Genomic DNA, 144,179 nt, shown 5'->3' on the forward strand with positions numbered 1-144,179 from the left:
AGAGATATGATTTAACCCTAATCCCTGGGGATGCTGACAGATAACGCAGGAGGCACCTTGGGGATTCCTGACACTCATTAGATAATGTTTTGTTGAAAGTACAGGTTCCATAGACTTATAGTAGGTAAAGAACCTTTATAAACTGACCTATATTTTATGTATTTTAGCACTATGGACCAATGGACCCTTTTCTACAAATAGCTCTGGCCAGTTGAAATGACAATTGTCTTTTACGTTCTGTCTAATTTGTACACATGAAAAAAGAGAGTTACAAGGCCTGCTCATCACTGGTATTGAAGAGGGATCCAGAGCTCATCATATATATGGTTGGAGGGCTTAGGGATGGGCACAAGGATATAAGACCTTTAAATTAAACACCCATGCCCTCCAAGGCATAAAGGCTCAGGGGATGCAGGGTATATCATCTATCGACCTGGATACATCTATCAATTGGCACAGGGCACAAAATCTTTCCCTACTGGACAAAAATGATTGTGGTCTTTGCCTAATTGATGCGGAAGCTGCCAGGCTAGACGTGTACAATATATAGATCAATGGTTTCTGAGAGAATGAGGGGGAGGATAGAGGGTAGTGGTAAAAATGAAATACTTGGCCACTAAAGTCGACCATATCATTTATTTGGTCAGGTTGTAAGGGGTTGTGGGCATAATGACTTCCTCTGGCCTTGGCAAAGTGTGAATGCATTTTCATGATCAGCCATTTTATAAGCAATGTATTGGGGCTATAGAGGGACAGCAATTCCTTATGCTTTTTGGAAAGATAAATTGGCTGGTGGTGTATAATTCATCCCTTCTGTATAGTGGTGATGTCTTTTTCATGATTGTACATTTTATGGGTTGGAGCAATGAGTATTGATTTAGTGTGGTAAAGGTGTTTTGTATGATCTACACCTTAGTGTTTGAACAAGTGTATCATCACTTTGACTCCGAAGAGCATAATTGTGGTTGTCTTATGTGTTTATGTATATATATATATGTATATTTATTTATTTATTTTTTCACCTAAAAACAAATATTACTGGGACATTATAGTTAGGTTCTGATTTTACTCATACAAAACCTTAGAAATCCACCAGTTATAGCTACTTCAAGTAACTAAAACTCGTGCCCTAAGCCATGCACAGTTTTTATGCATAATTTTACAACAAATGTTACAGTGATATTGTTAATGATGTTATAAAAGGTGGCATTAGTGCTGTAAAATCTGGGGTACTTAGTACTGCATGGTGGGTGCATGAGTTATAGTTACCATAGGGAATGCGTTATAGTTACTTGAAATAATTATAACTATAACAGGGGAATTTCTAAGGTTTTGTACAAGTAATTTCAGAAACTAACTCTAATGTCCCTGTAACGTTTGTTTTTTTAAGTGAATGTCTATGTTTTCTAAATTCTATTTCCTAACTGTAAGGTCCATGTAACCTTTGTTTTTTTCAGTGAATTTCTCTGTTTTTTTTTTAACATAAAGTGATTTTCATTACTATACGTTAATCCAACCACCACCATGCAGGCCTTCGGCCGTGCTTGGCTTATAACCACCCAACCCTGTGAGAGAGAGAGACAAAGTGAGAGATTGGGGAGAGAGAGAGAGAGAACTATTTAGGCTTTGATGAATGATATACTTCGAATGAGATATTTCTGGACAAATTGAAAAGAATAATGTTTTTGTCAATTAAAAAGAGTGAGATCACCTTTCAGTATGTAACTTAAATATTTATACTTGAAAAGAAACCAAACCAAGAAATGACCACAGGCTCACATAGAGTAGAAACCTTAACCTTTCGTGTGCATGTCTGAAACCTTAACCAATAGGCCAGAAGTGACTCCTTACTGTCCAGTATCCAGATTTAGCTATGACATTCAACCCACAGACTATGAGGGGAATTTTTTTTCCTTCACTAGTAATGTTTAACAGTGAAAACACTAGAAAATGAGGAGACACTCTGCAAGCAATACTAGGATTTGAACCTTCAGCCTACTGAGTGATAGCACAAGACCTTGACCATTAGGCCAGAAGTGACTCTGTTCTGCTCTGTATCCAAAATTTAACTGTAACATTTGTACCAAATATCTTGCTAGCCTGACTCTTTGACGTCATTGTATGGAGAGGCCATTGCAATAATAGTCTGTCTGTCTCTCTCTCTCTTCCATCCCATTGATAGAGAAAGAAAGAGAGAGACAGAAGTGAGAGATTGATAGAGATGGAGAGAAATTAAGAGAAAGAGATTGACAGAAAGAACTTGAGAGTAAGGGAGAGAATGTTTTTAGGCTTTGATGAATGATATACGTATAATGAGAAATTTTGGGACCAATAAAAAAGAAAAATTTATTTGTCATTTAACACAAGTGAGATCACCTTTCAGTATGAACCTTTAACATTTGAAGTTCGAAATAAATTAAAGAAGAGAAAAGACCACAGACACACCTGGAATAAAACCTTCAACTTTCAGTGTGAGCATCTGTGACCTTAACCATTACATCACAGGTGACTCCTCACCATAGTTCCCTTTAAACTTCCCGCCTGAGCGGGCGCGCACACATAGGTTTCCTTCCGCGCACATACCTACAATCAGCGCGCACTACAAAGGATTCAATTAAGTACTTTATTTGATCCTTTGAAGTGCTGCTGATGTTGAAGCTGCACTACTAAATGCATTTTTAAAGACAGTGTGTTTGTCTTTACAAATGCTACTGGAGGCTAGTCCTGAAGGAGCAGGAAAGAATCACCAAAGCTTTCACTGCAGCCTCAGGCCAGTCTGCCATGTCCCACTCCTCACCCCCAGAGAACAACAAGGCGAAGTGTGGCGATTTCATCACCCACTCAGTTTTTTTTTGTAGTATCTGCCTGGGCCTCAGGTTTATGTTTTCTTTTTGGACTGGAGGGTGTGTAAACTGCGAGTTCATTGTGCACCAGTTTTGTGAGGATACAGACTAGCATTACATGCTACCTGTATACGAGTTTCCACATTCTCCCTTGTGACAATATAAACTCAGACACACAAGTTTTCAGAGTTTCTTAATTTGAGGAGGCAGAGCAGTCTTGTGTGTGTGTGTGCGTGCGCGTGTAATGCTCCTGCATCAACTTAAAGATTGATGATTAGCCTCTCCCACAGCAGGTGCTTCGAATGATAGTAACAGAGTGCACTTTAACTGGTGACTGAAAATACATGCCCAGGGACTAGGTATCTGAAAGCAGAGACTGAGAAAAAGAGCTTGTCAGTAAGCAAATGAGAGAAGGAAAAGGTTAGTGCCTTAGTGTAGAAGTGTTTGAGTGATTCATAAAATCAGTGAGTTAAAATAACGCATTCCACAGAAGTGTTGAAGCAGTGTAACAAAGTGAATCTCTTAGCCAGACTGCCTCTACCTCAACCACGAAATAAGATGAAGCAGATTCTTCACAGAAGAATAACAAATAATTATCTAGAAATTACACCCGATTAGTAATTATTAAATACCATCTTCGTACTGGGAACATTTGGTTAATATGTTCATCAGAAAACTCCCTAGCCACCCTAAAAATGGAACACAAAAACGTGTCAAACTAAAACATAATGCAATAAAACTTAGATGTGTATAAAATTCACATACTCACAATTTGGGGAAAATTATGCAGAATTAATGCATAATTACACAAAATGCAAATTCGTAACTATAATTTATTACATATTTGTAATTTTATTGCAGTGTACCTGATGGTTGCCTTGCAGGAAAGCTTATACTCGATATAGTTGGTCTGACTTGATTACGGTGACGAGCCAATGACAAATGCTAGGGACCTGACTGGTTCAATGGGAACAGTTATTCAGGTGCCATAGTTCTGATCTGTCTCATATATGAAAAGGTCTGACAAAGACAGTAGGCATGTTTTTTTTTTACTATGAAACACCCGTTAACGTCAATAGGCCTTTACGGATAGATTGTTATTGCACCCTGTTAAAGCCTGCAGATGTATTTTGTTACTTGGAATCTCCCAGATTACAATTTTTAGGTAAGGAATTTGGTACTGATTACCCTTTTTAATAATCGTTAAGGTTTCAAGATTTGAACTGTAATACTTCCTGCTAGAATCTCTTTAAAACGCTGACAGGTTACATTGTCTTCCAGGCACCTGTCAAGAATAATCACTAAAAAAATAAGTACATATAAATGTAAGTCCCAAAAAATAAAGGGGAATTTGGCCATCTCTCTTCCCCCACTGGTCTGTACGGGCATAATTTACACTCTCCTTCCAAACATGACAGCTTAAAGCATGAGCAACAGGTAAACCCACTTCAGTCATTGGCTCTCTTGCCCTGTACGTGACGGCATTTGTCTGATCAGATGTGCACGTCCATCTGAAAATGAGTGCGCTTCAATGCCAAAGCTGGTAGGCCAGTCTTTTAATTTTCCATTTTTTTACCTATAGGTGCCTTTTATTTATTTCCTTCTCCTCTTTTTATTTTCATTTTTAAAGCATGCTACAGCTTAAAACAGTAGTCCTAACTGGCTACTTGCTTGACGCCCACTTCACCTGCAGTGTACTGAAACCTACATAGCAGCTGCATCTAAATTAGCTGACCATCATGGAATTATATTATTCATACTGTATCATTGTCTTTAGTATTGCAGGATGTCCTGCACAGTTCTAACATGGAGTCAGCTGTAACTATACACCACTATATACAATACCAAGGAAGATTTCCACCTTCTTTGTTTAATTGTGTTATTGCAAGCATACATGTGTGATCTTAAAACAACATCATGTTTTCTTTTTTCTACTTTTGTTTTCATTTATCTTGCATGTGTGGGTGGATTGGTGTAAACGTTGTATTGTGGTTGTTTAAGTGGTCGAATGCAAGAATTAATATTTTATTAGCGGGTGCACAAGTGCAAGGATGAGTGACAAGAGTGCATGTATGATGACCTATTCAGTGCCTAAACCGGTCAGTTACTAAGGAGTAACTTTAATTTTAAAGCCAGACCCATTGGATTGCATATACTTATTATCTACTTTTAAGTGGTTGTGATCGACATGCCTAGCTGCACATCTCATCACTTGGTTGTGCACACAAGTAAGAAAAGTGTGCACGCAAACATTCTATTGCCGCACATCAGGAAGAATAATTAGAGCGAACATTGCTCCTCACACTGCTGTTTCCAGACATACGTATGACATTCAACCCACATGTGATAGGAAAGAAACATGAATATTCCATCACTATGAAGGTTTAGCAGTCAAAATACTAGTGAATAAACAATCACACTGCCAAGCAATACTAGGATTTAAACCTTTAGCCTACTGAGTGACAGTACAAGACCTTGACCATTAGGCCAGGAGTGACTCTGTTCTTCTCTGCATCCAAATATAGTTATAACACGTGTACCAAACATCTTGCATCAAACATCTGTTTGAATGTTTAAAGTCATTGTATGGAGATACCACTGCAGTGGCAATCTCTCTCTCTCTCTCTCCCTCTCGCTCTTCCATGCTATTATGGGATGAAAGAGAGCGAGAGAGTGACAGGACCGTGGGGGAGCCTCAAAGCCCCTGCAGTCCTTGCCGGCTCCCCACGTCCTGCGGGAGCCAGCATCGCAATAGACCCCCTTCATTCTTTTAATGCATCCCCAGGGAAGTGGTGGTCATGGAACAATGTGGAGTGGAACGGGCCGGGTGACCCTCCTGCACTCTATTTGATTGTAAATAAACCCTAGGAAGGTGGTGGTCCCCGGGGCATAAAACTGCCCAAGGAGGGGGACCCTTGTGTCCCCCTCCTTTATTTCAAAATCCCTGTGAACTTGCCCACATGAGGTCTTCTTTTAAAAAAACATGGGAGCCTGTACTTGTCTTTTTTTTTTGGGGTGCGAATTTGTGCATCCACCGTGAATTTGCATATTGTTTTTTTTTAAATGTTTTTTTTACCCGGGGGTCGCTCTGGGACGCCAGCACCAGAGCTAAGGGGTCAGGTTGACCCTATGCTATCCTTTTTCTATTTTTGTACCTTTTTGGGTGGGACTCGGCTGAAGCTGAGTCCCAAGATGGCTGCCAACACTTCCTGGATGAAGTGTTGGAAGCCAATCCGAGCTCTGCATTTCCCTGCAGGAGCGTGTTAATATTTGTGACCATCGCGCCTCTAGATATCTATATCTAAGAGGTACTGAATGGATTTACACCAAATTAAAAAATGCACTCTTTCTGGCCCAAGAGCTACCCTCCTGCCAAATTTGGTGTAATTCACTCCAGCGGTTCAGGCTGTAGTCGTGTCTAAAATTCCTATAGGAATTATAATGGGAAACATTTTTTTTTTACCCCCCTCCCTTTTTCCTGTCCCCCCTCCCTGGCATATCACTCCGTAACTTCCCATGTACAACAAGATTCACTGGAACACTTATTTTGGAAAATTTCGTGAAGATTCGTCAAACGCCGCAAAAGATATAGCTAAGTCAAAAATCGCTTTTTCAATGGAACCATGGTCCTAACTATAACAATTTTTTTCCAATTGGACCATTGTTGTTTAGTATTATTGTGTTCCCAGACCCTTCAGGTTACTGAGGGGGTACACCTTATCATGTAATGCCTGTGATCTGCCATGGGCATCACTCAGTGGGTCTCCTATACCCTAAAAACATGGGCTGCTGAATGCAGCAAGTGCCAGGATAGATACCAACTGACCAGGAAGTATGGTTGGTCTAGATTCCAAGTCGATAGATTTTTAACAACCATTTCCTCATTGTGATTGAGACAAAGCTAATTACTTCAGAGCCTTCATACATTAAGTAAAGATCATGCAATGGCAATTTAATCAATATAGTGCCTTTAATTCAGAAAATATTATTCCCTGACAGCCAAGTCCTATAGAAACTCAAGCCAGTCATATACATAATTGGCTACAACTGGTTATTAGGGTCGAGCCTGCGTTGCATGCGCTCGCGCATGAGTATCGCAGCGAGACGCTTTAGTATTTAGAAAAGGGCTCGGAGCCCTGTCAACTTCACGTCAGTGTTTTTTATTGGTTCGTGGGCTTGCCTAATAAAATCTGCTTGCTTTCATTAGTCGAAGGCACGCATACGTCATGCCTTTTCCGGTGGCTAGCCCTCCTCGAGCGCAGCGACCAAGTACAGAAAACATGCAAGGCTCGCTGTTTTCCATCGGGCTAGTGGACTTCTTTTTCTCTAATTTACGAGCCCGATCTCTCTTGGCAGAAGTCGAGCGCTTTACATAGTTAATTTCACTTTTTTGGGTACGTACATAAATGCACTTTTGCCCGATAGGTGAAAAGTCGGGTTAGGAGTTTACAACGCGATCAGCTCTAACATGAGCAAACTTGAGACCCGTTGCATTGTAAATGCTTGTTTATAACTGACGGCATTGGGTGAGTGGGTGGTGGCATTGATGATTTTATTTCATTACACTGTTTTTACTTACTATTATGACAACAAATACAGGATCACATAATCTTGTCATCTTCTTAAAGACTAGTCATATTTTGGGTCTAAATACGAAGGATTTGAGTTTGAAGATTCCGTGCATGCGTAGTTCACGGTAATTCGATTTTACCTTTGCATGCAGATACTTGTAGTCTCAAATTATAATTGAAAAACCGAACTCCAAGTACCACAATGCAAAGAAAAGCCCCAACAGCTCTGTCATGAGCTACTCTCTCAGGAAATCTGGAAACTTGAAAGATCTATGGCATTTCATTGCAAAACAATATGGACCATATTTATTAAAATGTTATGCAAGGCAGGACAGCAAGGAAAGTTGCAGCAGAGCTGCATGGACAGGAGAGAACTGAAAAGTGCCAAAATCTACTAAAAATATGGGGCTCCTGAGCTCTCTCCCTGCACTAAAGCACCTACTGCGAACAGACGCCCTTGCACCACAGTTCGGGGGTGCATGCATTACAGACAGGATTGTTCTTTTGCAGGAAAGGATAACTTCTGGCACAAAAACAGTCTTTAGTGGCATGCTTCTCTCTCTCTCTGTGCTGCAGAATGCAGCACATACGGAAAGAGGAAGTAACAAGGAGAAAAAAAGATATTTCTCCTCGTTATGACTCTGTTGGGTAGGCGCATTGTGCGGATTTGGGTGTATTATGTGATATGATCGGGGTTATGATTTGGGTGTATTATGTGATATGATCGGGGGGGTTGTCATGGAATACACTCGCAAATCCTATCTTGGGTCCATTCAGGCTCATTTGTAAAATCTTTAACTCAACCCTTGTTAGTTGTGGTTTTGAGTAGCAACGCTTAGACATAGGAACTATTGTAAAGCATTTACCAGCACCAAACAACGAAATAAGAAATCACACATCAAGTAGAAACATAACAACAATTTATCAAAATAGAGTGTATTTTACTGAATTTTTAGAGTCCTTGATCAAGGCAATCCACCAGAGGGTTCCGAAGATATTAATTTTCAAAGCATTTAAAAACATTTAATATAACTGCAAAAAGAATTGGTCAACAAATAGTTTGTAAACTTTTGATAAGTTTGAAAGAGTTTGTTTGGCACTTCTCTGGCCCAAGTTGGGTGTCTAGTTTTGGCAGGGTAGAGGTCTAGGAGGCCAGTAAGGATACTTTGGACAGTTATGTGGCCACCAGAGCCTTTTCCAATCTAGTTCCAGCCTTTAGGAAATTACTGCTATAGCCGACAATAGAGTGGTCCTGATGATGAGGATGCAGGATGACAAGATGCTCAATGATGCTCCTGGTGCAATTGACAGGGGTCAGCTGTAAGTGACTCCTAAGCCATGGGTGAGGTGGGGCGACTTTGGCCATGGAGCTCAAAGAAGGTCAGGTGCGAACAGGCTTTGGTTCTCGCGATACAGGAGTCAGGGTGCAATATTTTGTTGGGGGCTAGTGTCTTTCTTGGGTGACAAATCCGAGAATAGACAACACCGTTGGGTCCAGCAGACATGGGGGCAAAGTTTGTCTATCTCAGTTAAATCTCTTGGGATGTGCAGTGGTGGCCAGCGGCGATTCTTGTGAAGTGGCTACAGCTTTGCCAATTTGGGCTCTTCTAGCTTTAATGTCCCTAGTGTTGTTCCAGGGGTTCAGCCAACTGACCGTTGGAGGCTGGAAATCAATTTTCCCCCAGCCAGGAGCCACAGACACAGTCCAGAATTTGCCAGCCCAAAGTGCAGCAGGTGCAATCCTTCTGATATTGCAGCCCCTCTTCGTGCACTTTCAAGTGCAGCAGAATGGTCCATGTTCGGTCCTTTCTCCAAATCCAGAGTGTACTGAGGTTAGGGTGCCAGGGATTTCTATTTTATCCCAGAAAGGTGATCCAAGGGGGCAATGTGGTCACTAGCCAATGGGCTTGTTGGTCCCCTCCCCTTTTGTGACAAAGTTTTTGTGTCTTTTGGAAATCCCAAGTGCAATATTCTTACCACTCTCAACATGTCAGACTCTTCATTAGACTGTGAGGAGCTCGGTCGCCCACCCCAGAGGTGTGGCTACCTGAGGGCTACACTCCAGCGGAGAACTGGTTTGGGGACTGGTTTTCCCTCTTTGGCCCTGTCTCCAGCTGGTATGTGTGAATAAAAAGTAGCAGTCTTGAGAGTGTACTCACCATTTGCCCTTCAAAGGTGGCTTCCCCTTTAAAGCTCCCCTTTTGGGCTAATACCTCAAGTGGCTTTCCTGAGAGGGTAAGTAATACCTCGCCATGCAACAACTGCCTTTGTTCCGAAGCCAGGGAGTCATTCACATGTTTCCCCAGGTGAGCAGAAAACTGTACAAGGTCACTGGACCAGCTGGGCCACAGAATGGCAACTTTCTAAAAGTTGTGTAACTTTAAAAGTGGCATAAATGTTGACTTGACCATCAAGTTGCATTTAATGGCACTGTTAATTCGATACCTTACAATACCCAGTTAGGTACTCCCATTCAGAAATTAGCAAGGCTGGGATGCCAGCCAGTTTCTCTGTGTTAGCCAATCGGGCTATTAACTTTCCTCAGCAAAATGACAACTTTAAGGGTTTTGCTGCCAAAACATATATCAGAATTTGTGTCTTGCTTGATAATATGCAGCTTCCTGCCATAGGGCTCTATAGGTCTTCCTTGGAGGAGAGTTATATATATCATTAAGAGACTTGGGGGGTTTTGTTTTAATAGCAATGGCAAACTTGCAGTGTGGCACTGCCTTTCCAGCCTGCAGTGGCAGGCTTGGAGCCATAGTTGTACTTTGTCACACACAGGGTGGCACAGCCAGTGCTGCAGCCCAGAGAGGACAATCTGCCTTACATGCCCTGGGTACCATATACTAGGGATTTATAAGTACTTGCCAATTGGGGACTCCCAATTCAACACATCTTTTGTGATGGGTCAGAACACTGGCACTGAGGTCTGGTTGGCAGACCTCAGTGGACTCTCAAAGTTGTAAACCATCAGCTAGTAGACCAAATTGGGACAAAAAGTGGGGGGAAACCTGCAAACAACCTGTTTCCTTACACACACCATTTTTGTGCAATTTTTACGGGCCTTTGTGCATCTGGGTTTGCATCAAAATACATAGGTGGATGTGTGGGAATGCTCATGCCCCACCTGTGTAACTTGTACTTGGCTCGAAGTGATGCAAGGCAGCACTGTGTGCTGCTCTGTGTTACTTTGTATTTTCTAAACAGCGCAAAGTCTCGCAAATTTAGTATGTCACTTAGTAAATGCAGAAAAGGATTTTACATCAGGAGTGTGCCTCAAAAGTAACAAAACCCCAACACAAAAGCATAGTAAATTTGGGCCTGTATTTTTGACAAAAAAATAAAGGGGCAAAAAAAAGAGAACACATGAAAATAACTGACACTCAGGCTCGTTGGTCATTCGGTAGCAGTTGCAGATAAACTTGGAAGGTAAAATGCTACTGATCATCAATTATATTTTTTTATGTTTTGTACTTTATCTGACTTGGTAACACGGGTCCTGGAGTTTGGACCATGTATGTTTTTGAATGGCCACTTTAATTACGGGGTCTCTCTGTGGCAATGATGTAACCCCTATGTGTAAATGAATTTTCATTTGTTGCTCTAATATATTTGACTGAATATCACTTGTTTTACTATGAACAGCGTCTATTCGAATCCTTGGAATATGCTCCCCAAGGGGCCTGATCTCAAATTGGGGTTGGTAAGCCAGACTACTTATGTTTCACACTGACCCATCACATATATTATTTTATTTCACTAATGCACCCTTGTAATCACAACTTGTGTATCTTTGGTGTTTTTACTTTTTTGTTTTCTAGGGTAACCTTCCTTTGACTTAGCCAGTTCGCTTGACGTAAGTGACTGTCTCTCTATCCTAAATTAGGTTTTTTCATTCCTAAAACTGTTGTGTATTAATTGGAGAAGACGTGTTTATTTGTGGTCCTGATGAAGCGTTAATGGATCCGGCAGGACCGCAGACGCGAAACGTGTTGACCCTAGTTTAGAGGCACCATAAGAGTTGTAGTCCTCTACGTCGTTTTTGTGCTCTTTGAAAGTAATTGAGCATAATAACTCATTCTGTTACTTTCCAGGTTGTTTTTAATCTTGGTCTTCATCCTATTTTGAACTGAATAAAATTATGATGTATTTTGTTGGATGAATAACCAATTTTAAATTTCTTATCTCCTGTTCTCTCCACTAATGTTTGGTCTGTATAGTTTGAACCCACCAGTCATTATCAGAGCAGCACGGCTTAGAGCCCTCTACCGGGGAGCCCGTCAGGCGTTGCAGCAGCAGAGCATTCCCGATGATGATGCTATTCATCCATTTTGATGCTTGAGGGCTCTTGCTCCTGAGACATCAGGTCTCCTAGCATGTAAAAGCACGTTGGAACAGTGTACCTTTGTTTAATACTACTTAAAGTGGGAGACTGTACACTGGACCATAAAAATCTCCCGGTCCCTCCCCCTCCTTGTATTTACATAAATTATATTATCCTTAAATATGAGCAACTGAGAAATGCAAGACCATCCTATCAAACCATGTCAAAGTTCTTTTGACAGCAGCATGCAAACTGATTTTTATTCTCGCAGTTTATAGTGTCATCAGAGCCCCTCTGAGGGTTTGTCATCCGCAGACACCCAACAGGATTTGTACATTTAGCATTTTAGATAAAAACATTGACACATTGTATAAAGTTGCTTTATTTTTTTTGATGAACAGATTTACATAAATGTTTCTTGTGACTTCTTGCAGGTGAAGAAGAATAAGTGCCTTCTCCAGCATGATGGAGGTTGATGACGGTGGCTGGGCCCCCATACACCACGCGGCATCCAGGAATTATGCTGCATCTGTGGAGAGGTTTCTTGAGAGTGCTGGAGAAGAGCAGCTTGAACTGAAGACACAGGATGGTGTTGGGAACACACCACTGCTACTTGCCGTCTCCAGTGCTGCTCAACAGACTGTGGAGCTACTGGTCAATCTTGGTGCAAACATTGCAGCTGTGAACAGTCAGAGGCACGGAGTTACTGAACTGTGTGCGCTGCATGGACATGCACACCTCCTTGACTATTTTATCACTTTAAGAAGCCCACAACTGAACGTCTTCAAAAACTTAACTATTTTTCTTGATTCAAACAACAGCAAAGAGGCTTTATGTGCAGGCTCGATGATTGCCACCGGAACTGTGAAGACATCAGGGACCTCCAGTGTGTGGTCTCCTAGTCTAATACAGGAAGGTTTGGTTCCTGTCTTGCTTCAAGTTCTGGCAAAAGATTTAGAAGACAACGTCAAACAACATGCATTAACTATATTACACAGTATACTAAAATATGGAAATGTTAAGGAACAGATCATTCAATGCAATGGATTTCAGGTTCTGATACCTCTGATTCGAGAGGAACAAAGGAAGATGCTCTCTAGTGTCATCAATCTAATTGATGAACTTGCATCAGAAAAACTTTGTGTGGAAGCGCTGTGCACAGCTAATGCCATACCAGCCCTGGTGAACATCATAGTGCATGTAGATAATGTTAATTGTTTGGAGAAAGGAAGCAGAGAAAGCATTCTTATACCTGCTGTATGTGTCTTGGGTCTAATGGCTGAAGCGAGCGCAGACTGCAAGGATGCTTTAGGGAAGCAGGAGTACCTTTCAGTCTTGGTGAGCCTCTTCAAGGAAAGTGAGTCCAGGAAACTGCTAATAGTCCTGAGCAAAGCTGTGGCAAACATTCTGGCAAAGCACCAAAGAAACCAGGATGCATTCATTAAGGAAAATGGAGTGCTCCCTCTCATTCAGATGGAAAAATCCAAGCATAAAGTCGTGCAAGTCTGTGCAATTAACCTACTCAACAGGTAAAGGGGATGTGGGAATTTGGATGGTTTTGAAGAAGCAGATGGAGAGATTTTCTTTTACAGAACACCCATTTCTTTTTGAGTGTTTCTTTAAAAGCGGTGTATTTTCTATGGGTTGTTCAGGTGCTCGCATAGCGGATCACAATTTTGCATTGCGTTTGAAGATTTTACAGAATATATTAAATAACTTATACATTTTGCACTGTCTTGTGCCGCAGGAGCTCCCCACACAAATATTTAGTATATACACCCCAAAGATTTTTAGTTTTGGCGAAGTGGCAAGTTAAAGTTAGTGTAACTAGTTAGATGCTTTCAAATTGGCGATTTAGGATGGAAAATTATTCGAAGCTGCACGTTTCCTGCCTACTCATAACGAGAGCATCAGTTGCTGTTCATCACGTCATAGCGCCCACTGGTGTAATTCCAGGACACTGACTCTGTTGTATGCAAAACAGTATTTCATAGTAAATGAAACGTTTTTCACTTTTCTTGCAACATAAATAATCTTTCAAGACATAGACCACTGACATGTTCAAACATACTGCAATACTCAAGCAAGCTGCCTATATTAATCTGAAGGTTCGCAATCTTTGAAGAAACGCAGAGGAACAGTCGCTCCTCTCCTCGTGATATCTGCCTCGGTAAAGCAGGTTATACGAGATCTCCTCCCTTCTGCCCTTTTCCAGACTCTTACGCACACGCACACACGCACACGCACACCGCCCGTGCTTTGCTTCTGATGTATCTAAGGGAATCTTGCATAGCTGCTTCCTTTAATGTACCTTTTCCAGGTGTGACAAAAACATGCTCTCTTTCTATTGAAGCATGAGAGAATGTCCACTTTGAAAAATCAGAACTGTTGGCTTTTTCAATTCTTTTTATTGAACGCCAGTTTACTTTTACATTGCCAGTCGGCCTAATTGAAATATTTAAATTCAGTAGAAATATACTATTATACAGTGAATTACATTATTTAACTGCCCCTGAATTATGAAAATCCTGGACCAGTGCTTAATTTGTGCTTGTTGTTTCCAGTGCGGAGCACCAGCACTTATTTTTGAGAGCCGGTGCTTATTTTTCTACTTCAAGCATTTACTGCGAGCAAAAGACAAATATGGGAAAGATGGAGGAAGAGAAAAACGAAAAAGCTTCACAATGGGAAAAAGCAGAGAGCTGCAAGAGTGAGCTGAAGGGGCAAAGAGTGGCTGTAAATGGATTAAAGGGACCCGAGATGGCTTCCAGATTACGCTGCCTCAGTATTCTGTCATCGCACATTTACTTGCAGCAGCCAAGTGTTTAAGTAAAGGGCTTTGGGCACCAGCACATTGTTATTTACAAATTAAGCACTGTCCTGGACAGATGGTGTTATTGAAAACCCCATGCAGAGTACAATGGGGTATTTTCTACATTTCACAATTTTATGTTATCTACATATACAGATGAATATATAATTAGCCCAGATATGACAGCAGGAAATCAGGTCAATACTTGTTTGAGTACCTTGATATGAAGTACCCCTTAAGGAAACTCACTTAGACAAAAAAATATGATGAAGGAAACACTAACATGGAATAATTCATAGTTTGATTCCATTCCATCCTTTTTTGGTCTGGCCAAGACCTTTTCTTTAAAAAAAAAGTCCTAAAAATATGTACCTATATACGTAGAGGGGCTTTCAGTTAGCCCTCGTCATCCATTGATCTAGTATAGTGACAATCATATTTTTCTTCTATGTTAACTATGCACATGAGCTCACCCACAAGAAAAAATAAGCCATTTCAATTTTGGGCCAATGTGTTCTTTCTTTTTAAAAGAAAAGAGACAACACAATTTTTACATTATGGTCTTCCCCTGATTTGTTTGGTTTAGGAGTGCCCATCAGTTCCTCGCATACTGTTACCAGGACACTCTCTAGCTGTGTACCACATCACATTTGGGCACTGCTGTAGTCAGTCATTGTTTAACAAGTTTTCCCTGTCTTTGTTTTTTTATTAGAAAACAGTTTGAAAACCATTCAAAGATGCCCACTCACGTGTATGAAACTATGCACACATGGGTGGCTATAAATGAATGTTTTTGTTATACTTTATGTCTAAAAACAATCGAAGATCGAAGTCCATGGATACACATCCAATGGAATACTTTGTGTTATATACTTCAGCATTACCATACCCTTCCAAAATGGCCAGCATGGTGCTTTCTTGAAGCAGTAAACTAACAACAAACTGTAGCAAAAGAAACAAGCATTGGCTAAACCAATAGCTCTGCAGCCAACACACCCCACCAATTGACATTGCCAGTGATTGTTCTAGTTTATCTGTGCCATCAATAAGGATATTGCTCTATAGAAATAAACCCCATACCACATTGCTATGTAGAAGTTCATCCCAAATTACTACAGTATGACTGCTTGGAAGGCAAACACATGCATTTCAGTCTAAATGGATCTTATCAGTTGGCTCAAGTGATTCAATTGATCTCTTCTAGCTTTGCCTCCTTAAGCTAGATAGAGCCGGCCAGATTTGTGTTCAGAGCTGTCTGTGTGTGACTTCAAGCTTAAGTGGCATCTACATGACAGTGGCGTAACGAACCTTGACGGGGCCCATCCTGCAAAGTACCATGAAGGGGCCCCCTCTGCCTCGGACCCAGTCAGGGGCCTGCCGCTCGTGCACAGTGTACTGTGCTGATGGGGCCCCATGGAGTTTGGTGGGGGCCAGTACTGCGGGGGCTGCAGGGCCTTTGTTATGCCACTGCTAAGTGATGAGTCCAAATAAGTATGAAATTCACCAGCAGTGGCTTAACGACGGTGGAAGGTGTTCTTCTGCCCATAACATGGAGGAGGCCCCCATCTGGACTCACCCAGGCCAGATGCTGTGCTGAGGGGATCCCCTGGAGCTCGGGGACTGCAGAGGCCTTTGTTATGTTCCTATTCATCAGCCATTGTTTTTTCTCTTACGCAGAGTGGATGGGTCCAGCATCTTGGTCTCGACTGCCCTTTCAGGCCTTGCCAAGACTGATTCGCAGGTGGTTGCTTCCCTTTTATTTAATGGCACAGCTAATCTTAAGAAGTGATAAAATGGGTTATACTAAGATCTGTTATTTAAAGTGTGATATTGTTTCAGTGTGGTTGTGTAAATTCATTGTTAAGCTGTAAGTAATGAAGAAAGTTTTCATGAAAGATAGCGTATGCATATTGTTTGGTGATACAACTAAATTATTAATAATGACAGTTTTCTTTAATACAAAGTGAGCAAATTATGTTGTTTGAGTGGTTAGTTACTAGCATTGCATGTCACGCTCCACCGTTCACCTAGTTACCCATGGCAGTCATTGTGTATGCCCATGGTCAGTCACGTTTAAAGAGGTCTCATGGCATGGCAGCACTGATGAGTAAATGCTGCTGTTATGGCCATAATACTACAATAGTACTTTTACGAGTTTCTTAATTTTAATGTACAGCTTTCGTTTATCAAATGTTTTGACTCCAGTAATGGCTAATGAGCTGCTAGAAATGTCCTGTAGACGTCAGTCAATAATGTGTTTGCTCTCTGGATTATTGATGACATGATAAATGTTGTCATTATACTCATCAGAAGTCAAGCAATAAATAACATGCATTTCCAAAAGCAGTAGATTTGATAGACCCCCATATTCTCGTCACAACCAAGGCATCAGCCAAGACTTATTCAACCTAGGTTTCGGGCAGAAGGTTTTCTAAGTATGTTGACTAATGTACACATGGTACAGATGCCCAGTTGCATCGCCCCATCTCTTATCTGAGATTGTGAGACTTACCCTCAGATTGACTCGAAGGGCAGTTAGACAAAATATGCATGTAACCTTCACAATTATGAGTATCAATTGACCCAGACAGGAATGTGTCAGTTCCTCTTGAACACAAGTTGCATTAATGGCCAAGAAAATGACAGGCATCAATGATCCGAGATAGAATATACATCAGTTGCATTAGAGAGTCTCTACCTCAGATGCATCAGCTATTAAATGTCTAAGCGGTCTCAACCCATAAATGCATCAGTGGTCCTAGACAGTAACTGCACATCAGTTGCCTCACACAGTTACTACAATTGACAGCCCCTCTGTGTAACAAACAGTAATGACTCCACATGAATGGATCCACACGATAATGAGTATTAATAGCCAAACACACTAAGAATCATTAATGATCCCACACAGTAACAAAGATTAATGGTTCAACACAGTAACCAGTTTCAGTACCTCTACACGGCAGCAAGCATTAACATGCTCATGTAATAATGGCCCAACTCTCTAATTACCATTAATGGCATGGCCCCACGTTAATAGCCCCACACAGTGGTAAGAAGAGTGCCATGCAGTTAAAGGCATGCAGAAGAGGAAGCAAGGATTGAGACGCAGATGATGATGGATTACACCAGGAAGAAGCAGGAAACAAAGGAGAAGCAATGCGAGAGGCAATCCAGACTGAAGAAGCACACTCTGCATTGCAAGAAGGTAAGAAGATGAAACAAGAAACTCTGAGAGATGAAGGCACCGTGAGGAGCACTGGCAGGAGAGACAAAACAGGGATAGTCAGCTATGAGAAAAAGATAGAGATCTTTTAATGGTTTCTGAGGGAGGTAAAGTAGGAAGCAAGAGCTTAAAAGACTTAAACAAAAGACATAATTAATGTGTTGTTAATCAATGATTATCTTATTGACAATGAAGTAATTTATTGTCACAGCAAAACACAATATGATACAATTCAATGGGGCTCAGTAGCAGGGTCGCAAATCCAACTATGATGACTGATTAAACGAACTACCAGTGACAGTGCCCTCTCCTCATTCTCGAAGTGGTTACCATGTCTGTAGGTTTTCTACTCTAATGTAGTCATAGGTTCAGACTACGTACTGATGTACACTCAGTCTCTACAGCGTTAGAGTAGCTTTCAGTTCAGTTCAACAGTTCAGACCCAAATTACCAGAATCACAGTCATTCCTCCTGCTGCAGAACAGGGTTTGCATGTCTAGTTCACGCTTTCATGCAGGGCCCTGTTACCGATTAACTGCTCATGCTATTGCAGTCAGCAGGTGCTGGTATGCTCTTCTCTAGCTGGTGGTCCAAGCAGCGTCTCCACCTAAATGAGTCCGCAGCAGTGGTTCCATTTCAGATTGGAGCCATGGTGGTTGAACAGGATAGCAACCCTGCAAAGCGGATGCCCATCCCTAAAGATGTAGCCTCCTGGCCGAAGCCTGATTGGGGCCTGTAGCAGGCAGTTATGATTTCTAGCCTGGGGCACATGGGGTCCTTTTTCAGGCAGTTGCAGCCAACGGGTCAGGTTCAGCTTCTACTTCAGTGGTGATAGAATCTTCTCCTCAGGATTCATGGTCAGATCGATGGCAGCAGCACCAAGTCGGAGTGTGATGCAAGTGTACCAAACAGCATGGGTTGACTTATTTTCTTGATTTCAATGCAGTCCCCTGCAAGGGCCATGCTGGAAGACCGGGAGAGCCTTGAAAACACAAGTCTATTGTACCATTGTTCCCAAGGGTTGTAGTCATCTCCAGTATGTTCCTCACACCGAGAACTCAGCTGGCCCCTCTTCCTGGACCGGGTTAAGGAAGAACTGATCAGTAACACCGTTCATAATAAGGTCCTCATTTAATTTTTTAAAGTGGAGCCCTATCTCATCCTCCCTCACTTCACTGTCTAGAGCTCTAATTTCCAGCCACAGGCATGCAGGCAATGGAATTTCACTAACTGAGTAGATTGTCCTTATCCTCCATCTCGTGCATTGTTAACCACTGGGGTTCCAAAAAATATCACATTGCTCACAGTACACAGACCTATAGCACACTCAAAGAGTCCTAGTACCAAGCATATGCTACACACTCACTGAATATGCATGCACTTCACATGCAGAATGTCAGAGCAAGGTTATGGGGTGTAGATAACTGTGGAACTTTACATAAGAGGTGTCAGTCAACTTCACTCTCTGACACAGAGAAAAAGGTCTGGTCACAGCAGGTTCACAAAACACAGTACCCTGCCACCACTGCTTTATTTGATACACCTGAAGCTGGGACCGTAGTCTAATGTCACCATGATGACACACTTTGGGCCTCATTACGAGTGTGGCTGTCTTCAGAAAGCCACATTAAAACCCTGATAGTCAGACCACCAGGGTACCACCAGCACCGCCAATATCCATGATCCCGGTGGCCTGGCAGTGGCGGAGATCGTAATCTGCCAGGACAGCGCTGCCCTGCAGATTATGAACTGATTCTCTGTCAGCCTTTTTATGGATGTAACACTGCCATGAAAAGGCTGGGGGAGAACAGGTGCAGGCGGCCACAGGAGGTCCCCTGCACTGCCCATGCACTTGGCATGGGCAGTGCAGGGGCCCCCCGGCCCAGCACCGTCGCAGTGTTCACTGTCTGCTTTGCAGACAGTGAACATTGCGAGGGTGCTGGTGCACCCTGGGGGCTACAACATTGCCGTCGGCTCGATTATGAGCCAGAGACAATGCTGAAGCCTGTTTGCCACTAGGCTGGCGGGTGGAAACTGAGGTTTCAGCCCACCGACCTAGTGGGAAACTCTTAGTAACTCCAGCAGGGTGGTTGCCACGAAGGTGGCGTCCACCCTGCTGAGAGTTTGGCCAAACTCTTAATTAGGCCCTTTGTGTGCCACTCCAGATCACAGAATATGGACTTTTCATTACCAAGGACAGGCCTAGGCCTTTGTGCACATGCTAGCTTAGCTTAGTGTGATGTGAGGGTCAAAAAGAAAGCCAGGGTAGCAGTCTCGCAAGCAGTCAGCCATTCAGGGGAGGGAACCACAGGTGTTAATCTTGCTGAAGATGTTCTCGTCCCAATAATTACCTACTCGTAAAGTAGTGTTTCACACACAAACTGAATATACACCTGCATAATTTCTCTCACCAAGATTCTTTTCTCACCAGCACTTAGTTGGTACATAATTTTAGTTGGAGCAGAGAGAAAGAAAAATATTTAAAAATGGAAAGAGGGCTAAAAACATTGCTACATTAAACAGCTGTCATTTTTTTCCATCATACTTTATTTCAACGTCCTATCAAAACAAGTGTCTATTCCCACCTAAATCAAGTTTCACAACTTTTCTTTGTAATCTCCAGATAATTACTAAAAAATACAATTGTTTCTACTTAACACATTCTTAAGTGTATTGTTTCATGGGTGCCCAATGTTTATTCTGTGTAAAAAATATCATCTGACCTTACAATCATGAAAAAATATTGTGGTGACAAGAATATAATTGGACAGAATATTGCAGATAAGAATATTATGTTTCAAAATATTTACTACTTTCAAATATAGGTGTATATAACACTGAATTTTCATTAATTTCTAATGTTGTATTAAGTTATTACTATGTTATTGCTAGTTGTTTATAATTTTTTATTTTGTACTATTTTGATAACATTCAAAGTGTTGTTTTGAGTTTATTTTAATTCTATTCATTATTGGTGGCTGTTGGGTTTTGTATGGAAGTAGGGTGAAGTTTTTAAAATCATTTTATCATTTTTCAACTTTAATTCCTTAATTAGATTAGTATTTATGTACAGTAATCAATTGATAAATTATTTAATGGCTAGTTTTTCTAAATCATTATTTGTTTATTTTAATTGGATAAGTGCATTATTAAATATCTAAAGTACTTACTTGTCTAGGTAATTGGTGTACTTTTTTAATGTATGTTTTGATTAATATGTAGTATTTTTTCGTATTTTTTATTCATTGTCATTTATGTAATGTTTTATAATGATTTCAATATTATTTGTGGGTTAGTGTTTTTACTACTTTTTATTGTTTTTAATTATTGGTAAACAATATTAAAATTCACTATTTTGCTTTTAAGCAATTTTTAAATCATTCAGTTAAACAAATTTTAAGTGTCTTTGGTTATTTATGAAAATTGATAATCTTATACTGTGATTTATGTTTTTTGCATTGTAATTGACTTTTATATTGCCTTTTCATGTTGTGTTTTTTTTTTTTAAATCCCAATTATTTTGTATTTTTTCACCCCCTTCCCTAAAGTTGTTTAGGTTGGAGTTGAAATATTAAATTTAAGTTGGATTGGCAATAGTAACCCAGCCGCACACAAGCCAACACTTTCCCTATTGATGCTTACACTTGAGCCTTACAAGGTCTCACACTCTTTCAGCATTGTTGCATTTCCTACTGTTGCTTAGGATAGAGCGGGGATAGGACATCTGTGGGGATAGTACATTGACCCCTCCAAAGTCCCACCCTTTCCATACTGTTGCTCACGTTGGAGTCAGAATAGTGAATCTGATCCCCCTCAAATTCCAACACTTTTCCTACTGTTGTTTAGGTTGGAGTGGGAGTAGTACATTTTATTCCTACAGATTTGGACTTTTTTTATTGAAGTTATTATGTTGTTAATTTTGTTTTATGTATGTTTTTTCTTCATGTTTGTATTCTAATGGAGTTTAGTTGTTTGTTTTATATTTATTTCACTTTTTTAGATGTATTACTGGGGAAATAGAATTGTAACTATATTTTAAAATGTTGTTTTTGTGTGGTTTTATATATTTTTATTTTATTTTTATTTTTGTTGCGTAAAATGAATTATAGTAGTGTAATTTTTAAATGTCATTTTAACTATTTGATAATTAGATTTTATCATTTTAATTAGCATTTAAGTTTTTTTTTAATAAAATGTGATTTATATTTTTATTTTATTTTGTAACTTGTTTGAGTAAAATGAATTATAGTAATGTGACTTTAACAAATAATTTTTATGATTTAATAATTATATTGTATAATTTAACTTGTATTCTCTATTTTATTATACATGTATATAAACACAGTGCTTTAAAAATATTTTGGTATTTGTAATTTATATATTTTATCATTTATTTGTTTGTTTAGGTTTAATTTTAATTATTTTTTCAATACCTTTATTTGTAAATTAATTTGTTTTTATTTAGAAATATTGTTGTATCTATTATTTTAGTAAGTATAATTTTGTATACATTTTGCTCATTTTCGGCACTTAAGATGAGTGTATGGTTTCATTGGAATTATTTTGAGTCCATATTCACAAGTAGGTAGCTATAGTTAGGACTAGTTTCCATTGAAAAAATGCTTTTGACTTGCCTATATCTTTGGCACTGGTTCATGAATCTTCACAAACTTTTCCAAAATCCTTCAATGCTCACTTGCTCTGCTGTCTGGAAAGTCTTGGGGTGATTCGTCACGCAGGTGCAGAGAAAAAAGGGGGTTCCAAAACACATTTTCCCCTTGTTTATTTTCATAGGGATTTTGAACACAAGTACAGCATGAACCGCTGGATGGATTTACACCAAATTTAGCCAAAATCTAGCTCTTGGTCTAGAAAGCACCCATTTTATGATTTGTTGTAAATCTGTTCAGTAGTTTTCTATTTATTCAATGAAAACCACATTTGTATATACATGGATGTGAATCCTCCTTGGATCCTCAGCAGATTCAGAGGAAAAACAAGGTCCTAATTGGCTGGCCGTAACCTGAAAGAAAAGTTGCAGCCACCATTTTGTTTCTTGCATTGCCATGGGTGATGAAAAAACGGTGTAAAAACATAGAAGGTGTCAGGATACAAGTATCCTGACCCATAGGACACATGGAGGGGTGCCATTTTTTTGGCCTATCCACAGATCCTTGAATCCTCCTTGAATCCAGAAAAAAACAAGGCCTTGATTGACTGGACAGAACCTGACAGAAATATTAAAGTGTGCGTTAAAAAAAACCATAGAAATTCACTGAAGAAAACAAAGGTTACAGGGATGTTATAGTTTGGTTGACATTTTACCATACAAAACCATAGAAATTGAGCAGTTATAGTTATTCTTATAGTTATACTTATCTGAAAAAACTATAACTCGTGTCTGAAAGTAACTTTGGGCAACGAGTTTTAGTTTCTTAACATAAGTATAACTAAACGTATAACTATAACTGCTCAATTTCTATGGTTTGGGATGAGTTAAAACGTCAACCTAACTATAACGGCCCTATAACTTTTATTTTTTTCAGTAAATATTCCTACTTATGTAATCTCTATTTAGGACCACTGTATTTTGTAGATAATATTTTGTAGTCTACATTGTAAGTGTCTAAATTTGATATTTAGGACCATAATATTTGTGCTGCAGTCTTTTGTATCACAATATGTTTGACATATTTATTTCATAGAAGCATAACTAGCAACTCCACATGGGTTCATGTGATAACATTCCTTTCTCTTCTCCTTCATGGAGCGCTATTTCTAAACTCAGAAGTTGGGAAGAGTGCTTCATTTCTTCATACTTGAGTCAAAATATTTACACCTCCATTCCTAAAAATCGTTTCAGGTTCACATGCAAATACTTTTCCTGAAACATGTAGATGAATGCCAAAGGCAAACGTTTTAAGCAAATGACTTGAGATGACTACTGCCCCAGAAAGGCTATGGGGGTCATTCTGATGCCGGGGCCAGGGTTGGCGGGAGCACCGCCAACAGGCTGGCGGTGCCCCGCAGGGCATTCTGAAGCGCCGCGGTCAGAAGAGGAAAACCGGCGGTCTCCCGCCGGTTTTCCGCTGCCCATAAGAATCCTCCATGGCAGCGCAGCTCGCTGCGCCGCCATGGGGATTCTGACACCCCATACCGCCATCCTGTTCCTGGCGGCTCTGCCGCCAGGAACAGGATGGCGGTATGGGGTGTCGTGGGGCCCCTGGGGGCCCCTGCAATGCCCATGCCAATGGCATGGGCATTGCAGGGGCCCCCGTAATAGGGCCCCACTTTGTATTTCAGTGTCTGCTCTGCAGACACTGAAATACGCGACGGGTGCAACAGCACCCGTCGCACCTTCCCACTCCGCCGGCTCCATTCAGAGCCGGCGTCCTCGTGGGAAGGTTGATTTCCACTGGGCTGGCGGGCGGCCTTTTGGCGGTCGCCCGCCAGCCCAGTGGAAATCCCAGAATCACCGCAACGGTCTGACGACCGCGGTGCGGTGTTCTGGCGGGGGTACTTTGGCGGGCGGCCTCCGCCGCCCGCCAAGGTAAGAATCAGGGCCTATGTTATGGAAGATTTATGACAGAAATCATGAAGGCCATGGTGGGTCAACTGCCAAATTGCTGGGGTATAGGAGGCCCCGCCTCCATTGGCAAACCATTTTAAGTCCACTGCATTGCAAGTTAACTGCTTGTTCTGAGTTTTTTCTCCACAAGATTTTCTGCTAACATGGAGAAAACACTTTCAGTGCAAACTGACAGTGCCAACCAGTCTATTGTGCCATGGAGACATAAGACTGTCCGGGGCCCTATTACAGATAGAGCACACTTTTCCTGTTTGTGCCATAGCACACCTTTAAAAAGGTGCACCAGGCACAAACAGCAAAGTTAGCCCTACTATGGAGAGTGCGCTGCCTTTAGGGCAGCCGCATACTTAGGCTGCCCAAGGGGAGAGCACATTCAAGTGAAATATGGAGAGACAGCTATAATGCCACGCTGTGCAAAATGCCTGCACTTTTATGAAGGATTAGAGATCCACTTGCAGGCGGATGCAGAGAGTTACCACACCTGCCTGCAAATGTATGTTGGGATAGTCCATTGTACTCCCTTGCCTCACTCCAGAGGGCTACCATCAGGGTGCTCACTAAAAGTGACCCACCTTTTTATGGCACACTTCCTGTGTGCCTCCTGGCAGCTTATTTGCCTTTGTACCCATGTCCATAATACAGAGGTAGAGCAGAGGTAAAGATATTCCCTCAGTTGCATGGGGCCATGCTAGGTGTGCACCAGCACTCTCTGTCTTACAGAGGGGCCGTAGAAGTGTCTGTGGCCCCTTTTGTTATATCGAAGTGCTGCATAGATGCACAAAGTAGGCGCACATGCCCGTTACACCTCGCAGGGCACCTTCTAAAATATGGCCCCTGGTACTTCTTTAATTTTCCAAGCCCCCTAACATTTGATTTTTATTGGAAAATGTCATCCTGTTGCTTTTAACTTGCTGGAAGTTTGTGTCATGAGGTGTGCAGAACAGATATATTTTTTCCTGCCCAGGACCGCCTTGCTGTGCTTGTAAGGCCTGGAGAAGAAAAAGAACAGGATACACAGTGTCAGTAGTCCCTCTTAAATGGGGTGGGCTATCTCACGCCTCATCTGAGAGTGGACCTTTGCTGCACAATGTGTTCCCAACAGTGGAGTGCGCAGTGCTTCTGCCACCGGAAATGAAGCACTCTTCCTAACTTCAAATGAGATGGGAGATCGAAGAGCTAGATAGATTAGCATCTAACAAATTTTTGGCAGATGCCCCAGTATCACCCAGTTCTAACTGTCCCCATCTGTTTTTTATTACCATCGACCATTCAAATACCATAGACTTTAAAATGGGACAGGATACCCATCCAGCGAATATGACATTTTTAAATCACGAGGCAGTATTTTGAATTTGTTTTAATATATAGTTCCCACAATCTTACCACTTTCTGGAAGTAACTACATTTGAATCATTTGTAAATTGAAAATAAAGGATAGGTGTCAGACTGTAGTGTTACTGCCTATCACCCTCTTTGCACACCAACATACACTAGAGCAATAATACCTAACCAGAGTTTGAAGAAGGACTAAAGAAAAGGAAATACATAGAAAATCGAGCGCACGGTTCGATAAAAGATAAGCAGGTGGTTAGAAAATGTTATAAGTGAATGACATTCACGTTGTCCTGTTTGCCAGTATCAATAATTAGCCTAAAAGGTGCATATTAGTTATAAATAGTATCTTTGTTTAAGGGCCTATTCTGAAATAATTAGCAAGACTGAACTAAACATTTAATCAAGTTCACAGAGGTAGATAGGTGGTACAAATAGGTCCAGCAAACCACTCTGTTCTGCTTGTGCACAGTGGGTTTAATAAAAAACGGGAAATACGAAAACATGTAAATAAAGAACAAAATAGTTGTGAAGTTGGCAATCTCATGTAGCCCGTCTGCAGCCCACCTTAATGGCTCTTGATTTTCTTTAAAAGCTCTGTCCCTTGGAGATGTTCACAATTATGTCATCTCCCTTAATTACTGACCACCCACTGCATGGGCATTTGCCCGTGACAATACCTTCCCCCTAACCGCCCATGCCACCAGCATTTTGTTCCCATAGCACAGTAACTGATATGAGGATGGTGAGGCAGGTTTTGTAACCCTAACTCACACACCAGCTACTGCTACTTCGGGAGCTTCGACCCTTCCCACCTCTCCTCCTCCTGCATCCTCTGCATACTCCACCTCAGAACCTCCGCTTTCCGTCCCCACTGTTCCATTGTTGGTGATGTGCTTGCGACGGGGGGTGGACACATCTTGAGCATAGAAGGCCACACAGCTGAGATCGCACAGGACACCATACACTCAGACTTCGTGTTGGGTTCAGACATGTCCATCGGAAGTCCGGCAGTCCCCTTTATTCTTAAGTTTACGTCACTGAACTGGATCAGCCTACTGGGGTGACAACAGGAGGGTCTTCACAGATTCCCCTCTGTGAATCAGACATGTGGGCTGGCCCATCCCACACACAACACCCACCTCCTCCTCCTCTTTTGTGCATCTGCCCGCTTGTCTCCACCACAGACTCTCCTGCTCCACCAACCTGTACATACATATTCACCTTTCGTGGCTGGGCCCAGAATGCCAGTACACTTTAACTGGGGCGTTCAAATGAAGAGGGTTGGATAAAATGTAAACACATATGCATTTGCAGAAAAACATTTCTAAAATCACACACAGGTCGTAATGGCACAAACCCATTCTTGTTTAAGATCCATGCTTCTTTAATATAATTCTATACCAACTTCTATTTTTCTTTTTATATTAAAAATACCTACAGTTATCTAGATGAAGCAATTAAAAGGATACTATACACAATACATAGTAAAACGAATAGTTAGACTTATTTGTATCAACAATGAATACATTTCTGTGCAATTTCATAACTTTCATTATATTTTTTGTGCTCACCCTCCTTGTTCTAGCATAACGTTCACTCTAGTCTTCCACCAAGACACACAGGGTACTTTAGAAGGGTACTTTAGAGACCAACTTCGCATTGACTTCAGATCTAGGCCAATCTCTGGTTTTCCACTGGTGCATGACTTTACCTGCAAGACACACCTTCATTTCCTTGTACGTTGGAGTTGATGTCTCCTCATTACCTCATTGGAGTCTTGACTTAAACCTTAAATTGTGCTATTATTTTTAGTTTGTGATTTTAACTTTCTCACTTTTGTTTTAGTTTGAGTATGGTTTCCAGCAGGGACAGTGGTTGGGGAGCCAATCACTGCACTCAAGAGTGACAGAGTCTTGTTGGTGTTTTGTTTTACCAAACCTCTTTGTTCTAGAATGGGGCACACTCTACGCTTTCACCAATGAAACCCCTTACTCATGACGGGTGTTCATCAGTCCCTGGATCACATCTAGCGCCAGAACCCCTGGCCTACAGAGTTCAGACTCATGTTTCCATACTGACTTATTCTAAGTCACCCAGCAGAAGACCTATATCCCTCTTTTATTTTGGTTCTGTCACCTGTCATCACTGCCTACATACTCTCCCCACATTCCCCTTCAGCAAGACTGTCTCTTTTGTGGACATACCTAGGACCCTTGCCCCTGTTTTGTTTGAATCTGTTTATTAACATTTTACGTTTTTGGCTTACATCCATATATACAGCAGATAATGGTAGTGTGGCAACATCAATGTATTACATGACAGATATATGTTGTACAGAGCATCATGAAACATTAAATCGTGTAATTGTTATCCCTATATCTGCAAAGTAGCAAACCATCTATGGTGCATAGCAGATGCACAAGGGAGATACACATGATGTCCCTTCATAGAATAGTCGCATAACATATGGTATCTGGTTGTACCTACAAGAAAATTTCAGGTGTGTTTACGTAAAAGAGAAATTACAACCCAGGTGCATTATGTTGCATCGGAGAAAGGCGGTATTTGGTGCATAAAAAAAACTGATTGATCTCTGTCGGGTGAGGTAGGCTCTATGGAGGACATAATGTTGCACGAGGTGGAAGTGAGCAGTCCATGGTATCCTAGTAGGGCTCTCTAGAACTATGCTCCATTCCTTATCTGTGGTTGGGCGGCCCAGATCTGATTCCCAGTGGTGGCATGGGGGAGAAGTGATGTTGCTGTGTGTGTGCTTATGGATTCAGCGAACCAGTGGGTTAGATGCGTGCCTGCACCCATGATGTGTCCCTACGGTATACTGAGGTGCATGAGACCTTCCTGTTGCATATCACCCCAGATGTTCCCCAGCACTCTTATCAGTGAGTTATAGAAACGAAATTACTTCGGAGGTGGTGCTCAATCTTCTATCAGGGTTCTGGTGGTATGAGGATATAGTCATGATACAGGTCGCCAAGTGTGTTGATCCCTGCAAGTGGTTAGTTCAGCCTGCAATGTGATCGGTCCTCCACAAGGAGCACCGAGCAATGGGATCTCTGGGTCATATGGGTGGATATTTTTGGTGATAGAGAGGCACCGTTTATAGAGCGGCAAGTGACCCTTGTTAGTGTGGGGCCAGGTATCTGGGTCATTGTGCAGGAGTGAAATAAATGAAGTAGGGCTGACAAGTCCCAGGCTTGGGTGACAGTGGTAGTATCAGTTAGGTATAAACCAGCCATCCATCGGGCCACCAAGGGGAGTTGGTAGGCTACATAATATTGCTCGAAGTTAGGGACCGCCAACCCACCCTTATCTGTGAGCAGATAGAGTTTCTGCAGTGCCACACAACAGCATGTGTTGTACCAGACAAGTGACTGCATCACTCTCCCAAGTGAAGCAAAAAAGGGTTTCCGAATTTAGAGGGGAAGATAAGTGAAATAATATAGGAACTGGGGCAGCATAATCATTTTAATAAGGGTAATGAGGCCTGCCACTGAGAGCAGGAGGGATTGCCGAAACACCACCTGAGCGCACACTGATGTTAGCACTTTTGTAAGATTCCCATCATACAAATCATTAGGCGAATGATAGGTGCAAATACCCAAATATTGAAATGTATAAGATTGCCACAGTAAACAAATACATTTGAGTGTGGGTGCTGGATCCACTATTGTGGGATCAAATGAGAAGAGACAGGATTTGGTCCAGCTGACTTTCAGACCTGACAATCTGCAAATCTGTTAAAAATGGAGGCTATGGCAAAGATACTGAATGTATACCTTCTCCTAGTGCTATTCCCCAGGTGTGTCCACTGGTGCAAATAAAAAGAGGGGAGAAAGGGGACAGCCCTGATGTGTGCCTCTGACAATGGAAACTGGTTCACCGATGAGGGCACTGGTCTCTACCAGTGTCAGTGGAAGAGTACAAAGTAGTTTGACTGAGCTAATTAATCAGAGTCCAACACCATAGCACTGTAGGACCAAGAAAAGAAAAGGCCATTCCAGGGAGTCAAATGCCCTCTACAGATCCAGCACCATGCAGACGGATTGTGACCAAGGGCATATTCCAGCACACTGAAAAATCTACGCAAATTAAAAGAGGTGTTTTGGGCCTGGACAAATCTGTTTTGGTCCGGATGCTCCATTTTCAGTACTAAAGGTGCTAGACGATCTGCAAGTACCTTGGCCAGGATGTTATATTGGAGTTTAAGCGGGCTAAAGGCCTATAGGTTACCAGTGCAGTGTGATCTCTGTCGGACTTGGGGAGAGATGTGAGCAATGCTTCTGCTCACAAAGTTGGCAAGCAGGAAGCCTGAAGTGCCTTGTCATAAACATGTTAATAGATGGGGGGCTAATAGTGGAGCGTATGCCTTGTAGAATTCGGAAGGCAGGACATCTGGCCCTGGTGGCTTGCCTGTGGCTAAGGAATAAATGACTTCCTGAATTTCAAAGAAGGCAATGGGATCAATGAGTTCTGCCTTCTGTTCAGGCATCACCTGGGGACAGTGACACCAGCAAGGAATGGCACAGTGCAAAGTAGTGTTGGTGAGATCCTCATGTAAGACACTTTGTGTGTGGAGAAGCTCCCCCTGGGTTGCCCGCAGTTCTGAAATTGGTTGACGGAGCCTCTCTTGTGGGATGAGCCAAGTAATGGCCCAGACTTATCAGCCCTGGCAGAGTTTTGGCAGAGTGGGGTGCATAGTTGAGACAACAAAGTCTCTCCAGAATGGCAATATGTTCCTGTTGTGTGCGCTTTAGGTTAACTCAGTGGACAGGAACCTTTATGGCGTGAGTCTTGTGTTTCAGCATGTCACGTTCAATTTTCGTGATATCTATGTCTAGTTGGCGTTGGATATTCCAAGAGGTGCACTATTCACTTACCGTGACCTTAAAGGCATCCCATTCAATTGGATTGGACATGACGGTGTTAGAATTTAACCTTGAAATAGTCTGTGATGGCAGTGTCTAGGAAGGTGGAAAATGGTGGTAGGACTCTTGTCTCTGTAAATCTAAGCTCCCTTTTTTGCTATTTACTTAACATCCTCTCCTTTTCCAAATACCAGTGAGAACATTTTCAATTAGTCCTTGACTACCAACCTTACCATTTCTTTTTAACTGGAAACTGGCTCAACACATCCTCAGACTCCAATATTACAGCTTCTATTCTTCACGGCTACTCAGTTTTTCATCCTATTTGTAGCGGCAGCGTTGCCATCATTCATCGCTCAGACCTGCCATGCACCACTTACAATGTAGCTGGAGAAGGTTTTACCTTCTCCATTCAAGCCAACTAATTTTTTCATTATCAGGTGCATTGATATTTTAGTCCCTGGACCCAGAGACAATTTTTACAGTAATTTTTAGAACATGTATCCTCTATATTTTAAAGTTAGCCAGTTTTCTCATCCTTGGTAGTGTAAATGTTCACCTTGAAGACAAAAATACCTCCAGTGCAAACCATTTAATAGATAATCTGCAAGCCCTAAAGATTTTTCTTCCCAGCTCTTTCACTACCCATCAAGCTGAACATTTTCTTGGCACATTTTCTCAAATGTCATCTCTATTTCTGTTTTTCCAGGTGTTCCCATTCCTAGGACTTATCATCTTGGAGTCCCTTTCTTACTTTGTATCCCTCAACATAACCTCTGCATATCAGTAGCAGCTACAACTAGGCTCAAGCAGGTTTTATCTAACATCAATTCTCAACATTCGAACAATGTATTATTTGCTTCCGCTCCAGCTCTTCCCACTGGTGCTTCTTCAGCAGTAACAGCTTTTAATTCATGGATTTCCTCTGGATTCCTTTAGCTTCCATAAAGACATCACTGTACCACGGAAGACTACTCACTTTTTCATGGTACATGAAAGTGCTTCAAGAACATGGAGAAAAAAAATCTAAATTCCTCTCTACAGCTGTTTGTAAACCTACTATCAAAGAACAGCTGAAAACCAGAAAAGCTCATTTAAACTACTAACTTGGCTCCACAGAATTTATATCAACATCTGTTTAAGATTTTTCATATAGACAGGAAATGCAAATCAAGCATCAGCGTCCATAAAATTTAAATCAGTCACATGTCACACTCAAATTCATGTAAAGTTGCAGTATCACAACAAAAGCCACAGTGTAAATTCAGTATATTAACATTATTAACAAGAGTGTCAGGTCATGTGCTGAGTGGTGGGGGACAACATAGTGGCTTCTTAATTCAACAAGTCCTGTGCCCCCACAGGGGTACTATAAGGAAACTGTGTTAAACATCTGGGGAGAGGCACATAGCACAGCAAGAGCCCTAGCAGCTGGGGCTAGAGGAGCCACTGGAAGACCATGGGTTATACACTACTGACGTCTCCAGAGGGCACCCCCATCCTCCAACCCAGGCTCTTCAGAAGCATCAGTTGACCACACTCAAGATACTATTTTCTCAACAAAATCTCAGGTATCTACATAAAGTTTTAGCAGACTCTCCAATGCTGCACTACTGCGCATCATGTATCCTGCTCTGATTCTGCTACCCTGCTGGAACTTCTCCTCATATCAGCTGAACCGGTTACCTTATACATCAAAGCCATCAAATCTGGGTGCCTTTTGGTCTATATCCAACCTCTCTTTTTTGCTGCTGACGTATTTACTAACTGTGCCTTTTGTTCAGGAACACTGTACTGGAAATATCCTCTGGTGTCCCTGTCTTATAAACAGTCTCCTCTGACCCCTCAGTACATGCCAATTGTTTTTCTATATAGATGCTGCCATTCCCTGCTAAATACTTAGGAAACATGTCAATAAACCCCTTTCTAATTTTCTCTTAGTCAATACAGAAGATATCAGATCCATTTGAGATCAGGGATGTTCAATAGCCCTGATCCTACTTGAGCTTTTCATTACATTTGATACAGTACCTCATAACATCTTTGTCTGTCATCTTTGTATCATAGGTGGCTTTATCCTTGTTCCATTCTTTTCTATCCAATCACACTCAAGCAGTCTTTCTTCCTACCTTACTTTGAACTCTGCATCTCTTGATATGGTGTTCCGAGGGCTCCTTCATTAACTCCATCCTATTTAAGGGCATATTTATTAAACATTCACACAACACAGGACAGCAACCAAAGGTACTGTCCTAAATTGTATGAATGGGAGTGGGTTAAACAGCGCCGTATCTATTAAGATATGACACTCAGCAGTTCTTTACCTGCTCTGGTGCACTTGAGGCTGGCTAGTGCTCATGCAGACACCTTAGCACATTGGTGCAAGGGTGCCTTTGTTATGGACAGGATTGTGTTTGTACAGGAAGGGATAGCAAAAACACTCAGAAGAGGCAATTTAATCTTTCTATGCATGACGCAAAATGGGTCAGGCTCAGAAAGAAAGAGTAACAAGGAGAAATAAACATATTTCCGTGTTACACCATGATTAGGGCGAAGTACTATTTTGGTGCCATACTAGGTTCACTGATTTCAGTAAACCTCTGATTGCATCAAATTCCAGGGGTAGATGCACAGGAATATCCATTCTCTACCCATGGAATGTCTACCACTATGAAATATAACACAAGCTATTGCAGCCCGCTGCGTTGTGTTACATTTCTTCAAAAACTCAAGCAAGGCGTTGCAAATTGCCCCTTGGGTGGCTTTGTAAATCTTACTTATGCCTTTGTGTTCCATTGAATCATATTGTGCCACACATGAACAATGCAAAGGCTAAGTAAGTCCAAATGTATAAGTCACTTGTTTATCATCTCCTATGCTGATGACACTCAGATTGTCACTTCTATCTCTAGGAACATCTCCTGAACTCAAGAAAAGTTAATTTCCCTCATATCTTTGGTGTAAAAGTGGATAAACACCAACCATTTTAAACTCAAATGTGACAAAAGTGAAGTACTTCTTTTTGGCAACTGGGCTTCTGATCCTCCTCCTAGTAGCCTACTGAACTCAGAGCACATCCACTCCAGTAGCATCTGATGAAAATCTTGACTTTCTCATTAATTCTAACCTGAGACAAATCAATCAGGTTTCTGCTGTCTTCTTCCCTGCCCTAAGATATTGTTAGCGCGTCAGACCTTATTAAGTAAACTTACAAGGGAGATGCAAATAGGTTGATGAACCCTTTGACTCGCTTTGAGGTTTTCCCACCATATATATCCTGGACGTGCAGATCAGTAATCAATAACATTAGTAATCAATAGGAGTCAGAAATTGTCACACACCATGACCTTGCAGTCATGAATAACCACACCTTTATGTAAACGTTACAATATTTATTTCCCTTTATTAACAATGCTAATGTAACATAAGTCAATCTCAAGGTCAATTGATAAACATACAGAAACAATACTGGCAGTCCAAAGCAGCGAAAAAACGCAATCAAATCAAAGCTTAAGCTACTACACATCCTAAAGTTACAGTACAGATTAATAGCAAGAATAACTGTGCAAACGAAATTACATACATTTAGTTTCAGCAAGGAAAATACATCAGCTGTTATTTCATATAGCGAACTTTATCAGTGAGCTCCCTAACTAGCACCAGATTAGAATAGCATGTTTGGGTTTTATGCAAAACAATTTAGTCAGCACGAAATTGGATAAACATCTAATTATGGCCCTATCAAAATAGTGGTTGGTACCTAGAAACAAAAACAAATAGGCATAGCAAACATCATCAGTGATAGTATACCTCTCCTCAATTGGATCGGCAAGCTAAGATAGTCTTCGTCATCAGGACATCAGTCTGGTCAGAGAGGCATCAGAATTCAGCATCAGAGTTCAGAAAAGGTGAAGTCTCTTTAAGCAGTAAAGTTAAGCACGTCTCTTCTCAAGACGGCTAAGAAAGTTATAGCTGTCATAACGGCAAAATAGAAAATGAGCAAAAGGTCTAAACTCTCAAGAAGAATGGGGAGAATGGCTCATCTGGCCAGTTCAAAAGAAGAGAGCTAATGGCACCTCTTCTCTTGGTGCTAAGTTAGATTTCCCAAAACTACTTCCCACATCCTAATTGGTCAAGGGATCGCATGTTCACACTTTGTCCAATAAAACCAAAACTCCAAATCTATAACTTTACTAGCACATGGTTCACATGTTGGAGATTGGCTCCTTTCATTCTGTTCTTGTCACTCGGCTCGTCAGGTATCAATATTGTTGCCGCTTATACTCCAATCAGTGAGTCCATTGTCTTCTCCTAGGAAGGTCAGTCTTACACATATCACATTAAACATTGTTACATTAGCAAGTACAGCATCTTCTAGCAAGCAGTTCCCATGAGAAAGACTTTTAGCTACGAGCGCATAAACAGTACAGTGGAAAATCACAATTTAATTCTCTAAGTAGACATTTTATTAAACACCCTAAGAAATGCAGCTTGATATGACGCCGTGCAACTAGGCCTAGACCTCGCTAAGTTAAGGCCTACAATTAATAAAGCTAATGCATAACCTTAATATGACATACTACTACATTAATCAAACATAAGCTTGTCATTTCATATTAATAAGCCATTAATAAATGCACTTTGTGAACATTGGGGGCCACTCAAGTAGTCGCGCCTTCAAATACGTGCAATATTTTTCTCTAAGTTATTATATTTTCGACGCCATTTAAACACTCAAAATACATGAATATTCATTAATAACTCATTAAACTTCTGCGTTAGCAATATCAAACATAAAATCACCCCTGTACTTCCCATCTCTTGCCATAAACCATTATTCAGGATCTTATCTCTTCCTGGCTGGGCTATGGCAATTACCTGTATCTGGGCCTTCTCCATTATCTTATAAACAAATAAGAAGTACTTGTTAAATAAACAGTTGTATATGAGACAGTACAAAAAGTATCTACTGAAGTCACTGCAATTGTCCTTTGAAAGAGAACACCATATTATGTGTCTTTTTAGGATGGTATGAGATACAGACAAAAAACATATTGAAGAGGCGAAGCAGTTTCCAATGCAGTTCCTCTTGAGTTTTAATAACAATGTCCAAATTCAATTCAGTCAGTTACTCAGCAATGCTGCCATGTGTCACAGTCTTTATATCTAATATGTTCCATTCAGACCCCACAGCCAACACGTGTTTCGTCCATCGACTTCATCAGGGCTGCAATTTTACCAAACAAAATCCACATCAGCAAATTTGGACTGTCATCAGGTCCCAAAAGAATTCCATAGAACCGTCACCACACCCGAACGTGGGATGGATAAAAGTGAGCTTCTAGTGAAACAGGTGCTAAGAAGTAAAAAAACACACTGTAGTGTACATGCCTGTGGCTATATCACTAATTATGAACAAAAACTAAAAAGTTCCCAACTAAGACCTATTAATATAAGTCCAAATGTGTCTAAAAAAAAAGGGAGAGACTGTAAATAATATACATCTTAAGTAGCTAAAGTTCCATAATATCAAACAAAAAACAGAAAGTAGATGTGACAAAAGATATATGTAAAGCCTGCCAGTGTTCATGCACACTGACAATATTGTGAGGTCAGGAATAATCAGTAGGAAAATATATTACCTATGAGGCAAATCAGCCTTAGACCTCAAATCTTGAAAAATGTTTAATTAGATCACCCATTAATGTGCTATTGTGATGCACATCTCCAAACTCCACTCCGTAATATCGCCTTCCCAATCTGTTGAATAATATGTATATTACTAACTCAGTAATACTTGCAATGATTAACTCGTAAATGGTAAGTAATCTTACACCTTTGCAAAAATTGTAGCGCAATTGTTTGAATGGCCACTATCATAAATATCAAAATAACCCACCTGTCGAGAGAATTCCGGAGAGACTATCGCTAAAACGACTTCTTTCGTGTTCGCGAGTACGCATCGATCTCGCGTTCCAATGCTATTTTATTATCTCTGTTGATGGAAGTGAAAAGAGGACTATAAGAGTTCCTCTGTGAGAAACGCAATGCCTGCATATGGCATAAACGGGAGGCACTGAAATAGTAGAAGGACTATTGCCGGTGCGGTCATTTTTAAGAAGAAAAGGAGAAATCAAGAGTTTCTAATCATTTTGGCTAATTTGAATAGACAGAGGACTTGGTACAAGCACCCTTAGTGCAATCGCAATGCCTATGTATGGCATTGCTCAATAAAAGGCTAATTAATAAAGAGATATCTTATTTGAAAAATACATAACGCGGTCTTATTGGTAAATGTAAGTGGATTGCAAAACTAGAGCAACTATGGAACATATTGGCTAACATGAAAATGAGGGGTGAATAAGTGATAAGTAATAGTGTTATCACATACAACTAAACAGAATAGAAAGATAAGAAGAAAACTGTGATAATGATGAGGTAGACTGGGACTTCTGATCCTTTTGTCTTTAATGATGTAAATTATTGGCAAAGCAAATCAGTCAAAAGTAAACCACTTAACGGTCAAAATGTGACCCCCCCATTATTGAACATAGAACAATTGTAAATCATGAACAAAATACGTCACCTTCTTAATATTTACATATAAATAATGTCCAGGTATCTATACATGTTAACTTCAATTCCATGACATGCACTTGATTATGTGTTTATATATTTAACACAATCACTGACTACAAAAGCAACAGATATATTCTACGTAGTTGTTCGATCTCTGTCACTTGTTATCCTTGAATACCACCTTCTACTGTCCTTGTACTCCTTGGACAGAGGTTATCTTTTAAGACAGCAAATAATATATGTATCTATCCCTAATCTCCTAGGCAATATTCTAATTCAAGATCTGTATTGAGACCTGCCTCAACTGCTCTGAGGCGCAATATCCACAATGCCTCCTTCCTACGTAGAGCTAATTCTCTGTTACCCCCTCTGGGGTCTAATGTTGTGTGTTCAATACCAAAAAATTCAAAACTTTTGTGAGAACCCTGGAATTCACATGTCATTATATGGGCTACTAACGGATATCTTACATCTTCATGTAATAGTGCCCTTGCATGCTCCCCTATCCTCACTCTGATTGGATGAATTGTACTGCCCACATAGAAGCGATTGCATTTGCAAGAAACAATGTAAACCACAAATGAAGTGCTACAATTAATATGAGATCTGATCTTAAAAGTTTGGCCTGTGTTGTTAGTAAATTCTTTCTTACCCTGGGAGGCCCATTTGCATAATCCACAATGCCCACACCTGAAAAAGCCCGTCCTGTGGGCAGATAACCAGTCATCTCTCCTGTGCACTGTCGGGAAACTAGGGCTGAGAAGACTCCTAAGAGATCTCCCTCTGCGATATGTGATTTCAGGTTTGTTCGCAATAATACCCCTCAGAATGTCATCTTGTTGTAAAATGTGCCAATGCTTATGGACATATTTCCGCAACAGCTTTGAAGTTTCAGTGTAATCCGTGACCAATCTCACCTTGTCAGAATCCTCCTTTCGTGTTGTGTGCTCCCTGGGTTTTAATGTATCTTCCCTAAGGACATTATCTTGTCTTCCACTATCAGGTGGTTTAGAACTCAGTGGTTTGACTGATCCTTAACCTACGTAACCGATCATCTATTTCCTCTCACTTACCCAGTCCTCCATGGTTTCCTATCAGAAAGAGATCAATCTTTAAACCTCTATGTATCATTCACAATGCCTTATTCAATTCTGGCACTTCATTCATCCAGAGAAAACTGTTGCCTATACCCCCTCACGTGCTCTACAGTCTGCTCACCTTAAACCCATTTTGCTTCCTATGAAACAATCCGTCGCACCCATATTGGGGGCAGATTTTTCTAGTCGCTAAATAGTGGAACCCTTTACTTCCCAATATTAAAGTGATGAAATCCCACATCTCTTTTATAAAACAACTTAAAACTTGGCTTTTCAATCTATTGTATGAGGACTGCTCTATTTCTGTAATTGGATGATAGAGTACTCTATAAAAATCATAAACAAAATAAAATAAAATAACTGCACTAGTTATTTTTTGCACTGTTATAAATATATTCTATTTAAAGATGGGTGCTGTCATACAGTGATATTATTACAGGTGCATTTTGAAAGCATTTCGAAAGCTTTCCGTTTGTTTGTTGTTTCTTTAGTTCCGTAAAAGGTGAGGGGGGCTCCAGCGGACAGCAGAGACATGTGTGGTACCCGTCAAGGGGTGGGAAATGCGATAGCCTATCACAGCCCAGGGAGAAGCCAACTGTTTCCAATAGTAAGTCCTGTTAGAGAGTCAGAACATCTGTCTCTGACACAACGGTTTGCTCTGGAATTCTGTTGTCATTCCAGTGTTGCGATGGTGGCAGATGGCTGCTTGTTTGTCTTGTAATTCTGGCATTTTTTTCTGTCTCAATGTATAACAGCAGTACTTTGTTGTCCGTGGCAATGGCCTGAATCAGCTCTTCCAATTGCTGCAGAAGTTTTATGGAAAGCAAATCACGTTTGCCATTACTGGAGCTGTGTGTCATCAGGGTCAAAACTAAAAAAATGTTAACTTGTTTGCAATACCTGACATGACGTGCTAATAGCTCTCTGTGTTTCTAGGCTAGTTGAAGGAAATCCAAATGCCCAGAAGAATATCATGGAATCGAATGGCATTGCCCCTCTCGTGTCAATACTGAAACAAAGCCGTACCCAGCACATGCAGGAAGCGGTGGCAGAAGCGCTGTGGGCAGTGGCTGGGACAGATGTGGGAGTACAAAGGGAGGTTGCTGCAAGAATAGGTAAGCATTGTGTAGGTGTTTCTTTCCACATCTCTCAACACTGAAGTCTTACTCCATGTTGTGTGGAGGCCATAGCAACAAAAACAATCTCTTCAACCTGCTTTGCTCACTTATTGTATTTATTTACACTAAAAGAAAATCCATTTTAGTATTTAGTAATGATCTTTGCTTCATACTGTAGCAGCAAATGTACTGTAGGAGCCAAGGCCACTAAAACTTTTGTACAATCAAATGTAAATATGCGGGCAACAATGTAAAATCCCTACTCCGAAATGCCAGATGCTGGTTCACAAAATTGTGATCTGAGAATATTTTTTAATGCAAAGGTTATTGTAGCTTTGAAAACCCTAAACATTCAGGTGTAAATAGAAATGTGGTGAGTTGTAAAGTGATAAATAAAGTAGGGAAAGTGGTGCAATGAGTGGTGTAGTAAGTGTGCAGAAAGCAGGCCGGAATGGCCGTAGCGGGCATTGGGCGTTTTCCCGGTGGGCTTGAAAGGTGGGGGGCTGCTTTCCAGCAGTGGGGGCCGGTTTTGTTAATGAGGGCTGGTTTTGCAGCAGTGCTTTGTACCCCGACATCCCGGGGGCTGCTCTAATAAAATTGCCAGGGCAGCTTTGGGTTCCCAGTCCCGGCTCTGGTAGAAAGAGTGGGTAAGTAATCTTAACAAACCCAAATTTCAAAAGTAAGTATGGGGAATGGATTTTTTTAGGCATAGAAGGATATAAAAATTAATCTGGGAAATTCACAGTTTGCATCCATGGCTTGTTTTAGCTCTACTGAAATTTCACCGGTGTAAGGTAAGTGCAAAGGGAGCTGTGCACAGGTATCTACAAAAATCGTCAATTTCTGTGAGATATGACTTGAACTGCTCTGAAAAGGGAAAATGCTGTAAATATCTACAAAGTCTAGTCTCATATCTCAGCCTCAGACAAGTATTATTTTCTTCATTGCGCACTATATACCCATAAAAACTAAGTGGAACTATACTAGTTAACCAAAAAAATTTCAAGAGAAATTAATATGTATCAGTACAGGTCATCCTGGTAGAAAACACAACATCCATGCTGGAAAACGACCAGACATAAAACAATTTAAAGCTTTTTTTTTGACCTTTTGAATTACGTTTCTTCTCCGGTGGGTATGTTTACCATATTTCTTATTTTTAGTATTTTTACGATCTCCCTACTAGTCAGCTGTACACTGAGCGAGTAAAGTTGTTTGACAGCGGCAATAGAGATCCCCTTTTTGTCCTAGAAACAGCTTTAGTTTCCCGTGACCCTCATGTAAATTATAGAAAACGGACGCATACATACATACAGGGTTTTGAGTCTGCCCTCTTCATCCACTGGCATTATCAGCTGTCATTCATATTCTGCTTCTGGTCACCCCCGCATGCAGAAATGGGTCAGCCCACATTAGCCATTGGCTCTATAGTACTAGTAAGAAGGCATTTTTCATGATCACCTGCCTAGTGTGCGCGCCTTCCTAAAAAGAAGTGGACTTTAGTGCCAGAAGTGTTTGGCTTATACTTGCCAATTATTAAAATCCAAAAGCATCTTTTGTTTGTGCCAATAAGAATCACCTTTTCTTCAGATAGGCATTAAAACAAAAAAAATGGCTTATATTCCTGAAATAAGTATACCTGCCCACCATGGAGCACACCCAGAAGGTTATCATGTTTTTTGTAGTTTATATTTTTATTGCAGGTGTATGGAGGCCATGTTAGGCTGAAGCATTTTGTTCTTTTTGCGGCATGCGCTTTAAATAAATAAATAACCTCCACGCAAGCTTGCCTGTGCAGGCCTTCTGGCTTTGTCGATGCTTGTTGCATTATCAAAGACTTAAGTCATTGACCCTCACTTTTTACATATATATATATTCTTGGCCATGAGCGCAGCCCTTCTTAGCGCTGCTCATCCTATTTCCAAGCACGTTGTTTTCAGACTGACAATTCTGTCTTCCCCAGAGCACAGTTATGTATGAAATCCTGGTAACAGAGAAAGAGCGTAGATTAATAAATCCGGTTTTGAGTTCTGGGAGATTTTTAACTACAGGCAGGACACTGGAAACAAAAGCTCTTTAGTCATCTTTGCTGGTCACTGAGGTTCATATTCAGTTATTAGCTGCTAGCGCACTGATGTCTGTACCAGGTGCACACAGGTTGGCAAAGGACAGTTTGTGGATGATTGACACACATACATAACCAGTCCCCGCAGGACTGAACGCTTTGCCACTTGTTCTAATCAGTTTTTCTCATCAATATTTGGCAGAGGTGGTCATAGCCCAGCAAATATTTTGTGTGCCTCACTGAATTAGTAAACATACAGCATGCATGACTGTAGTATTAATAAGACAACATGATAAGGACATTCATGTCACTATCCCCTGCTCCTGAGAAAGTAACTGTGTAAATATTCAGTAATTAGGGTTTTAAATATTGCCAAGTCTTTTACCGAATCATTGAAGGTTTTTAACGCCTTGCCCCGGCAATGGCCCTCATGACGAGTTGCCCGGTAATGGGCCATAATTCCGAGCCCCACAGATATCCGAAACAGCTGAAGTGGTATGTCCGGGGTTCAGAAAACAACGCCCCATTATGAGTTGGACCGTAAGGGGCAGTGCTTAATTTGTAAATAAAAATGTGCCGGTGCCCACACCCCTCCTCTGAAACACGCGGCTGCTGCATTTAAATGTGAAAACACGGAATACTGAGGCGGCGTAATCCTGAAGCCATCTCGGGCCTTTTTAATCCATATAAAGCCTCTCCCTGCCACTTCAGCTCACTGTAGCAGTTTTCCACTTTCTCCATTTGTGACGTTTTTTCGTTTTTCCCTTCCTCCGTCTTTCCCATCAGTGTCTTTTGCTCGCAGTTAATGCTTGAGGCAGAATATGCACCGGCCCTCAAAAATAATTACCGGTGCTCAGCGCCGGAAACAACAAGAACAAATTAAGCACTGCTAAGGGGCCACTTAGAAATGAGAAATAACTGTTTTAATGCATCAGATTCCGAACGTTATTCCTATTTCTTCTCCGATGCTACTGTTAAACTTGATGGGACCCAATAACTCTCATCATCAGACCATCAGAGATTATAAACAACTCAATGAGGCTCCATTCCACAACTTTCACAACATACTTTCCTGCCTTAAACAAAGTTCTGAATGAGTGATACAGTTTCACATATGGATATCCTTGACTTTTCTACAGGGGTGGCAGTTGTGGTAACTCCAAGGCAATCATGATGGACGTCAGTGTCAGGTAGATGTGATGGGCCGTTTTAAGAAAACAGTCAGCAGATATCGGCCTAATTTTCAGGTGTCCCAGTGCAACATAAAATAGGGTAGAAGTAGCTATGAACCTAGGGGCCAGATGTAGCAAAGGGTTTGCGAGTCGCAAACGGCGAAAAACGCCATTTGCGAGGCGCAAAAGCCTCTCTGCTATGCAGAAATGCATTTTGCGAGTCGGATCCGACTCGCAAAATGCATTTTTGACTCGCAAATAGGAAGGGGTGCTCCCTTCCTATTTGCGACTCGCAATGCTATTCTGTTTCATTCGCGGTCGCAAATGAAATCGCAGTTACCATCCACTTGAAGTGGATGGTAAGCCAGTCGCAAACGGGAAGGGGTCCACATGGGACCCCTTCCCCTTTGTGAATGGAATTTTTTTTTTTTTTTTCAGAGCAGGCAGTGGTCCAATGGACCACTGCCTGCCCTGAAAAAACCCAAAACTAAAGGTTTCGTTTTTTTTTTTCCAAGTGCAGCTCGTTTTCCTTTAAGGAAAACGGGCTGCAGATGGAAAAAAAAAACTGCTTTACTAAAAAGCAGTCACGGACATGGTGGTCTGCTTACTCCAACAGGCCACCATCCCCGTGAGTGCCTATACTCGCCATGGGGTCGCAAACTGCGACCCACCTCATTAATATTAATGAGGTGGGTCTTTGCGACCCCATTGCGAGTTGCAGAAGGTGTCTGAGACACCTTTCTGCATAGCAAATTGCGACTTGCAATTTGCGAGTCGCACGGACTCGCAAAGTGCAAGTCGCAATTTGCAGGCTACCTACATCTGGCCCCAAGTGTATTCGTCAACAACTCTAAGTATGTTCTTGATGTCTAGGATACCACATCGAGCCGCTTGATGGAACGCATCGCCATCCTTGATATCTACCCGTTCAGCTTTGTGTAAGAAAAATGTTTATCACAGACGGTGAAAACATTGCAGACCATTTTTTCTGATAGTTCTAAAAACAACTGCTTCTCCCTGAAATAACTGATAGCTGATTTAGTTTGAAAAATAAATTAATATGAATATGAACTGTGGATGTGGTTCTTATTTGGCCAACCTTGAATAAAATAAATAGTTAAAATAAGGACAAATTAGAAATCATTGCAGAAAATGGGAAAACTCATCTTTTCTTAAAAAAGACAAATACTCAAACACCCCATCAACTCTAGTTTCTGTTTCCAGGATGATGACCATGCAGATGTCAGGATTCAGTACCCTTCAACAAAAAGCATTCACTCTTTCTCCTTTTGTCCTCTAGGTGTACACCTGTTAGTGGAGTTTCTTGGCTGTCAGTCGCACAGGCTGCATCTTATTGGAATTATGGGGCTGAGCTTACTTGTACAAAGCCCTTATGACATAAGGGACACCGTGGCTTCAACAAACAGCATGCAGTACCTAACCCGGCTTTTGCAGTCTCACAGTGAAAACGTTGTCTTAAGTACTATCAGGGCTCTTCGGCACATGTGCCTCAGTGTTGGTATGTGTAACTATTTTATTAAAACATGAGATGTCTATTGTGTACTATAGGTAGCAAATTATGTCTCCTAATAATGACTTGTTGGCATGTGTAATTTCCCAATTTCTCCACCAAGCATATGGAATAGCCTGCTGTATTACATCCAATGCAACTTGTGGGAAGTGGGCAGATCAATGCATTGAGTGGTTTTAAATTCGTGAACACCCAGAGACTCGTTTACAAACTCCAGTCCAACCCATTCTCACCTTGGAAATTGTCAGAGTTTTACACCATACCAGCAAGGTGAAGTAACACCCTTTCCATGGTGGGAAGTAGAACAGATCACATCCAGAGTTGAGCAGGTAAAAGGGAAGGGGTTTCTCCATAGCAATTTTTTTCAGTGAGAAGAAATAATTGAGACCAAAAATGGCCATTTGCATACTGGTCTGTATTTCCTCAGTGCGTAAAATTCCTTACTGGGGAAATGGGAGCCCAGTGAATATGGCAATATTTTGTGACCAGTAAATAGTACAACTGGTCCCAGGTTTTCAACTAAGTAAATCGAAGTACACACCCTAACCACTGCCAGTCTATGACCCTTTTTAGGTCAAACCTGTCTGTGGTGAGGCATATTGTGGCTTACCAAGAACATAGAGGGGCTTGGAGCCCCCACATTGGTTACTATACTGCCACTGATGTACCTGAGCACATAGAGCTTAGCTCACAAAGGTAAACTTAGACTTTTGATCTAAGTTTAGACCAAAAGTTTAAGTTTACGACTTTTCGTTATTCAGAAAGGCAAGTTACGGGTAGTATCTTTACATCCACACTCAGGGAGTAATTTCCATACTCAGGGCAGAGATCCACCCCAAGCGCGGAAATTCCACTTCAGGTGGGGAGAGTACACTCCGGGTGCAGGATTACACTCTGGGTGCGGAGTGGAATCTCTGCATTCAGGGTGGAGATCCCACCCGAGTGTGGAGATTCCACCAGAGTGCAGACGTAAGGTTACTACTCATAACTTACCGAAAAGTCATAAACTTAGACTTTTGGTCTAAACTTTACCTTTGTGAATCGGGCCCCATTATGTACGGCAGATGCACTCTGCACCTTGTCTTAGGCATTAAGTTGGATGGAACTGCTAAAAACATATTTATTTCTGCTTTTGTGCTGCAAATCTACTATAAGATTTAGTTACACATTTAGTGGAGTAGTGTCCGAGGTCTGTTTTGTTGGAAGGTGGTTTACATCATTCTTCTTTCATGAAATGATAAAGACATTACATTTAGAGACAGTTGTCATGAGGTTGTGCATTGGGCTGATATCCAGCTGAAGGATGTCCCACCCATAAAGGGTGGAAAATCCTGGCACTGGTGGCAGCATTCTGAGGTTTGGAAGCAGAAGGGGCCAGGGAAGAGTGCTGGTTGGGGGGAGTGGTCTCCATAGATGGTGCAGATTGCCCCAGAAAAATGGACGTTGCCACAAAGAAAGGCGAGCTCAAGGAAGGAGCAAGGTACAGTGTGAGAGTGGATGGTGGGATTTAGGCTTATGATGTGGGAATGTCTCTGATGAGCTAAAGTTGCTAAATACTGGCAGACCTCCCGATGCCATTCACACCAGCAGAAAAGATTTCATATTGCAACATAAAACGCTTTTCTGCTTCATACTGACGTTGGAACTTCATATCCCCCTAAGCGTATAATAAAAGAAAACAGAGACCGGAGATATCAAGAGTCCACTCCTCCTCACCTTCTCTAGTTTCTTTTCATCTTGTCTTCCTTGCAATACTTAAAAAAGCCATGAATTGGAAAAGATGTAAGTCGCCTTAATTGGCTCTTTGTCTGCTCTACCGTACCTGAATAAACAAAGAAAAATACAAATATTAAGTACAAAAATACATGTAACTTTGCCTTGTGCTTCTCTGTGTACATGTGATGTTTTCAAACTGTGGCATGCGAAACAATTTTGTCTTGTTATACTTGTAGCAGAACATAACATAATCTCATTGAACAATATGTATCGCACACTAGTCCTATTATGACAAATATATTTGGGAAGATGGCATGGTCATATGCCACTTAGTTTAGTAAGACAATTTCTCCAAAACATTTGAGGTAGTGTCCTAGATTTCCAGAAGGGTAAAAGTCAATGCATCTCCTGTCATTATTAAACCAGCCTTTCCATGCTGTTATTTATTTATTTTTAAATATTAGAGATTAGATTTTTCTTTTTTACCTTACTTTTTTACATGCATTGATTTGTTACTTTATATTTGTACAGTTCCCCGTTACACTCTGGCTAGGGTTTGCTTCATAAGTGACTAATTAAAAGTATACATTAAAGTGTGGTCAAATCTCGAGATGTCTTTTCTGGTTGCCTTAGTGAATTTCCTACAACAATGAAGAAGTATTCATTTTGCGGACATATGTACAGCTAGTCACATTTCACTCTAGAGCCTTATAATACTCCATTTTCAAGCATTCGTACATTCGAGTTAAAGGTAACAGCGAAGCTCTATTGTTTGCGTGCTGCTTGACGCAGTGGCTGGTCGTCATACACCCGCTGATGACGCGCCGAACACGTGTAACTGGTCTGCCTGTTGTGCACTTGGCGCCCGTTTCAGACTTAAGAATGTTTTAATTTCGGCCTTCAGCAGGTGCTGAGTGATGCAAGCAGCACATCATTAACAATGAGTTTAAGAAGAGGACATGCTTGCTTTAAGTGTTCCACTTCACCTGGACGTTAACTTTTACCTCAAAGTCGAATTATAGGTGTTCTTAAACTGACGCAGCAAACATTGCTTCCGCCTGTTATGAAACACTGCGTGATTGAAACTGACTTCAAAGCCCTCAGCTCTAAGATCTGAGTCATGGGAGGATCATGGATGACAATGTCAAACGAAATAAGAAAATGTGTGGAAGGAAAACATGGCAACATATAGGAATTGTTATTACAGAAGGTCAGACATCTTGGAGTAGATAGAAGTAATAGTACGAGAGTAGTGGTAGTAGTAGTGCCAGTAGTAGAACTGGTACTATTATTGTTAATAGTAATAACAATAATAATAATGTCACCAATACTACTATTACTATTGAAGCTTCAACTTCTACTACTGTCTCTATTAGTAGTATTACTTCTATTATTATTATCAATAATAAGATTATGAAAAGAATTGTACGAATACTAATACTAGCACCACTACTACCTCCACTGCAACGGCTACTACTACTACTACTGCCGCCTCCATACTCCTTCAATTGGAAAAGTATTTAAGATACTCAATGGAGATACAGGCATGGAAAGCCTGTTCAGTAAAAACCTCGGCTGCCACCATCGTGACCTGCTTAGCCCTCCTTAGATACAATGCGCTGGCCCATGGTGATCTATAAAGGGAGAGCCTGTGGCGGGAAGGCACCAGGTTCGTCTCGCGATCTTCTGTTGCTCCTAAGCCATTAAAAGCTCCTTCTCAATCTGTATTCACCTTTGGAAGTCTGATCAGGTGCAGCCTGCACCCTCCCCCACAGGTCTTCTTTTTGTGCAATCTTCTAGGTAAGTGCAAAGGTAAATTATTTGACCAAACTTAGGCCTTAGCTCTGTCCTACCCACATGTACTTGCTGTTTGGCTTTACCTGAACTCTCCTCCTTAATACCCACCAGGAGACAGTCATATTTCGAAGCTTTTTACAGCTTCTCATCAATGTCTACTGAATGATTATTTACTGTTGGTTCCTGTTAAAATACCTGTCTTTATTGTATAACTTTTGATCTGAACCACCTTTTCTCCTAATGTTGTTGTTTCAAGTTAATACACGTTGACACTTTTTATTTAAAAAAAGGCGTGGAACGCTGTTATTCATCTCCTAAATGCGTTGTTATTTGAAGTGTTGTTACGCAAACATCTCATGTGTAGTCTCTGTGAATGGCCAAGCTACTTACAGGCTGAGCTATTGGATAACTTTAGTGGGAAAATTGGCTCACTCATCTAACACCACTCAACACCCACATCTTTTAGGAGTCGAGTACTCCTTGAGCTGTTATTGTCGGTGCTCCATCCTACACTAACGCCACAGGCAAGAAGACACTCTCGCCTTCAGAGACCCTAGGGGTAAGAATCCTGCATCTGAAGCATTCCCCATCCTTGCCTCATTGAAGTCACTCACCGGACTGAAACACCAGAGTGCTGCATGTCAGGGCACCACCAAATATCCCAACCACAGAGAAAGTGGCTTCAGTTCAGTCCTGTCCTGTCCTGTCCATTAGTGTTGCTCCTCTTGGATTCAGGCGTAGAAGGTGTGGAGTTGTCAAAGCACTGCTGCTGCTTCCTAGACATCCTACAGTGAGAAGGAGGGCCTTGAGAGAGAGAGAGAGAGAGAGAGAGAGAGAGAGAGAGAGAGAGAGAGAGAGAGAGAGAGAGAGAGAGAGAGAGAGAGAGAGAGAGAGAGAGAGAGAGAGAGCGACCCTATTATAAGACACACTCAATACTCTAGTGCCTGACGTTTGCATCCTAGCCCCATTGACCACCATACCCAAACCGCTGCCTGCCAACGAGGTTCTGCTGCCCTGCAGCCCTGCAACCCTGCTTTGTGCACATCTCAGAACAACAGAGCACCTCAGCCTGCAAAACACAGGTGGCAGCACCAGGTCAGGCCTTAACACCCCAGTTTACACCTGTCTGTCCCAACGAGCTCCTATGCTGCTGTGTCTGCAGAAGAACAGAGATGCATTGGGGTACTTGGTCAGGCCTCTCCACTTGGTGTGCTTACTTTTCACAGGTCCTCGAGGTGAGGTGATAACGTACCCAGACACTGATTTATTTACCCCACTCCTGAGAAACACATAGCAAGCCCAGAGGAAAGCAGAATAGCTGCAGTTCATCTCCCAGCTGCCAGTAGTACACTGCAACTAAGGCCTTTACCTCTACACTATGGTATCACCCTCAAGGCACCTACTACCTACTGCTCTCTCTGTCTCACTGTCTTAGCTTCCTGTATGGCTCATCCAACGGGAAAGGGACCTGCTGTTTCCCTACGTACTGGACTGGACAGTGCCTGCAGACTTGCCATCTTGCACTGACGACCCATCGAGCAACAGCAGACACTTAAGAGGAAGACATTGTTATTAATGAGGCTCCACTCCAACCTTCGCAGTTAAGTAGCCCTGCACTTAACTTCAAAACAAGATGCAGTACCATGCACTGCACTTCCAAGGATGGTGGGCCACAGCATACACAGGTGCCATTGGCTGCCAACCCAAATGAGACTATGCCAGCCAGGCATCCCACAACTATGCCCACTGTTATGATGCAGACGATGATATAAAGATGTTGAACGCCTTTCTCAAGAGACTGTCCGTACAATCAGGGGCTACTGAGTAAAGTTTGGAATTCCATGCTCAGTAGTTCACTCACTTCGTCCCAGACAGTGCACAATCAAACTTTTGCCAGAAACTACTCCGAAATACCCAGCTTTGGATATGCCCTTCACACCTACAAGACTGTCTCTTGCAAATCAAGCACTCCATGACAGTGCACTTGTCATAGATATACCAATCCCTCACAAGCCCTACTCTGTAATAAGACCCATCTGTTTTCTTAAGGGCACTCAACTACCCTAGGGCCATGTGGGCCTGATCATCAAGAGACACAACTACTTAGTTGCACTTTGCCCTCGCCAAGAACAATGCTTACAAACATGCACTGAGAAGAGAGGAGAGGGAAAGACCTACTAGTCCACACTGACAATCCCTAACAGGACTTTTCTTGCCACATAAATCGAAAATGAAAAGTAAAACAGTTGACATAAGTGAGCCAATTCAAAGCACCATGGCCACCATGAGCGCGAAGGAGAGAGAAAAAAGGAAAAATAAGTTTGCTCACAGTCAAACATATCGGCAAAAGTGCAATTATCCATGTAACAGGGTCGGTGTCCAAGGCGGTAACAAAACTGCCCCAAGGAGGGACAAATGTAAAGCATATACCACTGCTAAAATTTTTTTTGAAAGGCAAGCCGATGAACGAGTGATAGTGGTGGGCGTGGTAAAAAGCTTAAAGATAGATTACAACAGTTCAAAGCGCTTGCACGATCAACCTAAAAACGCATCCTTAGAGGAAAAATAACCCTATCAGGGCCTCTGATAGGTTAACTGACACATGAAGACCACCACTGTTACTGACTCTTTCATCTGGCTGTGAGTACACCTATGAACCCACAACAAATAGGCCACCAACGTGCAAGGACAATGACTTGTGGAAGGCCGAACAGGAGAAATAAGTGTATAAGTGTAAACTGCATGGACACATGAACAGAGTCTCTGCCTCAAGCTTCCCATCACTACCGTCCAGACACCATCACTGGCTGCCTTGCAGACTATGGTATATGTGCAAAGAATCATTGATGCCTTACGCAAGCTGGAGATATTCTGCACCAAAAGAATATTGTTGTTGCCCCACTCAAAGGTACCAGAGTTGAAGGTGGCCCAGAGGGGTAACTTCTGAAGTTCGTTGGCACGTTTCCAGGTCTCTTCAAAACTGTGTTCAGGGAGTCTGCCAATACAGCAATAAAAAAATAGTCTTCTGCAACACTTATATGGACTGTTTGTACCTTGAACACTAAATAAAAACTTATGAACATCAGTATGGCGGACTAACTCTGAGGATGTGATCCTAATGTGATTCCATCAAAAGATCCTGGATTTGTTGGCGCCAATGGATGTGCCTTGTCTTACATTAAGTTAAATTAGGTATTTGAGCAGCAATGCCTCACATACCGATAGACTCATGAAGAAGCAGGGTCCTCACAGAAGACTGTCCCTTATTCCGCCCCACAACCATCTCTACACATGTCAGCAGGTCAGCTGTCAAGGCTAATAAAAGGGAGTTGGGTGCACCTGCCCTAACTCCAATTTCCAGTAGCACTCCAGGGACCGTATTATACATAGTTCCCCAGAAGGCACAACGGGCATGTGCACCCAGTTTGTGCGACCCTGGGGCACCATGTTTATAGAACAGGGACCGTAGACACTTGTGCAGCCCCTTCTGTAATACCGACGGCGCTGGCAGTCATGTAGCACCAGTGCGATCTTATGAAGGCAGTCCCTCATTTGCATGGGGGCATAGCCACATGCAAATAAGGGGATCACTTTGCCTCTGCACCCACGTCATATTATGGATGTGTGCACAGTGTTAAACTGGCCCTTAGTTGGTGCACTGATAGAACACCACAAAAATGAGACACAGTGTGCTCCCCCTGAGGACAGTCCTCTGGAGGGGGAAAGTAGGTCCCATGGTCTCTCCATACATCGCCCCCCTGCAGGCAGGTGCAGTCACTCACTGCTCTGCCTGCAGGAGGATCTTTAAACCCTCTTTAAAGTGAATGAAGTTTGCCATCTGCACAGAGAAACACGGACTGGCTTGTAAACAGCCACTCTGTATCTTACTGAAAGTGCTGCACCTAGGGCAGATCAAGTTTGCTGCTGCCCTGAGGAGAGCTCATTCATCATTTTGGGCACACTTTCCCTGTTTGTGCCAGGCGCACCTGTTTAAAAGTGCACTGTGGTGCAAACAAGAACACTGTGCCTAGTCTGTAATTCGGTCCCAGGTCTGTGTGGCCCTTTATACTAATGCTGGCTAGGACCCACATGGGAAACACCTGACACAGTCCCCTCATTAAGTCTTAGGGCCTCATTTACAAGAACTGATGCATCGGCATCAATGCGTCAGATTTCTTGTGCCTGCCGCAAATGCCCAGCGACCCCAGGATACTCTGTATTTACAATACAGAACTCCATTGCTCAAGTTTTCATGGATGCGTCAGAAATTCTGAAGCATCTGTTGGGGCTAAAGTGACGCATTGCCGGAGTTGCTTCATAAAACTGATGCAACTCCAGCAATGCGCAGGACACAGAGGAGAGTCCTGTGTTAAAAGCCCAGTGTCAATCCTTATGCCTGATCAGAGAAGGCGTAAGGATTTTGATGCAGTGAAGTCGCAGAGTGACGCAGTGAAAAGTTGTAAATTTCACTGCATCACTTCTGCGTGGCTTTTAACGTGGGAACACTTACCCTGCATACATTATACCTGTTGCAGGTATAATGTGACACAGGCTTCTATAAACTGACGCATTGGGCCCAATGCGTCAGTTTGTAGATATGGAGCAGTGTAGAGCACTGATTACGCCGCTGTTGCGTCAAAATAAATCACACAATGGTAGCGCAAGCTCCTTGTAAATGAGACCCTTAGTCTTTCACCCCCTCAAAATCAAGGCAGAAGCAAAGGAAGAGTTCACATTTTCACAATCTTTTCTGGTGACACAGCATATCAGAGCGGGCCCTAAATACATTTGTTGAACGAAAAATAAACATTGTGCTAGCTAAGAAACCAGCGTGTTTTTCCGAGATAACCTATTCTGTGACAAGCGCCATGGAAACATTTGTTCATACCATCGACAGTAGACAATTCAGCAGCGAGGATTGTATACATTTTCAATACCACCTAAATGTATAAATTACTGCTTCCGGGTCATTCTTCTTTCCTGTATTGAAGATAAAAGCACTGTCTATTTGTTTTTTATTCACGTGGCAAGAGTCCAATATGATCTAATTGCAGGAGAAATCTATACAGAACATGAATGTTGAGAAAAATAGTCTGTTCAGAGAATTTTCCAAGAAACTCTCATGAAATAATGTCAATAATTGCCTTTCTACGTATTTATCATTTGTGTTAACCAGTCAGGGGACTTGCAATTTTCCTTGTACATTCCTACTTGGGAGTTCAGATTGCTAGCATTGTGCTCCACAGACGTGGGCAAACAAAGTGTAGAGAAGAAAAAAGTAAATATTACCAGTAAAGTGAACTGGGGTCCGTTGTAGGTGGTCTTTGCGTTTTTGCAGCATACCTAAAGATCCTAATCTTAAAAAAGGAAGTAAATGCTGAGTTATACCCGTCCCACTGATATCTGACTCAAGGAACATTTGGACTTGTATATGAAAGGGTACAGGTTACCTAGTGTGCCAAACATCATAATTGAGCCTGTCACAGTACTATTATTACTCATACAAAGAAATGTAAAGCAATGTGCACAATACGTTTCGCTAAATATAACTTTATTAAATAAAGGAAATGTAATACTGTTAAATGATGTAGTATGCGAAGCAGTAGAAAACGGAAAGAGGTGTGAGGTTTTACTTTACAGTAAAACGAACACCACGCGAGGCAGAGACATTTGTTTTGTGCCCATATTCTCTTTCTGTTTATTGTCCGAACAGACGCTGCTCTAGCCTTACTGAGGTTCTTATTGCCTGAAGAAATTTGAAATGTTGTTTGCCCAACATTCATTTTGCAGTAAGAGTGGGCTTACATTGAAAGGTTATGACACCCTACAAACATTTTAAGAATAAGCACCTCACTCTAAAACTTTGTTTAGTATTTAAGTAACACTTCATTTTTGTTTGCTTTAATTTATTTCCACAAGCATTAACGCACGAAAGGCCTAGTCCCAACAGTTGAAATTATTTATTTTATTCTCTATGTTAGTGCCTGACCTTAATAAGTAAACTTACAAGGGGACGCAAATAGGTCGATGAACCTTTTGACTCTAATTAAGATGTTCCTACCATAACTCCGGTACATGCAAATCAAAGATCAATAACAAATACACAATATAAATAATTAACAATAATCATTAACATTAACGATCAATAGAGTCAGTAATTGTCACGTATTGTGACCTTTCAGTTATGAATAACCACACCTTTTAATAAAAGTTAATGCTAAAGTCAAGTAGATTAATCTAAAAATCAAATGAAAAACATACAGAAGCAATGCAGGCTGTCAAAAGCGGCAGAAGAAATGCAATCTAATCAAAGCTTGAACTACGACACATTGTAAGGTTATGGTGCAAATTAATAACAAAGTCAACTGCGTCAGAGTGATTACATACATTTGAGTTCAGCAGAGAAATTCATCAAGCATTATTCCCTATTAGTAGAATTTCATTAGTGAGGATCCTTAACTAACATCTGATTAGCATCAGCATGTTGGGCTTCATGCAAAACAATTTAGTAACACCAATTTGAAAAAAAACATCTAACTATGGCTCTATCAAAACAGTGCAGTTGGTACCTAGAAAGAAAAATCAAATATGCATGATAATCAATATTGTAGTTCATAATACCGATGCCCAGTATGGATCAGCAAGCAGAGTCAGTCTTCGTCCTAAGGACATCATTCGATCAGCAAGGCATCAGGATTCAGCATCAAAGTTCAGAAAATGCAAAGTCTTTAAGCAATAAAGTTAAGCACGTCTCCTGTCAAGACGCACAAGAAAATATTGACCTTTCAGACAGCAAGAAAATGGGCAATGACAGTGTCTTCTCTCAGTGCAGTCTTGTTAAATCAAAACCACTAAAACTGTGTCTCAAATCCCTATTGGTCAATGAATCGCATGTTCACACTTTGTCCAATAAAACCAAAACTCTAAATCGAAGAATTCTACAATTACTCCGTTCACATGTCGTTGATTTGTTGTCCTGCAATGTCCTCATCATCCGGCTTGTCAGGTAACAATATTGTTGCAGCTTCTACTCCCTTCGGTGTCTCCATTGTTCTCCTCCTGAGAAAGTCAGTCTCACACACATTACATACAAAATGTTACATTAGCAAAAACAGTATCTTCTAGCAGTCAGTTCCCATGAGAAAACTTTGCAGCTATTAACACGTTTAAACAATGCAATGGTAAATCACAGTTTAACTCTCTAGGATAGCCATTTATTTAATGTTAGGAAATACGGCTTGACATGAGGCCTGGGAAGTAGGCCACGACCTTTGCTAAATTAAGGCCTACAATTAATAAAGGTAATACATCATGCTTAACCCTTAATATGACATATTACAACATTGGTCAAACATATACTCAACATTTCACAGTATTAGAATATTAATAAGTACACTTTGTGAGCATTGGCGGCCACTCATCGTAATCACGTTTTTCAAGTGCATGCATTATTTTTCTACTTTATTATATTTTTCTACACAAACCCATTATAACGAATACATGAATATTCATTAATAATTTTTATTGAAACCTGCGCTAGCAATTCTCTATGCCAATGGTTCCCAACCTTTATCCTTACTGGAACCCGGGGCCCCCCACTGAATCATTATTGGAATTCTGGGGCCCCCATATAGTCATTACTGAAAGCTGAGGACCAATTTTCTAAGCATTTGCGGGCTCCTGAGGAGGCTTTGCGGACCCCCAGGGGTCCCCAGACCACAAGTTGGGAACCACTGCTCCATACTGATATTTCAGCAAAATCAAAGTTTAACCAAACATGTATTTCCAGCCATGTCAGAATAAAAACAGCACATTTTCAAGAAGCAGACATTCAAAGTGTCATTAGGAAACTGATAAGAGTGTAACAGCATATGTGAAAACAATCTCATCCATGTTTGTGCTAATCGGAGACCCAAGCTAGAGCAGTCTTTACATCCAAAATTGTTTGGTATCCGTACGTTTTATATATTTATTCCTTGGGACATTTTCTACAGCACTGCATCTAGCTTTACAGTTACTTCAGGGAGCTAGAAAGGTCCAACAGGGAAAATAAAATCTAAAATATAGTCATTCCTTTACAACTGTCATGAAAGTTTGTTCAGCATCAGACAGGGGCTTACAGCATTCCACATCACTGGGCTATGCAGTCAGAGGCTCTGACCTCCATGTCTTAGTCATTTTAGTTTTTTTTGTGATATCAGGGCCATATTATGCATTGTGCTTTGGGGCACAGCTGGCGTGTGTGCTGCTTTGTGCACCCCAGGATACAATGATATTATAGGAGGGGCCACAGATGCTTGTGCGTCCTCTTCTGTAATACTGATAGTCCTGGCACAAATTTAGCACCATCACTATCCTGAGAGGCTACTCCCTCAACTACATGGGGGCATGGCCTCAGAAAAATGACAGAATCATTTTGCCTCTTCACCCACACTTACCATAGGCACAGGTGCAGAGGCAAACATGCCTGTTAGAAATGGGGTCTCTAGTTTGCAGTGCTTTTCACTCTGTACAAGAAGGGACCCTCACTCTAGTCAGGGTAAGGAGTCACACAGCTAAGATAACCCCCACTCACCCCCACCCCGCTAGTTTGGCATGAGATGTCAAGCTTATCTCAGAGGCAATGTGTAAAGTATCTGTACACACACACACACACACATACACAGTAACACAGTGAAAACACAACAAAAGGACTCCACACCAGTTTAGAAACAATAGCCAACATTTAGCTGAATACAATAAGACCAAAAGGACAAAAATCAAATATACACAAGCAAAGATATCACTTTAAAAAAGATTAAATGCAATTGTAGTTGCTTGAAATCCATAAAGCGCTTGACTGAGGCCAAGTACCTAATATGCATCAAAAATGAAGTGATGCGGGCCACAGGGGAGGTGATGCGTCGAAAGAGCCAGAGATGCGTCGGTTCCTTACTGTTGAAGGGGAGATTATGCGACCGTTCTATACTACTAGGCGGGGAAGGTGATGCGTCAGTTCTTTACTGCCACAGGGGAGGTGATGCGTCATTCACGGGTCAAAGCATCGGTTCCTTACTGCAGTCTGGTGTCGATGAAGAAAATAGCACCCAGGAATGATGAGTCGTGATGTGTCGAAAGTCACGCTGCAATGCATCAATCTCACAAGGATAAGCAGGCTCTGCATTGGAGCCAGGGTGGTGCATCACCGACATCAATGATAGAAACTACACAGTGGTGGTTCTTCTGATGTGCTACGAAGGAACGCTGGGGCCTGCGTTAAAAACAGTGGTCATTGCATCAAGCAGGGACCATGCTCCGGTGCAGGCAGTGGTGATGTGTCAAATCCTTCCAGTGATGCGTCGGTTTGAAATAGCGCAGTGAGTCAATGCATGGATTTTCTCTTTGTAGCACCAGACACCTCCTTCAAGGGCCCGGACTGGATTTGGCACCACTTGGCAAGACAGGACTCTCAGCAAAGGAGCCCAGATGCTGGCAGATGAAGTCTTTGATGTCCCTGAGAATTCTTAACAGGAGTCAAGCTCAACTCAAGCCCTTTGAGAACCTTGGAAAGCAAGATTTAGAAAGCAACATCCAGTCCTTTTACTCCCAGGAAGGAAGCAGCAAGCAACAGGCCAGCACAGCAAAGCAACAGGCAGAGTGGCAGTCCCTCCTTCAGCATCCAGCTCTTTTTCCTGGCAGAATATCCTCAGACCAGAAGTGTTTTAACTCTGTGGTGTCAGAGGTCCAGTACTTATACCCATTTCTGTCTTTAAAGTAGGAAACTTCAAAAAGAGGTCTTTGCAGTGCACAAGACCCCGTCTTACCCTAGCCTGGCCCCAGGCAAACATCAGAGGGTTGGAGACTGCTTTGTGTGAGGGCAGGCACCGCCCTACTCAGGTGCAAGTGTCAGCCCCTCCCACCACTCTAGCTCTGGAAGACCCATCAGGAAATGCAGGGCACACCTCGGCTCCCTTTGTGTGACTGTCTAGAATGCCCAGACGTGCATTCCACAGGCAGAGGCACAGAATGATTAAGCAAGAAAATGCCAACTTTTTAAAACTGGCATTTTCAAACTCACAGTTCAAAAACTAACTTCACCAAGAGATGTATTTTTGAATTGTGAGTTCAGAGACCCTAAACTCCAGAACTCTATCTGCTCCCAATAGGAAATTACACTTGAAAAATATTTCAATGCAACCCCATGTTACTCCATTTGAGAAATAGGCCTTGCATTAGTGAAAAACGAATTTAGCAATATTTCACTATCAGGTATGTAAACCAGACCAGTACATTTCCTACCTTTTAAATACAATGCACCCTTCCCATAGGGCTGCCTTGTGCCTACTTTAGGGATGTCTTACATTGTCGTAAAAGGGAAGCTTTGGGCCTGGTAAGTGGGTGTACTTGTCAGGTTGAAATGGCAGTTTCAAACAGCACACACAGAAACTGCAGTGGTGGGCCTGAGACATGTTTACCGGGCTACTCATGTGGGTGGCACAATCAGTGCTGCAGGCCCACTAGTAGCATTTGATTTACAGGCCCTGGGCACACATAGTGCACTTCACTAGGGACTTACTAGTAAATCAGATACGCCAATCATGAAGAAACCCATACCAAAACAATTTAGACAGAAAGCTTATGCACTTTAGCACTGGTTAGCAGAGGTAAAGTTCCCAGAGTCCAAAAGCCGACAAAAATAGGTCAGAAAAAAATAGAAGGAAGAAGGCAAAAGTTTTTGGAATAACCCTGCTACAAGGGCCAGGTCTAACAATGCCCTTAGGAGGTGCACTGAAAAGAAGGGAAGAAAGGAGGTTTCATTGGCCTCACAACACCCTGCAGGCAGGTTCAGATGCTCACTGCACCCACCTGCAAGGAGATAACTCTCCCCTCTTTTAAGTTACAGATGGCATGCTACCTGCACTGTGAAACATGGAGCAACTTTAAAGCAGCCGCTCTGTTTTTAACTTGAATGTGCTGCCCCAAGGGCAGCTCGAGTTCGTGGTTGCCCTGGAGGCAGTGTATTCTTTGTAATATGCCACACTGTCACTGCTTGGGCCTAGCACACGTTTTGAAAGCAAAAACAAAAAGTGCCCAGTATGCATAATACTGCCTTAGGTGGGCAGCTCATGATTGTAGGTCCACTTGCAGGTCATAGTAGATTACAGAGACAATAGATTCAAAGAAACACTGTTATTTTTATTCAAGTACCTTGCAAAACAGGACAAAAATGGGAACAGTGACCAACCTTAGAGCACTATATAATGAAGATATTTTACTTTGCATTCAGAAATCTAGAAGAACAATGACAAATATATTGGAAATATTTAAATTGCAAGTTAAAGAAAACTGGATGAAATGAGTAATAATCCCAGTGGAGGGGTGCTGATAAGGCTTGAAAAAAATGCGCCACCAAAGAGATTGTCGTAAGGTTTTTCCTACCTTTGATTATGCATATACACTTGATCAAGAGATTCTGCATTAAAAAATATGCAAGTGTAATGATAAACACTAGCAAAGCAATTTAGACAAAGCTTCCATTGTTAGTTATGGAAAGCTACATGGTTTAAAATGATGGTAACACCAAATCGTCTACAAGTGTTTCCAAATATGCAGTTTTATAATGGCAGTGAATTCTTTCCCGTGGTCGAAAGAATTAAGAGAATCTATGAGCAGATTTAAAAAAAAGGCAGCAATGCAAAATCCAACAAAAAGCAGTGAATTTACCATCCGCACATTTAGTATTAAAATTGCCCTATTTACAAGCAGGAAGCATGCAATGAACAGAAACTTCTACAGTTCCAGCATCAACGTTTGCAATTTTTGGAGTTGGTGAATCAGCCATCCAGTTTAGGGAGACTGGCCATTTCTATTGGATTTATAGGACCGTATTTGGTGGGGGAATTGGTGAATTTTTAACCAGGGTTTTCTCCTCAATGTGGCTCCTACCACAGCAGGTGCAACAGCTCAGGTGGTGAAACCAATGCTGAACTGGCAAAACAATTTAGATAAAGTGATTTTCCCTTCATCGCCTTGGGGAAGGTTGTTTAAGTTTGAAAGTTTGCCACCTATCCTAAAGATTTGAAATTATCTCTCAGATCACTGAATGGTAAGCCCGCAATGAGGTAATAAAAAAAAGACATTAAATATATGAGGACATGTTAATTTAGATGATGGTGATACCCTGAAACCAGTCCCAGGATGCTTGTTTCCAGTCCAGGGAGGACATGGCTTGGCAGTTCGGGATGGACTGTGGGTGAATGTTTGACATTATTCAGCTTTCCGTCCATCACTTGTTCTTTTTTGCATTTGTTGCCCAAAGTGGGAAGGGTTTGCCCAGACATGGGTCCCTTGCTCCCCATGCCAATGGAGTCAATCTAGGCTGGCTGATGAAGGGTGATACTCAGAAACTGGTCCCAGGATGCTTGTTTCCAGTCCATGGAGGACCTGGCTTGGCTGTATGGGCTGGACTGTTCCCATAGGGAGCAGGATCAAGACTGGAATGGCATGGGCAGCAAAAAAACAATGGATTTAGGGCCAGATCTCTGTACTGGGGTGAACGTTTGACATTGTTCAGCATTCCGTCCATCACTTGTTCTTTTTGCATATGCTAATTCAGACAGCACATAAATACAGGACTATGGCCCTCATTATGACATTGGCGGCAAATGCCCCCTACCGCCACGACGACGGCCGCCAACATACCGTCACCGTGGCTAGCGACTATCCATGCTATTATGACCGTAGACGGAATACAAACAGAAGGCTGGTGGAATTCTGTCAACGGTCATGGCGGTGGACAGCTGTAAGGTGGCGCTGCTGCCAGCAGCAGCGCTACACCAGCAAAACACCGCCTACCGTATCATGTTCCATGATACGGCCTGGTGGTGTTTTGCTGGCATACGCTTCTGCTGGCAGCAGCGCCGCGTCCTGTCTCCTGCCAGAGGACCCCCTGCAAGCAAGTAAGTCAGGTTCTCCGACAGGAGAGGGGGATGGGGGTGTTGTGTGTGTGAGTGTGTGTGTGTGTGTGACTATGTGTGAATGCGTGCATGCGTTTGTAATGCATGTGTGCATGAGTGGGTGTGAGTGTACATGCATGTTGTGTCGTGAGATTGCGTGAGTGCCTGGATGTATGTTCTTGAGTGTTGCTGTGATTGTGTATGAATGTATGAATGCGTGGGTGAATGTGTGTATGGGTGTGTATGTATGTGTGTGTATGTGTGTAAATGTGCAGGGGGTTGGGAGAGGGAGGGGGAGGGTGTGGGAGGATTCTGGGGAGGGGGGCGGGGGAGACCCCTATCAGTGCCAGGGAAGGAATTCCCTACCGTTATGGTTTCAGTGGCGGTACCGAAACCACTGAAACCATGGCGGTGGGCGGGGTCATAATGCCATGGGTGGCCGTGTGTCGGCTGCCGGGCTGGAGACTGAAGTCTTCAGCCTGGCGGTCATTACTGCTGTGGCGGTCTGTGTGGTACATTGGCAGTTTGGCTTTGGCAAAACAACAATGTCATAATAGTGGAGGTAGGTACCGCCAGCCTGTTGGCGGTAATACCTCCACTATACCACCAACCGCCAGCGTTGTAATGAGGGCCAATATGTCTGTGCCATTTAGAATAAAATACAACTTGCCATTACAAAACCTTAAAGCAGCTTGAATGGCAGCATGTGTTCTCACACCTATGTCATTTAAATGCATTGATGAACGCCATGTAATTTGAATAACTATAAAGTTCATGACAGGGAATGTGTACAAATTAATCTGGGTGTGTTGGTGTAAAACTCAATTAGGTGCGTAATTAAATTGATGGATTTCATATTCTTACCAGCAGCCCAGAGGGGTTGAGAAATTGAATTCCTATTCAGATATGAGTCTACAACATGCCACAAGTCTATTCAAAGATGAGTGCACCATGACTCAGGAGCCTTTTGTAAAAGAAGCAGCAAGCTTCAACTAGAAAGAAACTCTCAGGTGTGTGTTCTAAATAAGTCACTTTGCAGCCCCATACTAGTCCCCCATCAGAGGTAAGTGTTTTGAAAGGAGGGCACTTCTCCTGCCATTACATGGATGGAAGTAGTTGTCAGCAAAGAAAATACACAGATGCAGGTAGCTGATATTCGTAAAAGCATTAAAAATAACTTATGGTTGCAAATGTCAAAACATTTAGTTAGTGTAAAAGCGGGAACACAAAGATAACACCAGACTTACATGTTGCACTGTAAAAGAACACACTTCATCCGAAAAACTTAGATGCATTTAATATGAAATTTAGAGTACACTCTTAAGTGCATGTCACTTGGTTTGCTCCACATACACTTGGCACAATGTTTTTTTTTGTCCTGGGCCTTCAGTTAACAAAATCGGTGCATCAGTCTGTTGTCTTCATTTCTTAGTTGAAAATTTATTTAATTAATATGATTTCCAAATGGAAGGTCCAAGACGGGGTACAGATATTTTCTGTAGAGTAAGCGCTATATTAAACTTTTGTGTATCATATGTTAATATTATAAAGAAGGTATTCAGTTGCACTGGTACATACATCTGAACATAGCAAAGAGGTCAAGGACAGACTAGGCCTGCAGAGGGCACCTCATATTTATGAACAGGTGATCACTGAAAAGAGTCTTAATTCAATGAGCCTGGAGGCTAAGGTATTTCAAAACCAAGAAGTGATTTTTGTAAGAAGCATCCAAGGAATGATTTCCTCAAATTTGATTTCATCAACAAAATCTCAAGATGTTGAGTCGACATAAAACTGCATCCACACATCTGCCCTTCCATCTTTTGGTCCATTTCCCTCCCAGTAGCTGCATGTGTGCCTGCTTCTGTGCAGTTTGAGTGTATCTGTGTTGGATGGTACTATGTGTGCAACTATGGGCCTGATTTATGAAAAATTTGCACCCCCTTTGAGTAATTTTTTGATGCAAAAGTGGCACAAACGTATTTGTAAGTTTGTGCTGCTTTTGCGTAAAAAAAATGACGCAAAGGCGGTGCTAACTTTTCATAAATCTGGCCCTATATGTTTATTGTCAGTGTGTCAGCTTTGGTTTGTTGATTTGTGGATATGTGTACCTGACTATCCCTGGCTTGTCTTTGCATCTCTCTCTGTTCCTCCTTGACCTTCCGCCCTCTCCTGCTCCACCATTACCTCTCGTGCAACCTTCTCTCCTGTTTCCTCCTTGGCAAAGAGACGCCTATGGTCAGCTACTGGCTTGTCCATTTAGGGGAAGATCTGTCAAAAATCTAACTCCTCTTTCCCTCTCCTGTTCCCTTCTCCCCACTCTTTGTCACACCTAATCTTTTGCGATGACAACAGAGCAACACATAGTGTTAGAGATGCAAGCAGCACAACATAACGCATGTCCCCTTGTCTTCATGTGTGACTACATGTGAGGTGATCTATGTGTATGAGTGACTGTAGGTCTTTGTCCATGGGTGCCTTCTGGCTGATGCATAGGCATATTTAGATGTGTTGGTTTCTGTGTGCATATTATTTGGCGGTATACTGCTATGTAAGGTTCATGTCATAAATGTGAATGTGCATATGTAGAAAATGTGTGTCTCTCTCAGTTGGTCACCTCACTCCAGGTCATCATGGTCACTTTCCAGGATATGGAAAATATTTTTGGACTGGTCCTTTAACCTACGAATCATTGCCATTCGGGGTGTCAATCTAATTATATAGAATCAAAATAAGAAAACAAACACAAGAATGCATTAGGTTAATATATGAAGGTCAAGGACTCAAAACAGTATCTGTGATGACATAAAATGATATGGTCACCCATGTCTGCACGTATGCATGTACAATACAAAAGTCAAACCGGCTGGCTTTGTCAAACCTTGCATTAGTTAACTAATACATGTAATTGTAGACAATATTTGTTCGATCTGAAGTATTTTTCTCTTTCAGGATACATTCCTCACCGCAAGAACCAGAAAGCCATTGCAAACTCCAAAGGGCTGACATTTCTCATTGCTTTGATGGTTAAATCCCATTCAGAATTGATCCAGGTTGAAGCTGCAAATACACTGGCAGCTATGATTTTAGGTAAGGCATAAGCCCATAAGTGAAAATGCCACATCCCATGAAGTATGAAAAATCCCCTTTTTTGGATTAGATATTGAGCCACTATTCACCTTGTGGACTTTGGCAACAAATCAATGTTGTCTGATCTGATTGAGATTCTTGCAGATCCAACGCAGAAACAAGTATCAGCAAAGCCACGAGGTGTAGCTTTGATGAGCAAATTAATGTAAACTACATTTGTGCATACCTGTTTCAGCATGCATTACCACATTACAACCATCATGTGGATTTCCCAATGCTTGTTTTCTTAAGCAGCTGGATTTTGTGCTCTTATACATGTTGATAAACATGCATGTAAATATGTATGTGTGACTCACACACAATTTCTGACTAAAATCATTAACAATCCAGCTGCAGTGAAAACAAAACATAAAAGAACTAAAAGGACTGTTTTTTTGTCTTATTGTGTGATAATTCAGTGCACTTTTTAGATGTAAAATAGTCCCCAAGGGACTGCAGTGTAAACACACCATAGGAGGCTGAATAATACATGAAACAACCAATAGCATGAGGTAAGAAAGACATGTTCCTCTAGGTGGAGCCAAAGTCCACTCTGGGTGTATTTTAAAGAACTGCTAGCAAACAGGTAATGCATACAGATTCATTGTCATGCTACAACTAGCCACCTGGCAGGTCGATGCATGAATGTATTTTGATTGTATCACTGTAGTAGGACCAGTACTGAATACATACCTCCATGTACTTAATCATATATATGATATTACAGTATTTTGTGCTGTACTGTGCTTAGATGTGCTAAGCTGTGTTATGTAATGTTATGTTGCTAAGCCTGCCTTAATGTGATGATGGGAAGCCCAAAAAAATGGAAAGGAGGGAATGAGAAAGAGGCAATGAGGAAGGGGCCTTATTGATTGAATGGCAATCCCAAGCAGATGGACTGAACTAGAAATCAGTGGGATGGAGAGTGACAGGAATCAGGACTTCTGACTAGGGCAAGCTCGAGAGAGCCAAGGGAAACAGGAGGCATCTCCAAAGGAGAAGGCTCCTCTTTGGATGCAGGTCAAAACTATGTAGAGCAAAGCATATTGCTAACAAAATTGGCAATTCCAATAGGTCTGGCTTATACCTGGAAGTGTCTCTTTTGTTATTGGTGAGTTTGAGTACTCAGTAAGTTGTCATGCAGATGCTCTGGTACTTAAGGCCCTATTATGAGTATGGTGGTTGGTTGCCACCATGCTTCCGACCTCCCCGCCGGCCCCATTAAGACTTTCCTGCTGGGCTGACCGGCGTAAACCAGGGTTTCCGTTGGTCAGCCCAGCGGGAAAGTGGCAGCAGCATTGTTGCAGGCTCATAATTGAGCCGGCAGCAATACTGCCGCACGCAGGGGGCACCAGCACCCTCGAAATATGCATTTCAAGGGTGCTGGGCAGGGGAACCCCTGCAATGCCCATACCCTGGTGATGGGCAGTGCATGGCCCCCTCTGTGCCCCCCCGCACCTGTCCTCCGTCAGCCTTTTCATGGCCGGGGTACCGCCATCAAAAGGCTGGCGAAGAACAAGGTTTTAATCAGCAGGGTGGTGCTGTGTTCAGCACCCCACTTGCTGATTACAACCTGAACCCGCCATCAACCAGTCAGGATATCCTATACTGGTGGGGCCAAAGGTAGGTTGACGGGTCTGTCTGCCAACCTCGCAATGGTGCGCTCAGACTGCTGCAACTGCTATGGTCTGACCACCACCGCAGCATTGGCAGTCCTCGGCCCACCAATGTCATAATTGGGCCCTTAGTGTTGAACACATACATCCATTCATTCACCTACTCACTCATTTGTGCATTCACTGTCTCCCCCATACACAATACAGCATACAAAATCAACAAGCATGAAAAATCAATTTAAAAATGACATTGCTACCTGCAAGTAGTGGGCCTATGCATGCAGTATAAAATACAAATAAACATATCATGCATAACATATTATTATTTTAATGTTCCAGAATGGCTGCCACATTTAGAGGCACAGTGTTGGCCATCATACAATGGTAAAACATTGATATGCCATTGACAATGCCATTTCAAGATTGCCACTAGATTTAGAAAATGGGGCTGCACAGGATGCAGTGTACTGAACGTAAAATGCATGACCCTGTGGCACTGTCTGGGGAGTTGCAATATGTTCTACGAACAACAAAAAGTAGCAATATGGAAAAAATGAGTGACACCGAACAAGTGGCCAAGGGCCTCATTTACTAGAAACTGGTGCATTGTCACCAATGCACCAGTTTTCTAGCGCCAGCCCCAAACCCCTTAACGAGGCCATGGTAGTGCTGTATTTATGATACAGTGCTCCATGGCATATGATTCCACAGATGCGCCAGAAATTCTGGTGCATCTGTTGATGCAAAAGTGGTGCAGTGCTGGAGGAGTGTTGGTAACTTGACGGTACTCCAGCAATGCGGGGAGGGTCCAATGTTAAAAAGCCTTTCGTCACTTTAAAACCTGCTCTGAGCAGGCATTAAAAATGTAACGCTGTGAAGGCACAGAATGGAGCAGTGAAATGTAGTTAATTTCACTGTGCCAGTTCTGTGTGGCTTTTAACATTCTAACACCCACCCTGCATACATTATACCTGGTGCAGGTTATAATTTGGCTCAGGGCTTTACAAAGTGGTGTGCAATGGTCCCATTGTGCCAGTTTATAAATGTGGCTCTGTGTAGAGGATTGCTTTCACACACTCAGGCCCATATTTGTACTTTTTTAGCACCTAATTTTCGCCACTTTTTGACGCAAAAACTGCGCTAACTTACAAAATACAATTGTATTTTACAAGTTTGCGCTGCTTTTGCATCAAAAAATGATGCAAATGCAGCACTAAAAAAGTATAAATATAGGCCTCAGTGTCTCAAAAAACTGCCACTACGGCAGCACAAGGGGCTTGTAAATAAGCTTCTAACAGACTGTTCCACCAACCTAGGGCTTGATGTGCACTCATTTTCAGGCTGATGTGATCAGACAAAATGTTGTCACTCATAAAGCAATAGAGGCAGTAGCTAAATAGGGCTGACCTATTGCCCTCTATAGTGTGCTCCTATGGATAGAAGCAGAGTATGAATGACACTTGATCAGACCAATGGCAGAAGAGGATCCATGTGCCAACATCAATGCTGTGATGGGCTGGCCGCAAAGTAAGATAAAAGTAGAAGCCACATTTTGTGAATGGGAACATGGTTCCCTGGGGATGGGGGGGTAATAAAGATTACATTGAATAGAAGGGGTCAGGATAGAGGTATCCTGACCCCATGGGACTGATAGAGAGGTCTCTAAGGGACCCCTCCTGGACAACAAATTGCCCCAAAAATCTTTTTGGGGGCCTGCGAGGATCCACAGATACTCTGCAGCTCTCACCATGTCCCCCCTGCCAATCCACGATGGATCTGCAGATCCAGAACCCAATTAAAAAAATGCACCCACTAACAGACCCACTTATTCACTCACTCACCCAGTCACAGACTCACTCAGGCACTCACACATCCATTCACAGACCTACAGCATGCGGTTGGCTGCATGCGGCTAACCCCCTGCCGCGCACGGAGGAACTCACATCCCAGCCATGCACAGTTTTCAGATCAATAATTTCATTGCAAATGTTACATTGACATTATCAATGATGTCAAAGAAATAGCTGATGTAATATGTGGGTAATTAGCAGTGCATGGTGAGGGCTGGACTTACAGTTATCATGCAGCATGTGAAATACCTCTAACTATAACAGCTGAATTTCCATGTTTTTGTCTGTGTAATTTCTGATCCTAACTATAACGTTCCTGTAACCTTTGTTTTTTTTAGTGGATTTATAAGGTCGTTTTAAATGCTAATTCTAAACTATAAGATCCCTGTAACATGTATTTTTTTCAGTGAATTTCTATGTTTTTTTTCAATGCCTATGGCCAGACCCTGCAGCCAACCCCGTGCATCCCACCCACCTTATGCATCCAATACCATACAACGAGGGAAAAGTCAGGAGCGGCACCATAAGAACAGGGGAAAAAGCAGTGAAAACTAGAGAAAAGCAAGGAGAAGGCACACACAAAATCAGGGAGAAAGCATTGAAAATGAGGGAAAAGCAAGGAGAAGGCACACAAAAAAACTGGGGAAAAACAAGGAGAAAGCAATGAGAATGAGGGAAAAGCAGAGAGAAGGCACTCAAAAAAAACAAGGAAAAGGAAAGAGAAAGCAGTGAAAACAAAGGAAACCCAAGAAGAAGGTACACAAAAATAGAGAAAAAAGCAAGGAGAGTGCAGTGAAAACAAGAGAAAAGCAAGGCGACGGCACTCAAAAAAACGAGTAAAAAAGCAAGGAGAAAACAGTGAAAACTATGGAAAAGCAAGGAGAAGTCACGCAGAAATGGGGGAAAATTAAGGAGAAGCAGTAAGAAGGAAATGAAAACAAGGGGAAAGAAAGCAGAAGGCACTCAAAAAACGTGGGAAAAAGCAAGGAGAAACCAGTGAAAACGAGGGGAAAGCAAGAGAAGGCACACAAAAGAAGTGGGATAAAGCAAGGTGAAAGCAGTGAAAAAAAGGGAAAGGCAAGGAGCCGGCATGCAAAAAACAGGAGAAAAGCATGGAGAAAGCAATGATAAAGAGGGAAAAGCAAGAAGAAGGCACTCAAAAAACATGGAAAAAGCAAGGAGAAGACAGGAGCAAGAACAATGTAGCAGCACGAGGAGAGCTGGGCCTTTCTTTTTATTTAGAAGGCACAAAAAAACAAGGGAAAAAGCAAGAAGAAAGCAGTGAAAATGAAGGAAAAGCAAGGAGAAAGCGCACCAAAAACTGAAGAGAAAGCAAGGAGAAAGCAGTGAAAACGAAGGAAAAGCAAGGTGAAGGCACTCAAAAAATGGGGGGAAAAGCAAGGAGAAAGCAGTGAAAAGGAGCAAAAAGCAAGGAGAAGGCACACAAAAAACACAGGAAAATCAAGGAGAAATCAGAGAAAACTAAGGAAAAGCAAGGAGCAGACACACAAAAAATGGGGGGAAACAAGGATAAAGCAGTGAAAACAAGAGAAAAACAAAAAAAGGACAAAAAATTGTGCAAAAACAAGGAGAAAGTAGTTAGAATGAGGGGAAAGCAAGGAGAAGGCACTCAAAAAATGGAGGGATAAGCAAATATAATACAGGAACAAATGTGATGCAGCAGCACAGGGAAATCTGGCCCTTTTTAATTTAGAAGGCACTCAAAAAACAAGGTCAAAAGCAAAGAGAAAGCAGTGAAACAATGGCAAAAGCAAGGAGAATTTAGTGAAAACATGGGAAAAGCAAGCTAGGGCACTCAGAAAAAGGTGAAAAAGCAAGGAGAAAGCAGTGAAAATGAGGGAAAAGCAAGGAGAAGGCACATAAAAAACTGGGGGGAAAGCAAGGAGAAAGCAGTGAGAATGAGGGAAAAGCATGGAAAAGGCACTCAAAAATGGGGGAAAAGCAAGGAGAAGACAGAAGCTACAGCAATGCAGCAGCACAGGGAGAGTTTGGCCTTTTTTTTTAAAATGTTGCTGTAGATTCACAGATCCACCACAAATTTGCGGCAATAAGTTTAAAAAAAAAAACATATTTGTCCCTCGGGGGTCCCTGTGGTACCCCACCGCCAGACCGAAGGGATAAGGGTATTCTTAACCTCGGCTGAGTTTTAGTCCCAAAATGACTGCCAGCACTTCTGGTTGAAGTGGTGGCTGCTGGCAACTTGGGACCCCATGGGTGATAAGTTGCGCTTTATAAAGATTGATTGATTGAATCAGATCTTAACATGAGATCCGTCAGATTCCTGGAGGATCCACTTCCGAAGGTATACACATTTCTTTTTTCTTACTATTTCCAAAACGTCTGGATGGATTTACACCAAATTGCAAAAAGGGCTCTTTCTGGTCCCAGATCTGGCTTTCTGCAATATTTGTTGTAATTCCATTCAGCAGTTCGGACTGTAGTTGTCTAGAATCTCCATGGGAAATAACATAGGAAATACACATTTATTGTTGACCCCCTTATTCTTAGCCCCTGCTTGATGGATCACCCTGAAACTTTCCATGCAGAACTAGACAAAGTAGGGCAAGTCAAAGCAGGGCACTTTTTCTGGAAAATTTTGTCAAGATTCGTTAAACGGCACCAAACTTATAAGCAAACCAAAAATCGCTTTTCCTATGAAAAAGAAGTCCTAACTTTTACTGCCTATAACTACCTATAACTATATGTTCGATGGCATGTGTAGCTTCAGATGCACATGCTATGCATATGGATTCCGGCATCTAGTGTTGGGCTCGGAGTGTTACAAGTTGTTTTTCTTTGAAGCAGTCTTTTAGAGTCACAGGTTTGAGTGACTCCTCCTCTTCGGTTCCATTGCACATGGGCATCAACTCCATTGTTAGATTGTTTTCTTTCCACCCTCAGGTTCGGACGTGTTTCTTCTCGCTCCTGAGATTTAGATTTGGAAAACTTTCAAAAACGTTCTTTTTCGTCTGTAATGTATTGATCGCGTTATTCATCTTCCATCTAAACAGCAGTACTGTCGGGAAACTTTGTTTGCCCTTTGGGCGTGCGTGCCCAGCTCGGGCCTATTTGGGCTGACCATGTGGAGAGCCTCATGGATCGGACTCTATTCCGATTCTGCCCTCTGTGCCACGCAAAATAGCCATACACAGACCAACATCTGGTTTGCAACCTCTGTCTTTCCCCAGACCATCAGGAGGAAAACTGCGAGGCCTGTTGATCGTTCCGATAGAAAAGACTCTGAGGGACCAAAGAGCAAGAAGTCTGGAAATGGTGTTGAAGACTGGAGAACATTTTGATGTAACAGAGGAAGAACAAATGCAGACAGCAGTCTCAACCAGAGATACAGAGTCGGATCAGGAATCCAAAGAAGACAGACCAATCACTGCCGCCCGGCATGTGAGTACGTCTGCCCCTGCTCCACATAAGAAAAAACAGAAGGCCTTGGGTACGCCACTGCCGGAAGGTCATGGCTCAGCCCGAAAAAAAGGCTGTCGGTGACCCACCCTCGAGTTCAGCACTGAAAAAGGCCACCCCACCGAAGACTTCGGGGTCGACAAAAAGCTAAATTTCAGACTCCAGTAGACAACAATTTTCGGAGTCGAAAATAAGAAAAACTGTTTCGGAGCAAAGACCATCCTCATCATTTTTGATTCTGAAAAAACATCACATTTCAGAGCCGAAAAAGACAGGATATACAGAGGAACATGGACTTTCAAAAAGACTAAGAGAAAGCCATAAAACCTCTCAGGAGGAGTCAGAGATTGAACCAAACCTGCAAATTATGGATGGAAAACCGTCCAGGATACACATACATAAAGAACAGGGACAATCATCACAGCACCTCCTTTAAAAACAAAGAGAAAGCTAGCATTTCAGGAGGAATTGGACACTGCGCATCCCCCAGCTAAAGCGCCAAAGCAGAAAGAGAAGCCAGCACCTCCTCAGTCTTCTCCTCCTCATTCTCCGCCTCATTCTCCACACCTACCTACCTCTCCTCAGATAAGTCCTATAACAATGCATTCCCCGACACACTCTTTTGACTCACAACAAGACACTGTTGATCCATGGGATGTTTACGACCCTGATCCCATCCCAAGCAACGACCCAGACAGCTACCCCTCTAAACCATCTCCATCTGAAGATACAACAGTATATAATCAGGTGTTAGCTAGGGCTGCAGCCTATCATGGGGTTACAATGGACACAGAATCACTAGAGGAAGATTATTTACTCAATACATTATCCTCAACTCATTCTATGTAACAATGTCCTCCCAATGCTACCAGGCATGGTAAAGCATGCAGACCAAATTTTTTATGAGCCTGTAAAAGCAAGAATTATAACACCTAGAATAGTGAAAAAGTACAGACCCGTACCTTCTGACCCTGATTACCTCACCCAACAGGTGCCACCTGATTCAGTAGTGGTTAGTGCTGCCAGGAAAAGAGCAAATAGTCAGATGCACCCCCTCCTGATAAGGAAAGCAGAAACTTTGATGCTGCGGGAAAGAGGGTTGCGTCCCAAGTAGCAAACCAATGGAGAATAGCAAATTCCCAGGCACTATTACGATAGAGCCCATTGGGAGGAGATGCAGGATATAATACAGTATCTCCCCAAAAAGCACCAAAAAAGGGCTCAACAGGTGGTAGAAGAAGGGCAAGCTATCACTAATAACCAAATATGATCTGCTCTTGATGCAGCAGATACCGCTGCAAGTAGTGTAAACACAGCAGTCACTATTCATAGACATGCATGGCTGTGATCCTCTGGTTTCAAACCAGAAATACAACAGGCTGTGTTAAACATGGCCTTCGACAATAAACATATTTTTGGGCCAGAAGTAGACACAGCAATAGAAAAACTATGAAAAGACTCAAAACACAGCCAAGGCAATGGGTGCACTCTTTTCTACACCATATAGAGTGTCATTTCGTAAAACTCAGTTTAGAGGAGGTTTCAGACCACAATTGTCAGAGGCATCAACCTCCCAAACAAAACCAACTTACCAAACCCAGTACCAACGAGGTGGTTTTAGAAGCACATATAGAGGACAATATTCTAGACATAGAGGTAAATTCCAAACCTCTAAACAATCGGCAACACTGCAAAAACAGTCACTTCCCTCACTCCCTTCCACTCCACAACTCTCCTGTGGAGGGAAGATTACAACAGTCCCACACACATTGGCAAAATATCACCACAGACAACTGAGTGTTATCAATTATCCACAATGGTTGTTGCCTAGAAATGATAAACACTCCTCCAAGTATTCCACCAAGGTTTCACAAGTTAACCCCAGAACATACAGTCCTGTTACAAAAAGAGGTCCAATCTCTACTACTCAAACAAGCAATAGAGTTAGTTCCACTGTCTCAGCTAGGATTCATTATACTTTCTAATTCCCAAAAAAGATGGCACCCTCAAGCCAATATTAGACCTCAGGCCCGTCAATTTTTACATCCTATCAGAACATTTTCACATGGTAACTCCACAGGATGTTATCCCACTTCTACAAAAACAAGATTTTTTGACAGCCTTAGACCTCAGAGATGCGTATTTCCACATACCCATCCATCCTGCTCAGAGAAAAATACCTCAGGTTTGTCGTTCAAGGAAAACACTACCAGTTCAAAGTGTTACTCTTTGGAATAACAACAGCTCCAAGAGTATTCACAAAGTGCTTAGCAGTAGTAACAGCCTACCTAAGAAGACAACATATACATGTCTTTCCATATCTAGATGATTGGCTAATAAAATCAAGCAGTCGTACACAATGCCAAAATCATACACATTATGTGATAGAAACCCTACACACACTAGGTTTATCTATAAACTACCAAAAGTCACACCTTCAACCAGCACAAGTACAACCGTATTTGGGTGCAATCCTAAATACTCAAGGAGCTCTAGCGTATCCAAATACACAAAGGATACACACTTTCCAAAATCTAATTCCACAAATACAACCAAATCAACAATATACTATAAGATTTGTCATGAAAATCCTAGGATGATGGCGTCCTGCATTGCAATTGTTCCACAAGCAAGATTAAACATGCAGCCCTTACAACAGGGCCTTAGGCAACAATGGTCACAGGCACATGGTCAACTCCAAGATCTAGTGTTGATAGACCACCAAACATATATGTCCTTTCAGTGGTGAAATTGCACCAATTTAATCAAAGGGCGGTCATTTCAAGATCCTGTGCCACAGACCATAATTACAACAGATGCATCAATGATTGGTTGGGGAGCTCACCGAAACAATCACTACATTCAAGGACAATGGGATGTCAAACAGAAATAGCTACACATAAACCACTTGGAGTTATTAGCTGTGTTTCTGGCCCTCAATGCCTTTCAACCTCTTCTCACACAGAAGAATGTTCTTATCAAAACAGACAACATGACAACCATGTATTATCTCAGCAAACAGGGAGGGGCACATTCAGCCCAACTGTCCCGTCTAGCCCAAACAAATTGGAAATGCTCAATCCACAACCAAGTTCATCTATTAGCGCAGTACATCCCAGGGATAGACAATCAGTTGGCAGATATCCTCAGCAGCAGGAATCACCAACAAACTCATGAATGGGAGATTCATCCTCAAGTACTTCAAAAATACTTTCAAAAGTGGGGAACCTCAAACATAGACCTATTTGCAACAAGCGAAAACACAAAATGCCAAAACTTTGCATCCAGACACCTACATCCCCTATCCAAGGGCAATGCTCTATGGATCAATTGGTCAGGGATATTTGCTTACGCTTTTCCCCCTCTCCCACTCCTTCCATTTCTAGACAACAAGTTGCATCAAACTTCACTCAACATAATACTCATAGCACCAACATGGGCACGTCAGCCATGGTGCACATTACTAGATCTATCTGTAGTACCACACTCCAAACTCTCATGCAGACCGGATCGGTTAGCACAAAACATAGGTCAAATCAAACATCCAAACCCCAGTGCTCTAAATCTAGCAATTTGGCTCCTGAAGTCATAGAATTTGGATATTTACAACTCCCATCAGGATGTATGGAAGTTATTAAAAAAGCAAGAAAATCCACTACAATACAGTGCTATGCAAACAAATGGAAAATATTTGTCTATTGCTGTCAATCTAGAAATATAGATCCTCTTACAGCATTAATACAAGATATTATATGTTATTTACTTCATTTACAAAAAGGAAATTTAGCATTTTCTTCAATAGAAATACACCTTACTGCAATTTCTGCATCTTTACAAAATATTCAACATAGCTCTTTATTTAGAGTTCCTGTCATTAAAACGTTCATGGAAGGCTTAAAACGCATCATTCCACCAAGAACACCACCAGTTCCTTCTTGGAATCTAAATATAGTGCTTACAAGACTTATGGGTCCGCCCTTTGAACCCATGCACTTGTGCCAAATTCAATTTCTAACATGGAAAGTTGCCTTCCTAGTGACAATTACTTCTTTAAGAAGAGTGAGTGAAATCCAAGCTTTTACTATTGAGGAACCTTTCTTCCAAGTACACAAACATAAAGTTGTACTAAGAACAAATCCAAAATATCTACCAAAAGTAGTTTCACCATTTCATATTAATCAAACAGTGGAACTGCCAGTCTTCTTCTCACAGCCAGACTGTGTGGCAGAAAGAGCTCTGCATACATTAGACCTCAAAAGAGCTCTAATGTACTATATAGACAGAACTAAACAGTTTAGAAAGACTAAACAACTTTTTGTGGCTTTCCAACAGCCACATACAGGCAATCCTATATCAAAACAAGGTTTAGCAAGAAGGATTGTAAGGTGCATACAAACATGCTATATCAAAGCAAAAAGACAACTTCTAATCACTCCCAAGGCACATTCTACAAGAAAGAAAGGTGCAACAATGGCTTTTTTAGGAAATATACCAATGGCTGAAATATGTAAAGCAGCTACATGGTCAACACCTCATACATTTACTAAACACTACTGTGTGGACGTATTGTCACAACAACAAGCCACAGTAGGACAAACTGTTCTACGAACATTATTTCAAACAACTGTAACTCCTACAGGCTAGCCACCGCTATTTTTTGGGAGGACAAATTGCTTTGTAGTCTATGCATAGCATGTGTATCTGCAGCTACACATGCCATCAAATGGAAAATGTCACTTACCCAGTGTAAATATGTTTGTGGCATGTTGTGCTGCAGATTCACATGCACCCTCCCTCCTCCTCGGAAACCTGTAGTCGCTTAAGTTAACATATTTGTACATATGTATATACATTTACATTTGCATGGACATCTCTTTTTTCACTTATATACTCTAGCACTCCTTCCTTTACCCTCTGCGGGAAAACAATCTAACAATGGAGTCGATGTCCATGCACAATGGAACCGGAAAGGAGGAGTCACTCGATCCCGTGACTCTAAAAGGCTTCTTTGGAGAAAAACAACTTGTAACACTCCGAGCCCAACACTAGATGTCAGAATCCATATGCATAGCATGTGAATCTGCAGCACAACATGCCACAAACAGATGTACACTGGGTAAGTGACTATATATATATATATATATATATATACACATACATACATATATATGTACACACATAGAAGTATATATGTACTGTTTATTTATATAATTGTTTTGATTTAAAGAGTCTGACAGAGAACTAAACATGTGAGGCTCTCGGCTCACCTAAGGAGATGCAGGAAAGATTTTCCCAGTGCAAATATTGTTCCTCCAGGTTTAGTCAACAGGAGTCATCAGCACCAAAATCCTTGCCTACTAAGGTAATCTGTGAAATTTAATGTAACAAAATACCTGCATACAAGTGGATGTTCTCTGTGAATATTATGCCCTGGAATGATGGGACCAGAATCGTCAAGGAGACTTTAGTATGGTGTTATATTAATCCACCCTTGGATGCCTGTTGACTTTAACATATGCTTTAAGAATAAATAAGTTAGGCCTGCTGTCTTTATCATAACATCTATTGAAATCATGATAAACAGATCAGACATATAACATCTAACACACCTTTTTACAATTAGGCATTCAGGAGCACAGCCTTCATCATTTTGCTCCTCGCCATAACCACCTCAGGGCAACTGTACTGATCATAAGCTTTTCCGCAAGGCAACCATCAGGCATACTGATAAAACTAGATATAAGTAAAAAAGAATTCTTGTTAAGAAAAATAAACCACCATCCTAAGAGGGACTAATGAGGATTCTTGCACTGCAGATCTTCTATCTCAAGGGTTTATCGGAGGGGATAACCAACACCATACCTGTTCCTACTACTGTAATCTGTGAGATTCCATGTAACAAAATGTGCCTCTATGGGATTTAACATAGTATAATAATCCATCCAAAAATGCCCACTAACTTTAACATATGGTTTTCATAATGAATATGTCAGGCCTACTGCATTTGTGGTTATTCTCACAACAAACAAATCTGGCCTTTGGCTTTGAGGTTTGGCTTGTCACCATAATCAATTCAGTCCTGCTTTGTTGAACATAAGCTTTTCCTCAACTTAATAAGTGAAATCCAAGAAATCTTTTTTTTGTAGAAGCACGCACCTATGCCCAATCATATTCTGTGCTCAGGGTAATCAACATGTGGGTGGGGCTAAAGATCTGCTATAATTAATACTTCTGAAAGCTTTTTTTCTGTTCATTACATAAGGTTTACAACAGCTGCACTGCCAAGCCAGTCCTTAAAAAAGTATTCAAAGAAAAATTCAGCTGATATTTGTATTACAGATCGCTTTTCTTTGAGATTCAAATAAAAGAGCTTGCATTTCTTGGATTCTATGCAAAAACTGTTCTCCCCATTGTACAACATAGGTGGCTCCAATTAGAGACATTTTAACACAAAAAGGATGTGAGAGGACACATTTGAAATTCAAGACAGACCCAGATGTTACACATCCTTACAACACCAGTTGAAGAAGATTGGGCCATTTTAATTGATGTATGTACCCCCTCATTCCCGTGGCATAAATGTACTATGCAGGTGTCAGAAAAGTGATGTAATTAACATTAAAACAAATTAGGAAAACAAAAGGCAGAAGGAATAAACCTTTAATTTTAAACGCTGTTTTAGAATCTGGCGAGAGTGGCAAATCCTGTTTGGAATGCCAGTAGCTGCAGGTTATAAACGTACTCCATTAGGAGCAATCTGCCATTCCCTTTCCCTGCTCCTCCCAGAACGGATAATCAACCTCTCAAACATATTACAAACAATCATTTTAGCCATTAGCAGAGCCTGGCTGGAATCTGACATACCACCATGAGACGACAGGATCAGCATAATAAACTCCAGCTCCATTAAGCTAAGGAACAGCCCTACCCCCTCCCCCCCCCCCTCTCCCCCCCCCCCCCCCGATTGTCAAATGCCCCATATCATGAGCAGGAGTCTCAGGTAGCCCTGCTGTGCTATGCATGCTGGGACTTGTAGGCTCATAATTATTTTATTAATTCTATTCATAGTGCACACAGTTACTCCTAAGTAGTGAACTCGGGCGAGGATAAAAGCGCAACAGACTGCAGCCTAGACCTTGGCATTGAACCGTCAGGTTTTTAGCTAAGAATGTACATGATTGGTCTGGGCTCTTAGGGTAGGGTGAGAGACATTTCAGTGCAGGCATTTAGGGTTTTTATAGGGCCGAAATAACTGCCAAATGGTAAAAAAGATTTTTTTAGCACTCTCAGACATAGAAAACAAAGATATTTAACTGCGTAATGTGACAGGAAAAAGAATGTGTCTGTTCAATGAAAAAATTGAGATCTGATTGCCAACAACTGTGCAACCGTACAGAAGAACCACCTAAAATTAGGCCCTCATATAGTTATAATAAGAACAGTATTACTACTTATCCGAGCATGTTTGGTACTGTTGGCTGAAGCGGTGAGCTTGTGGAGAGTCACCTCCATGGAGAGCTTAATTTGTGCAGGTGGTTATAAGTGGTGAGCACCAGCACTCATGTATGTGGACTGAAAGTATTCTTACTCATCAGATGTTGACCTTGAAGTAACAATGAGAAAGGTAGAAAAAGAAGAAGAAAGGAGGAAGAGAAAGGCTGGAAAACAGTGAGAAAGGGAGAAAGTAGGTTTGAAAAATCACCTTTGGGACCTATAAGGGAGAGAAGAAATGTAGGGGGCAGGAAGAAAAGAATGATGTGGAATAAAGCACATTATTCTCAGAAACAGAGGCAGGCCCCTAAGAAAAGCCATGGGCCCTTCACTACTTCGGCATGGGCTGTCTGCTACAAGACATATTGTGCAGTGCTTAATTTGTAAATAAAGAGGTGCCGGTGCTCAAAGCCCTTCTCTTAAACACGAGGCTGCTGTAATTAAATCTGCCAGCACTGAATACTGAGGCAGCGTAATCCTGAAGCCATCTCGGGCCCCTTCAGCTCATCCTGCAACTTCCTACTTTCTCCCTTTATGACGCTTTTTCGTTTTTCCTTCTTCCGTCTTTCCCATATGTGTCTTTTGCTCCCAGCAGATGCTTGAGGCATAAGAATAAGCCCCGGCCCTCAAAAATAAGTGCCGGTGCTCAGCACCGGAAACAAGCACAAATTAAGCACTGATATTGCGGCATACAATGAACATAGAGGTTTGGAGCCCGCCAGTGCTTATCATCGGTGGGCTTTCTTGTGTGGGTCCCTCTCACACTGCGTTGTCTCTTTTCCATATGTGTTTCTTTGTCCGGTGCCTATGTTCGAAGACAGGGAATTACTTTTTCCTTTTTGTGCAAGCACTCACAGAGAGTGCATTTGTTTTTCAGCTGTTTCCCCAATGCACTCCTGCCCCCACCGTGCTTGCTGCCTGTTCACACGTGCTTGTCCTGTCACTTGTTGCTTTCCTTGTTCCCCTGGAATTGTCCGTGTTGCTTTTGCATCTTCGGACCTTCCCCTGTTCCTTCTATGCACCCAATCTTTCCTTGTTACTTCAGCGCACCTGTGCACCCCCTGTCCTACCTGTGTTGCTTTCATGACAACTACCCTCCCATATGTTGCTTCTGGCCTCCCACAGCTTCGCCCCCAATGATTCCACCTCGTCTCCATTAACATTTTTAAATAACATTATTGCACGTTTTGATTGTAATTACCCATCAGGTTCCAAACAGTGTCTAAAAAACGCAACTGCGTCATTTTGTAGTGCGCGCAGTTGCATTAAAGTTTTTTTTTTTTTTTTTTTTTACTTTAACCATGCCCCATAGCATCGGGTATACTGAGCAGCGTGGCTAATAACCTTTAGCAAAGCTAAGAAGTCACAAAAGCGAGGCTATCAGCTTTGCCAATGCTTGTTTTTTGGTTAACAAGCACTGGGTCTAGTGAGTGACACATTCAGGCTGAAGGTCTCGCCTCACAACTCTTCTGTTCCAATGAGTAACTCGTGGCTTTGAAGCCATTCCTCTGTCTTCACACGGTCCATCTTCAGTGCTTTCCATTTAGTGTGTCTAACAATGCGTGGGTTCTTAGGCAGGGCTGACTTCACCAAGGCAAACATGTTTGTGAAATTAGAAAATTCAGTTACCTCGTGCAATGAATCACTCTACGCTTTTGACTGTAGTCTAGTATCGAAGCATGACGCTCGCGCCGGGCCGGCCCTTAGCTCTGAGGAGCAACGAGTAAGAGCCGCCTGGGTTTATTTGGTTGTAAAGCAGGCCCTGGCACGTCCCTGTGACTAATATCAAATAGGATTCTCAATTCATAGATTTTATGTCAGAACGGGAAAGATAAAATATACCCACTTGTAAATAATTCAAAATGGATTTATATGGACATGAAAAAGTATGTGTGTTAGTCTCACGTGGACCAGAATTCACTGAAGCGTTAAAGGAGAACTCGATTCGCCCCCTGCCTCAGCGGGGCTGGATCCGTTTTCAGGCAGTTTTCAGAACGGGGGTGCTGACAATCAATGTTAAATCTTGCAATCCGTAAGGAGTTTGAAAAATCCAAGTACCAGGCAAAGAGCGAGTGTAGCAAATGTCCTACCGCCTTAGAGCATGAGAGTGGTAAGTGTGCTGTAAGTACCTGGCATTGCAGTTTGCAACACACTGTCACAACTGCATTACTAAAGTGTGTGGTGGTAACGCACTGTCATTTACAGACAGCACATTTTCTATTGAAATGACCACCGAATTTGCAAAAACATACATTTTTACTGACAAAACTATATAGCATACGAAGGATAACGTGGAAGTGGGGGTTTAGCGAATATTTGTCATTTGGGAATTCATCATCAATTAAGGTGTCTCGAAAACTTCTGATTTTATTCACAACTTTGTTTACATCATACCAGAATTACAAAAAAGTGCTTCATTTGTACTTTCTGACATTGCTGACACGTTTTGAAATATCTGTATAATTCATTTATAGGGATTTCTTTTTTTGTTGTGTTACTAAAAATAGCATCCTACAGCCTTTCACACTTGCAAGATTGTGGTAAAGTTCACTTTACAAATTCCTCTGCTTTTCAGATAGAAATGTAAACACCAATCTCCCTGTTAAAAGATTAAGTAGTAATTTGTTATAAAGCATAGCCAGACAGTTGACCTCTGTTTATGAACGCACAGCAAAAGTGACAGAATAAAAACAAACTTTACAGCCTTCTGTACTGGTCATTCACATTTGAAACTCCGAGATGGTCACGTTGGAGTGCAGTAGCAGCCCCAGCACCCCTACTTCCAGCACCTATATCCTGACTCCTTAAGAGGCTGGAGAACGATGTTGCTGTCAGAGCCTCAGCTGGCTCTGCTGTTGAAAACCCGTCGTCATTGGTCTGTTAGCCAAAGACCTACGGGCTCTTCAATGTGAGGGCTGCCAGATTTAGAAGGTGCATTCCAACACTGATTTCTCCTGCCAGGAATGGCCATGCAAGGCTCAGAAGAATCTAATGGAAAGTACGCCAAGAAGCAACTAATCTGTAGGGGGAGACACCAGAGCAAACCCTGATCATCATGTCACCATGATATAGAGGACCTGGCGAATTGACATTGTCACTGAAAAGGGCACCCACCATCTTGGCTGACACACATTTGGGGAAATGTGCCTACCAGAATATCCAGAATTTTTAAATGTGGCAGTCTGGCTTCCACTCAGTTGGTGGGGCCTTCACCGCCACCGTGGCTCCCTAGCTGGCACCGCGGGGTATCACCTCCTTCGTTATTTAGATGGAGTTTGAATAGATGGGATTTTAGGTCCTCATAGATGTCTACCAAAGTTGGATTGAGTGTGCGCTCTTAGAGTAAAACTGCGTGGAATGTCATTAGTAATCATACTTTTTATACAGAAATTTTAGAGTTCTTTTTTGGGGTTATCAGTGGAAGCACCTTTCAACTTGTGCTGCATGAATTCAACATGGAATGTACTGATAACAACATTATCATATCCCAGGTTTCTATGACACCAGTAAGTACAGTGTGATTCACACTATTTGAACATAGTATCTGCTGATCCACTTTTTTGTTCAGCAAAAGCTTATGATGGAACAGAAGCTCTAGTGCAAACCTACAACACAAACTACAAACGTTTGCCTGTACACTTCATTTAGGTAGTGCACCTTTTCCACTCTCTACAAACACATTATGCCTATGTGCACCCAGTCTTGCAACTCTGCACTCGGAGAGGACACTTGCAGACTTAGGTCCCCTTAGCTGCTGCACCGATGTGCTGTAAGCTCTTGATATGCAGAGACCAGGAACAAATTAAATTATCGGTTCTTTATTAAGGCATTGGCTCTTGGTGAGACTGACAATGAAAATCCACCAATTAGGACCCAGTTGGGCCAGGATTACAATTATTTGCCCACAAGGATCTCTACAGAGACTACCAAATTTATGCATTGCCTCCAAACAGCAGAACCACCAGTTTATATTACACGCAAGACATCAGCAAAACGCAGAGAACATTTCCCAGTGGCGTGTGGAGAATGTACTTTTACGTATATAAATGTTTAGGGTTTTCCAGAGTGTGGCTGTGAGTTCTATGATAAACATTGCTGTTGTTTGTCCATTGTGCCCAGGCAACGCTGCAAATATGGAGCTTCTATACAACAGCGCTGGCTTCAGTCACATGCAGCTCCTCCGCCTCCTGCACTCATCCAGTGAAGAGGTTCGTCTTCTGGCGGGTGCCGCGCTAGCAACCTTCGCCTTCAACAGCTTCTGCCAGCAGCGCCGGATTGTGGATGCCGGAGGGGTCAGGTGGCACCATTTTCAAACATTTCTCCAGTCAGAGCAAGAAATTCACAGAGTGCAAGCTGCTTTCCAGGTAACTATGCTACTCTGCAGTGGCAAGAAGGCAGGGAATGCTCCAGGTTCCTAAACAAGTAAAATACAGTTCTCTAGAAAGAGAGCAGAGTTCAAGCAGCATGATGATTGGGTGTGCTGGATGCAGCCATTTAGCACAAACTGTGTTTATGACGTTCGCCTCTGTTAAAACTGTTGCAGTGGAATCTGACAATCGTGGGCATTCTTGGCCACAACACAGCTCGGTAAGTCAATGGAGCTGTGAATGGCTGTCTAATAAGATAAAGTAGATGGGGCTTAGGGTCCTGATTACAGAAAGTTTAGACCGCTGTGCAAACCCCTGTTTGTCTGTGCAGGGTGCAGATCCTATGAGGTGTGCAGACTTTACTACACAGAGTGTTACTGGGTGTGATAGAGTCTCCATCCTATATTACATTTCTGCAGGGCACACTTGCCGGAATTAAACAACAGAAAAGGCCTGGTAATTACCGGTACATGTAGATTTTGATGCAATGCTCTCTAAAATCCGTGTTGTTCCTCATTAATGGGGAAAACTTCAGAAAGGTGATATTGATCGCACCGTTAAACTCAGAACACTGGTGTGTAGGACTTTATCGAGTGCAGCAGAGAACAAATGTCGACTCAGAGCACGAATAATCACGGCTTCGATATGAGGGACTTTTAGCAACCTGGGAAAGAAGAAAGGTGTCTCTGTTGCTTTAAAATATGGGGAAACGTCTTCCGAAGCGAGGCTGCCCTAAATGGACATTCGTCAAACCTTCTGGTTTGGGTTCCCTGTGACATGTGTGAAGCTGACCTCAGCGAGCTTGCAGGAATGTAATGTGTTTATTTTTCCTACTTATGTATTGCTTTTTGTAGAGTGTTGCATGCTGCTCAAAACATTTTACATTGTCGTCGCATGGGAGACCAAGCAAACCCGTCTCCTTGTCTTTGCCTCAGTCTTTGTAAGAGTGGACGAGCACTATAAGTGTTTTCATGCATACAATATACTGAAAGGATTGAAGCAGGCGAGTGCCTTTTTCACAAATAAAAAAAACATGCTATGTAATCGTTATACTGTGCATGAGCACTGGATAGATGTTTAAGGGAATGAGTTTACAATTGGGAAGATGACACCGGGGTATATTTACTAATGTTTTGCAGGTGCTTGCACAGGGCAACACAATTGTGCGCTGTGCTGGCCGCCTTTTATAATGTATAGTAAACCACCCTATTCACAAAAGTACATTTACACATATAGATTTGCTGACATGTAAATTTACACTTGAACTTAGATGTAAATCAGCAATGTTGTGCTGTTCACCATTTCCAAGAAGTGTTGATTTATTCCTAAGTGTAGACTTACACAGTCGCGGCTCAGAAAGCTTTGAAGGGGCAGGGCAGCACACAGGGGTGAGGGGGTGGAGGGGTAGGGAACAAAAACATTACAATCAGAAAATAAAATAAACAAATAAAAACTTATCTCCATGCCGTGTTGCGCCACCACTCCCCCATCTCCTCAGCAGGCACAGGCTCCCAGCCTGTCCTACGGCCAATCCTGACGTTGCTCGGAGAAATGTTAGGATTGGCTGGGAGCATCCAGCCAGGGCGTTCCCAGGCAGATTGGGAGCCTGTACCTGCTCTCCTCAGCCCAGCAACTCAGTGCCGGGCTGGAGAGAGCACAAAGCGCATGTGTGTTTGGCCGGCCCGAGACGGCCAGCCATACACATGCCCACTGAGGGGAATGTGCAGTGCACTCATCTCATCCCCGTTATCCCACATGGCCCACCCCTCTCACAACAAAAGGATAATAGACATAGCTTATTATTTTTTCATTGCAAAAGGTTTGCAGCTTTTACTGCTCATGGTGGGGCAACGCTCCTCTGCCTTAGCAGAGAAGCTGCCGCTAGACTTACATATCTGCACCGCCTGAAAGCAGGAGGTGGAGTCAATTAAGAGTAAATTAACAAGTGTAAAGTTACTTACTACTAGCAACATTTCATATGGAGGTGGAGAGCTCCACCACCATGGTGGACAGTGGCAGCTGCTCAAAATGCCAAGTGGAGAGGTAGGGCCGGGGAAAATACCAAAAGAAAACCATGGATGAAATAATGAAAACAAATATAAAATAGTACTTACCGGCTGCTGCCCTGCTCCTCTGCTATTGTCCTGATAGCCAACTCTCAGCAGTCCATGGGCTGGTGCACACTGCACAGACTCTCAGGTGCCAATCCAACAGCTGCTCTCATGCTCGGAATACCATTACCCAACATGAGAAAAGCGCTGGTATTGGTCTGAGCTGCTTGGTTTGGCATTCAGACAGAGCCTGGGAGCCTGTGTCTTTTCTCCACCCGGTTGTGCACCACAGCCTGGGTTGGAGAAATGCTAAGTGCGCATGTCGATTTGGCTGTCTTAAGACAGCGAGCCAAACCAACATGCTCACTTACAGTGACCACCACTCCTCTTCCCTGAAGCTGAGAATGGCCTGCCCGCCCCTAATACTCGGCTGACACAGTGAAAAATAAATGATAATAAAATTGCTTTATTATTATTTTATTTCTCACATTTGCCTCAGCAGGCTATCAGCAGTGGGTTGACGCTCCTCCACCATAACAGATGAACCGCCGCTGATGGTGGAGTTCACCTATGGGAAAGTATATCCAGTTTGTCTATTTGCAAGGTTATACCTTTGCCCAATCCACAGGAACCTGCCCATGTGTCTTTTCTCTTTTCAATAGAGGGCAAATCTAAAAAAACATTATTACATGAATCAACAGTATTTCTTTTTTAAATTCCAAGTTTATTAAAGATAAGTTAAAACACACATAGATAATGCATTACAGTCTAGAGGTAGCATACAAGTGAAACTATTTAAAAAAATACATTATTTGAGGAGGGAGAGGGAAAGGTATATATGGTTTAGAAAGTGAACAGTCAGGTGGTTACATAGATAAACTGAATACATTGTATACAAAGAATGCAAAGCAAAATAAAAAAAAATTAGTAACAGTAAAGTGGAAGTCAAGGAGGTTGAAGAACTTCTTGTTGAGCTGGAGTGCATGCAAAGGTTCCCTTTGCATGTGCATTCAAATAATGTGTAACAGGAGACCGTAAGATTGAACGTCTGAAAACAAGTGATACCGGGTGCATGTAGGCCAAATCTAGTCTATGATTTTGACAAGCTGCATACCACCATGCTTCGAAAGAGAGTTTGGATAGATCTCTCAAATTGTTTGTGATCTGCTGAAATTCAGCTGCTGGTACCAAATACAATTAACGTACATCGAATAAAGGTGTGTCCCAATCATCAGATAAACGTTCTAAGAAGATGTTAGTACTTGAAAAAGGTTTTGTAGAGTGAGCCATTGAATTAACCTGAGTTCAAACCTGTGTTCAGAAATCATGAACAGTGGGACATGTAAAAAGTTAATGTTTTAAATCAGCACATTCTGGTGAACATGTCCAACACGTGTTAGGAAGATCTGGATAAAGCTTGTGCAAACCCACAGGAGGTAGGTGTAGCCTGTTATATATAAAGAAAGGTTTGTGTGATGTTTGCTACTCGGGAGGACTTCCTAATTTTGGCCCAGATTTTCCCAAAAGGATACAGACCACTTCCTACCCAAATCATGTTCCCAAGATATCTCTGTACTTGTTTTATCTCTATCTGTGGTGTAAGATTGTAAATAGAAATGATTAGTAGAATCTTTGGGATTTGTGGTCAAAAGGACGTGCAAGCGATTTGTAGAGGATAAGACAAGAGAGGACATGATTGAAAGTGAGCAAAGGCCGTGGAAAGAGCACTTTGTAAAAGTTTAAATTTATGTTGAAACAAGGGTGGGGAGGCCGAAGATAGTACAACCTTGTGCGAACTATCGAGGAGTGTTGTGCTCAAAGAGCTGATTACGCAAAATGAGGCCTTTTTTCATCCAGGATTTCCAATAAATAGGATTATTGTTCATTAGTATGAACCTGATTTGCCAAATAGTAGAATTAAAAAAAGTGAGGACCCATAGGAGTATAGGGTAATATCAGTTTTAACAATTTACCTGGATGTTTAAAAATTGGAGTAGAGAGGGTTTGTGGTTTACGAGTGAAAGACAAATATTTTTTAAAAGAAAAAGAGGAAAGAAAATCCTTTTCAGTGTCAACCCATAATGGAGAGTTGGTTGAAGAGTCTGAAACCCTATAAGAAGATTATCGCAGAAAAAAGCCTTGTGGTACTTGATTAAATCACGGAAGTTTACACCACCATCACATTTTGGTAATCATCAAATGAGGTTTTTTCATTATTTCAAAGAAATTAGGAGAGTGTGGAGCCAATCTTCTTGAAAGATTTAAGTGGTATAGATATTGGTATATTAGAAATAGTGTATAAAATAATGTGAACAAGTATTATTTTAATAGTGTCAAGTCGGCCCCACCAAGAGAGGTAAAAGGGGTGTTATCTACCAGTTAACTTATTAATACATTTCTCTGTGTTCAACGATACAGAAGTTTTAATAGATTGAGTAAACCATAGGCCAAGGTATTTAATATGCTTAGGACTCCATGTAAAGTTGGATGCTAAAAAATCATGTTTAAATGTGTACTTAGTCACCCACTCATGCTGTGTTCCACACCTTAATTATGGGAAACAGAGATCATCTAATCGCATGGCTTTATAAGGGCCTCTGCAGTCACACTGGTATATCACTCTGACCTCTCTGAGCCGTGTGGGAAGATGAGTTAGGGAGGGTGCTGCATGATAGGGAATGGGCCAGAGCACTGGAATTTCCACACACTGTTTTCAGAAACGTACGCTTCAAAAACATACAATTCCACATCCACCACATGCATACCTAACTGAATTATGACTAAACAAGTGTTTCCTCACAACAAACCTGACTTGCCCTCAATGCCATTCCAGCAGTGCCGATTGTTGCCACATGCTATGGGCATGCCCTGCCCTTGCAGCCTCCTTTTGGCAAAGCATTCACTCCTTTCTACAAAGTCACGGAACTTACTGACATTAACTCCTGGGAGACCTGTTGTCTTTGTGTTTTTAAACGACAGAAACAACAGGTTGTCCATACTCGCTTGGCCAGCCTGGCCATGATCTTTGTTAAATAGATGCTCACCCTGCATTGGGAAGACCCTGGGGCTCCACCAATAGAGGCTTGGTGCGGGGCGATGCGGTGGTGTGGAGTGGTGAAGGAGCTGCCCTCCCCTTGGAGGAAGCCCAACGGATTTGCAAGTGCCCCATATCGCTAGCATGGAATGTTATGCCTATGGACTTCAACCTCCTTACTGTTCCATTCCACCAAGGCACACATCCCATGCTGGAGGCTCCCACACGTAACTCAGTTGGCCGTCCGACCCCTCTCCACACCTATCTGGCCATCTGACCCTAGAAGAGCTTACACCCTTCACTGCCGGCCCTGGCTGGACAGTTCTGCACTCTTGCGTTACTGTGCAGAGAGCTGCGTGTCCATCAGGAAACGTTTCCTGCCATTCCCCGAAGCTGGCAACCGGAGTTTAATGGTGTCCAAGGTTTCTCCGAGGAATGCGCCATAAAAATGTCAGCTGTCATAAAGAAATATTCACACATTGTCGCGTACTCCCCATGCTGTCCCAAGGAGAATCCCTTGAATGCCGCTATCCTTCTTAGACATCAAGCAACGCCCCATGAATCAACAGTATTGACATAGGCCAAGTTCTTACCCCGTATGTCTTCACTTAAGTTAGACTGTGAAGGCCCTCCAAAATCATCATTGCAAAAAATGCGTGGAACCAGGCAGTAAAGGATGGACTAATGTATACTTTGATCGTGTTGCCGGTTCCTCTGGGGATGTTTCTAATGCCAAATCGGAGTGGCGGGAAGAACTTTTTAGTAAGCCCCTCGTTAGATATTGTGTAATATTAAGCAACAAAGGTTTCCAGATTTTCAAAACGCTTACTAATTATAGACTCTAGGCCTCTGTTTAGCACTTCATCTCTGCGTTGACCCACATCAAACACTACATCTATCTGGGGGCTGTCCATCTTTTTTTTTACCTACGTTGAGGGATACAGTGGGCCCCTTACTTTTTGAATGGTGAATGATTGCATATACTGTATGAGTATTAGTAATCACTGGTGTAGTTGTGCCAAGATCAATGGGATTGACACCAATAAATGGCGTATGACCCACAGAGGTACCGGCCTAGGGGCACTTAGGCCGCTACCACATAACCACAGTTTCTCTTCTACAATAGTGAACTCGTTGGAGATGGCACTCATTGCAGAAGATTATTTTATGCTAGACTCTTCACATATGCCCTTTTGGTTACTTTGAGGAGGTAAGGTTTTGCGCTTACCTATTCTATTATTTTTCAAATCACGACCAAGGGGGGTGTCCCTGTTCAGTTGTGACAAGACACAAATCGGCACACACTGCTGTTGGCCCGGTCATTGTCCAGGCATGTGCCTGGGCATGTCCCATACTGCTGGAGACCCCGGACACTTTAATGCGCATCATGCTGCAAAAGCCTCTTCTCCTCCCTGGCTCAGGCAAGGTGTATTGTGGCAAGACAGCCACACAGCCCCACACACCATTGTTAGCATCCCATGCTGCGGGAGATCCCAGGTGCTTTCATGTGTGTTGTGCTGCAAGAACCCTTCCTCCTCCTAGAATCAGACAAGATGTGTTGAGCTAAAGAGAGTCCACAAAGCCCCACACACCAGAGTTAGCGTCCTGCGCTGCAGGAGATCCCAAGCACCTTAATATGCATCATGCTGCATGAGCCCCTTCTCCTCCCAGGCTCGGGCAAAGTGTGCTGTGTACAAGAGAATCCACAGAGTCCCTAACACCAGAGTCAGCGTCCTGCATTGCAAGAGATCCCATGTGCTTCAATGCACGTGGTTCTACATGAGCCTCTCCTCTGCCTGAGCTCAGGCAAGGTACTTGTGGGCAGGAGAATCTACACAGCCTTACACACCAGAGTCAGCGTCCTATGCTGCAGGAGATCCCAGGAACTTTAATGTGCATCATGCTGCAGGAGACCCTCCTTTTCCTGGGCTCAGACAAGGTGTGTTTTGGACAAGAGAGTCCACACAGCCCCTCGAACCAGATTCAGCATCCCACACTGCAGGAGATCACAGGTGCCGTAATATGCCTAGTTCTATAGGAGTCCCTCCTCCTCCTGGGCTCAAGCAAGGTGTTTGCTGTCAAGAAAGTCCACCCAACCCCACATACCAGTGTCAGTGTCCTGCCAAGGGTATGTTGGGTGAACTCCTGTCTGAGCTACAGGGACAAAACAAGCTGCAGAGACCTCCCTGAACTGCCCAGCTGACCTTCAGCCCTCGGCCTGCCTGGACCTGTCTGTAAACTTCTGGCCTCCACTTGGGTGAGTTCCTAATCCCCAAGAGGTGCCTCACCAGGCTCTGGACCCTTGGTTTGCACCAGTTGTAGCTCCTCTTAAAAAGAAAGATGAAATCCTGAAGTTTTGCACTTTTTGCAACTGCAAACGGGCACGTTTGTATTGAGATTCTGCTTCCCACAACAAACACCTATGCACGACCCATTCTAGCACGACCAGATGACCACAAGTAGAGCTTTGTGCTTTCATGCGCTATAGTTGCCTACATAAAACTTAGAAATTGCATATCTCCTGTTCTACTGATTGGATTTTTGTCATTGTGGCCTCATTTTATTTATTACATTTTTTTAAAGTGGTGAGGTACTTTTCTTCAGTTGTGTTTTCACTTTATTACTCTTTCTGTTCTCCAGAAATACTTTACACAGTGCCTCTAAGTTGAGCCTGGCTGCTGTTGTACCCACCTACCAGATTGCAAAGCACCGGTTAATTCAGAGACTTTTGTGGATCACTTTAACAAGGATTGTGTTTGTTGCCTGAGTGGGGCTTCCACCCCCCTCAATCAATAACCCAGTTTCTTAAAGACCTGTTCACACTGTGTGATTTCATCAGTGTATTCATCACCTCCTCCCTTGACCTGGTCCTTTCATACTTTATCTACTCTGTAGGATTGTTTGGTGGTTGGACTATCATACTCAAAGTATATCGCATTTAGTCTCATGAAGAACAAAATGCATCCATGATTAATAATAAATGCATTGTTTTCATTGCAGTCTACTGTTCTGGCTAGAATCATTCCAGACAACGAGTCAGCTAGCACGTCAGCTTTGGGGATCAAAATTCTGGTGGATACCCTGCAGCATTCAACTTCAAACATCACCCTGGCTTTGGCCGCTGACTGCGTGGCACGGTTGGCTCACATTCAATCAGGTAACAATGCATGTTTGCAGAAAGGCATATTTTTATCCATGGTGGTAGGGGAGGCACCATGAAAAGGAGTTAGCAAGAAGACGTCAGCACATTTGGTACTCTATGTTTAACGGCTATAACAGCTTTTATACTTCCTTAAGAAAATAAATGCACTGGCTATGCAAATTGTACAAACCTTTACAGGTTTAATAGAGTGGCGCAAAGACCTGCTCCATTCACAGTGATGGATTGCACTTAAAATGACTATTCGAGGAGTATGGCAGTAAGCTTGCTTTCCTTCACTGCTGCTGGTGGTGATGACTAGGAAGGATACTAATTTGTCTTTCAAGTAATGATCAATACTTATGGCGTGAAGCTCTACTTCTTGGTATTTGCTCTGCCTTCGTTCAATTATGCTTCATGCCGCAAAGATTGAGATAAAAATGAACTTTGAAATATTTAGTTGGCACACATCAGTGATTATAATTGTGCATTTTGCCTTACCTTTCTCCTGAAAAACTTCCATTTCTATGTTTTTCAGTGACACTGGTACTGGTTTGCATTAAAGTCACATATGCACACTGTCTTTGCTCCTCATCTGATAGAGCGATGGTTCCCAAAACAGTGCCACAGACCCCAAACATGGTGTCACAGAAAAAGATATGTATTTCCATATTTGGACCCTGAAGTCATCATGGGAAACATCCACACCACAGCAACACAATAGGAGGGGCAGGCAACAAAGAGGAGATCCTGGGCAAGATGGGCCATGGATACAGCTCTCATCTGGTGTGTGGCAGAAACCCTCACTTACAAGATTACACTGTGTCTCAGAAGGGTTGCGGCCACAGGGCCACGTCCAATTATCCTTTCCATTCTATTTCTGGTCAGTCAGTGCAGGGGCAAATATATAAATTATTTGGACTTGGAAAATAGCAGCTTAGGCTTCTGGGGAGAATTGTAAAGTAGTGCCTTTCTAGAAGCAGAGAAGTGCTATCAGTTCTTTGTGTAGGCACCACGCACCCAGGGTGACATATCACAGATATAAAATTGTATTCAGCAAAGGCTCCAAATGTAACCACTCTAGAATGCAGTCACTGTGAAGAAAAGGGTGGAGTCACCTACCTAGATCACCGGGGAAACCTCAGAGGAGACCTTCACTTAAAATCGAGGTATATCGAGTGAATTTCTCTTCTGAAATGCATACATATAATTTTTGTACATGTATTGGGAGCTCTATACACAGGACCAGGATTTTTCTATCCAAATCTCCCTTTTTCCAAACCCCTCTTTTAGTTGGTTTTTGATACATATAATTACCCCAGCGATTGCAGGGACCAAAAAAATTAGCTACCCAAAGTAAATCTCCCATCCCAAACCCAAGGGTGGTATCACACAAGCTGGTATGAAAGGCTACAAGCAAGGAAAAATGAAATTAAAGTGAAATGAATAGTGAAACATAAGGTACGATGTCCTTGAAATTTTCAAGATCAAATCAATCTGAAGCCTAAATGGTTGATGGTAGTAGACAAAGGAGACTTGTGAAGCCAATCTAAATGTGTGGCAAGGAAAGATAAAATAGAAAAACGTGAACACAGCAGTGCAGCTCATACCCGAAACCTATGGTATAATCAGAAACTGAAGAATTATATTCTGCTTTTCATCAAATACAAATGATAATAATCCTGTGCTTCCTTCAGTATTGTTTGTTGTTGGGGTATTCAAGTGCATTTTTCAACTGTACCCAAAACAAACGGCATCCTGTTACAAATGAAAAGAAATTCTAACTTGGCTTTTACGTAGCTCCCACCATGCAAAAGCAATCAGCTATGTCCGGGGGGGGCATCCTACTACACATCAGGTGTCGACCCTGGGGGGTGGCGGTCCCCAGGGCCGTAAGTGGCTCTACAAGGGGGGGCCACTCAGCCCCTCCTCCAATAAGCATAGCCCTGGGGAGGTGGTGGTCCCTGGAGGTGCGAGGGTCTGAAACGTACTCCCTATCATTCTTTTTACTATAGCACCAAGGAGGTGGGGTCCCCGAGGTTGTGGGGGGGGGAGCACAGCCCACTACACTCTATTTAAATATTGCCTCATTTGGGGTGGCCCCCGGGGCTACGGGGTGCCTGGCAGCCCCGCATCCATTTTGTTTATAGCCCCGGGGAGGTGTTGGTCCCCGGGGCTACAGGGGGCCAGACGGCCCCCCACATCCATTTTGATTATAGCCCTGGGGAGGTGGCAGTCCCCGGGGTTGTGGGGGGCTGTGCAGCCCCCTTGCAGTAAATTTGATAATAGCCCTAGGGTGGTGGCCGTCCCTGGGGCTGCGGGGTGGCCAGGCGGCAACCACATTAAATCTAATAATAGTCAAGGGAGATGGCAGTCCTTGGGGCTGCAGGAGGGCCGTGCGCCCCCTCCCAATTGAATTGCATTTAAGCCCTGGGAAGGTGGTGGGGTCGGGGCTGGGGGTGGCCTCCCGCACACATAATTTGATTAGCCCTGGGGAGGCACTAAATTTGATAATAGCCCTAGGGTGGTGGCGGTCCCTGGGGTTGCGGGGTGGCCAGACGACAACCGCATTAAATTTGATAATAGTCAGGGGAGATGACGGTCCTTGGTGCTGCAGGAGGGCCATGCGCCCCCCACAATTGAATTGCATTTAAGCCCCGGGGAAGTGGCGGGGTTGGGGCTGTGGATGGCCTTCCGCACACATAATTTTATTAGCCCTGGGGCAGCCAGACAGCCCACTGCATTAAAATATGAATGCCCCTTGAATTGGCCCACCCGGGGGCTACAGTTATACAAGCGCCACAGTCTGAGCTTGTTTTTTTTTTTTTACTTTCGTTGGATCCACGGATCTGCAGCGAATCGCAGTGAAATTTAATTTTTTTTTTTTTTAACTCTGGGGGTCCCTTTTGGAACCCCAGCACCAGGCCTGAGGGGTCAGGGTGACTCTACCCTGGCCTCTTTTGTTTTTTTTACACTTTTTTCTGATACTCGGCTGAAGCTGAGTACCAACATGGCTGCCAACACTTCCTTGTTGAAGTGTTGAGAGCCAATGAGATCTCAGCACAAGATCGGGAGAGTTCGCTGAGCCTTGACGTCCGTATATATACAAATTTGGATTTCCTTTAATTTCTCTAAAACTCCTGAACGGATTTACACTAAATAACAAAAAAGGCCTCTTTCTGGACCAAGAAATACCTTTCTGCCAAGTTTGGTGTAATTCCGTCCAGTGGTTTGTGCTCTATTGCTATTCAAAATCCCTATGGAAAAATTAATGAGGAAAAAGCGTTCGGGACCCCTCCTTTTTCTCGGCCCCCGCTTTACTGATCACCCTGAAACTTTCCAGACAGCAGATGAAGTGACCACCATTTTTTTTTGGGGGGGGGGGGTTGAAGATTCATCAAACGGCTCCAAAGTTATTAGCAAAACAAAAACAAAAACATTCTGTAGAAACTAGGTCCTAACCATAACTACCTAGTGGCAACCTCACTACGATAGTAAAATTATTCTTACCTATCTGCACTTACCTTCTTATATTATTGTCTTCTAAGTATTTCTGGATATTATGGTAGGGTGATATTTCTGTTGTCTATATTTCTACATTCTGTCATGCCTCCAAAACCCTCCTTTCCAACCAAATGTTGGTATGCTATTTCACAGATTTGTGACAACACATCTGCATCTCTATTCATGTGTCTTTTTTTAAGCTAGCCACAACCCACACTATGAACATTTTCATTTCATGTGAAATTATACCTCCATGAATCAAGCACTGTTTGGAAGGGCACATGTGCCAAGTCTCTATTTCCATTGCCGTTTTCAGTACATAAAGCAGGCCACACTGAATTCAGTTTTGTTTTGTGACTAAATTGTTTCTACTGAAGGATACATAACTCTGATAACGTGTGCTGTTCCTGTCTTTTTAGGAGTTCCGGATGCTCTGGTGGCCGTCGAAGTGGTTCCAGTACTGTGTCAGCTCCTATCCAGCACCTCAGACGAGGTGCAGGGTTGTGCTGCCATTGCTCTGAGGTACTTGAGTTTCAATCCCCAAGGAGAGCGCCAATTGCTGAAAAGGTAAATACACCTGAAATATTTGTACCACTCTGGATGAACAATCCTTAAACAATTCCGTGTGCGATGTCAGAATTTTTTTTTTAATGTGGTAAATTATGTTCAAGTGTCCAAATCTAACTTTACTGAATGTTTGCCATTTTCAAAGCAGCCTACCTATGGTGAACTTCTTGTTGGGATTATTCAGAGTCAGAGAAAGGGTTAAGCATGAAAGGAAATGGGGGCTTTTCCAAGTTGTGTTCGTAGGGCACCACCTACATTCCATTAGGGGTGGAGCCTGGGGGCGTGGCCAGGAAAGCAAGATGGCGGACATGTTTTAGCAGAGCTCCATCTTGAGGCCCCGATTATCCTGCTTTTATCCGTTCCCAGGTGCAGATTCAGGCGTCACAGCATAGCTGAATATAGCAGTCGTACCTGGAAGCTTTATGGATGCTTGTAGCGCAAGCGAAGGATCGAGATGGGGAGGCACCCGCACTACCGGCGCACACGTGGACTGAGGCCACAGGCATGTGTGGAGGCCAGCGGTGGCTGAATTGTGCCGCAAGTTGGAGGGGAGCACAATGGCAGCATTCGTGCCTTACTTCTGGAAGGCTGACGGAGCCCCCTAGGTAAAAGGGGCTGGACGGTGGACTACCAGGAGGTGAGTGGCGGTGAGTGGAGCTGAGATGGGATGCGGCTGCATGGGAGGAAGGCTTTGAGAAGACACACACTCCATGGCCCGTCACAGGCCAGCAGGCATACTTCTGGGCATTGCACTTGACCGGGCAAGGCGCTCCCCTCTGGGCCCTGATGGTAAGGACAACTCTGCACTGTTGCTACACACTGGGCCCTTCACAGCCCTAACAGGTAGTTGTGCACATGACCTCCATCGGAGGCGGGGAGCCCTGCATCTCCCTCACCGGGACCGCACTGGTGGTGCTAAGGCCTGGGAGCTCTGGATCCACGTAGGGTGTCTCCTCCCCCCACTCAACTGGAGCACCCCGTGGCGATTCACTAGGCCTAAAAGAGGCTCCTGGTCACTGGATTGTGCCCTCACTCCTTGCCTCACAGAACAGAGAAATAGTTGCAGCGGGCATGGGAGTTGTGCCACGCACCGCTGTTGAGGTGGCTTTCTCAGTGGAACACTGTCCCAGGATCGCTGCAGCGTGGGATAGGTGGATGTGGGTCTATGAAAGGTGGGCCACAGAGCAATCTTCTGGCTGATACATCTGAAGCTGTGGCGTAGGGGCTGCTTGTTCTGCTGCTCCTCCTTGAATGTCACATGGCGCATGCAAGCGGGCCCCTGTTCTTTTGGATCTCTGCCAAGGAAGATTATCTTACACACGTGTGAGGCCCCAGGTGGCAAATCCTACTGACACCCATCCACCACCCGGCTCTCGGCGTTGCCTGACCGTTCCACCAGCATGAACTGTTGAGGCCTGATACACTGGTGGCTGGCTGTCGTTGCCCTGAAACTCAGAACACCTAGCTTTATCAGCCTTAGCCACTAGACTTTAGCGGCTGGCGATATGGGATGTTTATGCTCTGGAATTGGTGGCACCCCCCGGTGCCGGGATCTGGTGCCTCAACATCTGCTGGCCATAAGCTAGATGCCGTACTGGTGGCACTGGAGCGACTTGGCACATCCCTGAATCAAACAAGAGTATCAGTGGAAAACAAGGTTGATAAAGTAGCCACTGACCTCACCTTGCTTCACGCTGATCATCGCACTCGGCAGACTGAACTCACTCTCTAGATTGCAATTTGAGTGACCTTGCCAATAAAACCCGCCAGGTAGAGACCTTGGTGCAGATGCTTCCTGACAGGGTAACGGCATTGGAGCGCAGAGCTGAAGTTGCAAAAGGACGTACCAGGAGGAACAACATCCACGTGGTGGGCTTCCCAGAGGGAGTGGAGGGCACTGATGTTGACTCCTATATAGAGAAATGGATACATGAGATGGTCCTGGCTGAGTCACTTGCATAGTTTTTCTCAGTTGAACATGCTCATAATGTTCCTGCAAGGCCTTCGCCACCAGGTAAAACACACAACCCCTCCTGTTCCGCTTGCTACATTACGTGGACAGAGACTTTATTTTACGCGAGGTGAGGTCACTCCCGGCCCTCTAAGTGGATAATGCTAAGGTAATGATGTTCCCTGATTACACTATCGCTGTGCAGAGACAGAGGAGCTCCTTCTCATCTGTGAAGTGGAGATGACTCACTCAGTGCCAAACTCTCAGAAGCTAAATCTGCATCTCCCCCTGCTATGACACCGCAGACAGCAGACAACATAATCTGGGTTAAAAATTGTACTGACTTTCCATTCACATAGGTACTAAGCTATTTCTTGTTGATGTTGTACGCTGTTGGATTCTACTGTTGTGTCATCTGCCTGAAATTAGCTAAGACTCTGAAAGGGGTATCATGTTTGTTTTCTTTTTCCCCTCCCATTCTCTTCTCTTGTTCCCTTGTCCTCCCCACCCATTCTTTTCCATCCCGCCGCTCTTTTTCCCTGAATGCATTATATACTGCGGCTCTGTATGTATTTCACTGAGCTGTTATGAAGTGCGCTACACCAAATATCTGGTTCCTACCTGCATACACGATACACCTGGGGCTTCCGCTACTGGGCATCCTCAACAACCTCCCTTTTGTAGGTACTGTCTTCCCCTATTCTAGTTACGCCGGACTGAAGGGTTCGATAGTTTGGGCAGATACCGGTTGTCCCTTTGCTTTAATGGTATTTTACTGTTTTGGTTTTGTGCCATCTTTTTGTTTTTTGCCACGCTTGTTTCTGGTTGGATGGAGCCTGGTCTTCCATTTCCCCCAAGTGGCCTGGTTGCTGGCTGAGGGGCATAGTTGTGGCTATGCAGTGGTACTATGTACATTTTTGCACCCCAGCTAACTGCCTATGACACACACTAACATTCTCACATGGAATGTGAGAGGTATACACACGCTTGCATGCAGGTACTCCTGTTACTCGTACCTCAAACGACACTCGGTTCATATAGCGCTCTTGCAGGAAACACACCTCACGCTCCCGGAGGCAACTAGGCTGCAGCGGCCCTGGCGAGGACAACTTTATGCAAATCACTTTTCTTCATATGCTAGGGGGGCTTTCATATGGATCAAGCCGGGCACCCCTTTTGTGGCCAACGAACATGATATTGACACTGAAGGCCACTATGTGTTTGTGCGCGGACACCTGGAAAAGGCTTTTGATTTGCTGGAATGGCCTTTCCTGTTCACAGTGTTGCGCTGTTATGGCATTGGCTCCCGCTTCTTACGACTGGTGCAGGTGCTGTACATCTGGCCCCAGATCTGAGTCAAGACTGGCTGAATTATATATGAGCCAATTTTGATTGGCAGGAGGACCCGCCAATGCTGCCTTCTTTCCCCATTGCTATTTTCGTTGGCAATTGAGCCCTTGGTAGTGGAGTTCCATCTACTGGGGGAGCCCTGGAGCATCCTGTTGGGTGATGGCTCGAATATTGTGTCCCTTTATGCAGATGATCTCCTTCTGTAGTTCAGGGACATCTCCAACAGTCTAGACAAAGTCGCTGACATAGTGCAACGACGTGCCACTTTGTCTGAACTGCACGTGAACTAGACAAAGTCATGCTTATTCTCTTTTACACTAGGCCTCCGAGATCCAGAACTTGTGTTAATTGATGTACCCATCCCTTGGCAACCCAGGACATATCGATACCTTGGTATCCACATATACCACCCTATGGAGGATTTAAATGATGGGAATACCAAGCATGCGGTTACATCAATCCAAGCTCAGATGGCCTTTTGGCAAATGCTGCAACTATTGGTGATAGGCGAGCAATCTCCTAAAGATGGTGGTCCTCCCATGCATGTTATATTATTTCTCCAATTTACCTCTGTACATCCCAGCCAAATTCTTTAGGGAATTAGAACCCAGGATCATGGAATTCATCTGGAACAAGGGCCGCTGTAGAGTGGCACTGGCAAAATTGTATTTGCCACCTGGTCTGGTGGCCTTGCAGAAAATTTGGAGCAATATTATTTAGCCTACCAACTGTAGTGGGTGCCTAAGTGGCTCTCTGGCTCGCATTTGTCAGACACAGTCATGGCCCTACGACCCTGGATGCTACCTAGCATGTCTCATTTGTTCCACCCAATCCCACATGTGGGGATGCCAGACCTCCTGCTGCTGGGTGTGGTGCACCGCTGCTACCATAGAAGTCTTGACCTCACATGTGCAGCAATTCCTTAGGCGTCAACATTTGCCTTATTGAGCACACCTAGAAATGCACTGCTTACATCTGCGGTGGAGCTGGAATCCTGGCATGCCGTTGTGATACACCCATTTAGAGATCTGTATGATGATGGCACACTAACCCCCTTTGCTGTACCGGTGGAGGACACTGGCTTGTCTCCGGAAAGGTTTTTCTGTACAACTCCTTGATAACAACACTGACACAGTGCTGGGGGAGCTCTCTGCCGAACCACCAACGCATTTGGTGGTACAATAGCTACAGGGCATGGGGTCGGGTAGACATTTGGTGCGCTGGCTTGTCAGCTCCCTCCAAACCCACACTGTCCCCGCGTATACTGCCCTTCGGGCCAGTTGGGAGGGTGACTTGCTCGACCCTGCATGGACAGAGAATGGGTTGCAGTTTTGGAGGGCCGTGCTAACATACCACGCAATATGAGATTTCGCCTAATCCAGTTCTACATATTACACAGTGCCTAACTCACACCAGCCAAGATCAATCGGTACTTCCATCGCACTGATGCAGCCTGTTCTGGGTGTGCACTGGTGACAGCAGAGATGCTTCACATGTTGTGGTCCTGCCCTTGCCTGTGCTCCTACTAGCGAGATGTATAGGTTCTGCTTTCTGCTTGTATGCACACCTGCCACTGCACACATGGGAAGCATGTTCCCTAGAGCTAAAAAGCAAAAAGTGACTACGAGGTTCCTCGACTTAGGACTCTTTATGGCCAATTGTCTTATGACTAGATGATGGAAATCCCCAGTGCCCTACTCGCTTGGGGCATGGATGTGGTCTTTTGTGGCATGGGCGGAGACACAAGGTTTGGCACTGCGAAGGGAGGATAACCTAGGGCTAATCAAATACCCGCTGTCTTCTGGCTGTAAGGAGATGTATGAATTCAGAGCGTTGGAGCACGGGATTGATGGAGACATCCGGGACTCATGAATCACACTGAGGTACTGCGGTGGTCTGATTGTGTACCCAATACTCTGCCTGTGCTCCTGCCACCTGGTCTCCCTCTCTGACATGGTCTGGATGAGACATACCTGGTTTGGGTTGTTGCTGCGCAATGTGGAGTATGGCTGGATGGAGCTGGCAGCGGCACAGGGGAGGGGATGGGGACCCGGGAACAAAGGAGGCAGGCTCCACCTGCGGGTTGTTGTTTTTGTTGTTAATTGTATTAATATATACCATGACAATGCTGAATCTTTCCTTCTTTGTTGCACAAGATAAAGACAACTGCTCACTAAGGGATCGCTTTGGCCTGATTACAGGCCTACACCACAGCGTACCCTGGAGCCTGGAGGAACATGTACACTCACGGAGCCGACAAAGTTACTTTGTTTGCTTTGTTTACTAATCCCGTCATTAACTGATGTATGAAACCTTGCAGTAGTACATGCTTGGGTTGCATTGAATGTATTCAGGGCTGCGCCCCTGACCCTTCTCTATTGCAATTAATATGTACTGATTGTAAATGTCTGAAATTTGAAAAACAAATAAAAAGATTCAAGTAAAAAAACAGCATAAGAGGAAATGGGAAAAAAGACAGGGACGGAAAGTAAGATTGAGAGACAGAAGGTAGAGACAGCAGGAGGGTAGAAGAAAGATGGTGATGATTAGGGTCTTTATAATTTTTATTTCATATCATTTTGTATTTTATATTTATCGCTTATCTTTAGGCAAAAGTGTGTAACTTTTGCAGGAATTAGCTTGTGTATGTGTCTTTTGTTGAAATCTATGTAACTCTGTAAAAAGGTCATGTGTACCTCAACGTTTTTAACTGCCCTTTTGTAACCAGCTTTCATGCAATAGTAACCACATGCTACAGACTGGAAGTAAAAACATTCCAGCGCTTGTCAACAAGAATGTGGAAGAAAAGGCTTGTTATGCAGGCTTTACATAGGAAAGGGACAGACAACAGACATGCCACAAAGCAATGAGAGCTGAGATAAGATGAAATATGGATGAAAAGGAAGAGTACATTTCTTATTCACATTGTGATAGACTAAAGACAGTCTGTTAAAGATGGATCATTTGATGATCATGAACCTTTGAAGAAGGTGGGGATACTGGAAACTGAGCATGAGATGAGCTACTGCACTCTGTGCCCCTTAAAGCCTCATGGAGAGATATAGTGGGAGATCATGATAGAGCGAGTTACAGTAGTCTCAGCATGACAGGGAAAATGGCCTGGGCAACAGTCGTGTTCCATGAGAGAGGTAGAAGAGGAATAATCTTTTCAGTAATGCAAATGTTAAAGAAATAAAGAATTACAGAAAAGTCACTTTGTTGATCTCAAAAGAAAAGTGAAAATGAATTGCCAAAAATATCAAAAAATACAGACGTGACTCAAGCTAAAAGAAAGGAATTTAATCTGAAGGCCACCATTTTGCAAACAAAAATTAGAAAAACCTACAACGAGGACTTTGATCTCATCTGTTTTTTATTTAAAGAATTTGAACTCACTCAGCAACAGCAATAAGACAGTTGTCAAAAGAAACATGGGATGACATGTCATGCAGCTGAATTACAAACTGGGTGTCATCAGCGCTGTTCACAAGGATAAAAACAAAAGACCAGAGAGTTGAGTCTTGGGAGCAGGGACAAAGAGAGTATGCCCTGAACTCTAGCTGAGTAGTAAAGTTCAGCAATAATAAAGCATCAGTTTTCTGTCCAAAAACTGGGACTCTGGTGAGATTGTATCTGCCGGACCATTGGTAGGTATGTCACTGCAAGGGAGTGACTTAAACAATAAATAGTGTCCAGCTCGAAGATGAGTCCTGTGACATACCAAGTGACAGAGCTTTGCAAAGAGGCAACTCGAGACCATGCAAAGTGGTGGCTAGTTAGCTAGGTCACTGTACAGACAAGAGCACTGTCACCAATGCTGCCTACCTGAGAAAGACAAAAAAGCATCATTTCATATGACATGATATTAACTCTGTGGAAAAGTCTAATAAGACAAAAGTAGACAAGAGTAGCTCTGTCACCCTCATCAACAACTGATTGTACATCACTCAGAATGATGACTGAGACTGAGGCCCTCATTATGAACAAGGTGGTTTTCACCGCCGTTTTCAGGCTGGCGGTCTTTCTATTGACCGCCAGCCCCCCTGGAACCCTGCCAGCCATATTACAAACATTCTGCTGGGCCGGCAGGCGGAAACATTGTTTCCACCCGCTGGCCCAGCAGAATGCCTGGCGGGACATTGCTGGTGGCTCCATGTGCCACCGTCAATGCCTCTTTGCGGTGGGTGCAGCTGCACCCGTCGCGCAGATCACTGCCCGATCAGTGACCTGTGTGATGGGGCGCTGCACTGCGGCCCCTGCACTGCCCATGCCAAGTGCAGGGGCCCCCAGGGAGGCCCCGGAGTAGCCCTTCCACCAGCCTTTTCCTGGCGGGGAAACCTGCCAGGGAATGGCTGGTGGAAATGGGATCATTATCCGAGGGGCAGCAGCGCTGCCCTGTCGGATAATGATGCCGTCCACCACCAGGCTGCCTGTCGGAGGCAGCCTGGCGGTGGAGGAGGGCCGCCATAGGTGGCCCTCCCTTTCATCATTATGTGGCGGTGTGGGCTGCCATGCCGGATGGCGGGATTTCCCACCACCGCTGGCATGGCAGTCCATACCTCCATGATCATAATGAGGGCTTAAGTATTGGGAATGTGTGGGGTAAGGGCAAAGAGGTCTGTACCTCTCAATGTCCAAGGGATCTCTCCTACTATAAGTCCATCCCGTTCTCCCCGGATCTGGCTGGGAAACTATAAATTAAAGTCTAAAGGGAGCAATGATTTGTCCATTGGTAGGGCCATATGGATCAAAAGATTTCCTTGTCCGATCAGAGCACATGATGCAACCTGCATCTGCAACATCAGGAAGCGTTCCCAAATCTGTCATGGGAATTCAACCATCTTTTCTCTCCTGTACAACATTTGCAACAAATAACAAATTGGGGTTGTCTTCACATTCTCTGTTTCTCGATGTACCGTCATCAAAGTTACTTTCTTAGGCTCTCTATGAATAAGACAATAGCACATTTATTTCCAAACTAACCATTTATGGGAATGCCATCTGGAAAGAAGTGACACGTTAACAAAGAAAAACACCTTTCCCACATTCTGCAAGTCTGAGGCCTAGAAAATTAAATAGAAGTAAAATGGTGCACTTTATTCATGTTAAGCAAAACACATATAAAGTTATACTTGCAGATCCATCATTCATAAATCTTGTCAATATTCATGTTACAGTGAATTGCAAAAGTAAAATAACTTGTTAGTATGTGTCAGTAAATATAATGGGGAACTACAATTTTCAACATTATCTTACAACATTTAAGACATTTTCATGAAGGAATTCATTATAGTCGCAATGAAAGCCATTTCTTAACATCATTAGGAAACGTGAAATCAAAATAAATGATTGTACTTTGTTGAGAGTGTCTATGCCGCATCACATTAAATCACTAGTCTACAGTGAATGCACTTTAGTATAGGCTTTCAGTGCATAATTTCAGTTATCTTGTTAGCAATTCACACAATATAATGAAAATATGGTCACATCTAGAACATTATTGTAACGTTAAAGGTGACAGACAAATCTCAGCTGCACCAGAAATAAGGGCAGGGCAGATGGAATCCAGTGCAAGGTGTATCTTCAGGGACTCCTAAAGATCAAGAGGAAATTCACATTTTAAGGAGAGCAAGTTCCCTGGTCCTTTGTGGAGTGAGCTAAATTACACCAACAAGTATAGAGTTAAAATGAGATTCAGGGTGATTGAAGGAGACAGACAAAAGAAGGGATCCATCAGGGCCTTGACTATATTAAAAAAATTACTTAAGGACCAGCATCTGAAATTTGAGATGCAAAAAGGCCCACCCAAACTCTCTAGGCTGATTATGTCTGACTTGAGACAGTTTTAGCTATCTCGACACACTATTGTTTTCCCATAAAAACATATATAGTATATATGCAAAGAGGGTTTTTTGGTCACTGTGCTTCATCCATTTATTGTTAAATTTCAACATACATTTTGCTTCTGTACACCACAGCATACAGCATGAGGCAGTGGCTCAAACCACTTAATCTATTGACTCCCTTCACTTTTAGTGACTGCACAAAGCCTGTGTACATTGATTACATCCTTCTAAAAATAGTTACTTTCTCTCCAGTTGCAAAGCTGTTCATAGCATGTTTTTTAATTTTACTTATTTTTTAATTTTGCAATCATTTTAAATGCTGGTTATTCATTACCTGCACTCTTTTTAAACTTTGCTTCCACTTGTTAGTTTAAATTACATACTATTTAAGTGACATTGTAACATATTGCTCCTTTAACTGGAGAGCTGGTTGGTGGTTTACTATTGTTTCCTTCAAAAATAGCAATAATAATAAGAAAATGCCTGGTGGACCTGGAAGGCTCTTTGTTTAAAAAACATTACTAGTAAAACAGTTGTAGAGGTGATTATTTTTTAAGTTTAACATTTTTATTGCAAGCATTGCCATAGTTTGACTCTTGCTCTAGGCAAGTCTGCTAGTTTAAGGATGACCGTACCTATGTTTGTAGGTGACTATGCCATTCCTACAACAAGTTGCAACTGTCGTCCCAATCCTCCCAGCTCACAAGCAGCACCTTACCAAAAACCCAAACAGTAAAAGGTGAGTTGTGGCAGGCTTTACGCATGGGCTCGAGAGTATGACATCTCAGAGAATGTCATGGTTAAACAGAGATTACCTTTTTCTCACATGAACAACATGTCTCAATCAAACACAGGCAATGAAGGAGATGCAGTAATGTTTACAATAGGTGTTATTAACGATAAATTGCATGGGCTGCAATGATAAGGATAATGAATAATGCAAGGAACAGAATTGTGAACGCGAGAGTCATTAATACAAAGAACCCACCATCTTGCAAAAGCATAAAGTGACATGAAATATGAAATATGTTCTAATACCCTAGCATGATGAACCTAACCCCTAACCTGAAGAGAGCTGGGTGTATTAAACCTAATCTGCCAATGCCATGTCCATGAGAAGAGCCTCCCAACCCTCGTTACCTTGGAATGAGGTCTCTAGCTCAGACTCCATGGAGAACCGAAGGCTGGGTGAGCATCAAGACGACGTGCTGCATCAATAGCAGCGATGGCATCTGGTCGGAATCCCTCTGACTATCTGTCTAAGTGAGGTGTATTTATACAGATCTGCTCTGACCCCCGACGTAGGTCTTTTCCCAAACAATAGATAACAAGACATGCTTGGGGCGGCAATTAAATAGACAATTCCTCAAAAGCAAAAAGTGGGAAAGTCCCTAATGTGAATACCTACATCTTATGTATCTACTGGTGCGATAGTGACGCCTTAGCAGAGTGGCACTAATAGCAAGAAACTAAAACATTGTCCTAACTAGAAACAATGCAGCCATCTTGGAAACATATAATTAAATAATTGAGCTAAAACAGAGCTAGCTGGGGCGTGGCCAAGATGGCGGCCGGAGCGGACGCTTGAGAAAAGAGCTCCGCTCGCGGCCCTCCTTCTTGCCGAATATCCTGGTCCCTGGTTCCCGGTCGGCCATAAAATGCTGAGGCTACCCCCCCAGTGCCGGGGGCAGCCCTCAAGGACACAAAAGTAGCTGCGGATGGCCCCGTGATCAACTGCTGGGTTCGAGGAAGCAAGACGCGCCAGGTGCTGTGGATCGGGAGGTGAGGCGGCCCTCCCGCGGCCGGCGAGACGTGAGCACGGCGGTCGGGTCGCCCCGTTCGGCTTCCCCGTGGGATCGCCGGGGGGGTCGAGGGCTGTTGGGCCTGGACTGCGGTGGGCCCTGGGAGCGGGCCTGCTGGCTGGGGCGCGGCCTGGGGGACGCCGCGGCTTCCGGTTCGGCCGCGCTCCATCGGAGCAACAAGAAACACGGGGGGCGCGCGGCAGTGAGCGAGCCCCCCCTGATATGGCTTAGCATCCCTACAGCTCCACGTGGCCCCCCTACCAAGAACTGGTAGCAGCGTCGTGCGGTGACGCTGCGGCGGGAGCACTGGGCGGTGTTTCCTTGCGGGGTCGGGCCTTGGACGTGTCGGCGCCGGGAACGGGCGTCTGGCTCGCCCTGGCACTCCGCCCTTGATCTGTGGAGGTGGCCGGCGGACGCGTGCCCGGGTGGAGTGGGGGCCCCGGCGTGCCTTTGGTGGAGTGTACCGGACCGGCTGGAGGGACCTTCGGCCTCTCCTCCCGTGCAGGGCACTGGGCCAGCGACCACGACCCTCAAGCACCAGCACCCAGCACAGAAGATAAAAAAGTAGGAAGCAGAGGCGGAGGAACGGGAAAGAAAGGAAGAAGGAAAAAATTTACAAAAAATAAAATAAAAATACATAAACAAAAAAGAGAGGAGGAGCCAATAAAATCAGAATAAAGGAAAAAAGAAATAAAAAAGAGAAAAAAAAAAAGAATGAAAAAAACAAAAACAGGAAGAAGATAAAGAAATTGAAGCAAGTAGATTGTGAGCGCTGGCACAGAATAAATTAAACGCACATAAAACAACCACGTTGGGTCACCAAAGTATCAAGCCACAAGCAAATAAGTGAAAAACCCAACGCACCTGTACCAGGCCAGTGGCATTCAGCTCTCTGCCTTGCAACGAGGAGGGCCTCAGTCAACAAATTAACATACTAACTCCTAATATCCCTGAAAATAAGCAACCACGCCTGGACCACTGATAACGCTAAAATCACCCACTTTGACGTGCGTGGCTCTGCTTCGCCCCACCAATTCACATAGCTGATTTCACATGGCCTAATTCTCCCCGGTCGCATAGTGGTCACAATGGTCAAGCCTAAGCATTCCAAAACAGGGACTTCTGCGGAGGGAGATACCCCCCCCTCCATGGGCCAACTGGACATGCAAAAGGCAACGCAACTTCAACTGAGCGAGACGCTACGCGCACACTCCCAGCAATTTGATAAAATTATGCAGGCAATTATGGAAACCAAAACTTCGCTAGAAGGGAAAATTGATGCCGCAGTGCTGGAGGTCTCCCTACTCCGAGCTGACCACCGCAAACTGTCTGACAGAGTGCATAATGCTGAACTGTCGCTAGAAACGGTTCACCTGGAAATGAAAGACATGAAAAGCAAATTCAAACAGATGGAAACTGAGTTGGCACAGCTACAACGCCGAGCTGAAGAAGCAGAGGGGCGCTCAAAACGTAACAATATCAGATTCATTGGCATCCCAGAACGATTGGAACTACCCAAAGCCGAGGATTTCTTAGAAAACTGGCTGAAAGAAATAATGAAAACTCAGGATGCCACAAAATCACCAATGATAGAGAGAGCCCACAGAATACCGGGCAGACCCCCTCGGCCTGGAGCGCCACCCCGACCCATGATAGCTAGATTTCTTAACCACAGAGAAAGAGATTCTGTTCTTCAACACTTTAGATCTTCCAGTCAAATCAGCTTGGAAAATAATAACATATCTGCATACCCGGACTATACGCTGGAAGTACAACGTAGAAGAGCAACCTTTGTAAAGATCAAACAAATCTTGCGACAAAATAATATAACTTATTCTCTCATGTTCCCAGCCCGCCTGCGTATCACCATAGATGAGAAAACGCTCATATTCCCTACCCCAGAGGATGCATGGACTTGGATTCACGCTAAAGGTTTGATCAGCCCGCCAACGGAAAAGACAACAACTGAGGACTGGATAACACCCAGCTCCAGGAGGAAAAAAAAACAAAGCAAGACCACATTGCGCCCAACGAAATCGCAAATGGAATCAGAGCAAGCTCAAATATTAAGGGAAACTAGCTCCTTCACTCGACCACAATCCAAAACCCGAAGTGACACAGATGCTACAGACAGCGGATCCCCAGGAGGGGAATCAAGTGCATCCTCCTCCTTCCTACTGGCCGGCCCTGACCTTACACCGCGCGTTGCGGATGATCTCTAGACCTCGTGAGGGAATATGAACTGCGCCACAGACACGAGTCCGGCGTTGGGACACGCGACCTTCCGCCCTTATGCGGCCTGGAGCGGTGCTTGGTGGTTTCTTTGGGATGGGAACTGGCCGCTAGCTTCCTTGACTGGGACTAACAGGGTAACCAAAGCGGTTGTACTTACAATTTGGACCGAGCAGGGACAAAATTATCCTGGAGACGGGTCGGTTCCCGCCCGGCTATACCAAAACCACGCTCTCCGACTACCAAGTCACTCCCGAATGGAACTTAACTTCGCAGTTTGCAGTTTAGGCACCAGTTGTGCCATTATGTTTATCTCCGGGCTTTACCCGAAATATCCTTTTGCCTATTATTTTTTTTGCTCTCATTTTTATTATTCTCTTATGATAATGTTGTTTTGTAGGACTGGGGGGGCTGGCGGGCGGGCGCTGGTGGCGGAGGGGAGACGTGGGTGGGCAGCGCGCACTAGACTAACAGCAGTCTCTGGACGCGTCACGGGATTGACCCAACTGTACAAAAAAATAGGTGTGCAACAACCTAACTTAACATGACAAAAAAGGAACCAACATATAATATAATGACGTGGAATGTTAAGGGTATGGCGGGCATAAGAAAGCGCAATAGGATACACGCGCACCTAAAGCGTCACAATATTCATATAGCCATTCTCCAAGAAACGCACATTACCCCTGTAGATATTCCCTGGTTGGAAAGAAAGTGGGGCGGGCAGGTCCACGGATCGGGAAATTCATCATACGCAAGAGGGGTTTTGATATGGATAGCCCCGGGGGTCCCGTACACTGTGCGGCGCGGCGTTTCTGACATAGAGGGCAGATACATACATTTAACAGGCCACTTAGATGGGGAACCAGTAACACTGAACGGACTGTACGTCCCGAACATCGGACAAAGTGAATTCCTACACAAAACAATCTCACACTTCTCAAACGACCTACCCTCTACATGTATCTGGGGCGGGGATATGAACTGCGTTCCACATATAGATACGGATAGATCACACCCCCCCATAGCAGCCTCCCAAGCAATCAAAAATTCGCAGATGCTGCGTCAATGGATGGTAGACCACCGTCTCATAGATACCTGGAGGCATATACACCCCCATGATCGCGAATACTCATACTACTCCCCAGTACACCTCCTCCATACTCGCATAGACCTTATCCTCATCTCCCAAGACATCACTCACAAGATCACTAGCGCTGATTACACCGCTAGGGTAATCTCAGATCACTCCCCTCTCATCGCTCATTTCAGATGGGGCAGCCCGCGCACATGCATCCCAACTTGGCGCCTCCAGTCCCGATTGCTACAAGACCCCCCTTTCCGAGATGAATTAGCCATACACATATCCTCTTACTTCATCCAAAACAAGGGGACAACGGGCTCTAGATCAACAGAATGGGACGCACATAAGGCAGTCATACGAGGAACATGCATCTCAGCATCAGTTGGCGCGCGTCAAACACTAGCACGTGAGCTTAGTAACTTAGAAAAGGAAGTACATTCTTTCGAGAAAGACTTCGCCAGGGGCGAGATTACACACACAGAACTAGCTGGAAAGCGCGCACAATGGCACGAAGCTGATAGACGACTAGGTCTGTTTGATCATCGACACTACATAGCTCGTAACCACGCAAAGGGTGACAGATCGGGTAAATTACTGTCATGGCTCATACACAATGGTGGCCGGAAATCCCCCATAGGAGCCATCCGATTAGAAACAGGACTAATAGTAAATGCACAGGCCGATATCAACCTAGCCTTTAAGGAGTATTACAGCACACTATACAAAGCTCCCGTCCCCCCACCCGAAACATCACTGAGCGAGTTTTTTACTGATATCGAGCTGAAACAACTAACGACCGCTCAGGTTGCAGACCTGGAAAGACCAATTGATATTAATGAGATACAGCAGGCCCTAAAACAATTGCCGCATGGCAAAGCACCAGGCAACGATGGACTGCCTATTGAATACTATAGCATGTTCCCGACTCAAACACTAACCCCATATCTAGAGATGCTGACGGAGGCGCTAGAGCGTGGACAACTACCAGACACATGCCGTGAAGCGCTGATAGCAGTGCTACCTAAGCCGGGGAGAGACCCATTGGATGTACGTTCATATAGACCACTATCACTACTGAACACAGACTGTAAGCTACTCGGTAAACTGCTAGCCAACCGTTTGCTCCCATGTATGCCGGACCTGATACACCACGACCAGGCTGGATTTATACCTGGCCGGAGCACATTTAGCAATATCCGAAACTTATTGTGCCTTATGGCGAACTCACGAACGGATGACTATGCTCAAGTGGCAGTATCACTGGACATAGAAAAAGCATTCGACACGCTGGGTTGGCCCTTCTTGATGGACACGTTGCGCCGTATGGGCTTCGGTCGAACATTTATCAGATGGATAGAAGTACTCTACACTAACCCTTCTGCAAGAGTCAAAACGGGCGACACGATTTCGCAACCGTTTAAAATAGAGAGAGGAACCAGGCAGGGCTGCCCATTATCCCCGCTTTTATTCGCCCTCGCAATCGAACCCTTAGCAGCTCACCTACGAGCGGTAGCCCCTGCATGGGGCATCCGAGACGACCACACACACCGTATAGTGTCGCTATATGCAGACGATGCACTTATTTTCTTACGAGATCACCAAAAATCCCTACCTGAAGTGCTGAAGTTACTGCACAGGTTTGGCACGTTGGCCGGACTCAAGGTAAATTGGTCTAAGTCGTGCATATTCCCTATGTGTCCTGTCCCTGAAGCACACAGATTATCCTCCAACCCTGGCGAACTGAAATGGTGTTACACCACTTTCAAATACTTGGGTGTAAACATATATCACGACGCACAAGATCTCAGGGACGGCAACTTGGGGCAGGCGATTCGATCCATTAGAGGCTCCCTGCCCTTCTGGTGCTCACTCCCTCTATCACCATTGGGCAGAGTAGCCATAGCGAAGATGGTGATCCTGCCCCGATTGTTGTACTTCTTCATGGCCCTCCCACTGACTCTCCCAGCCTCTTTCTTTAAACCTCTGAATAGCCTATTAATAAATCTCATATGGGGCAACGGCAGACGGCGAGTGGCACTAACAAAATTACACCACCCACTAACAATGGGTGGAATGGGAGCGCCTAGATTCGAAATGTACTACGCAGCTTCCCAGTTACAATGGATCTCATCCTGGCTAAGCCGTCCAGACGGAGCTGAATCACAGATGATCCACTCGTCTTTGGGGAACAGGGGCTTAATACAATACTTGATGAATCGCGAATCCCCCAAACACCCACGCAACATACTACTGAAAATTGCGCACTGGATATGGGGCCACCATGTGATCATGAACAATAAAACACCACAATATTCCCCCAGGCTTCCATTTTTGGCCATCTCGAAAATAGCCAACATAGCAGCTAGAGTTGGCCTGAACAGTTGGTCAGAAAAGGGAATACGCACCATCGGCGACATCTATAGTGAAGGACGCCTCCTAACTTTCAATACACTAATTGATAAATATGAACTGGGGCGCGGAAGCTTTATAGCATATGGTGCTGTACGCCAGACACTAAGGTTTTGCTGGGGCAATGAAAACTCAGAACCAAATATCTCCCCTAGATTGCATGAGTTGCTAGGTAGCATAGAAGATTCAATAAATGTGTCAAGAGCATACATAATCTTAACTTCTTGCGCTGAAGATAAACAAGTACAATCAAAGAACAAGTGGGATGCAGTGCTAGCAGAGCCTCTACCACAACCCGCTTGGAATCAGGCGTTGACAATGACAAAAGAAGTATCACGCAACCCGCGTTTTCGCTATACCCAGTTTAATTATTTACATCAAACATATTTATCACCTCACCGAATAACCCGTATTTTCCCCCACTCAAAGCAAACATGCCCTAGATGCGCCACCCACGAAGCCACCTTTTACCACATGACCTGGGAATGCCCCCCAATCCGGAAAGTATGGGAAGACATAATAGTACTGCTTGTTGATTGGACAGCTGTTGAAATGTCCCCCACCCCGGAGCTGTGTTTGCTGGGTGTAGGTCCAAGCCTTAAAAGACGGAAACAAACCCTAAGATGCATAGCGCTGGCACTGGTGTTGTACAGACGCCTCATAGCCATGCACTGGAAGGCACCAGTCGTGCCGAGCATTGAACAATGGCGATCGGAGCTGCGGCGTTGGGCCAGGGCCGAAGCCGACACGCTGCAGCTCCTATCAACAAAGGGTGTTCTGGTCAAAAGTCTTGACACCTGGAACTCTTTCGTAGCAATAATAGAAAGAAAAGATGACGAACGCCCGCCCTGAACGATCCCCCCAACGAACATTAAAATCTGCATTTTATAGTCCTAAATAGCTGTAACCCCCCAGTGATAGCGCGCAACCACCCTTCATCAGGCTCGAATCAGAATGTCAAATAGAGGAAGGCGGACAGGAGCTGGGGGAGACAACATGAAACCGTATAACCTAGCAGGCGGTAACCAACTAGCAATAACACCAGCACACAAAGGGACGCATGACCCAATGCTCGCGCGCGTGTCTTCCTTTCCTCCTCTGCCCCCGTTTCCTCCGTCTTGGGGGCCCCCCCGGCCTTTATCTCCCCCCCACAGTATTTCCCCTCTTTCTCTTTCTTTCTTTTCTCTTTCTTTTCAATGCAACAGGATGCTTTAATATGATGTCCAGTCAGGACTATTCCCCCCCCTGCTCCAGCCCGTGGCAACACGTTCTCTCTGGCAGTGGCGCGGAAGTGGGCGAAGTACAGCATAGCCCAGTCATGGTACATAAGCCGTCTAGGGTGATGTGATGAACGAACCTGTTGCAAATGTTATTCTTATTGACAGCTTTCACTTGTGTAATTTTGTTGTGTGATAATAAATAATAAAAACACATTTAAAAAAAAAAAAAAAAAAAAAAAAAAAAAAAACAGAGCTAGCTAAGTAGGGTATAAGTCACTGGGTGACGGGAGCACAGGTCTGCAAGCCAGAAGGCTAAGCTAACTCTTGCTTCCCATTAAAACAAGATAGGATTCACTACAGCTCAAGGGAGTCATGTTTAGATGACAACATGTTTTTGTTATTCTTCGTTTTAATTTTCTTGCATATGCAATTAAACATATGTTAAAAATTAACCACTCCACCAGCATGCCAAAGCTAGACCTATTGGTTTTTGCCAGTGCTTGTTTTTTAATGCTGCGTCTAAAGTTATTTTCTATTCATCTTCTCTGGCGATGTCCTTATAGTATCCTGCACACTCATGTTTGTTACAATATCATTAAGTTAGCCATTGATCTTCTCAAAACATAGCACAGAAGGGAAGGTGCCTAAATCCCTCTTTTAAGGATTTAAGGGAACTAATACACCCAAGGCAGGTGTAAGGCATATGGGGCCAGATGTAGCAATTTCCGATTTTGCGAATCGGAAATTGCGAGTCGGTGCGACTCGCAATTTCCGATTTGCAAAATCGGATGCAGTATGGTGTCTCAGACACCGACTGCGAGTCGCTATGGGGTCGCAAAGACCCACCTCATGAATATTAATGAGGTGGGTCGCATTTTGCGACCCCATAGCGAGTCCCTGCACTCACAGGGATGTTGGCCTGCTGAAGTCAGCAGACCTCCATGCCTGTGACTGCTTTTTAAATAAAGCAGTTTTTTTTTTTTTTTTTTTGCAGCCCGTTTTCCTTAAAGGAAAATGAGTTGCAAAATAAAAAAATAACGAAACCTTTTGGTTTCGGTTTTTCAGAGTAGACGGTGGTCCATTGGACCACTGCCTGCTCTGAAAAACCCTTATTGTCAACATTCACAAAGGGGAAGGAGTCCCATGGGGACCCCTTCCCTTTTGGGAATGGGTTACCACCAGTGTGAAACTGGTGGTAACCGCGAATTGCTTTGCGACCGCATTTGCGGTCGCAAAGCAATTTAGCATAGCTAACACCCCTTCCTATTTGCGAGTCGCATTCACAATTTGCGAGTCGTACCGACTTGAAAATTTTGAATGTGCATCGCAAAAGGCATTTTGCATGGCGCAAACTGCGATTTTCACAGTTTGCACCATGCAAAATGCTTTCTACATCTGGCCCATGACAGCCAGGATCCTCAAGAGTACAGCAAGTCTGACATTGTTGTACCACAGTGGCGACGAGCAGTCAAGCAATTAGAGTGGTTGATCTTATATCAAGCTCAGCTTAGTAGTTGTGAAGGGAGAGCATAAACGGTTCTAGATACTGGGAGCGTTCACATAAAGGTACCGTCAAGAGCAAGGGAGTGCTTTAGGACAGATATTTCTGGGCAAGGAAGAAAAAGTTAGGCCAATTGCAGTGACATAGTACATTTGTGAGCTCTGGCACAATTGGTTAAGGGGAAGTGGAGCACAAGAACCATTTTGTTGGGGTGTTTTGGGTCATTTGCCCAAGTAATAATTTTCCAAAGAACTATGAGGTTGGGAACACTGGTAATGAGAGGGTGAGTAGGCCAGCAAGCAGAACTATCTCCTGAACTGGCAAGTTGAGCAAATGATTCGGAAAAAGGCTTAGGGATGCTTTACAAGTATATGGCTAAATTCAGATCGCGGGGCAAGTGAATGCTTGCAGGGGGATCGTAATTAGGAGCTGTGTGATAGTTATTACACAGTTGCAGTTTTCCCACAATAGATACCAGCAGTACACACCTGCAGAAATGTATTAGAGGAAAAGGCCTGAATAAAAGAAAAATGTGGAATTCAGTTTTTAAATACCAACTCTCTAGATTATGCCTCATTTTCAAGATGGAAACTCAAAATAGGAGGCATTTACGACACATGGTAAATACCTCAACCTGGAGTAATGGTATTTACCATATGTGCTAAAAAATGCTCCCCATTCTGCCCATCTGCTAATGAGGCCCTTAGCATTAATGTACTGTATGAGATTCCGATTTACTGCTGAACAGGAATAGATACAACAATAACCCTAAAAATGGAGCACCGTTGATGCAGGATCTGTTACAGGATGAGAGCATTCTGGGGTATTACAGACAATACAGGGGCTGTACTTCACATGATTCTTTCTCACACTCACTTTGACCATGAGTGTTAGACCTGTTGGCCTTAGGGCGGTCTTCTCCCAAAGTTTTTGCATTCCTCCTCCTTTTTTACTGACCTGGTTTTCACTGGCCTTAGGACTCTGTGCACTTTCCCATTGACAGCCAGTGCTAAAGTGCTTGTGCTCTCTATTCTCAAAAGGGTAATATTGGCACACCCCCAATTGGCATATTTAATTTACCTCTAAGTCCCTAGTAAAGTGTACTACATGTATCAAGGGTCTGTAAATTAACTGCTATTAGTGGGCCTACAGTACTGATTGTGCAACCCACTTAAGTAGCCCTTGAAACTTGTCCTAGGCTTGCCATTGCAAAGCCTATGCATGCAGTTTTAACTGCCATTTTGTCCTGGCAAAATAAACATTTTGCCAGGCCAAAACCTTCCTTTTTACCTTTTCAATACATTTTTCACCCCTAGGGTGGGCCCTGGACAGCCCAGAGGGCAGGGTACGATGTATTTAAAAAAGTAGGACATGTACTTTTATGTTTTACATGTCCTGGTAGTGAAAAACTTTTAAATTCGTTTTTCACTACTGCAAGGCCTACCTCTCCCGTAGGATAACATTGGAATTACCTTATTACATTTTTAAGTGTAATTTCCAAATCGGAAAAGGTGACCAGTTCATGTTTGGTATCTCTGGAATCCTAATTTAAAATCCTAACTTATGGTATAATCAGATTTTAAATTAAAATTCTGAAAATAACACTTTTAGAACGTTGGCATTTTCCTGCCTTAGCCATTTAGTGTCAGGAGCCTGTCTCTGGTCACATGACTGAGAGTAGCCGACAGTTGACCCTTCTATAATTCTCTTAGACAGTCACACAAAATAGAGACGTCAAAGGAAATCCTCTAGAAGCTTATTCCCCACTTCAAAGGCACAACTAGGTATCAATACTGGACCTCAGGCACAATCTCTTCAGTACACTTTAGACCTATAGGTACTCTGCCAGAAAGAAGGACTGCTGCGCTGCTACAAGTACTGCCACTCGGCTGGACTTCTGCTGTAAGAGGAACTGCTGCCCTGCTATGCTTACCTGCTGCCCTCTTGTGTCGGAGAGAAGGAACTAGACCTTCATCTAAAACCCAGGACCCCAGAGTGACTCCTAGGGCTAGTCTTCTGGCCTCCTGATCTGAGCCCCAGGGGCATTTATTGGCCTCCCCAACCAGCTCCTGGATCCAGCTGCAGCAGGTTCCTGACCCCCAAGTGGTACCCCTCAGGTCCTGGACCCTTGGTGTGGCACAGTGTGATCACATCAATCTTTTGGGCACTTTGTGACCGTGAATGTGCCCTATCTCACTGGAAATCAGTTGAAGCCGCTACCAGCAAGTCTCTTCCAACCACAGCATCGATTGCTTATGGGGGACTGCCAATGTAAAGCACCAGCCCGTCGGTCCGCTATGCCTAGCCTTCTCTTCGCCCCAAACCGACAACCGCCTCTGGCACTTTCCAACACAAATGGGACTCTTGGCACAAAACTTGATAGATAAAACTTCAGCTGGACTAATCTGGGACTCTATATGACTTGTGCTCCATCATGGTCTGCCTGAACTTTTGCCTTAGACCCAGTCTAGTGTGACCAGATAGCCGTGGTTGACGCTTTCTGCTTCATGGTGTTATTCTACACTTTATTCTTTAAAAAATCATAAATCCGGTTCTACCGATGGGATTTTTGTCATTTTGGTCCTGTTTTATTTATTAAATTCAGCTCTATTTGTCTAAACTGGTGTGGGTTTTTTTCTGTGGTGTTTTCATTGTTTTACTTTTTGAAGTGTTGTACAAATACTTTAGACATTGCCTCAAAGTTAAGCCTGACTGCTCTGAGCCAAGCTACCAGGGAGTTGAGCACTGGCTATTTTGAGGTTTGCTTGTGCCTTACCCTGACTAGGATTGTGGTTGCTGCTTGACTGGGTATAAAAAATGGTGTCTCCGATTGGGCGAGGTATGCTCCCTTCCAAGTAGGACCAAAGTCCTAGTCAGGGTAGGTTAATTAAACAACCTACATTAACCTGTGCTCACCATCTGGTAGCTTGATTCAGAGCAGGTAGGCCTAACTTAGAAGGCAAAGTGTACGGTATTTGTGCAACACACACACATTAACCACAGTGAAAACATCTCAAAAAGACTCCACACAGGTTTATAAAAAATAGAGATTATTTATCTAAGTCAGTGGTTCCCAAACTGGGAGCCGCGGCTCCCTGGTGCACCATCAAAACTAGCCAGGGGCGCCGCACACAGTTTGGGAACCACTGATCTAAGTAAATCAAGACCAAAATGACAAGAATCCAATGGAATAAATCAGGAGTTGTGCAACTGTCGGTGTTCGCTAAATGAGGGCTAGCTCTGCTGAGTGAAGCCTGAGTCTGGACATTCTGTCTTCTCTAGAATAGCTCTGCTGTTTAAAGCCAGAGGCTGTGTAGTCCAAAACAATATAAAAAAAGCAAACCATAGGCCTTCAAGACTTGTGTACCTTATACATCTGAAAGTATGGTGTAATCACACAAATAAAGATAACAAGCAAATTAGGAGAATTTCTACGTCCAAGGCATACAATTACTGTTAACATATCGTAGAGAAAATCATCATAGTACAGTAGTACAAGAATACACTAATACTTTACCCTAATAAAATAAAACAATAAAGCAAGAACTCAATAACACAATGGTGTAACACTGGTACAGTACCGTAATTCTAGCATAAAAACATAATAACATTCTCTCTCTGCTCTGCCTCTGGCCCCAATAGAGGACAGGGACATAGGTGTTCCCAACGAATCTAACAAACCTGCCCTCTCTAGGCGTCCCTTCACTAGGTAACCAGAGGGACGTGGAGCATTAGGATGTTATAGGAGGATGGCAAATTATTGAGAAAAGATAACTCTGGGAGATCTCCAGCCAGAAGATATAAGCTAAGGACAGAGAACGGCATCCCAGGTAGATTGCAAGAAAGGACAATGTCCTTCCCTTGGAATGGGGAGGGAGAAACCTGAAAGGGGACCTACATGAGAAAGGGGGGAAAACAGAAGTGTAATAACTCCCCAGTGAGAGTAATGCGGGCAATGAGAATTGACGTCCCTGGATGCTAGAGGAGACTAATATGGAAAGGTCATAAGCGAGGGGGGTATCTGAAGGAGAAGGAATACATAAACCAGAAAAGCAGAGAGAAAGGGGCGTAACTATTGTTGTACAATAAAAAAGAAAACAACAAAGGTGTGGAATAGAAAAATATGCCAAGAGGAGGAATAGGGAAAGATAGGACAGGGGAGAGAGTGAGAATAAGAAGAAAGGGGGCAAAGACGAAAGTGAGAATGTGTATGAGAAAGAAATTGAGAATGATAATAGTAATGGTAGTGGTAGTGGTAGTGACCAAGGGGGAGAACAACTACACAAATGGGGGAAGGGGACAGAACAAAGGATATAGGATAGGAGGAACGACGAGGGCATAGAATAGAATAGATAATGAAAATAGCGAAGACAACATAGGGGATGAAGAAATAAAGAGGGAAAGTGGAAAGAAAAAGATAGGGATAGGTGATCAGTGCATTCTTGATAGGGTGCATGCTCGCATTCAAAGAGGCTGATACAGAACCGAAAGGGGGAGAACAAACTTACGAGTAATAGCAAATGGATCAGAGAAGCGGAGCCCCATCCGGACAATTATATTGCGACCTCACATAGAAGTATTCAGCTCACTGACCCAGAGAGAAAGGGCAACCATGTTTGTAAAATCACGTCTGCTCTATCCTGTAAGTCATATATGAGTTGTTCATGGGAGGCTGCCTGGTACACTGCAGTGATCCATTCCTCATGAGAAGGGGTGGCTGCTGCACGTGAATACCTGAGGATACATATTTTTGCTGTGGCCAGTGCTGTGTGCAATAAACGACATTGTGGTCGGGAGAGATCATAGAGCCCTCCAGTATCATGCAGCAGTAGAAGGGAAGGGATGAGGGAAGACGGCAAGGGTAATGCTTCTCTAAGGGTGTCCCCCACCGATCGCCAAAAAGGCTGAATGGCCGAGCAATTGTGTAAAATATGGGGCAAATCACAACAGGCGTGCGGGCATCTCCAGCAGGAGGCGTGGAACAGTAATCCTGCAGTACAGTTTCTGGGGAGTCCAGTACCAATCATGTAATGTTTTAAAAAGACAGAATTTCAAGCAGGCCTCTCGAGCACCATGGTCTTCCCAATCCTCTAGGTCGTAGTCGACCTGTAAGCGTGCCTGCCACTTATTCTTGAGGGAATTAAGGAGGGGGTAAGGAGGGGGGTAAAGAGGGGGAGTGAGAAAAGATGTTGGTTTAATAATGCCTGCAGTCCAGATACAGCCCCTTCCAATTGACCCCAGGTTTCCAGATATTGGAGTGCCGGGGATTGCATAAGTCGCCGGGGGGGGGGGTCCATAGACGCCTCAACAGGCAATGTCTAAGCTGTATGAAGTGCCACGAATAATGTTCAGGAAGATCAAATTCCTCCCTGAGCTCTGAGAACGATTTTCATCTGTCCCCCGTTATGAGCTGATCCACCCGTGTGAGACCTTTCAAACACCACTCCCTCCCAAAAATAGTCTTTCCCCCAATCTTAAAACTTTTATTGCCCCATATTGGGGCCCTGCCATGTATGTGGTGGTCCACTTTTAATGATTGCTGTGCCTGCCGCATGCATTTCGCACGGCTCCAATCATAGGATTGGTGGTTCGCTGGTATACTGGACCTGCATCATAGAGTATCTGGAGGCCTGATGAGGAACCCGAAAGTGTCCATTCTACTTCCACCCAGAGCGGCGGGTCCCTTACTCCAGGTAGTAAAAAGATCATTTGTGAAAGATGTGATGCGTCGGCGTAGTGTTTGACCGAGGGAAGATTCAGACCCCCAAACTCGTGCCGAGCTAGCAGTGCGGATCTAGGAAGCCGTGGACATACAGACCCCCAGACGAAAGCTCGGATGCAACGTCTAACTCTCAGAGGAGAGATAAGGGTATTTGCAAGGGCAGCATGCCCAAGACATATAGAAATCTCGGTAAGGTCACCATTCGTACCGCCTGCACTCTGCCCCACATAGAAAGTTCCAAATGGGTCCATTTCTCAAAATCCTGTTTCATACTGCAAAGCAATGGGTCCAAATTGTCCGTCACCATTTTATCCAAACCTTTATTAATGTCAATGTCCAGGTAATGAAGAGGTGACTGTTTTCATTTGACCGGGAGTCCCTGGACTGAAGCGCTTACTGTTACAGGAGATAATTGTAGCGCTTCACTCTTATCCCAGTTAATTACATAGCCCGAAAGACGTTCAGATTCCGTTAGGATCTATCTGAGGGCTGGGAGGTAGATGGACAGGTCGGTGAGAGTAAGCAAAATATAATCTGCATATAAATAAATGACGGAACTGCCGCCCGGGACCAAGATTCCAGACATAAGATTGGAGCTGCGAATAGCCGCTGCTGAGGGCTCCACGGTAATAGAAACAATAATGGGGATAGGGGGCAGCCCCAACGTGTCCCCCTGTGTCCGATAGAAACCCTCCACAGTTTACCTGGGCCGTCGGGGAGTCATATAGTAAAAGCACTCTATTGATAAAACTAGTCCCTAGGCCAAAACGTTTTAGTATTTCAAAGAGGTACCACCACTCTATTCAATCAAACGCCTTGAGTGAGAGAGTCCAGTGAGAGAGCGAGGGCTTCCTCTTGCAAGTCCCGCGCTGTCCAGATAGCATAAAGTAGTGTGTGGAGGTGATTTCTTGATGAGTGGCCCGGCAAAAAAACCCACTTGAGTATGGTGAACCAGGGAGGGGATGACCTTCTTCAGGCGAGATGCCAATATCTCTGCCAGTATCTTTACATCCTCATTGAGGAGCGATATGGGACGGTAGCTTCCACATAGAAGAGGGTCCTTACCTGGCTTGGGTAAAATTGTGATGAAGGCTTTGTTGGAGAGAGGGTGTAAGGAACCTGTCTGGTCAGCCCCCTGGAATGCCTCATATAAGGTATCTACAGTATCAGCTCCCGTCCATTTATAGAATTTGGACGTGAACCCATCCTCCCCAGGTGCCTTATGATATGGTAGGTTGGCTATCACCTGTTGTATCTCCTCCTTGCTAATGTCACCCTCTAAGAGCGCTCTACCTTCATCCGAAAGGCATGGTATATTCGCCCTCTCAAGGAAGGCATCCAAACGATCAGTGTCCTCAGTTGTTTCTGGGATGTATAGGGCTTGGTAAAAGCGGCCAAACTCATCCGCGATTGCCTGAGGGTGCGTAATGAATGTGTCGTCGTGACTACTTAAAGCTGGTATGGCCAATGCTGCCTCCATTTGACGGAGTTGAGCGGCCAATAGGTGACCCGCCTTCACTCCGTGTTTATAGTGGCGACCTTTCATCCTCTGTAAGGCATATTCCACCCGTAAGGTATAAAGGGAGTTGAGCTCCATTTTGGCTAGTTCTAGGTGGCGACGGATGGATGGGGTGGGCGTTCGGGTGTACTCCCGGGTGGCCTGGACAATACAATCTTCTAGTTTGCTCTGTTGATCCCTCCTTTGAGCATTGGAGATGGCCGCATCTCTCATAAGCTGTCCTCTAATCGTTGCCTTCGCCACCGCCCAAAGAAGCTGGGGCGAGGAGACCGAGCCCTTGTTATTCTGAAGGTATGTGGCCACATGTGATTTAAGTCGTTCCTTTCCCTTCGGGGTTCGGTATCTGGGATTTGGAAGACGCCAAGGCTTACAGCCGAATGAGGCCATACCCAGCTCCAGGGCTAATAAAACCGGGGAATGATCAGACAGTGCGGCCGGAAGAATTTCAGACATTTGAATCAACTGTAATAACCGATGGCTGATCAAAAAATAGTCTAGTCGAGATTGAGTCCCGTGGGCCGAGGAAACAAAAGTGTATGCTTGGTCGGAAGGATGGGAGAGGCGCCAGTAGTCCAACAGACCATGGTCTGATAGGACGTCACGTAGGAGGGCCCGGTCTGTGTTGTTGCCTGCATCAAGAGCACTTGAGCGATCCAGGATGGCGTCCTGCACCTAGTATATATTGGGAGGCGCCAATCTGCATCAATAGTCAATTAAGAGGTTGTAGAAGAGCCTATGGTGAGCTTGGTGAGGACGTAACGCCCTTCCGGGTCCCACCATGTCTTAAGAAGTCGGAACTGTAGGGATCGACAAATAAGTATCGCCACTCCGCATCTCCACCCTGAGCCCTGCATCCCAATGTGTACAGATGGTGTTCCGCTGAAAAGCACCTTACCCACCCAGTCTCTATGGAGTTTTCCTGACTCTGATGGGGAGAGGTGTGTTTCCTGTAGTAGGGCAATGTTTTTTTTTTTTTTGCGGAGATAGGATAGGACCTTCTGACGCTTGATATAGTGCGTCATACCACGTACGTTCCAAGACATAACCGTGAGCGGGGTCGTCGACCCCATTATTGGGTGTAGTAGGAACCTATTAGAAGGAAAGTGAGGGGTTCTGTGTCCGTTGATACAGGGAATGAAAAGAGGTTCTAGTAGTAGTGAAGCTCCAAGCACGCGTGAGCTAGGAAAAAACAAATAGAGAAAGGGGGAAGGTGTGGGTAAAACCCTTGATCACTAGAGAAAAGAAAGTCGAACAAACAAAGGAGCAAGACAGGGAGATGGGAAAAATGTAAGGGGAGCAAGGACAAAGAGAGACAGAGAGAGATAAAAAGCACCAAGACGAAAGAGAAAGAGTGAATAATCGGATAAGCTCAGAAGGGAGAAGAGGGGTGTGAAGAGCAAAGAGAGAAGAAAGAGAATAAATGAATATAGGGAAAGAGGCGAAGAGTGAAAACGACAGTGAACGAGGAGCATCTCACCACCGGAAGCCCTACTAAACTGCGGGTCAGAACCTGTAAGGCCTGCGCGCTGGGCGGGCACTGAAGGGGGAGGGAGGAGGCCTGATAGTTTACATACTGTCTGATAGGTCCGCTAAGAAGCCTCATTGGGAGGTAATGTTGAGTGGTAAGGTGAGGGGAGCAATGAGCTTGAAGAATGAAGTTTGGGGTGGCGGAACATAACAAAGCATGAGATATGAAATATTAAGTAGGAAATAGGGAATATGAGATATGAATTATGACGGGGTGTTACAAAGAGGTGTAGTGGAGGAGAATGTAATCTGACCGGCCACCTAGATGGGTAATCGTGAGTTAGCACGCCTCTGCACACAAAAAGAGGGTGAGGACTATGCTACCTCAATCTCAGTCTAGGGCCAACAGCCCCAACGGAGTGTGCTTCGGGGATTGGCAAATGTATGAGACCGCCATTGACAGGGGCTATGAACAGGGGAGTAGCCGTGTAACATGGCCTAGGGAATATCTAGGAAGAGAGTGATGGCCCCCGGAAAGCGCGGAGTAAGAACCAAAATCCCACTACTCATGCTCACTGAACATCTCTCCTAGTTGGCAAGTGGGAATAAGTGATTTATAGGGGGTGGACTAGCCTCTCCCTTAGCCAGGACGTGGAGAATGCTGATGGGTCATTGGGAACTTGTCTTGTGGAGATGGGGAGACGCCCCGCGGCTACGATACTACAGGGAGATAGAATAGAAAACTCAGGTGGGATAATGCAGGAAAGAAGGCGCTAACGCCATCTGGTAGTAGGGTCATAACCCACAACTAGAGGTCAGTCGCATTATACGCATAGGGTAGTCGATACCAGATATAAAACGATAACATTAAATAAGTAAACTCTATATCGACTGTATCAGGAAACATGCAATATTACTTTAATAGAACGTTTGCCTCCACTGCTGCCTCCACTGCCTCCACTACTGCTTCTATGTTTCTGACCGTAATTCTAACCCCAAGGTAGCAAAGTGTTGGTAATGGAGCAGGAGAAAATCACCTCAGACATATCACTGACATGAAGACTTAACATCGGCCTAGATCCCTCCCAAACCCCCTCCCACCGAAGAGGGAGCCAACGATAATAACAGTTGAATTTGACACTTAGCTGTCCGATGGTGAAGAACCTGGTGCTGGGTACAGACAGAGAAGTCCTCTGGGCACCCTGAGGACCAGCATCACGGGTGCTCTTCGATGGTTGGTTTCAAGGGGGAACGTGACTTGTCTCTGCCCTGGTCCTGAGTGTGATCAATCACTGCTTGAAGGACATGGTCACGACTGTCCTGTGATTTAAGCGAGCAATCGTAGATTCTGCCTCTCTTTTGCGAGGGTGGATGCTGAGGTTGAGACAACGGGGTGGAGCAGTGAAGGGATCCTCAGAAGCAAGGGAGTCAAAATCTGGATGCGCAGAGGCAGTGTCCATGGGTTGTGTGCAAGGCTGTTCACGAAGGAGCTTAGATCTGCAGGCTCAGTGAAATCTCTGGATTTGCCGTTATATGTAATCCACATGCAAGCCGGTTCAAAAAGGCCATATTTAACATCCAGGTTCCTGAGTTGCGGGCGAAGGGCCAAAAATGCCTTCAGCTTTTCATTTGTTAGTCTGGAGAAATCCACCGCCACCCTTATCTCGTGTCCCTCCACGGAGAACGGGCCTTGTGATTGGGCTGCTGAAATGATCTGGCGAGCCTGCTCATGGCGCAAAAAACATGCGATGATAGGACGGGGCTTGTCGGAGGTCTCTTTGTGTAAAGGGCCAATCCTGTGGACTCCTTGGAACTCCAATGTGGCGAGAACTCCAAACCTTTAAGTTCGGACAGGAGAGTTTTGAGAAAAGTTTTGATATCAGAGCCCTCCTTGTGTTCCGGGATACCGAAAAAGCGTACGTTATCTCTGCGAATCCTGTCCTCCAAGTTGATGACCTTTGCCCGTAGTGACCGCAGCTCTGCCTCTTGATCGGGCCGTGCCACTACCTGGCCCTCCACAGTTGTGAGACGTTGGTCCAAGTCATTTACTGTCTCCCGGAAGCCAGCGATGTCAGCCCGAATGGAGAAGGAGGCCACAGTCAGGTCTGTTATTTTTTAATCCATAGCTTCCAGACGGCAACCCACCGCGGCGACCTCTTGCAATATGCTGTCTGTCGCCTCTAACGCAGGGAGGTCAGCTGGCGAGGATGCAGGACCTGGAGGGGCCGTCTGTGCTGCCATGGTTTTTGGTTGTGCAATTTCCTCGGAGAACAACAGCTGATGGGAGTGTTTGCCGGAAGACTTCCCGTTTGGCATTGCCCCAGGGTGGCGAAGATCCTAGAAATGAATTACCTGGTAGATACATGACTGTCGGGCCCCGTTCCTGCTTCTCAATGTCCGTAGCATAGCCAGCCAGGCTACCGGGACGGTAGGCTTTGTAAAGGATCAATCCAGCAGGTTGGGTCTGAAGGAGGGTTTTCACACAGGGTGAGCGGGCCATACGACTGTGTGAATGGCTCCGAACACAAGGTTGCGTAATCTCCTTCTCATATAGGCAATCTGGGTGGTAATAAACCCCGTCTCCGGGACTGCTGGAGTCAGATCGTACTAGATCTAGGTCCACCTCAGATTGCCTAACTGATGCGGGAGTGAAGGAGTAGAGGGTAGAGGAATGGCGGCCGTTGTGAGGATTCCAGGTTGGACTGACTAATTGTGACCTCAGTCGTAGTACCGTTGTAGACAGGTAAGTGGCCCCACCTTCCGTAATGCTCCACTGGAATAATCAGCCACGTCGCCCAAACAAAGATCTCCCTGTTGAGTCTTCTGGGTATGGTGCCTGTTTCCGCCTAAAAAACTCTGCGCAGAACAGGGCTGCCCCCTCCTGCATGCGGTCCAGAGGTGCTCCTACCAAGCCTCAAGATGGGCCCCTAGAACAGGAATGCCAGGGCCAGTGTTCCTTGGGAGGGGCCCATTATGCCTCACCTGATTAATGGCAATGGTGCCTGCCCACCGTGTTGCAGGTCTCTTATGAGGCTCTGCTGTCGAGCCGCAGTACTCCGCTGCGCGCAGGGCAGGTTGACAGTATGCTGCACAGGGGAAGGGCATGCCCCCCTCACCTCTCCCTCCCGGTCTCCGTTAGGGGAACGAGTCGCGGGTCGTGAGCTGATTCACTCACCTGAAGTTAGACTCTCCCGGTCTCCACTGCTGCCGCACACGCCCTCCGTCTTTCTCTTCACTCGAGGTCGCGGCTCGGCGCACCTTGTTAGGCCTCACCCAGTCGGGCCTTGGGAGCGGCAGTTATGACCGTTATGCGTTGCAGGTCCTCGCAGCTCTTGAACCCGATGCCTCCCTGAGGGTACGTAGAGCAGCGGGAGAGGCTCGTAGCGGAGAGTGGCACCGCCTCCAAAGGCCCTGACCTAGCCCGGCGTGCGGAGCTCCTCAGTCCGGCGGCCAAACCACACCCCATTTTATAAATATTTTGGGGGGGGTGGTGAGCGCAACATGTACCCCTATGAAAATATTGGTTGTCAGCAATATATTTCTGTACACCCAAAACTATCTTAAAGTAGTAACGTGTGGCCCTAGTTAATTACACTCAAAGGCAATAGTTAGTTTTGTGTATACATATATCTATTTTTTACCTACGGTTGAAAGAAACGCTCAGTGATGCTTTGTGCAGTCTTTAAAATGGGTTCTTGTGGCCGGAACATGCCCATTTTTTAATTAACTGAAGGGACAGAGGTTGCATGATTTATCTCCTACAAGGAATGTGGAACTGGCTTACTTATTTATCCAGATTATCGCACTCTAGAGGAGGAAGGAGTGCAGCCAAAGGTCAAACACAGAAAGAGTAGACTTAAGCAAGCAAAACGAGTCCCCCTATTGATGTTTGTTGTAGTCATTTTAAGAACTAGCTCTAATCATTGCTTTTTAATTAAAACTATAAATTATGCATCAAGGCACTAGCTCCAGTCACCTCACGAGTGGGTGCTTTTGCTCTGTTGCAGATAACCCTCTTTAGCCTTTCCCAGTCAGTGAAACAATAAATAAGATTTAAATGAAGCATCTCAACGTCTACTATAGTTGAGCAAAATAAAGAATCGAGTACTGGGAACTGTGAAAGTTTGATATTTATATGTGTTTTTATGTGTTTTTTTAAGCGTGTATGTTGTAACATTTCAGTTTTTAACTCATGATGTTAATTTTCATGCTAAAAACCACACAATTTGGAAATCAAAGCTAGAGTATTGTGGAATCTTCTGAGCATGCATGAACTCAACAGAATGTGTATACATTGCTTTAAAACAGAAACGCTTTTGTACGTGTCATTTCCTGCGTCCATACCCACTTCCCACCCGTCCGGCCAGCAATTTGTACTCATCGCTAAATTTATGCTGATGATTGCACCTGGTGGGCACGGCACGCATTTGCTGACACTGGGGCTTATTTTTGACCTCCTAGAGCAGGACAGAGAAAGCAGAAACGAGACGAAGAGAAATGTAAGGAAAAGTAAAAAGGGTAGGAAGCAGAGATGAAAAAGAGCCTGCAAGGGTGGGATAGACAGGAAATCGTTGCCCAGTGGAGAAAAGAGGTGTCGGTTGGAATCTGGGGGCGGACGGGATATTAAAAAACATGCACCAGGCGCGCATAATTATTTTGCTTACATTTCTAATCCACTGAAGCAGAGACTGACTCACTTTGAACGTGTGTGGTGGTCTGCATACCCTCCTTCACTCCCCCATTAAATAAAGTAAACGCACAATAAAAGTATTTCACAAAAAAATAATGTTTGTTTCTGCGCAAAAACGAAGCCGCAAACAGTAATGTCGAAGACACAGATTTCCCATTTAGTTGAGGTAAAAAGTTACCAGCCACATACTTCACCCGCAGGTGGATATCGCATAAAAAAATTCAAAAGTCTTAGCAAATCAAGCGCATCATCTATTTAACATTAGGGCAGTTTAAACAGTGCAGAACCGGTGCTTTCAAACACACCCTCTGTTGAACCACCGGCGTCCCCCTACACAATACACATGGGAGGACTTTGTATGAATGTCTGCAAAACAAACTAGGGTGTGGCAGTAGGGATCTGAATAGCAGGGATGTGTGTGTTTTTTAAAAGCATACATGTTTTAAGTAACAAGTCATGAATTCAGAAAACAGAACAGTATTTAGCGCTGAAAAGAAAACCAGCAACGATGTGGGAGGGTTGGTGGGGACGGGCAGACGTGAACAGGAAATTGAAGGACAGGCGGGAGGTGCTAGGGGATGGCAGTGTAAGCCGATTCAAAGCACCATGGCCGCCATGAGCTCGCAGCCAGCACTGGTTGTGTCTGTTAGCGTGCCTGACCTTAATAAGTAAACTTACAAGGGGTAGATGAACCTTTTTACTCGCAATTAAGAAGTTCTTACCATAACTCCAGTACACAATCAATAATCAATACACAATAATCAATAATCATTAGTATTCAATAACATCAATAATCAATGGAGTCAGTAATTGCCACGCACCGTGACCTTCCAGTTATGAATAACTTCACCTTTAGTAAAAGTTTAAAATGTTTATTTCCCTATATTAACAATGCAAAGGCCATGTAGATTAATCCCAAAATCAAATGAAACACATACAGAAACAATACTGGCTGTCCAAAGCGGCGGAAGAATCGCAATCTAATCAAAGCTTGAACTACAACACATTCTAAAGTTACAGTGTCGATCAATAGCAAAGTCAGCTGCGTCAACGTAATGAAGTAGAGCAGAGAAATTAATCAAGCATTAGTCACTATTGTCATAAATCAGGATCCTTAACTAACATCAGATTAGCATCAGCATGTTGGGCTTCATGCTAAACAATTTAGTAAAACAAATTTGGAAAATTTGACTCTATCAAAATAGCGCAGTTGGTAACTAGAAAGAAAAAGCAAATATGCATAATGATCACATTTCAGAATATACCTATCCTCGGTATGGATCAGCTATGCAGAATCAGTCTTTGTCCTCAGGACATCAGTCAATCAGCAAGGCACCAGGCTCTCAGTCAGGAAAATATGGGCAAAGTCATTTAAGCATTAAAGTTAAGCACGTCTCTGGTAAAGACGCATAAGAAAATAATAACCTTTCGGTCAGGAAGCATAGGGGCAGAATGGCCAGAATGTCGGAATGACGCTCTTCTCTCAAAATGAGTGTTGTTATATTAAAGTCACCTAAACTATCCCCTAATTCCCTATTGGTCAGTTAATCGTATGCTCACACTCTGTCCAATAAAACTACTATCCCAAATCTATGAATTCTAATATTTCTCTGTTCTCATATTGTTGATTGGTTTGTCTTGCGATGTTCTCATCATCCGGTTCGTCAGGTAACAATATTGTTGCAGCTTCCGCTCTAGTCAGTATCTTCATTGTTCTTGTCCTGGGAAAGTCAGTCTCACACACATTACACATAAAATGTTGCATAAGCAAGAACATTATCTCCTAGCAGTCGGTTCACACGAAAAGCTTCTGTTATGAGCACATTTAAACAATACAATAGACATTTCACAGTTTAATTCACTTGGTCAGCATTTTTATTAAACGCTAAGAAATACAGCTTCCACATGAGACCTGGCAAAATAGGCCATGACACTCACTAAGTTAAGGCCTATAATTAATAAATCCAAAGCTAAATTCATAACCCTTAATATGACATATTACTGCATTAGTCTAACACATATTCAATACTTCATAAATATTAATCATTGATTAGTGCACTTCATTAACATTGGTGGCCATTCTTGGAGTTCACATTTTCAAATGTGTGCATTATTTTTCTATGCTATTTGATTTTCTACATAAACTTATCATTACAAATACATAAACACTCATTAATAATTTTTATTAAAGCACCTGCACTAGCAAGTCATAGCCTTTTTTATACCACCCCGTCATAGCTCTTCTTTCTAACTTTTAGGCATGCCGAACAGAATCTACAGTGCTCTACAACATGGCTAAACTACATTGACAAATACCTACTGATTTGCTAATGCTTGTTAATATTATCCTATTCCCCCTTCTCTTAGACTAATTGCTTTCTCAATGTGGTAATAAAGTTGTGTGTTTTCTCAGTGTCTTCTGTTTGAACTTAGAGTGTTCCCTCTACTGCACAGTGCCAGGAATTGGGTTGTTGGTTGAGTGGGGTGTTAAACCTGCTCAAGGAACATCCACATTCCTTGTCAAGGTGAACCACTGAAGTCACTAAATTATCCTGTGCTTAATAGTCTGGTAGTTTGGCACAAAAGCAGACAGGCGTAAAGTACAATGTGTAAAGTATTTATGCAAACAATGTGTAAAGTATTTATGCAGCACACAAACAGTAATAAAGTGAAAACAACACAAGAAAAATCCCACATCAATTAAAAAAACTATAGTGCATTTTACTAAATTGACATCAAAACAGCAAGAATCCAATCAGTACAACCAGCGTCATGAATTTTAAGACAAAAACTAGCAGCTAAAAGATCAAAGCGCCAAACACAGACTTTTAGTCAAAGTTGAAAAATATGACTAACCTTGATGGAGCACAAGCACGATACAAAAAGTGGATTGGGTGTGGTCTGTGCCTACCTTCGGACTTAAAAGAAAATTATAAAGAAAAATGTTCTGAGAAGGTAGAAGCTTGGCGGGGTAAGTCTGTAGAGAGTGTCCGAGGAAGAGGCGTCTTCATTGAGGAACTGCTGAACAAAGTCACGGTGAAGACTCCAACGTTCTGACTTTTTTTGGGAAGTCGAAAATCTGCAGCGGGACGCGGCTGGTGGCAGTAGGCGATGAGGGCGACGAGTCAAGATACCCTTTTTGTGAGTGACCACTGAACAGAATTTGCTGCTGTGGAGAAGAACTTAGCGGGAGCTGCCGCGAAGGTTAGGGCAACCGACAATGCACCTTGGGCAGATAGACAACTAGGTCGGTCCTGATCTCCTCTGGCATCTCAGAGTAATTTTCCCCAAACTTTTCTAAGCCCCAAATTTTGGATTTTGGCTATCTGGACAATTTTAGCACCACTCACAAATGTCCAGGACCGGGAAGGGAAACACTTGGAGGATGGGACTCACTTAGGCTGGGTCCAGGTGTGGCTTCAAAATGCTTGGAGCCTTTTCTGTCCCTGTGGCTCTGATCAGGAGGCCAATCAACTAGCCCTAGGACTCACTCTGGTAGTCATGGATGCAAGAAGCAGAACAGGGCTCAAGCAGCAGGGCGGACCTCTGAGCGTTCAAGGCAGGCTTCAGTCAGAAAATCAGTACTTCCAGGTACAGCAAAGCAGTCTTGTGAAGTACACAGGAGGCCACAACAGCAGGCAGTCCTCAAAAGTCGTTTTTCAGCCCCAGAAAGTGAACTGAAGAGTGGGCCTGGTAGTGCTATGGTTAGACCGGGCACATTCTTTGAAATAGGAGAAATTCGGAGAGAATTCCCTTTGAAGTGCTAAATGTTCCTGCCTCACCTGCCCTGGCTCCAGCCTTGCTACATGAACAATGAAGTGGTGACAAGTCCTTTATGTGAAGGCAGGGCACAGCCTATTGATTTGAAAGTAAACCTGTGCTAAGCTGCTACTCTACCATCCAGCCAGTCATGACCCATCCGAGCACACCTAGTCCCTCTATTGTGTGGCTGTTTAGAAGGAATAAGCAAAGTCAAACTTCTCCCAGTCATGTGATCCAGGCACTGACTGCAAGCACCCAATAGTTACGGCACACAAATGCTGAGTTTCTAAAAGTGGCAGTTTCAAAACTGCGGCTTAAAATCCGACTTTTCCATTAACACAGATTTTAAATTCCAATTTCACAGACACCAAATCCTTAACTGCTCCCAATCAAACGTTAGCACTTATTAAATGTGATAATGCAGCCCAACGTTATCCTATGGGATGGGCATACCTTAGGATAGGAGTGAAAAACTCATTTAGGAGTTTTTCACTGTCAGGACATGTGAAACTTAAAAGTACATGCCCAGCCTTTTAAATACAATGCACCTTTAAGTAAGGTTAGTTCAATAGACTACCTGGGAGTGAGGATTTCAAATAATCTACAATGGGAGGACCAGATCAGTAAAAGTGTGGCACTTCTTCAGCATAGGGGGGGGCGCTAACCTGCGTTTTTACAAAAGCTTTGTAACAAAAGAAGTATCTCCGGCCATCAAGATCTATTTGGCCAAGGGGCAGAGCGCGGCCGCCTATGGTGCTGAGGTGTGGGGGTTTTACAATGGCAATAGATTGTCTGTGGACAAAAATAATTTTGCTAGGGCTTTACTTGCGTGCCTTCGTAGCACACCCTTGATCCTGGTTTATTTGGATCTCGGGTTCAATCGGGTTGCTAATCTGATAGCCCTGAGACCCTTGCATTTCTGGGTAGGGATTTGGACCACCTCTGAGTTTATTGTATATAGGGACTCCCTTCTTGACCTTTTGAGAAGACCAAAGGTAGTATCCATTCCATGGTTCAGGCATATGTCAAAATGGTTTTGTATTTTGGGGCTTGGAAGCTATTGGGAAAATACACAGAATTTAGGGAGAAACCATAAATCCATTTTGAAAGCTGCTTACTGGTCTTATGTAAAAAATAATCTTCTCACTTATAAATCACACGGTCGGTTGACTGATTAATTTCTTGTTCTCAAGTGGTACCCCCAATTTGAACCATATGTAGATCTCATACCTGATACACTGGGGAAGAGTTTGTATGCTCATTTCCGTTTTGGATGTCTACTATTTTTGTCCTTAGCAAATAGATGGGGATTGTCCTCAACATCTGACCAATTTCCTGCCTGTTGTAATTGTACTGGATCTGTTGAACATTTTATGTTCTTTTGTCCGGCAGACTCCATTCCTCTGCGTAAGTGGATTTGCACAATTTGCCTGAATTTAGGCATAAGACAATGTCATACCGTTTTAAGGATTTTTAAAAGTGATACTTCAACTATTTTAATCTCTGCGGTTAGGAAGTTCCTTGTGGCTGCTTGGTATATACATATTCGTTTTCTTAAGAATTCAAAATCTTTGTAAATAAGTATGCTATGTACGTGAAGTGGGAGTGATTTTTTTTATCGTAATTGTCAGAATTTTTTTAATCTTCCTTATGTTCCTCATTATTTATGCTTTTTAAATTGTGTTTTTTATGGTAGCTTTGATGGTTTTGTTGACCGAGTAAAGCTTGTGTTTACTACTAAAAAAAAACAACAACAAAAAAACGCACCTTGCCCTATGGGCTACCTAGGGTCTACCTTGGAGGTGACATATGTAATAAAAGGGGAGTTTAAGGCTTAGCAAGGGGTTTATTTTGGCAAGATAAATTAGCAGTGTAAAATAACATTCAGGCTGCAATGGCAGACCAGGGACATATTTTAAGAGGTTACTTAACTGGGTTTGCACAATAAGTGTTGCAGGCCCACCAGTAGCGCTTAACTTATAAGCCCCTGGTTTATGCTATACCACTTTTCTAGGAACTTATAAGTAAATTACATATACCAATGAGGTGTAAGCCAATTTAACCATTTTATAGAGTGAGTACAAGCATTTTGGCACTGGTTAACAGTGGTAAAGTGCACCAAGTCCTAAGGCCAACAAAAATGAATTCAGAAAAAACAGAAAAGTGAAGGCAAAACGTTTGGGGGTGACCCTGCAGAGAGGGCCTCATCCAACAGGTAATGAATATGCATCTCACAGAAGGCAAGGAGGTATAGATGGCAGCCACAGGCCAGTCAGTTGGAGTTGACAGTTGGAGCCATAGGAACTGGCCGTGAGGAAATAATTTTTTGAAATAAATCTCATTTGAAGGCCTGTCTGTAGCACAATCAGCTCATCAATCAAATGTTTTCAGGCTCTTCTTGCACAATGGGGTGCCAAGTTACTAAATGAGAGGATTAAATTCAAGTCTCTGGCCATCTGCAAGGCCCAGCACATTTACAAAACTGGCTTTTCATTAGGTCCTTGCTAGAACCTTCAGTAATTAGAATGACACCTAATTGATTTCAATTGGCAGAAACATGGAAGACAATAGATGTGAGAATTTAAGTCTAAAACTTTGCTTGGACCCATCTCATAGCATCACCTTACTGCTGCTGATTCAAAAAACTCCTCAATCCAAGTTCTTTAAGAAGGTCTATACCTAGAATGGCACCAGGGTTTGCAATTACAGGATGTCTGTTAGATGGTTGTTATCCATATTGTACCATATTTGTATATATTTTTCTAAGCTAACTGTATCCCAAAGGTATTGCTAAATATCAATTGATGCTTTATCATCACCTAAATATATATGTACATCGGTAAGGTTGACACTCAGGGATGCTATTCAATGAGTAATTACACACTTATGCAAATCTGTTGTGACTCAAGGCAAGAGACAGTGAGGTTTGGATACTCTGAGTACAACTTGGGAAAAAGGCAATATGAGAGTGCTAAGATCCTTGGGACTGTGGAGACTGGTCCATAGGAGACTGGGGCAGAGAGACAGGAGGTGGATCTTCCAGGTCAAACAGAGATGGACAGCCAATCAGATGTGCAGGAGGTCTGCATCCTGAGTAGTTTGAGCAACCAGTGGCAGTGGTAAGTTACCACACAACTTCTTAGTTGTATAGGTCCCACTCTCTTAAGTTTGATCACTATTTTGGCGTTCACCTTTGTTTTGTTCTACCTTTCCCTAGTTGTGACTTTGTATGTTTCTGAAGACCGTCATTTGAATCGACTTACGCCTGCTGTGTGATATGCGACACAACGACCACTTGCCAGCATTGCCTGGTGCTACCAAGCTCTGGGAAATTTTCTGGGTATTTCCTGGGTTCATTATTGGCATTTGCTTACATAGCTTAAGAGCAAAAGGTGTTAGGTTTGATATGCAACTGGTATACTAACACCAGTGCTATTGCTTACCATTTACCTTTGTCGTTGAAGTCAGACCTGCTGTACCAGTGATTCTTTTAGAGCCTCCAAAGGAGAAAGTGCAAACCGGATCCATTAAACATCTAAATGCCTGGAGATGTGACATACTGAAAAAAATGTTTTCTCTCTCTTTCCCAATTCCCAATTTTCCTATTATGAATTGGTAGGTTGAAAAGTTCTATTCCTCCGCTTGCTATTCTTACTTGGTGGACAGTGGTGGACTAGCATCAGATTTCCCTCCTGCCAAACGGCTCCAAATAGGGTCATGATAGTTTGCAAAGCATGATGGATTCTAATGCTACTCTTCAAATTATGTTACAAGCTGTCTCCCAGATACAGAAATATTTAGAATTCACCCAGTAAGAGCATAAACAGGATTAGAGAGATAAGTAAAGGCAAGGAAAGCCCAAATGCCACAGTCATAGTACCTTAGTAGCATCCAAGGATTCCACAGGAAAAAGGGGGATTAGTGACTTTGGTAAAAGTAGAACTAGATTCAATGGGATTCCTTGTGAGGGGACTCCCGTTGACCTCGGTTTGATCAGTTCCTGTTGAAGGCTTGAGGCCCAACCACACAAGAGGCACAGCGTTTTTATCGGCACAAGAGGAAAAAACTGGGTAGTACGAATTTTGAGGATTCCTGCAGATTCCAGAAACTTCCATCACAGAAATGTAAGGAAAATCTGTGATCTCAGGCAAAGTTTGAGTTTGCGGGGCTTTATGTGTAGGAAAATTGTGTAGGGTGCATGCAAAGTACACCACCTTGGACTTCCCCGAATGTCTGTTTTTCAGAACTATCTGGGTCTGGTAGGTTTTTCCAGGTGGCAGCCAATCCACGCCCAAAAAATGCAGCCATTCTCTATTGCAAGGAGAGTGAAATTGTGAGTTAGCCACACTCTCCTGGCCCACATGTAAAAACGACACCCAAAAGAATCAAATGTCCTCTCGCTTCTCTACGGGATGGGATGCTTTAATTCACAGGGGAGCAGAAACACTGTTGAGGTTTTAGGACTGAGGGTGGGGCCTGATGTTAGGATGGGCAAGACCTATCTCATTATTTTATTACAAAAATATAAACTCCTGTCATAGAGTGGACTTCCCGTCCCCAGGCCAAATTGAGAGTGTACTCCATCTCTGCCTCTGAGGGAGAAAAAAGACTAGTTTGTCCCTTTTGGGGTCAGAGTGTGGCCAATGCCAGAGTGCAACACCTGCACCACATTGTTTTTCCCTAAATACAAAAATCCTTGGTGTCAGTTGGATTTTTATCCCCGGGGACAAGTTTGGGGCAACCTCCTCAATTGGTACAAGCCTCCTATCTGCTCCCTGAGGGGGCAGAAAGACACTATTGACCTCTCTGGGGCAGAGATATGGCTTGATGCCAGGGTTTCGCCTTATCCTTTTGTTTATTTTGTCACCATTTTTAAATCCCTGGTGTCTAGTGGGGATTCTGCCCCCTAGGAGGGGATGGCTATTTGAGGTGAATACCCTATCCATCCCCAGGAGAGACAGAAAGTCTTTTGGCCCCAAGGTGGGGAGCAAGCATGGACCCATGCCCGGGGGGGCCTCTCCCCACAAAACAATATTGCATAAATTCATTCCCTAGTGGCTAGTGTGCATTCTGACCCACAGAAGGTGCAGAAAGATTGTTACTCCATTTAGCTGGGGCGGGGGAATAATCATGCCCATGGTGTTTGGCCCCACCCGTACATTTATTTAAAAAAAAGAAAACTTTCCCTGCATCTTGCGGATTTTCTGCACCCTCAAGGGTGCAGACTGTGAGTATTTACCCCATCTGCTCCCCAAGAAGGGACAGAAAGACTGTTGCCCATTTAGTTGGGGTGGGGGCATTGCCTTGTCCATGGTGGGCAACCCCCAACCCTATATTTTTTTTAAAAACTTGCCCTACAGTATAGTAGGCTTTCTGCCCCTGTGTGGGGCATTCAGCAGTAATTATCCCATCTTTCCCCAGTGGGGCAAAAAGACTGTTGCCCCATTACTTGGAATGGGAGTATAGTCATGCCCATGCTGGGTAGCCCCTACATTTTTATGAAAAAAGAAAGTCCTGGTGTCTAGTGGGCTTCATGATACTCCCCAGGGATCAGGAGCAATTACCACTGAAGTGCCCCCAGGTAGGACAGAAAGACTGGTAAAATATGCATTTGGGGTGGGGGTACTGCCATGCTCTGGTGGGCAGCCCCCACTCCTATATTTTTATAAATACAAAAATCCCTGGTGTCTAGTGGGCTTTCTGCCCCCCCCCCATGGTGTAGATTAGGGGTAGTCAACCCATCTGCACTTTTGGGCTGGCAGGAAGACTGTTGCCATATGTGTTGGGGTGGGGGCTTGGCCACGCCCTGGTATGTAGCCCCCTGCCATTTTTTTTTATTAAAAAGAAGTTGCTGGTGTCTAGTGGGCTTTTTGGCCCTGGGGACAGATTGGGAGTAATCATACCCCTCTGCCTCAGGGGAAGGAAAGACTGGTAGTTTTAAGGGGTGTGGAGGGGGCACAAGCCCTTCACTACGGAGACGCTCCCCCAATTCCCTGGCATCTAGTGAATGGATCACTCTCCTGCTGCGATCCCCACACAAGGATCCACTGGGCAGAGGTACCCTTTTCCAACAATACCTTTCCTGGGAGAATCAGTGCTTGGTGGGTCGAGATATGCCCCTGAGCACTGATTCAGTGAAAGTAAAATGAGCCCTGCATCATTATTACAAATTTAAAAAACATACTCGGGCTCCACAGGAAGCTCTTCCTGAGCAACCTGAGATGCAGGAAAAAAAGGAAACTCTCTGGCGAAAAAGTACCAGAGGGCCCTTTCTAACTCTCCCCAGTGTCAGTCAGTGGCCGACACCCACACTGGGGAGGGAGTGTGGCCGTTGGCCAATGGCTGACAGCTGCACCAAAAGGGTTAACTAAAGAAGCACTTACCTGGGCAATGCCTTTAATTAACAGAAGTAGTGCTGTGCTTTCTAACGTTTGTTTACCTTTGTAGAAAAGTTTTTTAAGTTCTTTTATCACCACATAACTTTACAGAATGCTCTTTTGTGGCCTTTAAATGTTCAATAATGAAAAAGAGATTTATTTGCACTTATTATGCTTTTTCAGCAATTGAGAGCTGCACGCCTTATGAAGCCCTAGCTGCAGCTTTCTATATTGGATTAAGAGGCTGATTGAAGGACACATTGGCCTTCATTACAACCCTGGCGGCCGGTGATAAAGTGGCAGTAAGACCGCCAACAAGCTGGCGGTAAATACTGGCAAATTATGACCATGGCGAAAAGAGCTCAGATAGACACTCCCTTTACCACACCGACCGCCAGGGCGGAAACAACAGGCACCACAGCGGTAGCCACCTACAGCCAGGCGGAAGACAATGTTCCCCCCACCGTATTATGACAACCCAATACGCCACCTTTTCCGGGGCGGTACCAATGACATCAAAAGCCTGGCGGATACAGACCTCAGAAGTTAAAGGACTCACCATTGGAGACACGGGGAAGAACCACGCCGCCATGGAGCCCGAGCTGCAAATATTTCCGATGATATTTTACGTCCTGCTCCACCACAAACACCAACGACGGCGAAGATGACCACGGTGAGCACACAAGGAATGGAAGGAAGAAAACGAGAGTGACACACACACATGCAACATATACACCCCCAACACCATACACACAATCAGATGCAGTAAGAAAACATATTTCTCCTGCACCCCTCAGGAATAATGGAAGGACAACACGAAGAGATGAAAGTGAGTGTTATAATATAAATACAGTAAAAATACGAACATCCAATCTAAAAGTATATGCATATGTACTATTCAAGGGACACTGCCCAGGACTCAATGTGCGTGGGCCACAAGGCCACATGACAAAGTCCAAGGGCCCACTTGTCTCCTGCACCAACACGGAGAGAACACTGCAGGGGCATCAGTTGGAAAATAGGCAGGCACCTCAGGGGGACAGGGGATGGGGGGGCACCTCAGCCGGCAGATGGAACAACACCACTGGTCTTGGAGGAGGCAACATGCCCATTGCTCTGTCCTGGGGAGTGCAAGGCCACAGTCTCTCAAGTGGGTGACTTGTCTACTGGTTCTGGAGGGGGCATTGTGCCCTGTGATCTTCATCCTGGGGAGGATGGGGTGAGTGGGTGACTTCCCCACTGGTTCTGGATGTGGCATCGTTTCCTGTGATCTTCATCCTTGGGAGGATGGTGTGAGTGGGTGTCTTCCCCACTGGTTCTGGAGGGGGCATTGTGCCCCGTGATGCAGATCTTGGGGAGTGCAAGGTCACAGTCTCTCAGCTGGGTGACATACCCACAGGATTTACAGGGGGCAGGCCGCACAACAGCCCATGGATGTCCACCTGCGGTGACGGCTGCTCAGTGGTGGCAGTGGTGCTGCTGCTGGTGGTTGTGGGAGGAAGCTCCTGCCCATCCCCGGCAGCCCCAGACAACTGCCCACTGCTGGTGGTGGTGCTGCTGCTGCTGGTAGTGGTGGGGGGAGGCTCCAGCCCATCCCCTGCAGCCTCGGACAGCTGCCCACTGGTGGTGGTGTTGGTGCTGCTGCTGCTGATGGTTGTGGAGGGAAGCTCCTGCCTATCCCCTGCAGCCTTGGATGGCTGCCCACTGCTGGTGGTAGTGGTGCTGCTGCTGCTGGTAGTGGTGGGGGGAAGCTCCAGCCCATCCCCTGCATCCTCGGAGGGCTGCCCACTGGTGGTGGTGCTTCTGCTGGTGGTTATGGGAGGAAGCACCTGCCCATCCCCTGCAGCCTTGGACGGCTGCACAACCATGGTTGGGGGTGGGGGCTCCGACTGAGTCCCAGCACCAGGCCCCTTGTCCTTCCTGCCTGCTGGTGCAGGCCCCTTGTCCTTCCTGGCAGCAGCTGGAGATGGCTCCTTGCCCTTCCTGGCAGCAGCTGGGGATGGCTCCTTGTCCTTCTTGGCAGCAGCTGGGGATCTCACCTTGCCCTTCCTGGCAGCAACTGTGGAGGGCTCCTTGCCCTTCCTGGCAGTAGCTGGGGATGGCTCCTTGCTCTTCCTGGCAGCACGTGGGGCAAGCACCCTTTCTGTGAGGATGCCTGGTGCCCTGGATCCTTTACCACCACAAGTTGCTGTGGACACTACTGGGCCCGTGGACTGGGTGGCTGAGGTGCTTGCCTAGCTTTTAGCCACCCTGCCGAGACGTGAAGGACGGAGGGGAGGGTTAGGGAAGAGGTCAATGGTGGAGAGGAAAAGCTTCTTAGGGACATTGGGACAGGAAGAGGGAGAAGGTTGGGAGTGGAGGAAGAGGGAGTGGTTGAGGGAGGTGTCTGTCTGCTGTGTTTGGGTGCAGGTGCATGGGCTGTATGCTGTTGTGAGGCAGATGGCTGTTGGGTGTCTGAGTGCTTGCGTTTGTGTACCTTGGGAGGAGGGGACAGACACAGGTGGAGAGGACACAGGGGACGTGTGCATGGCTGTTGAGGTGGTGTCTGCCATTGAGGTGTGTGTTCTGATAGGTGTGCTGGTGATGGCAGTAGTGGATGAGAATGTAGTGCATGCAGGTGTGAGTGTAGACGCAACTGGAAGGGAGTTGGAGGAGCAGGAGGAGGGGGACACAGTGGAAATTGTGGATGTTGGTATGTCTGCATCTGGATGGTGTTTGTGTGAGTGCCTGTAGGATGATGTGTGGTGCTTGTGTTTGCCTGTGCCACTCTTGTGTGTTGTCTTGTGTGCATGCTGGTCTGCCTGTGTGCTTGGGACAGGTTGGCGTTGAGGCGAATGGGACTTGGAACAGGAAATTGGAGGGGGAAGGGTGGATACAGGGACAATGGCTGCCATCAGAGAGGAGGCCAGAGCCTGGATTGATCTCTGTTGGGCCGCCAAGCCAGTGTGAATGCCCTCCAGAAATGCATTGGTCTGTTGCATTTGGGTTGCCAGCCCCTGGATGGCATTCACAATGGTTGACTGCCCAACAGAGATGGATCTCAGAAGGTCAATAGCCTCCACACTCAGGGCAGCAGCGCTAACTGGGGCAGGGTCTGAGGTGCCAGGGGCAAAGGAGATGCCCACCCTCCTGGGTGAGCGGGCATGGGAAACTCAATGAGTGGCTGCTTGGAGGGCGGTGCTGGTACGGGGGGTGATGGCTGTACCTGTAGCTGGGGTGGGCACAGAGGTGTCTGCCACCACCAGGGAGCTTCCATCGGAGGAGGTATCTGTGTCCGAACTGTCCCCTCCAGTCTCCGCTGTGGTGCTCCCCTCACCCTCCGTCCCACTGGTGCCCTCGCCGTCGGTGGGTTCTGCCTCCTGGGTACTGTGGGATGCAGCTCCCTCCGTCGCCAGTGCCTCTGCTCCTCCGCCAGATGATGCTAATGCACCTAAAAACAGGATGACAAAACAAAAAGGGGGGAGAGAGGAAGGATACACTGGGTCAATGGCTGCACCAACACCACTGTTAGCGTACACAGCACCCTCACACACAGGGAACAGGCCTACGCACTATGCAATACACTACCAGTAACAATGCTACTCACCAGGGCATGGGGAGGGACACATACCACCAACTGCAGCATACCTGGGACCCACACAGCCCTGCCCAGTAGTGGATGACTACAAGCTAGGTAGGAGGAATATCACATCAAAACCCTGCCCAACATGGGACCTACTCTGCAATGTCAGGCCTGGCCTAGGGGCACCCACTGACATACATTCCCCACCCGGATACCACCCCATCAGGCGTAAGTAGTAATGATGGGCACTGTCCTCCCCCTGGTGCACAGCAGTCCTCCCAGTGTCACTGTTGTCCTGTGCCTCTGTCCCCTGAACTATGTGCCCGCTGCCACTGACCTAAGGTCCCTGATTGCCTTGGGTGCGAGGTGTGCCCTGGGGTCCCTGTAGTGGTGGACACACTGCTGGTTGACGTGTCCTGGGGACAGAGGCATGGGTACTCTGGGTGGGTGCTGGTGTGGTGTTTCCTGAGAGGGGAGGCCCTGTGGTGGTGTGTGACTGTGCCTGGGTAACCGACTGTCCAGAGGTCCCTGATGGGCCAGGTTGGTCATCCAGATCCAGGTGACAAGAGTTGCTGTCATCACTGTGGGCCTCTTCTGTGGGGGGACTGGAGATTGCTGGTACCTCTTCTCCGCTGACATTATCTGGGATACCTGTGGGGATGAAAATGCAGTGTTATTGTTTCTGTGTGTGACATATTGTGTGTTGGACCTGGATTTTTGACAGGGTCATCCCCAAACTTTTTGCCTCCTTCCTCCTATTTTTTCTGACCTGTTGTTGTTGGCTTTTGACCTCTGGGCACTTTACCACTGCTAAACAGTGCTAAAGTGCATATGCTCTCTGTGCAAACTGTACTATTGATTGGTTTATCCATGATTGGCTATTTAATTTACTTATAAGTCCCTAGTAGAGGGCACTATATGTGCCTAGGGCCTGTAGATTAAATGCTACTAGTGGGCCTGCAGCACTGGTTGTGCCACCCACTTCAGTAGCCCCTTAACCTTGTCTCAGGCCTGCCATTGCAAGGCCTGTGTGTGCAGTTTCACTGCCACTTCGACTTGGCATTTAAAATTACTTGCCATGCCTAGAACTCCCCTTTTTCTACATATAAGTCACCCCTAATGTGTGCCCTAGGTAACCCCTAGAGCAGGGTACTGTGTGGGTAAAAGGCAGGACATGTACCTGTGTAGTTATATGTCCTGGTAGTGTAAAACTCCTAAATTCGTTTTTACACTACTGTGAGGCCTGCTCCCTTCATAGGCTAACATTGGGGCTGCCCTCATACATTGTTGAAGTGGCAGCTGCTGATCTGAAAGGAGCAGGAAGGTCATATTTAGTATGGCCAGAATGGTAATACAAAATCCTGCTGACTGGTGAAGTCGGATTTAATATTACTATTCTAGAAATGCCACTTTTAGAAAGTGAGCATTTCTTTGCACTTAAATCTTTCTGTGCCTTTCAATCCACGTCTGGCTAGGTTTAGTTGACAGCTCCTTGTGCATTCACTCAGACACACCCCAAACACAGGGTACTCAGCCTCACTTGCATACATCTGCATTTTGAATGGGTCTTCCTGGGCTGGGAGGGTGGAGGGCCCGCCCTCACACAAAGGACTGCCACACCCCCTACTGGGACCCTGGCAGACAGGATTGAACTGAAAGGGGGCCTGGTGCATTTCTTAGCCACTCTTTGAAGTCACCCCCACTTCAAAGGCACAATTTAGTATAAAACAGGGCCTCTGCCCTACCTCATCAGACACTTGCTGGAGAAGAAACCTGAACCAGAAATTACATCCTGCCAAGAAGAACTGCCTGGCTGCTCAAAGGACTCACCTGTCTGCTTTTCTACAAAGGACTGCTGCCTTGCTGTTGGCCTGCTGCCTTGCTGAACTCTTGACTGGCTGTAAAAGTGTTCTCCAAGGGCTTGGATAGAGCTTGCCTCCTGTTCCCTGAAGTCTCAGGACCAAAAAGACTTCTCTTTTTCATTTGGGCTCTTCGCGCGCTGAAAATGTCGACGCACAGCTTGCTCCGCGGCGAGAAAAACGCCGCACACCGATGCTGAATCGACGCGACGCCTTCGGGGCAACCGGAACTTCGACGCACGGGCTCGCAAGGACAACGCCGCCCAGCTTCCAGAGGGGAAATCGACGCGACTCCAGCCGTGAGAGCGAAACTTCGACGCACAGCCCCACGGAACGACGCGCAGCCGGAAAACAAGCAGGAGAATCCACGCACAGACCCCGGGACATCTGGTAATCCCGCGACCCACAGAAAGAGACTGTCCGCGTGCCGGAAAACGACGCACGACTTCCCCGCGTGAAAAATAGCGACGCAAGTCCGTGTGTGCTGGGGAGAAATCGACGCACACCCCATTTTTCCACGTATCTCTTCTTCTGCGGCCCTTTGCGGAGATTTTCCACTCCAAACCAGGTACTTTGTGCTTGAAAGAGACTTTGTTTGCTTTTTAAAGACTTAAGACACTTTGGCCCTCATTCTGACCCTGGCGGTCGGTGATAAAGCGGCGGCCAAGCCGCCAACAGGCCGGCGGTCTAAAATATGCAATTCTGACCCTGGCGGGACCCGCCAACACAGCCCGCCAACTTAACACTCCGACCGCCACAGCGGTACAAACAAACAGCGCGGCGGTTCCCGCCAACAGCCCGGCGGCAGACAAAGTACCGCCCACCCTATTACGACCCACCAATCTGCCACCTTTTCCGGGGCGGGAGCACCGCCGATAAGAACACGGCGGAAACAGACTACGAACGGGAAAACGCTCACCTCTACGCACTCCACGCGAGATTCCGGCAGTATGGAGCCAGAGTTGCAGGTCATCCCCGCACTCCTATTCCTGCTCATATACCAGGAGCACGCCCGGCGGCGCGGAAGACATCGGTGAGTACGGC

The 144,179-nt window shown here is 44.0% G+C and overlaps 1 protein-coding gene across 1 annotated transcript; it reads left to right on the forward strand.

The window, feature by feature from the left end:
- The first annotated feature begins 17,665 nt into the window (after positions 1–17,665).
- On the forward strand, positions 17,666–98,088 carry LOC138267139 (ankyrin and armadillo repeat-containing protein-like). The gene is made up of 9 exons (XM_069215991.1): positions 17,666–17,761; positions 38,754–38,764; positions 39,199–39,377; positions 43,918–44,136; positions 63,549–63,686; positions 82,240–82,484; positions 90,573–90,729; positions 94,635–94,782; positions 97,875–98,088. Exons 1-9 carry the CDS (start codon positions 17,666–17,668, stop codon positions 98,086–98,088), a joined length of 1,407 nt encoding a protein of 468 aa, XP_069072092.1.
- Positions 98,089–144,179: the final 46,091 nt, after the last annotated feature.

This window comes from Pleurodeles waltl, chromosome 12 (assembly GCF_031143425.1).
Source record: "Pleurodeles waltl isolate 20211129_DDA chromosome 12, aPleWal1.hap1.20221129, whole genome shotgun sequence".
Taxonomy (NCBI): domain Eukaryota; kingdom Metazoa; phylum Chordata; class Amphibia; order Caudata; family Salamandridae; genus Pleurodeles; species Pleurodeles waltl.

Excerpts from the sequence above, each read along its gene's own strand:
- LOC138267139 (XM_069215991.1), top strand. The coding sequence starts at position 17,666 with ATGATGATGGATTACACCAGGAAGAAGCAGGAAACAAAGGAGAAGCAA. Across the intron at positions 82,485-90,572 it reads GAGTGCAAGCTGCTTTCCAG|TCTACTGTTCTGGCTAGAAT; the intron begins GTAACTATGCTA and ends TTTTCATTGCAG. Across the intron at positions 94,783-97,874 it reads GAGCGCCAATTGCTGAAAAG|GGGGGCTTTCATATGGATCA; the intron begins GTAAATACACCT and ends TTCATATGCTAG.